The following is a 140,893-nucleotide window of genomic DNA, read 5'->3' on the forward strand; positions in this document are numbered from 1 at the left end:
GAACTCCCTTATGACCCAGCAATAGCACTGCTAGGGATTTACCCAAGAGATAGAGAAATGCTGATGCATAGGAGCACATGTACCCCAATGTTCATAGCAGCAATGTCAACAACAGCCAAAACATGGAAAAAGCCTAAATGTCCATCACCTGATGAGTGGATCAAGAAGATGTGGTATATATACACAATGGAGTACTACATGGCAATGAGAAAGAATGAAATATGGCCATTTGTAGGAAAGTGGATGGACCTTGAGGGTGTCATGCTAAGCGAAATAAGTCAGGTAGAGAAGGACAGATACCATCTGTTTGTACTCATAGGTTTAACTGGAAAACAGGAGAAACCTAATGGAGGATCAGAGAGAGGGGAAGAGGGAAAGAGAGTTGGGGAGAGAGAGGGATGCAAAACTTGAGAGACTATTGAATGCTGAAAGTGAACTGCAGGTTGAGGGAGAGGGGGGAGGGGGAGAGAAGGTGGTGGTTGTGGAGGAGGGCACATGTGGGGAAGAGCACTGGGTGTTGTATGGAAACCAATTTGACAGTAAACTATTAAAAAAAAAGAAAAGAAAATGTAAACCTTTGTGACTCTGGATTAGGCAGTGTTAAATACGACACTATGAAGTTAGACATGAAACCAAAAGCACAAGTGACAAGAGAAAAAACCTGGATTTCATCAAAATTAACTTTAGTGATTCAGACTATCAAGAAAGTGAAGAGACAGACTTCAGGCTGTATTACAAAGCCATAATCATCAAGACAGTATGATACTGGCACAAGAACAGACACTCAGATCACTGGAACAGAACAGAGAACCCAGAAATGGACCCACAAACATATGACCAACTAGTCTTTGAATAAGCAGGAAAAAATATCCAAAGGAATAAAGAAAGCCTCTTTAGCAAGTGGTGCTGGGAAAACTGGACAGTGACATCCAGAAAAATGAACGTGGACCACTTTCTTACACCATATACAAAAATAAACTCAAAATGGATAAAAGACCAAAATGTAAGACAGGAAGCCACTAAATCCTCAAGGAGAAAGTAGGCAAAAACCTCTTTGACTTTGGCCACAGCAACTTCTTACTCAACAGGTCTCTAGAGGCAAGGGAAACAAGAGCAAAAAAGAACTATTGAGACTCCATCAATATAAAAGCCTTCTGCACTACCATGGAAACAATCAACAAAACTAAAAGGCAACCAATGGAATGGGAAAAGACATTTGCAAATGACATATCAGATAAAGGTTTAGTATCCAAAATCTTTAAAGAACTTATTAAATTCAACACCCCAAAAAACAAATAATCCTGTGAAGAAATGGGCAAATGTGATGAATAGACACTACTCCAAAGACGACATCCAGATGGCCAATACACACATGACAAAATGCTCAACATCACTCATCATTAGGGAAATACAAATCAAAACACAATGAGACACCACCTCACACCAGTCAGAATGGCTAACATTAACAACTCAGGCAACAACAGATGTGATGAGGATGAGGAGAAAGAGGATCTCTTTTGCACTGCTGGTGGGCATGCAACTGGTGCAGCCACTCTGGAAAACAGTATGGAAGTTCCTCAAAAAATTAAAAATAAAACTACCCTACAACCCAGCAATTGCACTACTAGGTATTTATCCAAGGGATACAGGTGTGCTGTTTGAAGGGGCATACGCCACCCCCCCACCCCCGCAATGTTTATAGCAGCACTATCAACAATAGCCCAAATGTCCATGGATGGATGAATGGGTAAAGAAGATGTGGTATATACATACAATGAAGTATATTCGGCAATCAAAAAGAATGAAATCTTGCCATTTGCAACCATGTGGATGGAACTAGAGGATATCCTGCTAAGTAAAATTAGAGAAAGACAAATATCATGACTTCACTCATATAAGGACATTAAGATACAAAAAAAATTAACATAAGGGAAGGGAAGCAAAAATATAAAAATAGGGAGGGGGACAAAAAAGAGACTCTTAAATATGAAGAACAGAGGATTACTGGAGGGGTTGTGGGAGGGGGGATGGGCTAAATGGTATGAGGCAATAAGGAATCTAGTCCTGAAATCATTATTGCACTATATGCTAACTAACTTGGATGTAAATTTTAAAAAATTAATAAAAAAAAGAAAGTGAAAAGACAACCTACAGGATGGGGAAAATGCTGGCAGATCATATATCTGATAAGAGATTAGTATCCAAAATACATAAAGATCTCTTACAACCAACAATATAAGACAAATAACTCAATTAAAATGGACAAAGGATCAGGATGCTTGGGTGGCTCCGTCAGTTGAGCATCTGACCTCAGCTCAGGTCATGATCTTGAGGTTCACAAATCAAGCCTTGGGTCAGGCATTGTGCTGATAGCTCAGAACCTAGAGCCTGCTTTGAATTCTGTGTCTCCCTCTGTCTCTGCCCCTCCTCCACTTGTGTTTGTTCTCTTTCTCTCTCTCTCTCTCTCTTTCTCTCTCTCTCTCTCTCTCTCTCTCTCTCTCTCTCTCTCAAAAATAAACATTAAGAAATGGACAAAGGATCTAAAACATTCTCCCAAAGAAGCTAAACAAGTGGATGATAAACCATGAAAAATATTCAGTGTGATTATTCATTAGGGAAGTGCAAATCAAAACCACAAGAGATTAACTTTTTTAAAACAACACAAGAGAGGTGCCTGGATGGCCCATTTGGCTAAGTGTCCTTTTCTTGGTTTTGGCTCAGGTCATGATCTTGTGGTTCTTGAGATCAAGCCCTGCATGGGGCACTGTGCTGACAGTGCAGAGCCTGCTTGGGATTCTCTCCCTCCTCCCCTACTTGCACCGTCTCTATCTCTTTCAAAATCAATAAATAAACATTAAACACACATGCATATGTGCGAAATGACTTCAATAACAAGTGAGGATATGAAAAAACTGGAACTCTCATACATCGGTTGGTAGGAACATAAATGGTTACAATTGCTTTAAAAATAGACTGGCAATTTTTCAAAATGTTAAACACTGAGCTACCATATAACCTAGCAATTCTACTTCTGGGAATATAACTAACATGAAAACATGTCCACACAAACATTTGTACACAAATGTTTATAGCAGCATTATTTATAACAGCCCAAAAGTAAAAATAATCCAAATGTCCATCAACTTATGAATATATAAACAAATGTAGGATGCCCATAAGATGAAATATTATTAGGCAATAAAAGAATGAAGGTATTGATAAGTGCTATAACATGGATGAACTTTGGAAACATTATGCTAAATGAAAGAAGCCAGACACACAAAAAATATATTACATGATTCCATTTACACAAAATGTCCAGACCAGGCAAATGAATAGAGACTGAAAGCAGATGAATGATTATGAGGGGCAGGCTGTGGCGACATGGGCAATGTCTGCTACAGGGTTTCTTTTTTTCTTTTTTTAAGTTTATTTTGATAAAGAGAGAGCACACACAAGTGCACAAGGGAGGGACAGGGAGAGCAGGAAAGAGAATAACAAGCAGGCTCTGTACTATTAGCGCAAAGCCTGATGTGGGGCTCAAATTCATGAATCATGAGATCATGACCTAAGCTGAAATCAAGAGTCTGATGCTTAACTGACTGAGCCACCAGGCGCCCCACTAGAGGGTTTCTTTTTGGGATAATTAAATGTTCTAAAATTTTTTTTTAATGTTTTATTTATTTCTGATACAGAGAGAGACAGAGCATGAAAGGGGGAGGGGCAGAGAGAGAAGGAGACACAGAACTGGAAGCAGGCTCCAGGCTCTGAGCTGGCTGTCAGCACAGAGCCTGACGCGGGGCTCGAACCCACGAGTGTGAGATCTGACCTGAGCCGAAGTCGGAGGCTTAACTGACTGAGCCACCCAGGCGCCCCTTAAATGTTCTAAAATTAGTGGGTAGAAATGCAAAACTCTCAATATAGTAAAAATTACTGAATTGTACAATTTGAACGTGAATTTAATGGCATGTAAATGATATCCCAATAAAACTGTTATGTATGATATATACAACATACAGTATATATGTATGATTATAATAATGTTATTTTACATATCTCACACATATAAGTGAGAAAATAAAACATGTATGGACAGTCTGAAGAATAATAAAGAATACAGAAACATACTAGACTATGAAACAGAACATTACTAATACACTAAGAACCCTCTGTGAGTTACCACACATCCTATTTGCTTCTTTCCCCAGAGGTGACTATTACCTTGAATGTTATGATTACTAACTGCTGTATATTTATTTAATTTTTTAATATTTATCTTGAGAGAGAGCGCGCGTGCGCGTGCGCGAGAGAAAGAGAGAGAGAGACAGCAAGCACATGAACAGGGGTGGGGCAGAGACAAAGAATCCCAAGCAGGCTCTACACTCACAGATGCAGGGCTTAATCTCATGACTCTGAGATCATGACCTGAGCTGAAATCAAGAGTTGGACACCTAACTGACTGAGTCACCCAGGCACACTTGCCTTATAGATCTTTAAAATTTAATAAAGAAAATTAGAGCCATGGGGACAACCTGGTGGGCCATAGGTGCATGACTGCAAACTGGGAGAGATAAAACGGGCCATGTAGGCAAGGATGGGAGGGATCCCCTTCTGTGGAGAGATAAAGGGAAGAGAAAGAGAAGTTGGGGAAGTGTAGGACTGTATCTGGACAAGAGAAAAACCATGGACCAGGATGGGACAAAGATCCAATCTCTAATTGCAAGGCTTTCTCCTGACTGGGGTCGGTTGCCCTGTTTGTGCACCTGGGGAGGAGGTGAGCCAGCTCCAGGCTTGGTAACTAGTCCAGAGGCATAGTCCGCAGTGGGAGAAAGCAATCCACTACCTGAAATGCTGTGGGAAGAAGGTATATAACTGTTCAGTGGACAAAGGCTGCCTACACCTGCCAGCCAGAGGCCATATATCGGTGGTGTGGAGTGGCACTTCCCTGGAACCAGGGTGCATAGAGCAGGACCCTTGCGACACTGGGGTTTAAATCTAGGCTAGTGCCAGAGAGGCACAGGAGTCAGTGAGTGGGATGAACCACCTCATTTGTGCTCCCAGCACTGCGAGAAGAGCCTGAACAGAGTGGTTTGGGACACCTGGTCTGTGGAAGAGAAACAGGTGTGTCACCATTTTTCTCCCCATCACCAACAAGGTGGGGCCTCAAGAAACCAGACAGCATGGCCCCAGTGGAGGCAGGACCTGTCTGCACCAAACCATGCCCCTCTGCACCTTGTGACTGGTATCTACCAGAGCAGGATTGAATCTGATGAACCAGATGGTCCCTCTTGCAGACCAGCACTGTCTAGTTCTAATGCACCCAGCAGTTTTGGATTTCCTGATTTAAGTCTTAGACAATTCTTATTATATATATTTTTTTCTTCCTTTTCTCCTTATTTCTTCCTTCCTCTAGTCTGGTTATTCTGGTTGTTGGTTTAAGCAGACATATTTAATCTATTCTCTTTATACCTGTTCTATATTTCCTTCTTTATTTTCCACTCTCTCTATATATAGTTTCTCTGCTTGGTAAATTTTCTTTTATTTTCTTTTTTCTCACCCCTGCCATTTCTCTCTTTGCATGGTATAAGGCCTCTTCCATCAACAACGCCCCCACCCTGTGGTTTTGCTGTAGCTGGTGTTTTGGTTTTTTTTTTAATCGTTTTTTTTTAATGGTTTGTTTGTTTGTTTTCTTGTCCAGGGCTACTTCAACAACAAATCAAAGCACACCTGGTGGAGGGTCCAAAACATCACAACAAGTTGGGAGATAAAGCAACCACAGTCACAACAACAGAGAGCAAGTAACACACTCCAATAAATACCTCCTAAGGGCCAGACCCTAGACAATGTATGGCCCTGTATGAGCTCACAGGTACAGGATACACAACAAGCTTTTAAAACACATAAGAGACAGAAAACTAGTCAAAATGATGATACAGAAGAATTCTCCTCAAAATATATTTGAAAAAGAAATAACAGCTAAAAAAATTGATCAAAACATTTAAACAATATAACTGAACAAGAATTTAGAATAATAGTCATAAGATTAATCACTGGGCTTTAAAAAAGCATAGGACACAGCAGAGTCTATTGCTGCAGAGATCAAGGAACTAAAAAATACTCATGATGAGTTTTAAAATGTTGTAAATTAGGTACAAAATAAACTAGAGGCAGTGACAGCGAGGACTAAAGAGACAGAGGAGAGAATAAGTGAAATAGAAGATAAATATTTGGAAAAAGAAGAAGCTGAGAAAGAGAGAGATAAAAATTCTGACCTAAAGGGGAGAATTAGAGAACTAAATGATTCAATGAAATGTAATAATATCTGTATCATAGGAGTTCCATAAGAAGAAGAGAGAAAGGGGTGGAAGGTGTACATGAACAAATTATAGCTGAGAACTTCCCCAATATAGGGAAGGAAACAGACACTGAAATCCAGGAGGCACAGATAATTGAACATAACAGGAATCGTTCTTCTGAATGACATATAGTGAAACTGGCAAAATACAAAGATAGAATTTTGAAATGTGCCTTAACCTAAAAAGGTAGACACGTAAGGGTAGTAGCAGATCTATCTACTGAAGCTTGGCAGGCCAGAGGGAGTGGTAGTAAATATTCAATGTGTTGAATAAGAAAAATATGCAGTCAAGAATCCTTTGTCCAGCAAGCCTTTCATTCAGAATAAAAAAACTGAAGACAAACAAAAACTGAAGGAGTTCATCATCACTAAACAAGCCCTATAAGAGATTCTAAGGGGGCTCAGTGAGTGGAATGTTGCAAAGGCCACAAAGGAACAGAGACATCACTACAAGCATGAAATCTACAGGTAACACAATGACTCTAAATCCATATCTTTCAATAACAACACTGAATGTAAATGGACTAAATGCTCCAATCAAAAGACATAGATTATCAGAATGGATAAAGAAACACGACCCATCTCTTTGCTGTCTACAAGTGACACATTTTAGATCTGAGGACACCTTCAGATTGAAAGTGAGGGGATAGAGAACCATCTATCATGCTACTGGAAGTCAAAAGAAAGCTGGATAGTCATACTTGTATCAGAGGAACTTGATTTTAAACTACAGGCTGTAATGAGAGATGAAGAAGGGCATTATAAAATAATTACAGGGTCTATCCATCAAGAAGAGCTAACAATTATGAATGTTTATGCACCCAATTCGATAGCACCCAAATATATACAACAGTTAATCACAAACATAAGCAATCTTATTGGTAAGAATGTGGTGATGGCAGAGGGCTTTAATACTCCACTTACAGCAACAGACAGATCATCTGGACAGAAAATCAATAAAGAAACAATGGTCCTGAATGCTACACTGGACCAGATGGACTGGACAGATATATTCAGAGCTATTCCTCTTAAAGCAAAATACACATTCTTCTCGAGTGCACATGGAGCATTCTCCAAGATAGATCACATACTGTGTCACAAAACAGCCCTCAAAAAACATAAAAGAGCTGATATCATACCATGCACATTTTCAGATCACAATGCTATGAAACTTGAAATCAACCACTGGGAAAAGCTTGGAAAACCTCCAAATGCATGGAGGTTAAAGAACATCCTACTGGGGCGCCTGAGTGGCTCAGTTGGTTAAGCCTCCAGCTTCGGCTCAGCTCAGATCTCACGTTTGTGGGTTCGAGCCCCGTGTCGGGCTCTGTGCTGACAGCTAGCTCAGAGCCTGGAGCCTGCTTCTGGTTCTGTGTCTCCTTCTCTCTCTGCCCCTCCCCCTCTCATGCTTTGTCGCTCTCTGTATCAAAAATAAATAAAACATTAAAAAAAAAAGAACATCCTACTAAAGAATGAATGGATCAACCAGGCAAAGAATAAATTAAAAAATAAATGGAAACAAATTTAAATGACAACACAACAGTCTGAACCCTCTGGGATGCAGCAAAGGCACTCCTAACAGGAAAATACAAGGCAATCCAGGTGTATCTCAAGAAACAAGAAAAATCCCAAATCTACAAAATACAACATCTATCAGCATACCTAAAGGAACAAGAAGCAGAACAAAAAAGAAACCCCAAGGCCAGCAGAAGAAGAGAAATAATAAAGATCAGAGCAGAAATAAACAATATAGAATAAAAAAAAAAAACAAACAGAACAAATTGAAAAAAACTAAGAGCTGACTTTTTGAAAAAATAAAATTGATAACCCCTTAGCCAGATTTCTCAAAAAGAAAATAGAATCCAAAAAGATAAAATCATGAATGAAAATGGACGTATCACAACCAATCTGACAGAAATACAAGCAATTATCAGAGAATACTATGAAAAAGTATATGCTAACAAACTGGCCAGCCTGGAAGAAATGAACAAACTCCTAGATAACTACACACTACCAAAACTCAAATGGGAAAAAATAGAAAATTTGAACAGACCCAAGAAATTGAATCAGTTATCAAAAATCTCCCCACAAATAAGAGTCCTGGGCTAGATGGCTTGCCAGGGGAATTCTACCAGACATTCAAAGCAGAGTTAATACCTATCCTTCTCAAGCTGTTCCAAAAAATAGAAATGGAAGGAAAACTTCCAGACTCATTCTATGAAGCCAGCGTTACCTTGATTCCAAAACCAGACAGACCACCTCCCACAAAAAAAGGAGAAGTACAGGCCAATATCCCTGATGAACATGAATGCAAAAATTCTAATCAGACATTAGCAAATCAAATTTAACAGCATATAAAAAGAATTATTGATCATGATCAAGTGGGATTCATTCCTAGGCTGCAGGACTGGTTCAATATTCACAAATCAATCAATGGGATACATCACATTAATAAAAGAAAGGATAAGAACCATAAAATCCTATCAATAGATGCAGAAACAGCATTTTAAAAAATGGCATCGTTTCTTAATAAAAACCCTCAAGAAAGTCAATATAGAAGGAACATATGTAAACATTATAAAAGCCATATATGAAAAGCCAACAGCTAGTATCATTTTCAATGGGGAAAAACTGAAAGCTTTCCCCCTGAGATCAGAAACACGACAGGTATGTCCACTCTCACCATTGTTGTTTAGCATAGTGTTGGAAATCCTAGCATCAGCAATCAGACAACAAAATGAAATAAAAGGAATCAAAATTGGCAAAGAAGTCAAACTTTCACTTTTCAGAGGACAGGATATTCTTCATGGAAAACCCAAAAGACTCCACCAAAACACTGCTAGAATTGATCAATGAATTCGGCAAAGTCTCAGGGTACAAAATCAATGTACACAAATCAGTTGCATTTCTATACACCAATAATGAAGCTGTAACAGAAAGAGAAATCAAGAAATTGATCCCATTCACAATTGCACCAAGAAGCATAAAACACCTAGGAATAAACCTAGCCAGAGATGTAAAAGATCTGTATGCTGAAAACTATAGAAAACTTATGAAGGAAATTAAAGAAGACACAAAGAAATGGGAAAACATTCCATGCTCCTGGATTGGAAGAACAAATATTGTTAAAATGTCAATACTACTCAAAGCAATCTACACATTCAATGCAATCCCCATCAAAATTGCACCAGCATTCTTCTCAAAGCTAGAACAAACAATCCTAAAATTTGCATGGAACCACAAAAAGCCAAAGGAACGTTGAAAAAGAAAACCAAAGTGGGAGGCATCGCAATTCCAGACTTTAACCTCTACTACAAAGCTGTCATCATCAAGACAGTATGGTATTGGAACAAAACCAGACACATAGACCAATGGAACAGAATAGAGAACCCAGAAATGGACCCACAAACATTTGGCCAACTAATCTTTGACAAAGCAAGAAAGAATATCTAAATGTGAGACAAGAAACCACCAAAAACCTAGAGGAAAAAGCAGGCAACAACCACTTTCACCTTAGCCGCAGCAATTTCTTGCTAGACACATCTCCAAAGGCAAGAGAATTCAAACCAAAAAAATGAACTACTGGGACCTCATCAAGATAAAAAGCTTCTGCACTGCAAAGGAAAACAATCAACAAAACTAAAAGGCAGCTGACAGAATGGGAGAAAATATTTGAAAATGACATATCAGGTAAATGGTTAGTATCCAAAATCTATAAAGACCTTACCAAACTCAAAACCCCAAAAAATAATCCAGTGAAGAAATGGGCAGAAAACATGAACAGACACATTGCCAAAGAAGACATCCAGTTGGCCAAAAGACACATGAAAAGATGCTCAACATCACTCATCATCAGGAAAATACAAATTAAAATCACACTGAGATACCATCTCACACTGGTCAGAGTGGCTAAAATTAACAACTTAGGAAACTACAGATGCTGGTGAGGATGTTTAGAAATGGGAACCCTCTTGCACTGTTGGTGGGAATGCCAATTGGGGTAGCTCAACAGTATGGAGGTTCCTCAAAAAATTAAAAATAGAACTACCCTATGACCCAACAATAGCACTACTAGGACTATATCCAAATGATACAGGAGTGCTGATTCATAGGGGCACATGTACTCATGTTTATAGCAGTGCTTTCAACAATAGCCAAATTATGGAAAGAGCCTAAATGTCCATCAACTGATGAATGTATAAAGAAGATGTGGTTTATATATTCGATGGAATACTATTTGGCAATGACAAAGAAAGAAATCTTGCCATTTGCAGCAACGTGGATGGTACTGGAAGGTAGTATGCTAAGTGAAATAAGTCAGAGAAATACAGATATCCTGTGTTTTCACTCACAGGTGGGTCTTAAGAAACTTAATAGAAGATCATGGGGGAAGGGAAGGGGAAAAAATAGTTACAGAGAGGGAAGGAGGCAAATCATAAGAGACTTTGAAATAGAACAAACTAAGAGGTGATGCTAGGGTGGGGGAGAGGGGAAGATGTGTGATGGGCATTGAGGAGGGTACTTGTTGGGATGAGCACTGGGTATTGTATGTAAACAATGAACAGTGGGAATCTACCCAAAAACCAAGAGCACACTTTATACACTGTATGCTAGCCAATTTGACAATAAATTATATTTAAAAAAATAAATAAAATTTTGGAAAAAATAAATAAAAATGGCACAAACAGGAAAAAAGAACACTAGACTTATTTTATTTAAAAAATACATTTAGTTCATTTTTTGAATATATATCAATGTATATTCACTTTCTGAATTATAGACATTCATGTTTTCATTTTTTGATCTTACGAATAACACTTCTATGAACATTCTGGATTAAGTCTCCTGGTACACATATGCAAAATTTTCTGCAAATTTTTTTTACCCAGAAGTAAAGTCCCATGTTCAACTTTACTAGAAAATGGCAAGCTGTCATCCGAAGTGACTGCATCAATGATACACCCATGGCAATGCATAAAGTGCCCTACCTTTGAAAAAAAATGTGTTCTTTTTTGAAACTTTATTTGAGAGAGACGTAGACAGCATGAGTTGGGCAGGAGCAGAGAGAAAGGGAGAGAGAGAAAGCAGGCTCCCTGTGGTCAAAGCAGAGACAGAAGTGGGGCTTGAACTCACAAACTGTGAGATCATGACCTGAGTTGAAACCAAGAGTCAGACACTTAACCGACTAAGCCACCCAGGCACCCCTTTCTTGTTTAAATGTTTATTTATTTTGAGAAAAACGGTGACAGCATGAGTGGTGAGGGGCAGAAAGAGGGAGAGAAAGAATCCCAAGCAGGCTCCATGTTGTCAGAGTTTAGACCAACGCAGAGCTCAATCCCACAAACCAAAAGATCATGACCTGAGCCGAAATCAAGTCAGACACTTAACTGAGTCACACAGGTGCCCCTGAAAATCTTTTATTGAAGTAAAATCAAGTGAAAGTATAATCAGTAGTAGCTATGATTAAGACTGAGGGGTGGGAAGGTAGGAACAAAGTTAACAAAAATATCTGAAGGTCTGTGGGGAAGCTCTTGTGGGCTGTGCTCCTTCATCTTAAATTGCCCCCCTCTGCTCAGTGAGATTGAAGGACTAATCACATGGATAGATGAATGCAGCCACTCATTTGTTCTCAGCTTTTGTTATGGTGGCATTTAGCTTTACCTCCTAAATCCACACAGTAAAACTCTCATTTTAAGAATTTGGGAATAAATGTTAAGACGATTGAAGAAAAGAGCAAAAAGCAAAGCAGTCACTAGGAAGGTTAGCAAGATGCCCCACAGTGACGGACTGAGCTCTAAAAGGTTTCCATCTTCAGGCACTGAATTTACCTTTTGACGCTGGCACCATCAGAGCTCTCAGTCTATGTCTCCACTAGGTCCTCTGATGTGCTGTCCTCAGGAGATACAATGTCGTATCAGTTCCCAAATCACAGGAGATCCCAGAGGACACCAAAATAAAGGAAAAGTCCAGTCAATTATATGCAACTTTACGATGTCTTGTGTAGGCTATACCTCGATTGTAGGAGGAATTTATCAACATTTTCATGAAGGTACATGACACTCTCATATTTTTTGCGGTGGTGTTAACCACTCTTTACTAAAGGGTAAGACTAAATGGTGCCTGGCTATCTCAATCAGTAGAGCATGTCGCTCTTGATCTCAGAGTTGTGAGTTCAAGTCCCACATTGGGAATAGAGATTACTTAAAATAAAATGAAGTGAAATGAAAAAAATACTTTGGGCTGCAAGGCTTGCTCAGTTGGTAGAGCATGCAACTATTGACCTTAGGGTTGCGAATTCAAGCCCCATGTTGGGCATGGCGTATATTTTTTAAAAAAGAGTAAGATTAAGCATTCAGTAATAATGATGTTACTTATTTAAAATGAAATCTTAGGGGAGCCAGGGTGGCTTTGTTGGTTAATCATCTGACTTCAGCTCAGGTCACGACCTCATGGTTCATGACTTCAAGCCCCATGTCAGGTTCTGTGTTGTCAGCAGCAGCCTGCTTCAGATTCTGTGTCTCCCTGTCTCTCTGACCCTCCCTGGCTTACAGTCTGTGTCTTTCTCAAAAAATTAACATTAAAAACATTTTTTAATGAAATCAATTTTCTAATTATAGAATTGATGCATAACATTTGGGGTCATTTTTTAAAGTGTCTGCTCATCCTGCAAGCCAAGGCTCATCCCTTTCTCTAAGAAATAAGCCTCTGACTCCAGACTCCCCACTCCATTTATAGGGATTGGCCCTCCAGTAAACAGTTTATACTCTTTGATCCAGTACCTAGTCACTATTCATTGGCCTACGGGCAGACAACTGACCAAACTGGGCCAAACAGATTCTCTTTCTCAGGTGACTGGAAATGAGACCAAGAGATTAAATTAGCCTTTTTGGATGGCTAGAACTATTATGTCAACTTGGAAGTTCTGGTATGCCCATATTCTGTCTCTGTAGCCTGAATAACTGGGGAAATTCTCTGTAGAATTGCCTCACACCTTGGTCAATATTGTTTCCCTGGATTATAGTACCCTATCTTTTGGCTTTTTTTTTTTTTTAATGTTTACTTATTTACTTAGAGAGAGAGAGAGAGAGAGTGTGTGTGTGTGTGTGTGCGCGCGCGCGCAAGTTGGAAAGGGGTAGAGGGATAGGGAAAGAGAGAATCCCAAGCAGGCTCTGAGCTGTTAGCACAGAGCCTGACATGTGGCTCAATCCAACAAACCATGAGATCATGACCTGAGCCAAAAAATAAGTCAGATGCTTATCCAGTTGAGCCACCCACGTGCCCCCAACCTTTAAATACTTTAAATACTGTTGCTTCTAAAATTTTTACCTTGACCCCTTTCAGACTTGTACATCTTCCTGTCTTCTAAACATTTCCACTTGTATGAGTTTGTATCTCAAACGCACTTGTTTTTCTCTCTCAAACTTGACCTACCAGTCTATGTCCACAAAAGTGGCATTACCATCCTACCAGTTCCTAAAGCCTTGATTTGTCCCTTTTTGTCATCCAGGTATTTCCTAAAAAATATGTCACTATCTCCACAGCTACCACTAAAAGTCAAGCCACCTATTCCTTTTACCTCAGATACCATGTTTTCCTAATGCTCTCATTTTCTTCTCCTCATCCTCTCCCATCAATTCTCATTGAAACATCCATAGTAGTCTTTACGAAACAATCCAGATTCTAGCATTTCCTGATTAAAATTCCCTAATGGCTTTCCATTACAATTAAAATAAAATCTAAACTCCTTATCATAGCCGACACAGCCCTCCACTATCCGACCTCCTTCCTATTTCTCAGATCCAGACCTTGAACATCTCCTCCTCCAGCAAACACTCCTCGACACTGGCCTCCTTTCTGCTCCCGAAACCATCAAACTCCTTGCCTTCAGGCCTTTTACTTTACAGCGATGCTCTTTCTCTTGCTCTTTACATGGCTGTTTCCATCTTATCCTTCAGTCTCTCAGCATCTTTTCATTTTCCAAGAGGACTTTCTATGACCTTCATAACTAAAGTGAGCACTTCCTCAGTTACACTCTGTTGTGTGGTCCTGTTTATTCCCCTGATAACACTTACCATACTCAAAACTACCTCCATTTTTTTTATACTTGTTTACTGCCTATCTCCTCTCACTAAAATAGGAGGACTTTGAAGGCAGAAAATTGGTTTATTTTGTTTACCTCTATTTCCCAGTGCTCAAACAGCTTCTGGAACATAGAACATTTCTAATAAATATGTTGAATAAATGAATAGATGAACTAATAAATAAATCAGGAAAGAAAATGACACTGAGCAGCTGAGATGAGTCAAAAAGTCCTGGAAGCTTTCTGTTCTAGTCTTTTCCAAGGCCAGTCTCTGTTTCTGCTCTTAGATTCTGGAGGGGAGTCTGATGTCCTGTACAAAAAATACTCACTTTGCTGCAGCTAGCTTGACTTGTCAACTGAAGAGGCTTGTTTACAAGCTTACTTTGAACAGAGAAATGTAATAGGGAATTCTATCACTGGGAGAGAATATTAATATTTGTTGATCTACTTTCCAGACAATTGAACTTGAATTGGATCATTCATATTTCTGTTCTGCAATGCTTCATTTTTTTTAAACCATAATAAGTGGAGAACATCTAATGACATAATTTTAAATGAATCTAGACAGATTTTATAGCATTTCTATTTTAAAAAACTAAATAATCACCCAAAAGTTGATGTGTTTTCACAAGTTAGACAATAATCCGAAGATCAGGACAGAATGGAAGCAATCAAGGAAACCATTTTGTTTTAAAGTAAGTCTTACATTTAAGTAGTTTTTCAAGTTTGTTAAATTATCCCATCTTCCTAGTCCCCTACTGTAGAGAAGTAACATGAAGGAAAAGGAGAGGTGACTTCATTACAGGCATTGTTCTCTGGACCTAAAGCTATTTGTAAAAATATAAGTATAGCAGAAGAAGAGATGCTGTGATTCCTTACTATCTGAGTCCAGAGAAGACTGTCTTCCTTTATGACCCTTCCAAAATATACTATCAAAGCCTTATGACATTGTGGAGCAACTGACAAGTATGAAAACTGAAGTCAAAGAAGCTCCAATAGGGGCGCCTGGGTGACTCAGCTGGTTAAGCCTCTGGCTTTGGCTCAGGTCAGATCTCACATTTGTGGGTTCGAGCCCCGCGTCAGGCTCTGTGCTGACAGCTAGCTCAGAGCCTGGAGCCTGCTAACAGTTCTGTGTCTCCTTCTCTCTCTGCCCCTCCCCCTCTCATGCTCTGTCTCTCTCTGTATCAAAAATAAATAAAACATTAAAAAAAATTAAAAAAGAGTATCGGATTTTGGGGAAGACACTCTTTAAAAAAAAAAAAAAAAGAAGCTCCAATAAAGAAACGCAAGTTCTTAGAATGCCAGTAAAGAAAACCCAGGAGAGATAGTGAGTGAAGGTGTGATTCAAGGAATATCCAAATCCAATGAAGTCGCCAGAGTTAATCTCTCAGGAAAAACACAATTGGAGAGTAGATGTTAAGTAAGGAGGGTGTATCAGTTGCTTTCAACCCAAAGGAATGAAAAACTAAAAGAATTCCCTTGAAGTGATATTCAGAATTGCAGTGCACTGGGGTAAAGGTAGGGTGAAGGAAAACAAAGAATAACACTTTAATAGTGATAGATGCATGAAGCCAGCTTGATGTCACCAGCAATTAAAATTCAACAACCAGCTCCTCCATCTCTGATTTTATACTCACCTCTGATTATATTTGGAGGGAATGAACTGTCAACAGTATCTATAATCAAGAGTCCAAGAATAAGAAAGACATAGATTCACATCCACCTTTTATGTGTGACCAGGGACCAGTTAGTTAACTTTTTTCCTTAGCTTCTTTATCTATAAAACAGGAATGAAATATAACCTCATGTGGTTATGAGGATCAATGAAGAGGATACCTACAAAAAGCTAAACATAATGGTTGGCATTTAGTACAGGTTCCGAATTAGCGATATGCTAGCTATTTTGCTGTGTCCACTGAACTAGTCTCTGGCTATTTGGTAAGCCTACATGGTATTTATCTGTATAAGTTAATGATGATTTATATGATGATATATATAATTTTCTTGTGCATTGGTTAATAGGAGTCCATTTTCTATAGTGATTATATACCATGTGTCTCCTCACTAGTCCATAAGCTCTTTTGAGGACATCTTTGTATACAGAGTACTTAACACAGTGCCCGGTATGTGCAGATGTATAATAATTTTTCAGCAAATTACTATCATGACATTGGATTGTAGCAGAAATTGTTTCCCTTTATGAAACTACTTTTAATAATTTTACAAAGTTTTCTATTAATTCTCTTCCATACCCAAGAACACAGTGAAATGAAAGCCACAGTGGTATTGCTCATTTGAGTAGGAGAGGGGTGGGATATGAAAAATTCAAAATTCAAATAAAAAATCTGCTCAAAGGAATGCCAGTAGCATTTCAGTAGCACATAGAAAAAGATGCCACAAAGAAATTCCTCACTTTTAAAAAGTAATGGATAACTAGGCCTGCATGACAAAATATAGAAGTAGAGTTTTAACTAGTTCAAATTGAATATGAATTGGGAATCCAAGTCTTCTCAAAGTATAAGGGATTAATTTTAGTAGGCCCCAAAATAGTCAAGTCCCTGAAATGGAGGCTGCAGCTGGTCTCCTTCGAGTCGAGTTGAAAGTCTGGGGAAAGGAAGGGACAAATTATGAAGAGACCTTCATTTAAGTTTATTTAAGTACACCCAAAGTGGGGCTTGAACTCACAATCCTGAAACCAAGAGGCACATGCTCCTCCGACTGAGCCAGGCAAGTGCCCGAATAGACTTTTATTCATTTTTTAAGATTTATTTTGAGAGAGCGAGCGAGAGAGAGCAAGCGAGAGAGAGCGAGGATAAAGAGAAAGAGAATCCCAAGCAGGATCTACATTGTCAGGGTAGATCCCGACTCAGAGCTTAATCACACAAACTGTGATCATGACCTGAGCTGAAATCAAGAGTTGGATGCATACAGTTGGAGCCACACAGTTGCCCCCTCCTGCATAGATCATTAAATAAAATATTTTTATAGTAAGTGAGGGAACTCCAGAGGAGCTGATCTTTTACATAAGAGGATTGAAACAAATGAGATATAAATACTGAGAAAGAAACTTGGAGCAGAGATAAATAGAAGCTGGGGAGAAAATGTACAGGCTCTATAATTGTAGCACTGGTTGTATGAATCCTCAGAAAAGATGATAGGAATTCCTGGAATTTGGATTGAATTTAATTTGACAACTATTACTGTGTGCCCATTTTGTGTAGTTGCTACAGGGAGGGGAAAAATAGAGCCTTTGCTTTTTTAGGAGGTGAATAATTGAGAGGAAAATGAGAAAAGCACACTCTTAAGTAAAATATAAAAAGTCAATCAGAGAAGACTAAAGCAAAATGAGAATGTAAAAGAAGACTGAGATTCATATTCACTTGAAGGATCAGATAAAGCTTTGCAGAATGGGGATTGCTGGTGTCTGGGAGGGATTTTGGCAGGTGGAGATAGAGTAGTCTAGAGAGAGAGCAGTCTGAAGAGAGTCAGGGGTGTCCAAAGAACAGAGTGGTCTTGGACAGTAGCAGGTAGGCAGGCTGAGCTGAAGAAAGAGAGCTGTGGAAATTTAGGTGAAAGGAGGCATATTTTGGAAGACCTTGCATAGAAGTCAGAGGAGTTTTATTCATTTTGTGGACATTCGATAGCAATTATGTATTTTGACCACAAGAGCAGTAGGGTTAGAGCTGTGGAAGGGCTTTAGGAAGATTTCTCTGGCATTAGTGACACAGTGAGACTGGCAGAGAGGAGGAAAAGGATACTGCTGTGGTTCAGGCAAGTGGCCTTGAACTAGGAAGGAGGATGGCAGGGGGCTGGAAGAGTGGGATGGATCACAGACACTGAGGAGGAAGAATGAAAAGACTTGCCAACTAGTTAGATGTGGAATGGACTCAGGAGGGTGACAGGATTAAAGATGACCTAGTGGTATGGTGCCTGGATGCCTGGGAGATTGACAGGATAATACACAATGAATACACTTATTTTACCATTCTCAGAAATACCCTAGGCAAAGAAATGGGAGACTATGTGTATTACATATAAACTTACAGTTCTTGTTTCCTCCGGAGAGCTCACTCTAATTCTTTTCTGACTGTTCTGGTGTCCTCTGGTCCTCTAGAATCCTCTTGTCCTCCTGGCTCATTAAGAGAGGAATTAATACAGTCCTGTTCAGCTCTTAAGATATTAACCCTTTGTAGATCAGAGCTTAAAGGCTTTTTCTTCATGCATGCCGTAGTTGAAGACAGTACAGCTACAAGATTCTTTAACCCACCAGTTTCTCAACTAAAACCAAAGCTGAAAACATATTTATCTGATTTGAGATTAAACAGAAATTTGTTGGTATTGGGAAAAAGATCTTTAAATCTCTTCCTGAAAGGCTACCACAGCAGGACACTTTCTGAAGGCGTGAGATCTCTTGGAAGAGAACAAACCCTGCTCCATTGGCGGAATCGATGTCTGCTCAATCCACATGTGCCAAGAAGGAAAAGGATGTATCCATTCTGTGACAATAGTTTCCAAACCAAATATCATGCAACCGAACTTGACATTTGAAAATAGATCTCTTAAAAATTCTGCATGGGTGGTCGCTGCACTCATACCATATATTAAGTGGTATACAGTCCCACCCGTGATATGAAACCCTCTCCCTCACACACACTGTGTGTGCACATTGGGAAACTACATTCTGGTTACCGTCGTGAAGTAAAGGGATTCCTGAGAGAGTGAACACATGATTAGTGGGCCTTGTGTGGCTTCCCTTATGTCCTATAAAATAAAATAAAATTAAAAATGAAAATGAGGGACATAAATAGGAAGTATAGAAATGATCTAGAACAGGGGTGCCTGAGTGGCTCAGTTGGCATCCAGCACTTGGTTTCAGCTCAGGTCATGGTCTTACTGGGCTCCCTGCTTACAGTGCTGGAGCCTGCTTGGGATTCTCTCTCTCCCTCCCTCTCCGCCCCTCCTCTGCTCTCCCTCAAAATAAATAAACTTTAAAAAATAAAAGAAGTGATCTGGAACACACACATTTCCCAGTGAAAATCAGAAAATCAACATAATGTTTTCCCAGGTTTTAAGTGATTAGAGTTAAAAACAGGCCTTTGCTGTACCTACGACTGCTTCTAGCCCAAGCTATTTCACAATAAGTCGCAGGTCTTTTCTCCTTTTTTGGATGATCTAACCAGAAACAGTGCTGGCAAAATTTTGAAGTAGGCCAAGTGTGTTTGGTGATTTTGCTCTCTCTTTTCTGTATCTCTGATTTTTGTTGCTTTTTAAAACATTTCCTCTTGCCCATTTGAGGGAACCAGTTACCTCTTGCTTTTTCCCTTGATATCCTCATTACATCTTAGAATGAATTTAGACCGTCTGATTTTTTTGTCTCTTCACCTGGCTTACATGTACTTTGACTCCGGCTCAGGTCATGATCTCGTGGTTCCTGAGTTTGAGCCCTGAATCAGACACTGCACCGTGAATCACGGCACAGAGCCTGCCTCAGATCCTCTGTCTCCCTCTCTATCTACCCCTCCCATGCATGTGTGCTCTCTCTCTCTCAAAAACAAGCATTAAAAAAATAAATTTGGAATGTAAGGCCTTGTTCCATGGTAAAGAATCTCAGTCATCACAAAGGAGTTGGGCATGAAACATTTTTCTCATTACAAAAGTATTATGTGTTCATGGTAGACATGAACAGAAAAAGAAACTGAAATGTACTAATAGTTGTATCATCCAAAGATAACTACCATTATCAGTTTAGTTTGTATAACAGTATACATGACATTTAAAAATAGGATCGTTTATTTTTTAATATTTAAAAAATTCTAATTGTAGTAAAATACACATAAAACTTATGGTCTTAACTGTTTTTCAGTGTTCAGTTCAATAGTGTTAAGTACTGTTTTTTTTTTAATTTTTTTAAATGTTTTATTTATTTTTGATACAGAGAGAGACAGAGCATGAGATGGGGAGGGGCAGAGAGAGAAGGAGACACAGAACTGGAAGCAGGCCCCAGGTTCTGAGCTAGCTGTCAGCACAGAGCCTGACGCGGGGCTGGAACCCATGAACGTGAGATCTGACCTGAGCCGAAGACGGAGGCTTAACCGACTGAGCCACCCAGGCGCCCCTAAATACTGTTAAAAAACAAAATTCAACTGAGTAAATTTTAAAGATCTTATGGGGTGCCTGGCTGGCTCAGTCCATTAACCATCCAACTTCAGCTCAGGTCATGATCTCACAGTTCTTGGGTTTGAGCCCCACATTAGGCTTGCTGCTGTCAGTGCAAAGCCTGCTTCAGATCCTCTGTCTCCCTCTCTCTCTGCCACTTGCCCGCACCCTCTCTCTCAAAATTAAGTATTTAGAAAATATATCTATTTTGTAGATGAAAATATGAATTCACTGTCCCTTTAATTTGCATTTCTTTGCTACTTAACTTGAACTTTAAAAGTATTATCACTATTTATTTTTTAAAATATTTTAGTATACCAACACAGAATGTTACATTAATTTCAACTATACAACACAGTGATTCAACATCTCTATACCTTATGCTTTGTTTACAAGTATAGTGAACATCTGTTACCATGTATACCACTGACTATATTCCCTATGCTGCGCCTTCTTTTTTTTTTTTTTGTGGCTTATTCATTCCATAACTGGAAATCTTTTTCTCAGAATTCCCTTACCTCATTTAACCCATCCCTCCTATCATATGTTTAAGAGTCCCTGATATATTAAGGATACTAAATTTTTGCATGTTTTCTGTTTTGGTTATTTATTTCTATTGTAAGTGTATGTATTTTGAAACAGATTTAAGAATGTATTCTTTAAAAGCACAGAGGGGCGCCTGGGTGGCTCAGTCAGTCAAGAGTTAGACTTTGGCTGAAGTCATGATTTCACAGTTCATGAGTTCCAGCCCCACACGGGACTGTCTGCCTTCATCACTGAGCTGCTTTGGATCTTCTGTCCCCCTCTATCTTTGCCCTTCCCTTGCTTGTTCTTTCTCTCTCTCTTTTGCTCTCAAAAGTAAACATTAAAAAATAAATAAAAACATGAAAAAGTTTTATATACTAGATTTATGCTGTTCAAAATGGTACTCACTAAGCCACATGTGGTTATTAGGTACTTGAAGGGACTAAACATTTAATTTCTTTTTTTCCTTCTAGTTTCAAAAAGTAACTTTATTGAGGTAGAATTTATACATGGCCACTTCAGATGTTAAATATAATGTTTTCTAAAAAAATTTTTAAATATATTTTTTAATGTTTATTTCTGAGAGAGACACATACAGAGTGTGAGTGGGGGTGGGGCAGAGAAAGAGAATAGAGAGAGAGCAAGTGAGCAAGTGAGCTGTCAGCACAGAGCCCGACATGGGGCTGAACTCCTGAACCATGAGATTATGGCCAGAGCCAAAGTTGGACACTGAGCCAACTAAACCACTCAAGCACCCCTTTTAAAAAGTGTTTTTAATGTTTATTTTTGACAGAGAGCATGCCAATACCATACTATTTTGATTACTACAGTTTTGTAATATAACAAAGTCTGAAATTGTGATACCTCCAGCTTTGTTTCTCTTTTTCAAGATTTGGCTATTAGAGGTCTTTTGTGGTTCCATACAAATTTTATGATTGTTTATTCTAGTTCTATGAAAAAAGCTGTTGGTATTTTGATAGGAATTGCATTAAATGTGCAGATTGCTTTGGGTAGTATGGACATTTTAACAGTATTTGTTCTTCCAATTCATAAGCATGGAATGTCTTTTCATTTCTTTGTGTCATGTTAATTTATTTCATCATTTTTTTTTTGTTTACTTATTTATTTTTGAGAGAGCATGTGTTAGGGAGGGGCAGAGAGAGTCCCAAGCAGGCTCCTCAATATCAGTGCAGAGCCCAATGCAGGGCTCTATCTCACGAACCCTGAGATCAGAACCAGAGCCTAAATAAAGAGTTGGATGCTTCACCAACTGAACCACCCCATCATTAGTGTCCTCCATCATTGTTTTATAGCTTTCAGAGTATATGTCTTTCTTCTCTTTGGTTAAGTTTATTCCTAGGTATTTTAGAAAGAAAAATATCATATGATTTCACTTATATGTGAGATTTAAGGAAGAGCAAAGGGAAAAAAAAAAAAGAGACAAACCAAAAAAACAGACCCTCAAGTATAAAGAACAAACAGATGATTTCCAGAGGGGAGGTGGATGTGAGGGATGGGTGAAATAGGTGAAGGGAATTAAGAGTACATTTATCTTAATGGGCACTAATAAATAGAACTGTTGGATCACTATTTGTACATCTGAAACATAACACTGTGTGTTAACTATAATACAATTAAATTTAAAAAATTTTAAATGGAAGGGACTCTTTTTTCATGTTTATTTTTAGAGGAGAGAGAGAGAGAGAGGGACAAACAGACAGACAGACAGAATGTGAGAAGGGGAGGGGCAGAGAGAGGGAGACAGAATCTGAAGCAGGCTCCAGGCTCTGAGCTGTCAGCACAGAGCCCAATATGGGGCTCAAATTCATGAACCCATGAGATTATGACCTGAGCCAAATCCAAGAGTCAGATACCTAACCAACTAAGGCACCCAGGTGCCCCAAAAAGGAAAAGGGCTTTAATGATCTCTCCTCCACTCTTAAATCTGCCAATTCAAATGCCTGCTACCTGTGTGCTACTTTCACCACTCTTTAGAAATGAACAGTAGTCAGGGTTCTTTGGACAGTGAAGAAGTGAGCAGGGGAGTATGTTCTGAGGTTTTAGGCATCTGAATATAAATGGAAATGATGAAAAAGGCAGTATTCTGGGGGGTGGAGTTGTGGAATAGGCAGTACTCAAACCTAAGAGTGATTCTATTGGAAATGTTCCTCAGGCATTAAGAGACATCTCTCAAACTGTGTTTTAAAAAATCCCTGGGTAAACTTTATAATAGTCAGTCACGTGAAAGATAATTACTACATAAAATATAATTTCATAATTGAAAGGACCTAGGCCAGTTCAAATGGTATTTTTATAAGATTTTGGTGGGTACTCACAAGGTCAATTTCTACCTAATAGTAAAATAAGTACTAATGATGAAATGTAAGGCTTGTCAACTGAATAGTACTCTGTAAGCTGTATAGAGATTAGCCTAATGAAAAATTACCAGAGGATAAAATCTTGTGCTTGAGAGCCAGAAGGAGAACAGATGGCAAGTGTGTTTAAAGAAGGCTTAACCTACAAGAAACCAGATTCAGGTCATTGCTGGGATGAAAATTAGAAGAGGAGCAAAGAAGACAAAGGAAAAGATGGAGAAAAACATGTGGTAGGAAGGGGGGAAAATTGAGGAAAAAAGAAATAGAGGGGTTTTTTTTAAAGGAAGTTTTTAAAATTAAATGATTTATTTTCCCAATATCTCCTTGAAGAGGCAAAGGGTCTGTATTACATGGGTCCCAAAACACCCCGTACTTATCTTTAATAGCACTTAATACAATTTAAGTAACTGAGTAATTATTCACTTAATACTTGACTCTGTTGTGTACGTCAGGGACCACAACTATTTTATTTACTTCTGTGTTCTTATGACCTGGCATAGTACTTGGCACAATGCTTATTACATAGCATGGACTTCATAAATATTTGTTGAATAAATGGATAGAATTTTTCCACCTTGGAAAACTATTAGTAACTGTAGAATGGCTATATGTACACACTTAAGAATCAGACTTCCTAGCATCAGAATCTTAGCTCCAACAAAAACTGACTGTGCCACTTAGACAAATTATGTAGCTTCTCTTTGGTTTAGTTTCCTTATCTTTAATATGGAGATAAGAAGGGGCACCTACCTGGGTGTTTCCGTCAGTTAAGCATCTGACTTCGGCTCTGGTCACAACCTCATGGTTTGTGAGTTTGAGCCCCGTTTTGGGCTCTGTGCTGACAGCTCAGAATCTTAGCTCCAACAAAAACTGATGCCAGGCTTCAGATTCTGGGTCTCTCGCTGTGCCCTTCACCCACTCCTACTCTCTCTCTTTCTCAAAAATAAATATAGATTTAAAAATTTTTTAATAAAATGGGGATAAGCAAAATCACCAAATAAATGCATTTAAAACACTTAGAAAAGTGCTTGACACATGGTGTCCATTTAATAAAAGTTATCTATTATTTTTATTTTAATTTGAAAGTGGCCAATGATACTCAAAATCAAATATTACTCAACCTCAAAACCACTAAAGTGGATGTAATGATTCAAAGCTTCTTTAATCTTTCTTTTTCAAGCTTTATGGATAAACATTTTTTACTTATGTTTTTAGTTTTTAAGTTCAAGGTTTTGCCTATTAAGAAAAAAGATGAGGGTGCCCAGGATTACAGAACAAAATAGTGCGATCTTGTTATGGAGTAAATAATAACTGAAAAGAGGGGCGCCTGGGTGGCTCAGTTGGTTAAGCCTCCGACTTTGGCTCAGGTCAGATCTCACGTTTGTGGGTTCGAGCCCCATGTCAGGCTCTGTGCTGACAGCTAGCTCAGAACCTGGGGCCTGCTTCTGGTTCTGTGTCTCCTTCTCTCTCTGCCCCTCCTCCTCTCATGCTCTGTATCAACAATAAATTTAAAAAAAACCATTAAAAAATAAAAAAAAACTGAAAAGAACTTGGGTGGGGGTACAAGGCTTGAGGATTGGAACTAGGTTATACCTAGTTTTGTGACGTGAATACACTGAATACAGGAAATTCTTAAAAAATACAGAGTATTGATTAATTGAATAAGCAACTGAATCAGTCATCATCTATTGTTTAAAAGCATTAATTGGGACTTGAGTTGGGTTTTAAAGAATAGTTAGACTATGGGGAAAGAAAATGGCAATGTGGCCAGTTGGAGACCAAGGACTGACTGCAGGGGCTGCCTAGGCACAGGGTCTTGTGGAGGGGATAACACTGATAGGTAAGGCGGGCCCAGTCACGGAAGAGCTGTGAATGAAACAATGAAAATGTAGGACTGAAAGAGAGAGCTATTATAGGATTTTAGTGTGGGAGTCACACACAAAAAAGTGAATGCTTTCAGAGGATTACCATGGCAGTAATTTGCAGAATCAGCTTGGGGGACAGACTCAGTGTGGGAGAACAGAATGCAGTCAAAGAGGAAGGGTCTTGAAAGTAATGTGTAATATCTTTATCATATTTATTTTTCAGATAGAATAAAGTTGCCTGTATAAAATACACTGTGAACAGTCAGAAAGGTGTCTAAATTAGTGTAAAGAATTATAAAGTAGTGTTAGATAATCAGAGAGCTCTGTGAAGTTTAAATTTTTTAAACATTTATTTTTGAGAGACAGAACATGAATGGGGGAGGAGTAGAGAGAGAGAGAGAGACACAGAATCCAAAGCAGGCTCCAGGCTCTGAGCTGTCAGTACAGAGCCCAATGCGGGGCTCGAACCCAGGAACCATGAGATCATGAACTGAGGTGAAGTCGGAGTCTCAACCAACTGAGCCAACAGGCACCCCTCTGTGAAGTTTAAATTAAGTGCTTTGCCTGGATTCTTCAGACACCACATCCTCACTCACCAGTGGGAAATGCTTATTTGGACAAACTTCAATGATGGAGGATGCAGAGGAAGAGAGGCAATGATGATTGACTAGTAAATTCCTGTTTGATTTATTGAATGTAATAGAGATCTAAGTACAATGAGGGTATGTAGGATGATAAATATGGAGTACAACATTAGGCTAATAACTTACGTAAAAAGTAAATTAGGCCTTTCACAGATGTTGCTGCTTTTCCTTTCTTCTTGGCAGGTGGCTTGGAATTGGGAGGTGGGAAAGTCACAGGGGATACATTATTCTGGTAATAACTCCAAAGCCTTCTTCAGAGAGAATTACTTCTTGAATTAAAAACAAAAGTTCAGGGGCACCTAGGTGGCTCAGTCAGTTAAGTGTTCAACTTTGGCTCAGGTCATGATCTCATGGCTCATGGGTTTGAGCCCCACATTGGGCTCTGTGCTGATAGCTCAGAGCCTGGAGCCTGCTTCAGTTTCTGTGTCTCCCTGTCTTTCTGCCCCTCCCCTGCTTGGTGCTATCTCTCAAAAATAAATAAAGCCAAAAAAAAAAAAGTTGTTTTGTTTTCTCTTTAGCCCAAGTTAAGGATTTACTACTTCTCTGTTTCCTCACCTCTATCCCCATTCCTCCTCCGCTACTGGAGTCTGGTTTGTGGCTTGCTTTCTACTTACACCAGTACAGAAGCATTCAACTTTAGAACTGTAAGGTGTTAAGAATAAGCAGAAATCAAGGGCACTTCCTACTTTCCATCTTGTCCACCTAGACTTACAAAGCTTTAAAACCAGAGTCATAAATATTTGTCATCAGCACAGTGCTTAGCATTCTGCCTTGTATTATGCTATTTTTTACATTGTTTTCTTGTCCTTAGTAAATTCTAAGTTACTTGATGAGGGTACTGGTTGTTAATTCTTCCTGTATCTTCCAATTCTAGCCCACCTAGCAAGGGTATGAACTCCTTAAAAACATAAATGGTCTTTTAAGTACTTCTCCTGCATCAAATAGTGGTTAATAAGTAGGTCATGACAAAGTTCATGCAGTAAAATAGATTTCTGGTAAAATGAAAATAAGTAGGTTTTGTTAACATTTTACAGATGTATTTATTCTATGAACAATGAGTAATAAAACACGTTAGTGTTGTGAAAAAACAAAATTCAGTTGAGTAAATTTGAAGATCTAATGGACTTTATTCATTGATTCATGTATTGGGCAGCATCATATGTAGCATATAGAAAGGAGCTCCAAAGAATTATAGGAAGGAAAGGTTTTCAAAAGGCAGAGAGAGGGTGAGATAAGGAAGATGTAAATGGTGGTGGGGGGTGGGAGGGAGGATTATTTCAGACAAGGTCACTTTACCATAGAGAACAAAAGGGTCTATTAGGCAGATTACCTCACTGGTGCTGATCAGGAAATTTCTGAGTAACTGGTTAAAATTACACTTCAGGAGGAGAATCAAACTGCAATTAGGTAAAGTATTAAGTTTCAGTTTGGGAGTATGGGCACAGCACAGGTGATTCCATTTGGGGCCTGTTGTCGCTTTTTAAGCGGTGATTATTTTTATTTACTAAAATCAATAATTACATGCATTATAGATCAATGAAGCCTCACAGCCTCCGGGTCCCTCTCAGTAAATGCTATATAAAATATATAATGAAGAAAAGATAGTCTACCTGTGTGTCCTGGGAAAATAGCAATTTCTTCTGATAAATAAAACTTACTGATTAATACAAATTTCAAACACACTCTGTGTAAGGCCCAGGAATATATAGTAAGCCCAGAGAATACAGAGAGTAATATCCCATCAAAAAAACCTTATTATCCAAAAACAAAACCTAAAGTTAAAAGAAAGGAAATAGTACAGATCAAGGTAGAAATGAAATAGATACTGGAAAAAAAAAAAGCAATGAAACCAAAAGGCTCCTTATCAATTTTGTTTATCTCTTCAAACAGCAGAAAAAAAGAAAAATTTTTTCAAGAAAAAAAGAGGGAAAACTCAAATAAGATCAGAAATGAAGGGGAGAAGCAACAACTGACATCACAGAACTACAAAGAATTACAGCTTCTACAAAAATTTATACGCAAAAAATTGTACAACCTAGAAGAAATGTGTGAATTCCTTGAAATACAGAATTTTGCAAAACTGAATCAGGAAAAAATAGGAAATCTCAGCAGACTGATTACTGGTAATGAAATTGAATCAGTAATCAAACATCTCCCCAAGGGCACCTGGGTGGCTCAGTCAATTAAGCAATAAACTCTTGATTTTGACTCAGACATGATCTCATGGCTTGTGAGTTTGAGTCCCATTATTGGGCTCTGCACTGACAGCATGGAGCCTGCTTGGGATTCTCTCTTCTTCCCTCTTTCTCTCTCTCCCTCCCCCTATGCTCTCTTTCTCTTACAAAAAATAAACTACACACACACACACACACACACACACACACAAACCAAATCAAAACAAAAACCTCCCCAAAACCAAAAGTCCTTGACCCAGTGGCTTCACAGGTGAATTCTACAAAATGTTTAGAGAAGAGTTAATACCTATTTTTCCCAAGCTATAAAAAAAAAAAAAAAGAGAGAGAGAGAAAGGTAAAACTTCCAAACTCAAGCCAGCATTACCCTAAGACCAAAACCAGAGAAAGACACCACAAAAGAAAAGAACACAGGCCAATCTCCCTGGTGAACATAGATGCAAAAATCATCCACAAAATATTAGCAATCCAAATTCATTCATACATCAAAAAAAAAAATCATTCACCACAATCAAGAAGGACTGTGGGCACAAGGACGGTACAACACCCAGAAATCAATCAACTTGATACATCATTAAAACAACATGAAGGATAAAAACTATATAATCATCTCAGTAGATGCACAAAAAGCATTTGACAAAATTCAACATCCATTTATGATAAAAATCCTCAACAAAGTGGATTTAGAGGGAGCATACCTAAATATAATAAAGGACGTATATGAAAAACCACAGATAATATATATTTAATGCTGAAAAACCAAAAGCTTTTCCTCTAAGATTAGGAAGATTGGAAATATCAATTCTCTCATCATTTTTATTCAGCATTATACAGGAATCCTAGCTGCAACAATCAGACAAGAAATAAAAGGCATCCAAATTTGTAAGGGAGAAATAAAACTGTCCCTATATGCAGATGACATGATACTACATAGAGAAAACCCTACAGACTCCATCAAAACAGCTGTTAGAAAAAATAAATTCAGTGACACTGCAGGATACTAAGTTAAATACAGAAGTCTGTTGCATTTCTATACACTAACAATGAACTAGCAGAAAGGAAATTAAGAAAACAATCCCATTTTTGATTGCATCAAAAAGAATAAAAGACCTAGGAATGAATTTACCCAATGAGGTGAAAAACCTATACTATGAAAACTGTAAGTCTTTGATGAAAGAAACTGAAGACATAAACAAATGGAAAGAGATGCCATGATCACGGATTGTTAGAATTACTATTATTAAAATGTCCATACTCACCAAAGCAAACTACAGATGTAATGCAATCCTTATCAAAATACCAATAGTATTTTTCATAGAACTAGAAGAAATAATCCTAAAATTTGTGTGGAACCACAAAAAACTCCAAGTAGCCAAAGCAATCTTAAGAAGAACAAAACTAGAGATATCACATACCAGATATAGTACAAAGCTATAGCAATTGAAACAGTATAGTAATGGCACAAAAACAGACACATAGATCAATGGAACAGAATAGAAAATTCAGCAATAATCCCACACGTATATAGTCGATGGGTCTATTACAAAGGAGGCAAGAATACACAATGGGAAAAGGACCGTCTCTTTAACAAGTGGTGTTGAGAAAACTGGACAGTAATATGCAAAAGAATGAAACTGGGCCACTTCCTTACACCATACACAAAAATAAAATCAAAATGGATTCAAGACCGAAACATGAGACCTGAAACCATAAAACTTCTAAAAGAAAATACAAGCAGTAATCTCTTGGGCATTGGCCTTAGCAACATATTTTTGGATAATGTCTCCTCAGAAAAAGGAAACAAAGGCAAAAATAAAAAACACCAAAATAAAAATGCTTTTGCACAGCAAAGGAAACCATCAACAAAAGAGGCAACCTATTGAATGGGAGGAGAGATTTGCAAAATATCTATTCAATAAGGAATTAATATCTAAAATATAGAAAGAATTCATAGGGGTGCCTGGTTGGCTCAGTCAGTAGAACATGTGATTCTTCATCTCATGGTCTTGAGTTCAAGCCCCATGTTGGCCATGCAGTGTATTTAAGAAAAAAAAAACTTAGCTCAACACTAAAAAAATAATCCAATTAAAATTAGGCAGAGGATCTAAATAGACATTTTTCCAAAGAAGACATACAGATGGCCAACAGACAAGAAAAGATGAAAAGATGCCCAACAGCACTAATCAGGGAAATGTAAAGCAAAACCACAATGAGATATCACTTCATACTTGTCAGAATGACTAGTTTCAAAAGGACAAGAAATAAGTGTTGGTGAGGATGTGAAGAAAAGAAAACTCCCTGGGGCGCTTGGGTGGCTCATTCAGTTTAGCTTCCAGCTCTTGATTTCAGCTCAGGTCGTGATCTTAAGGCTCCTTGGATGAAGCCTCGCCCTGTGTAGAGACCTGCACTGACAGTAAGAAACCCGCTTGGGATTTTCTCTCTGCCCCTCCCTCACTTGCGTGCATGTTTTTTCTCTCTCTCTCTCTCTCAAAAAATAAACTTAAAAAAATTTTTTTTATAGTTTTTATTTAGGGGCGCCTGGGTGGCTCAGTCGGTTAAGCGTCTGGCTTCAGCTCAGGTCATGAACTCACGGTTCGTGGGTTCAAGCCCCGCCATCGGGCTCTGTGCTGACAGCTAGCTCAGAGCCTGGAGCCTGTTTCAGATTCTGTGTCTCCCCCTCTCTCTGACCCTCCCCTGCTCCAGCTGCCTCTCTCTGTCTCTCAAAAATAAATAAAAAAAGCATTAAAAAAAAATTAAAGTTTTTATTTAATTTAATTTTGACAGAGAGAGACAGGGACAGACAGAATGAGCAGGAAAGGGTCAGAGACAGAGGGAGACACAGAATCCGAAGACATGCTCCAGACTCTGAGCTAGCTGCCAGCACAGTGCTTGGCGCAGGCCGAACCCAGGAACCTCGAGATCATGACCTGAGCAGAAACCAGATGCTCAACCGACTGAGCCACCCAGGCGCCACCCCCCCTTTTTTTTGTGTAAAGAAAACAGTACCCTCATGGATTGTTACTGGGAATGCAAATTTGGGGGGACAGGGAATGTAAATTTTTGGTGCAACCACTGGAAAAAAAATAATGGAAGTGCCTTAAAAATTTAAAATTAGAAATACCATATGATCCAGTGATTTCACTACTGGGTATTTACCCAGAGTAAATGAAAACTATGGGGAGCTATGCATCCCTATGTTTATTGCAGCATTTTTTACAATGGCCAAGACACAGAAGAACCTAAGTGTTCTTCAGTAGATGAATGGCTAAAGGTGATATATATGCATCTACACACACAATGGAATATTTCTAAGGCATTAAAAATATGTGATCTTGTCATCTGTGACAACATGGAGGGGCCTAGAGAGTATTATGCTAAGTGAAATACATCAGACAGAATAGGCAAATATTATAGGCTTGCACTTATATGTGTAACCTAAAAAATAAAAAATAGGGGCACCTGGGTGGCTCAGTCGGTTAAGCGTCCGGCTTCAGCTCAGGTCATGATCTCACGGTTTGTGGGTTTGACCCTCATGTCAGGCTCTGAGCTGTCAGCACAGAGCCTGAAGCCTGCTTTGGATTCTGTGTCTCCCTCTCTCTCTGACCCTCCCCTCCTCACGCTGTCTCTCTCTGTCTCTCAAAAATAAATAAAAAGCATTAAAACATTTTTTAATAAAAAATTAAAAATGGAAAGAGCCCGATAAATACAGAGAATTGGTGATTGCCAGAGGGGAGGGAGTAGGTGGGATAGGTGAAATAGGTGAAGAGGATTAAGAGATACAAACTTCCAGTTATAAAAGAAATAAGCTACAGGTTTGGAACGTAGAGCATAGTGAATACAGGCTACAATATTGGAAAAACACTGTATGGTAACTATACTTATTGTGGGTGGTGAGCATAACATGATGTATGACACTGTCAAATCACTAGGTTGTGTACTTGAAAGTAGTATAACATTGTCAACTATACTTCAATAATAAAAATTAAGAAAAACAAAACAAAACAACTTACCATTCAGGAGGATAGAAGACTGTAAAATTAACCACAGCGCTATGAGAGAGTTTCAAATGCAACCTGGCAATTGAACTGATGTCTCAAGCACTTGTAGGATGTTGTCCTCTGATTACTAGTTTAAAGTTGGTAATTTGGAAAATACAGAAAAGAACAAGTAAACAAACAAACAAAAACAACTAACAGAACAAAAAGCACCTGTAATTCTCCCACCAGGAAGGGAACCACTATTAGTAATTGAGCGTATTTTTTTTACATGCTTTGGCTTTGCTTTTCCAATTTGCTTAAAAGCAATACATGCATGTGGCCAAAAAATTCAAGCAGTATAACAAGGCATACCCCCGAAAAAGGTAAAAAGCCTGCTCACCAAAGGTATGTTGAAGTAAATTTCTAGATCCAAGATGGAGTCCTTCTAGCCAGGTGTGCCCTCTAAATTCTGCTTGACCGGAAATGCTGTATACTCTCTCAGCCAATCCCCAAAGGTCAAGGCAACACTGGGTTCTAAACTTATTTCCTTTTCCTTGACCTTTCTAAATAAGGTCAGAAATGCAACCCCAGCCCTGTTTCTGAGTTGCCTTTGCTTGAGAGGCACTGTATCCTCCCAATCCATGGATTGTTTTCTCTTGAAGGAAGAACATCAAGCTAGTTAATAAATTCTTTTGTCATTTGACAGATTAACAGAGCTAGCTTCATCGTGAATCTCTCTACAATTCAGAATTCAAAACTAATGCATAAAACCGCATTCACATATACATTTACCCCTTAAAACGAATACAGATGTAATCACAGTATCAGGTGTTCTGCATCCTCCTTTCCTTAACTAGGTAAAGAAATCTCTCCCATTCTTAGTAGAGCTGGACCTATCTTGATTGCGGTCACAGCTGCTATAATATAACCAGAGGGATTGGCAGGCGACTTAAGGGACCAGATCTAGACGGCGAGGGGTAAGCCAATTTGGTTTGCACTAGGGTAACAGCAGGATGACTTGAGGCCAAAGGGTGGGCCTAGTATGCTAGGCGAGCACTTCGTTTATTTTTTGTAGTGGAAAGGAATAAGGAAGTTAGTTGGTTTGGGTGAGATACGGGTTGTTTGAAGCAGGGCTTGACAGGCTGACAAGTGGAGCTGTCCAGGAGAGGGGCTGACATTCCGGTCTAGAACTGAGAAGGGATTTGAGTTGGAAAAACCGCAGGGCTGGTTAGTTTTCTGCAGTCTGGTCCTCACTGCTTCCTTGCCTAAGAAAAGTCCTCTCCTTTCTCACATTCGGTGGAGGATTCACTTGGTGCGTCACCTTTCTCCTACACCCAAGCCTAGGGCAGATCCTTCTAGCCCGCTACCTAACGAAATCCCTCAATCCTTCCCCGCCCCCACGCCGCGGGAATTCCGAGATCTGGGTGGGTCTTCTACTGGAGATCTAAGGAGCAGCGATAGGAGAATGCAACCGCCAATCAGACCTCCCGGATACCCGGATGTGAAGCGGTGCGCGATACAAAGACGAGTTTCCACCCAGCGCTACGTTAGGTACAGTGACCAATAAACACTTCTCAGGTGATAAATGACAGGAAACGTAGCCATTTGCAAACTAGTTTCTCCCACGCATGTGGAAATTCTCTTGCATAGTCTAACCCACCCCTGATTGTGATTGGGCAGCATTGTGAAGAACAGTAGAACTGTCTAATTAGAAACGGAAGCGAGAAAAGTCGCAGCCAATAGCAGGATTCTCGGGAGCGAGGCGGGGGTTAGGCCTTCGCCTCGGCGGCAGAGGAGACTCGGGGGCCATTTTGTGAAGAGACGGAGACTGAGCGGTTGTGACCGCGTTGTAGACCTCGAGCCGCAAGTTGGCTTCTCCACGTAGAACTCGGGAGTAGGAGATTCAGAATCGAATCCCTTCTCCCTACCCCCTCCTGGTAAGTGGAGGGGGCGGAAGCAGGCCTGGCGCTGGGTTCCTCCGGGAGCGCGAAGGGGTGTGGGAGAGAAGACGAGGGAACCCTACCCTTGATAGAGTAACTAGGCCCCCATTTATTCAGTTTGCGTTGGGCCATTAGGTTTTATGCAGGACAGAGTTTTATAGGCCTCAGTCCTTGCGTAGATTTAACCTGGTGTCCTCTGGGCCACGGTCGGCAGGGGAAATGTCGTTTTTCTTTTTCGCTTTCTGTGTTAACGGCTGCTTCCTTTCATTTTCTACGACCATGAGGATTCCAGGAGAGAGATAAAGGGAAAATCGAGATGCTCAGATGCTCCTTAATACAGTTGAAGTTCATGTAGTGTCGATGCCTCGTGTTAAATTTAACAATTGGGCGGGGGATGGGTAAGGGTTACCAAGTAAATCCTGTACCGCAAGCCTTTAGATTCTGGAGCATACCGCAGGATAGGAGTAATAAATATAACAATAGATTTAACGTTTTGCTGATTACTTTTTATCTTATACCTCTCTGAGCAATGGCGGACCTCGACATAGTTGTTTTCAATTCTATTTTTTTAAATTGTGATCATTTGCATATTAACAGTAATAATTAAAGCTGGCTTTTTATCTGCAGGTTACAAATCACTTGAAATAATATAAGTTAGTGGAACTTGGCTTGAGGTAGGTACTACTATCTTTCTCAGCCACTGAGGCATTAGAGTGTCGGTTACTAGGGTCATAGTAAATCAGTAGCGGAACTACTGAGGAATTTGACCACTAGGTTGGTTAGTCAAGTGGCTTTACTTAGCTATTGGAATAGTAGGTATTGGAAGTACTGTATTTGAATCTTTACAAGAACCGAATTACAGCAACCACTAGAGGTAATTGGAAATTTACAAACTGCACATGGGGAAAATAAGAGAATTGCAGTTGTTACTAATGTAACATTCTAAGAGAAATTTAAAATTTGACTTTCAGGATAATTCTGGCATTTTTCCAGAATATCTCAACTTGGGTAAAAATGCGTAACTATATATTTTTTATTAAGGAACTCTTATAATGCTTACTCTATAAGTCCTGAAATTTACTAAAAATGTTCACTAAGTTTATAAAAATTACATAGGTTTCTTGTAAGTAGTATCATATTCACTTATCCAAGAAATCACTTTTTCTCCTTCATATGCTGGGAAGGGGAAGATTTAGTTGATTTTATTTTTCGTAATGCATTACTTTTCACAAAAACTGTTATTAAGCAAAATTTAAACCAAAACTGCAGGGTAAATTCATCTCAGGAAACAAGGTAATTGTACTTTTATCAGGAATAGTGATGCATTTGTTAATTCCCTCACGATGTAGATACTGTAAAAGGAATTGAAAGCATTGTCCTTTAAAAAGTTAAGCATGTATATTATTAAATGAGCTTAAAACTAACGTTTATCACTGCAGAACTGTTAGAAATGAGATAAGGGAAGTGATTGGTTAATTTAAGTCATAACTAATGTTGGCAAATAAAGAGAAATGTAAAGAATGAATATTTAATAAGTTATAAGAATTGAAATTAATGGAAGGGCTCGAAATAATGGGATTTTCTTGGGATCAGCACATACCAAGGAAACAATTACTTTGAGTTTGATATCAGCTGGAGAGATTTGGCCCCAGAATTAATGTTGGAAACAATTTTAGATGTGTTTTTAAATACGTAGGATTTAGTAGCATTTTCATGTGGCTAAAGAGGAAGGGTTTAAGAAGGATGACTAAGTTGCAGATCTCCTGACCTTGTGTTTTCCCATGTCCGTAGCACTGGAATGCTTGGTGGTGTTCGGTATTCCTTTTGTAGAGAATTTAACATTCCTTATATTTGTGATGAGATCTTCAGTGGGTTTCATATAGCGTGCAACTTTATTTTGAATGGGACTACTGCTGTAAGAACAAGGTATAAATCCAAAATAGTTAATTATTTTAATATTAAAAATTTTTTAAATGTTTTATTTATTTTTGAGGGGGAGAGACAGCATGACCAGGGGAGGGTCAGAGAGAGCGGGAGACACAGAATCTGAAGACAGGCTCCAGGCTAATGAGCTAGCTGTCAGCACAGAGCCTGATGCGGGGCTCGAACCCACAGACTGTGAGATCATGACCTGACCCGAAGCGGGGCGCTCAACTGACTGAGCCACCCAGGCACCCCTAGTTATTTTAATATTAAAGATTATATTAAGTGGTCATTGTCTAAGGTGTTAAGTGGGGAGTGACAGATTTAAGCGAACTAGACTTTATTCTCCTCTACCCTCTTTAATGTGTTATGCAAATCATTTAATCCTTATGGATTTCAGTTTTATTAAAAGCAGTTTTTGTACATTAGTAACTTTTCTACCTTAACTTTTTTTGTCTTGAAGTAGTTTTGTTATTATTTTTGGAAAGCATTACTCATACTTAATATGTCTACTACTACTCTTTGGGATCAGGGAAGATGAGGATTCGGTACATATTAGATATACTAGAGAATTGACTGGTGAAAACTTGTACTCTTAGATATTAGACATAGCATAACTGCGTGAATTTTCTTAGATATTGGAGTTTAAGTAGAAAAGGATTATTATACAGTTTAATTCTCTTGGTGCATTTACTATGATAAGGTTATGATCTCAGATTTATTTTATAGTCCTCGTACCTAGGGGATAGATATTCCCCGTTAAGTTCTCGGTAGTGGTTCCTAAATGTGAAGGGATATTAGAATTAGCAAGGGGAATAGTGGGAATAGATTGCAGGACTCTACCACCAGAGTTTCTAATTAAGTCTGGAGTGGGCCCTGAGAATTTGCATTTCTAATGAGTGCCACTTGGTGCTGGTTGGCAACCCTCACTTTGAGAACAGTCCTTTAGAAGAAGGGATCCAAACATTCCAGAGGTTGGACGAGGTTTTATCTAGGTACAATTAGGCACTAAAGGGTTTTGCTTGTTTTTTTGTGTTTTTTTCTGGGTTTTTTTTTAGTTGCTAGCTCATCAGTTTAACATAACATTTTGGAAGACTTTGAGAATTGCGAGTGCTTCTTTTCATATTAACTTCTTTTAAGCTTTTGTCTTGTGACATACATGCAAAGGATTTATTTGTGAATAAGCCACAAAGTTACTTAACATACTCTGAAAATCTTGAGTGCCCAGTTCAGGCCATGACTCACAAGTAAGAAAAATGAAAGTTTTACTGTAACTGTACATCACAAACTGTCTTAGAGGTAACATTTAAATGAGCTTATGTTTTCTACAGCTTTATAGTTTGTACAATTTTTTAAAAAAGATTTTATTTTTAAGTAATCTCTACACCCAATGTGGGGCTTCAACCCACAGCCCTGAGATCAAGAGTCACATGCTCCTCTGAGTCAGCCAGGCAGCCCTGTAGTTTGTACAATTTAACACATCAGTCCAAGTGTGAAAGTAACTTCCTTGTCATGCCTCAACTGGTCTGCTACTTTGGAAAAATATAGTTAAAATTTTAGAGGTTTAGTAACTGTTCTGTTGCTGTAGTCATTGACACATAATTGATGCATGGGACACTTTTTAACAGCTCAACTTATGTTTTCTGACATTTGGCCTAATACTGAAATGAGAAGGCAATCATTTCCTTATTTGCTCAAAAGACCTACAATCTAATTGCAGATCTTACAGTCTGATCATGTATGTTCCTTTTTTAGTGTGGTGTTACGTATCAGATTCTTGGATTTCGTATCTTGGAATTCACTATGTATACTAGCTTATTAACCGTGGGACCACAGAAACAAATTCCTCAGGGACCATAATTTATTTTTCACCTTTTTTATGACATTAAATATTCAGTAGCCATAATAATCTTGATTTGTGGTTTTTCCATTGTCAGTGAGTGGAATGATGAGCTCCTTATTATATATTATGTGCTTCTTATTTTACAGCATCTTTCCCCTTTACTTTATGTAGAACCTATCAGGTCTTATAGTTCAATCATTTACTGGTTTTGAGAATAGATGACATCTCTAGTATGTATCCTCATGGTAGGCCATTCCCCCTTCATACTCTTGATATTTGACTTTTGCTCACTACTTCATCTTTTTTGGCCTGGTTTTTCTATAATTTCTTTGCCCAAACTGCTGATTATCAAGATGAACGTTCGATTGTAGATTTTTGTTTTTTAGACCCTTTTGGGAATATAGGCATATATTTAGTAAATTTTAGTCACCTACTGACAATCGAGTTGTGAAGAAAGTCACTGGAGGAGGGGATGGTTCTGTAGAGGCATTCCCATCCCAGTTTAATGTTATGCTTTACCAGAATGTGTTAGATGCAATGGACAGATGTTTCTGTCTTGGGGGTTTAGGGCACAACATTTCTGAGGAACTCTTACTCAATCTGTCCCTTCTCCTTTCACAGGGCAGCAAGGCGAACCCCATCCCTACTCACTGGAGCTCAGCTTTGATTTTTAACCTCCCTTCCCCCACCCTTCCAGAACACACACATTCCCATTCCAAAACTGATTTTATAAAGACATTTTAAACATAATGATGCAACTTGGTGTGCACTACGGCAAATTTACAGGTGTTTTTTTTTTAATTGTTTCCAAAAACGGGCCTTGGATTTAAGATGTAATTTTTAAAATTTCTATTTCTATTTTTTCTGCAGCAGTTGGGTTAGAGGAGGAGGAGCCTTTTAGCCTCTCATAAACTGACCTCTCTACTTCCTCGTGTATTTTTAAGATTGATTGATGATGTGGAAAGGGCTTTGCTTGTCTGCTACTGAGAACTTTACCCTTGCGGTTTTTGTGGAAACTGCTTTTGGAAAAAGAAAAGAAATGAACTTTACTGACTTGACATTTTTGCACCTCCCGTTTTTCTAATCTGGGCTATTTTTATTTTTGTTTTTTTACAGTGAGATTTTTTTGATCTTCAGCTACAGTAAGTTATTCCAATTTTTTTTTTACATTTTTCCTGACTTTCCGCTGATTTCCTTTTTATTGTTGTTACTAGTTACTATTATTATTATTATTATTATTATACTTATGATGGTGATGATGATGATGATAATGACACTGATGATTTTTAACCGGATTAAAATCGAGTTTTTCTGAATGTTCATAAGAATTTCTCCGGCCTCCTGATTGACTTTGGAGTTTTACATCTTGGGAGAGAAAGTGAAGGCATTAGCATTTTTAAGTAGATTGATTACCTAAACCTTTTCTCTCCCAACCCCACCCTTGCCCTCATCCCCTTCCCCACGCTTGAAAGAATTTTACTGGCTGTTAAGTCTGTGACCTTATTTTTCCTGATCTTTAACTTAACTGTTTTAGAGCATCTCTGGACGTCTGTATTTTTAATTTTTTATTTTTGTTTTTTTTATTTTTAATCCTTCATTTGTTAAATTTTTAAACTGTGCTGCAATAAAATGTGTGTGGTACTACTTAACACCTATAATGGTGATGGCATTTTCCCAGAAAGCCATCTTCCTCCTGTTTCCCTTGAAATCCCATCCTGCTTTTCCTGTACACTACTACCCCTCACAAACCACAAGCTGCAGCAACATGGATGCCCAGCCTGGAACAGCAGCAGCCAGGATGACCTGGAGCCAGGGGGGCCTTCGGAACAGATGCACACCCTTCCTGGGTGATGGTAAGAGGTGTGAGGTCCACTTGGTTTCATGGCAAAGACTAGGAAATACACCCCTTTAAGTCTAGTTGATAACGGTGTAGGTGATAGCTTCTGGAAAAGTTTAGGTTGAGATTTTTGTGTATCTCATGTTTCCCAAGAGATGCCACCTCAGTTTTTTGTAAACTGTAATGGAATTACGAGTTTGTAAGTAACTTGAGCTGAGAAAATTTGGTAATTGGAAAGAGCCAAGCTGAAGCGTACATATAGTTTAGAATGAAAATGGCTCGTTTTTATTAGCAACAAGATAAGAACATATTACATGGCGTTCCTTAGATTATTGCAAATTAGACAATGTCATTCAGAGCAGTCTTCCTTGGGTTGTGGATTGTATTCTATTTAGACTGTTCTTAATGAAATTTAACATGAATCAAATCATAAGAAACATCCAGTAATAGTAAATGCTATCTCACTGGGAGGCCCTTTTTTTTTTTTTTTTTTTTTTAAGGATGGGTAGGCTTTTTAATCTCAGGAAGTGAAATCTAACCTGTATCCAAATCAGGAAAGATCTGAGATTGACCTCTTTCAGTGATGACTTGTGGGCCAGCTAAATGTTGGGGAATCTGGTGTGTTCCCAAGAGTAGTAGGAAGGAATGAATACCTAAAGACTTAAGAATTTTAGCAGCGTCTAATATTTTACTGACAATAGTGAAATATTTTGATACAACTCACTTTAGAGTTGTAGTCGATTTTGAACTGAGGTTAAAAAGTAAAATGATTTTTAAAGGCGTATTGCGTGCTGTGTGATACTAGGGTCATTAACATACTTCCCTTGTACTAAAAGAGTAGAATCCAATTAAAGTGAACACTAAAGGCATTCTGAAAGTAAACCAGAATGGGAGAAAGTTCTAGAAATCTGTCCTGAGGTTATATGGAGGAATGGAAATTTTTTTTACTAGGTCCAAGTACTGTTGATGGCTTTTATTATATGAAAGCTATTTTTACCTGTTACACTCTCTTTGTCATTGTGTGGTTGCTGTTCACTCTGTGCCCTTGTTCATTCTACAAATTTATCTTGTGGATCATGTTCTAGTTTGGGGAGATACAAAAAGGTGTAGTTAGTTCTTCAGGGACTCCTAACCTTGTGAAGGAAACATGAATGAGATGTTACCATGTGATTAAGAGGTAAACATAGATTTTATAAAAGCATGCGAAAATGAGTACCTCATTGAGTCTTAAAAGTCAGGAAATGCTACCTTAAAGAACATTTTTTTTAAGTGTTTATCTTAGAGTATGCAAGCAGGGTAGGGACGGAAAATTTGAAGCAGACTCTTACCTGATATCAGAGACTCTGATGTGGGGCTTGAAGTCACAAATCATGAGATCATGACCAGAGCCAAAGTCAGATCTTCAATCTGAGCCACCCAAGAGCCCGGGTCAGGAAATACTTCTAAGAAGGAACTGAACTGAACCTTAGAATTAACTCCAGATTATAAAAATTTTAATGCCATGCCAAGGAGTTTTTATTTTATATAAAAACCATTAGTGAGCTATTGAGGTTTTCAGCCATGGAGTGCACTCAGATTTTCATTTTAGAAATGTCATTCCAATAGTATGGAAATGGCTTAGAGGAGAATGAGATTAGAAGTAGGTGGTAAGCAACCTGTTAAAATACACAGAAAAATCAAATTGGGATTAGAGAGGAGCTGATAAATTCAGGAGGAATTGGTGGTTATGATAATGAGCAAAGGATTCAGCCTGACTCCTACGGTAAATGTTGGGTAAACAAAAGGAGCGGTTAAAAGTAGTAGAAAGCAGTTTAAACACTGATGATTGAAGTGTTCATGAAGATTCAGGTAGACATTTGAATACTTATTCTGAAAATCAGTTAGGCTAGGGCATATAGGGATGAACAAAAGATATTGTTCCTTGCCCTCTTTGGTATTATAGATCACTGAGCACTTTATAATCTAAAAGGAAAAGAACAGAATGAGATGATAGGAAGATAACCAAATTCAGAATATAGAGGTGGGAGGGTGCTGCCAGTGAAGAGATCTTAGAGGAATTAATGTTGAAATTAAGATCTGGAAGTGGATTATCCTACCTGAAAGCACAGAATAATGGGAGCAAAAACTTGGCTTCAGAACAAGAAGTATTACTGGAGAATACTCTCCAAAATGCATAGAATAAGAGATAAAGTTGGAAATAGGCAAGTACCAAGCATAGTATATAGGTCGTAGGGCCACATTTAATACCAATATTATCTTGGGAACCAAAGGAATTTTATAAGGATCTGGAGAATGCTGAGATCCTAGTTCTTTGGAACTTCCTTCCAGCTATTGTGTTGGGAATGTTAGTGATGAGGACAGAGTTCAAAGAGGACAACAAATTAGAATACTTTATCAGAGTAGTCACTATCTGGTTAATCCTTTAGAGAAGCACATAATCCTACTTGCCCAGGTTTTTCAAATGAGTTCTTTTGGGCAGGTATTAATCAGCAGAGGTAAGTAGTTTGAAGAGGGCAGGTTGATGAGATTCTAGGAATTACTAGTTTACTGCTCCAACAACTCCCTTGGGTCAGACATGATAGGATCACTTCTCTATTTGAAAGGAAAAATGAAGTAGATCCTCAGATTTTTCCTTTTGAAAGTAATCATATGGACACTTTACCATCAGTGTTAAAGTTCTGACTTTTTTAAAAATTTATTTTATTTTAGAGGGGGAGAGGGGCAGAGAATCTTAAGCATGCTCCATGCTTGGCACAGAGCAGGGCTAGATCTCATGACCTTGGGGATCCCTGAGCCAAAATCAAGAGTGAGATGCCCAACCGATTGGCACTCTTGTGTGAACTTTTTTAATCATAATGTTCGTATAAGTAGTATTCACAATTTGGAGATGAGAATATTGAAGGAAAGAACTTTTAAAATTTGCCCAAAGTTAGACATAGTAAATGGTGACAGACACATGGATTCAACTCAGGCAGTTAGGCCTACAGAGTTCAACTCTTAATCATACTAGATTGACTGTTCTTTACTTGACATATTGAAGTGTTTCTGAAAAACAAATCTTTAGTTGTGTTAAAGTTACTGCCTCTCCACCACCAAATTTCTTTGGACCTCCATTTTTAAAGATTTCCCAACTAAGTATCATTATATATTTTGTTTAATTTGTATCACTTTAAATGTCATAATGAGGTATCCCAAGTATAATTTTATGAAATACTTGGATATGACCGTATTCTTCTGAGGAAGTAAGTACATTCTAAAAGTGAGTTTTAGTCAAGTAAATAATCGTAGTTATGGTTTAAAAAAAAAAAAACACATCCCAGGGGGTGTGTAGCCAAATTCAGCAATCTTTCTTCAATCCTCATCACATTTGACCAGTTGGTATAATTTAACCATGTTCCTCCTTGAAACATTTTTTACTTAGCTTCCAGGTTTTTCTATTTCTGGCTTTTTTTCTTTCTCTTGCTTGGTTGGAGTGCTCTGTGGTTCAGTCCTTCCACTTCTTTTTACTCACCCTCCCTGGGTCATTTCATTCAGTCAGATGATTTTATATACCATTTATAAGCTAATGATTCCCATGGTTCCATCACCAATCTAGGCTTCTTTTGAATGACTTGTCAATCTAATTACCTAGCTGACTACTCCTTTTAAGTATCAACTTAAAAGTCCAAAGCTGGCCTCTTGCTGTTCTCTCAAACCCGTGTGCCTGTTTTCAGTTAATGAAACTCCAGTTTTTATGTCATTTAGGTCAGACATTGGTTAGCCATCCTTATCTTTTTTTCTCTCATACCTCACCTTAGACCTCGTGGAGTATCCTGTCAGTGCTTGTTTTAAAATAACAAGAATTGGGGCGCCTGGTTGGCTCAGTCGGTTAAGCCTCCGGCTTCGGCTCAGGTCAGATCTCACGTTCGTGGGTTCGAGCCCTGCGTCAGGCTCTGTGCTGACAGCTAGCTCAGAGCCTGGAGCCTGCTTCCGGTTCTGTGTCTCCTCTCTCTGCTCTTCCTCCTCTCATGCTCTGTCTCTCTTTGTATCAAAAATAAATAAAAACATTAAAAAAATTTTTTTTCAAAAATAAGAATTGACCCATAGTGCCATGGCCTGGTTCACTTTCAAGTGGTTATTGTGCACAATTGGAATAGGTTTACGTTTTTGCCCCTCACACCCATGTGTGGTAGCTACATTGGTCCTGCTGAAATGTAATGCTTGAAAAATGTATTGCCTAGAGGAGTTTCTTCTTGAAACTCACCTAATAGCTCCTTATTTTCAGCATTAAAATAAAAAATTCAGGGGGTGGGTCAGTCAGTTAAGCGTCCGGCTTCAGCTTAGGTCATGATCTCAGGTTCGTGGGTTTGGGCCCTGCGTCGGGCTCTGTGCGCTGACAGCTCAGAGCCTGGAGCGAGCTTCGGATCCTGTGTCTGTCTGTCTGTCTCTCTCTCTCTCGCTCTTTCTCTCTCTCTCTCTCTCTCTCTCTCTCTCTCTCTCTCTCTCTCTCTCTGCCCCTCCCTGCTCATGCTCTATCTCTGTCTCAAAAATAAATAAAAACTTCTACATAAAGGTCTGAGAGATACCTGGCAAGGTACATTTAAAACAACATTGATTGCCTATGGGCTTGGAGAAGGATTTAGGGTTGGAAGGAAATTTGCTGGATGCCTAAAGACTGAGAAGTATTATGAGCAACACAATACTTCCTTTCTAATGTAAAAACTTAAAACTCCTTTGGTAGAAATGCTTCAACTCTTCAGATTCTGTGACTGGGTGTAAATAACTATGGCCTGTGGTAGGGGTTTTTTAGTAAGCAATTTTATAATTAAGTTGAAAATACAGTTTTAAAATAGATTTGGCTGGAGGCAACTTGGGTGACTTCTTCAGCTCAGGTCACAATCTCCTGTGGCTCACAAATTTGAGTCCCACACTGGGCTCTGCACTGAGAGCTCAAAGCCTGGAGCCTGCTTCAGATTTCTGTGTCTCCCTCTATACCCCTTCCCCACTTGAACTCTGTCTCTCTCAAAAATGAATGAACATTTAAAAAAGGTTTGGCTGTGGTGGAATGAGTCAAGTTATCATTTAGGAGCGTGGGTGGTTGTGTTTCCTGTGATGGGGCTATAGACAAAATTTGGAAGAACTTTGTCATTTTTTCAAAAAGTTATTCTCTGGGAGTGTGCATTCATAGGCTTTAAAGAAAGTCATATGTACAACACGTAAGATTCAAACAAAAATTTTCATTTACTTAATGGGAGTATAATATTAACATAAAAATTAGTAGATAACAATCTAAAGTTTATAATAGCTGCATACATTGCATACTTGAACAACATTTTACTTAAATAGAACTCCGTTGGGCACTTAGGTTCTTCCATTTTTCCCTTTTATACACAATTGACCAGTCTTAAAACTAAAATTTTATAAATGCTTTTTGTTTTTAGATATATCTATATTAGGTGCTGTTTTAATTTTGTGGAAAATTCCTGAACTTACACCAAAAAAGACTATAATCCATTTCTATGAACTTGATCCAGTTTTAATGGTCCTTGGGTAATCTTGTTTCACCTATACCTGCATCTGCTCCCTCTGCTTCATGTGATTTTGCAGTAAATGAAGGATAATTGTCTTTTGCTTGGGCTTTTCTGGACTTAGAGAAGTTCTTTTATTAGAGAAGAGTTTTTTTGTTTTTACTTTGAGAGAATCTTGGCATGGTTATTCTCATAGGTGTAACAAGATGGTCATTTTATTGTCTTCTCAAATTTAGGTATAATCCTATGTTCTAGCTGCTTAAGTCTGAGTGATGGAGACTCATAGGTGTAACAAGATGGTCATTTTATTGTCTTCTCAAATTTAGGTATAATCCTATGTTCTAGCTGCTTAAGTCTGAGTGATGGAGAATGTTGTAGTAACTTTAAGTCAGATTTCCTTAATATTTCCTTATAAAAATATAAAGTTTTATGACAAATTTTTTCATTAGTTTGACAAACTCATTTGGTAACAGCCTGACTTCAATTGAGTTGATTATTTATAGTCTGTTACATTGCGTGACTGTGATTATGTATATGTATTGCTGTATAAAAATTAATATGTTTGATTTAACAGTTCAGTGCTTTCCCAGATCCCAGGGGTGTTACCTAGAAAATAGGCCCAGTGTTGGTAAATACTGAAAAATCTTGATTTTTCCAAATACCTGCCTCCATAGTAGACTTTAAAAAGTATATTTTGGGGCACCTGGGTGGTTTAGTCAGTTGAACATCCGATTCTGGATTTTGGCTCAGGTCATGATCCCAGAGTTGTGGGATCTAGCCCCATGTTGGCCTCCTCACTGAGCATAAAGCCCACTTAGGATTCATTCTTTCTCTCTCTCCCCCTCTCCTTCCTTCCCTCCCCCTCTCCATCCCTCCACCCCCATGTGCTTTTTCTGTTTCTCTCAAAGTAAAATAAAATAGTGTAAGTTTTATAACTAAAAAGTTATATAACTTTATATATAGTTATAACTAAAAAGTTTATAATTAAAAAGTTGGAACTCAATGCAAGATAAAAAGGAAATGAAGTCTTGTGAATAAGTATCATTGACCCTTTCTGCTTGCTATTTAGAACACGGTCTGTGCTCTAGCAGCAACATCATCATCATCATCATCATCATCATAATCATAATCTGGAAGTTTCATAGAAATACCAAATTTCATGCCATATCCCAGAATGGATGGGCACATCAAAGAAAAGTGGTCTAGACCACTTGCACTCCCTTTTTATTGCTTACTTGTGATGTAGACATTTTGATGGGCTTTGTGGCAAGAGTGTTTCTTGGTGTTTGAGGGGAAGTTGGATCGTGGTATGTACATTTGCAATAATACAATATAAAATAACTTTTCTGTGTAAAACTTGAAATAATGACTCAAATTATAAATGGGATTAAGAATCAAGTAATTTCAAGTGGGTAGACTGGATAAATGGGGATAACCACTGAAATTAGAAATGAGAAATATTTCTTGGTGATAAATGATAGCTGAAAAGAAATATTTGAAAAAACAATTGTAGATCATTGTGGATCTGTGATTATAATACTTCTGAACATTTTTACCTTTTCCCTGGCTTTTTAAAGAAAATATTCAAATGTACAAAGCACTATGATTAATTTACATATACTGTCCACCTAGATTACCATGTTGCCATTTGAGCATTATTTACTGATCCACTTAAAGGAAATTGTTGATTTAAAACCGATCCCTAAAATTTAAACCATGAATCTCAGGTATAAAGATGCTGTTTTCTTTTTTAATTTTATTATTTTTTTTTAATGTTTTTTATTTTTGAGACAGACAGCGTGAACAGGGGAAGGTCAGAGAGAGAGAGAGAGAGGGAGGTATAGAATCTGAAGCAGGCTCCAGTCTCTGAGCTAGCTGTCGGCACAGAGCCTGAGGCGGGGCTCGAACCCACAAACCATGAGATCATGACCTGAGCTGATGTCAGACGCTCAACTGACTGAGCTATGCAGGCGCCCCAAGATGCTATTTTCTTGATCAGGGGTTTTATATATTGCAGGTGCTCTTGATGTTTTAGTTCCCAGTCAAGGTTTATTCACCTTATTGAGGTAATTAAGAAATGTTGATCTTATTTTTTTTCTTTTGAAAAGCATTCTTGTGGGGTGCCTGGGTGGCTCAGTCGGTTAAGCCTCCGGCTTCGGCTCAGGTCAGATCTCACGTTCATGGGTTCAAGCCCCGCGTCGGGCTCTGTGCTGACAGCTAGCTCAGAGCCTGGAGCCTGCTTCTGGTTCTGTCTCCTTCTCTCTCTGCCCCTCCCCCTCTCATGCTCTGTCTCTCTGTATTAAAAATAAATAAAACATAAAAAAAAAAAAAAGAAAAGCATTCTTGTACATATTCCTAATGCGTGGCTGATACTTGTAGATTTGGGAACCTCTGTTTTTGAAATGGCTTAAAAATGTTCCCAGAATGGCACCTGGGTGGCTCAGTCAGTCAAGCGCTCAACTTCAGCTCAGGTGATGAAATGAACTGTGAGTTTGAGCCCTGTGTCAGGCTCTGTGCTGACCACTCAGAGCCTGGAGCCTGCTTCAAATTCTGCGTTTCCCTTCTCTCTGTGTTCCTCTCACACTTTAAACTCTTGTTTCTCGCTCTCAAGAATAAATAAAGATTTAAGAAAAATTTTATGAACATTCCCAGAATTAATAGATGTTTGTTGAAGGGGAGTTTTGCTATGTAGAAGTTAGTGTAGTTAAGAATATGATAGGTTTGGGGAGCCTGGGCGGCTCATTCAGTTAAGTGACTGTCTGATTTTTATTTTATTTTATTTTTTGGGCACTGCTCCTGGAAGCACTGCAATACCAGGGCGATGCGCGGAGTGGACGGAGCAAGCTCCTAGTCCAGCTCCTGGCTCTAAAAATTCACCTAATATACTGTCCCCCAATAGAGGACGCGTCAGATATTAAGCTGACGTGAACAGATACTACACTTGATCTTAGCCAAAAGGCTGAGAAGCGATGTGACTGTCTTGATTTTGGCTCAGGTCATGATCTTATGGTTCATGGGATTAAGCCCTACATCGGGCTCTTTGCAGCACAGAATCTGATTGGGACCCTCTGCCTTGCCCCCCCCCCCATCCACTTTGCCTCTCCCCAGCTCTGTGCCCCCTGCAAATCATTTTTTATGTTTATTTTTGTGAGATAGAACAAGTGGGGGTGGGGCAGAGAGAGAGAGAGAGAGAGAGAGAATCCCAAGGAGGTTCCACACTGTCAGTACAGAGCTCAAAACCACAAACTGATCTGAGCCAAAACCCAGAGTTGGACATCTAACCCACTGAACCACATAGGCACCCCTTTCTCAAATGAAAGAAGTAGCCTTCCTTTTCTAGGAAAGAACAACAAAAACAGGGGTGCCTGGGTGGTTCAGTCAGTTAAGGGTCTGACTTCAGCTCGGGTCATGATTTCAGTCTGTGGGTTCATTCAAGCCCTATGTCCGGCTCTGTGCTAACAAGCTCAGAGCCTGAAGCCTTTGGATTCTGTGTCTCCGTCTCTCTCTGGCCCTCCCCCATTTGTGCTCTTTCTCAAAAATAAATGACAGAACACTTAAAAAAGAATAGTATGATATGCTTCTGAAATGCTGGGGTTTTCTGTTTTTTTCTTTTTAAGTAATCTCTATACTCAGCATGGGGCTTGAATCAACAACTCTTGAGATCGAGTCACATGCACTACCCTGGTATTTTCTTGAGTCTGATGTAACACTGAAACTGACAGATGGCAACAGTTGATTATGAAATGTTGAGATGTGGAGAGACTATCTGTATCTGTTGGGACTACTAATGAGATAACCTTGAATTTGTAAAACACAATATCCAATGAAAAATTTGGTTGAGAGATGCCCATTTTTAAAAATTTTATATAGTTTTGAATTGCTCTTTGTGGAAGGGAAGCACTCAATCATAACAAGTTCTCTTTGGTGGGGAGGATGAGTTATAGAAATCTTTGCTTCTTCTAGGCCAAGATGTGTATTGTAATCCTTAAGCTGCAAGGTAGCACTAAGCAGTCTTTGCAGAATGAAAAATTATGAAAGTAATATGGTTGTTGAAGAAAATTTAAGGAAAAATTACTTAAAAACTTCACAGTATTACTATATCCTGAAATGTCTGACACTTATTAGATAACTTGTACAGTTGATCCTTGAACAACACAGGTTTGGATTGTATCAGTCAACTTTTGTGGGTTTTTAAAAATACAACTGCAGTACTGTATATTTTTCTTAGGATTTTCGTAGCTTTTTTGTTTTTCTTATTTTTAGAGAGAGCATGTGAGCGGGGGATGGGGAGAGGGAGAGAGAATCTTAATCTAATGCAAGGCTGGATCTCAAAACCAAGAAATCATAACCTGAGCCAAACCAAGCTTAACAGACCGAGTCACCCAGGTATCCCTTTTGCTTTATTGTAAGAATGCAGTATATAACACCTACACAAAATATGTGTTAATTATCTTATGGGTAAGGTTTCCAGTCAGCAGTTTTTGGGGAGTCCAGTTGGTTGTGGATATTTTATTGCACAGTGGGGGGGTGTTGGTGCCCTTTGCCTCCTGTGTTCAAGGAACAACTGTATATCATGTGCTCCTTAGTATCTTGGACATCTCAATGGCAGTATGTTGTCATTTTTAAATAATTGTTGCTGCTTGGGGCGCCTGGGTGGCTCAGTCGGTTGAGCAACCGACTTTGGCTCAAGTTATGATCTCACAGTCCATGGGTTCGAGCCCCATGTTTGGCTCTGCTGACAGCTTAGATCCTGGAGCCTGCTTCTGATTCTGTGTCTCCCTCTCTATCTGCCCCTCCCCTGCTTGTGCTTTGTCTCTCAAAAATAAGTATTAAAAATTAAAAAACATAATTGTTGCTGCTTATGTTGATTGATGTCCTGAAATTTATTTAGCCAGTCCTATATTGTCATGCACTTATTTTCCCATTGTCCTCTGAAAATATGGAACCAATTCAGAGAAAAAAAATGTATGAAAATGACCATTTCAAGTTTAAAGTGTTTTTGCTTGTTTGGTAAATGAAATATGGTAATTGGTTTAATTTGTTTTCATTATAGTGATGTTGAATTTAAAAAATCTCTATAAACCTTTAGTATTACTTGCTAATCACCTATGTCCTTTGCCCATTTTTTTGTTGGTATTTTCCAATAATAGTAAATGAAGTAGTAGCAGCAATTGCAGCAGCAACACTTTGTATGTGCCAACCACCGTGTCAGTGTTTTCTGTGCTTTATTTATGCCTCCTATCTCACCTATGAGACAAATACTACCATTAATACTCATTTTACTGTTGAAGAATCTGGTTTTGGAAGAAATTGGCTTCTCAAAGGGTAGTGTACTATTCAGAGGGGTTGACCTTGAAATCGGAACAAGTCTGTCTAAAATCTCAGCTCTTACTTATTAATCATTAGGTTGTATTGTTTTCATGCATTTCTGTGTATGTTGTTAAGAACTTGAATTTTGGACAAATACACGTTAGGGTGTTTTTGATTTTTGTTTTTAGTTATTTTTGTATTTTAGTGTGGGGGAATGTGTTGTATTTTTATGTTCTATTTAGGAAGTTTTCGTTGATTGCTATTATAAGTGAAGTTAGTCATGGTGGTCGTGGCTTGAACTTGTTGGGATAGGTGGGTATTTTTGTATCATCTATTTTGGTTTAAAAAAAATTTTTTTTTTTACAGGATTTACCAGAACTTTTCATTTGCAATTTTTTAAGTTACTGATGCAGGTCCTGCTCAAAAACTAAGCCAGGGTAGGGCTTTCCAGGATACAAAAAATATGCAGAAGCACTTGGCAGTTGAGATTGAGTTTTGGTTGTTATTGATTTAAAGCTGATAATAAACATTTAAAAAAGTCTTGTGCTATTGAAGGGAAATTGTGTTAATCTTATTAAACTTCTTTAAATGATTTGGGTAAGACTCCTCAGGGTATGTTGAACAAATCATTGAAGGATCTGTAATTGTAAGAGACTATTACTATTTTAATACTTATTTTAAAATCAGAATTTGAAACTTTAGCCTGAAATGAGGAACAGTGAACTAGGTCAAAGAGGCTGAAATGGTTATTTGAAGTGTAAAACCCTATACTAGATGTAGAGACCCAACACTATAGTTGTTGAAATAGGAAGTTAAGGATTATATTAATATTAAGAGGTTTTACTTCATGAATTCTGCGTATGTTGACAATACAAGTTACTAGAAAAAATAGCCTCAGGATAGCATCCAGAGTGTGTTCCATTCTTGAAAGAACAACCAAATTTGGACTGCTACTGTATTCAGAGGGACAGATTAAATTGTATTTGTTGCATGGGACCATTTCATATTTTCATAGATGGTAAGGATAGGGAACAGTGTGAATAAAATGATTTATGTTAAGGAAATTTTAATACTAAGGAAGAGACAAAGGTAAGCGGGAACTAAAGAAATTAGTTAAAAGCCAATTAACTTTTAGAATTGAGTATCTTTACATTGTGAATTCCTTGGCTTTTGCAGTTCAAGAGGCTAGAGTATTAGTGAGCAAGGATGTTCTAAGGGGATTTTAACATCTTATGAAGAATTGTGAGGCTGTTGAACTACATGATTTAGTTTTTCCATCTTAGAGATTCTGGGAACATTTTTTTTTAATGTTTTTTATTTATTTTTGAGAGACAGAGAGAGACAGTGTGAGCAGGGGAGGATCAGAGAGAGAGGGAGGTACAGAATCAGAAGCAGGCTCCAGGTTCTGAGCTGTCAGTACAGAGCCCGATGTGGAGTTCGAGCCCACAACCGTGAGATCATGACCTGAGCCAAAGTTGGACACTCAACTGACTGAGCCACCCAGGCGCCCCTCTGGGAACATTTTTAAAACCTTCAGTTTAAAATTTTTTGTTGCATTATGTTACCTATTAATACTTGGACAGTAACAATTTTTTATTGTAAAAATGCTTATTAAAATTTGAAGAAAACAAAATATTTAGAGCAGCACTCAAAGATATTCACTATTAATATTTTGCTATTTTGGTCCATTTTTCTGTCTCTTAGGTGCCTGTACACCTCTATATCTTTTTAATGATATATATATAGGTTTTTAGCAATGTGGAATAATTTCCATATGTAGTTTTAGAACATTTATATTGTAAATGTTTTTCACTTAGTTTTCTACAACATATTTTTGTTGGGGTGGTTATCTAATGTTTTTTGTTCTAGGGATCTATAACAGACATCCAAGTATCTCATTTTCAGTTCCAAATAGGATGACCTGAAATTAATTTAACATTGTCAGTACCTTAATTGATATAAGCATATAGGCCTACCCATTGCTTGGCACTTACCTGTGATTAAGAATTTTCAAAGGACCCTATAGAAACATGTACTGATTTACTTATTTGTGGCAGAGGGAATGCCATGTCTCTTCATCCAGTTGGATGATCCTTGTTATATTAGCAAATCAAAGAAAAATGTAATTTTGCTATTTTCTTAGAACTTTAGTTAAAGTGTGTGACCTGGTATATATCATTTTCCCATTTGTCAAGAACAGCTTTAAGGAACAGGTGATATTTACACATGAAAGGTATACCATCCCTGTTCCAGCTTTCATGTGCTTGTTCTGGTGGCTGCTCTCTAGATTACCATGTTTGTTCTCTATATGTGTTTTGTTTTTTACCCCTCTTGAATAGTTAATGCCAGGCATGATACTTCACTTAGGAACTTGAACATTGCTGCATTTCTTAAGAAACATAACATATATCATCATATAATTATCAAACCAATGAAAAACATTAATTCAGTATTCTCTTGTACAGTTCATAACAAAATTCTCTGCTTGTCGCTGAAAAATGTTCTCTATCCAATTAAGGTTCACACATTGCTCCCCCCACACACACACAGAAATTGCGCTCTTAATCTAGGAAGGTCTCTCCTTTTCCCTACTTTGTATGTATGTATGTATTTTTGAGGAGTCTCAACCAGTTATATTGTATAATGTCTTCACAAACTTGAAATTGTTTCCCTATGTATAGGTTCAAGTATTTTACAAAGAATATTGCATAGGTGATGTGTTTGTTACATCAGGAGGCATATGACAGGTCAGTTGGTTGGTTTAAGTGGTGACATTTATGTCTCCATTGTAAAGGTACATTTTCCCCTTTATAATCCGTATTTTTTTGGGTAATACTTTGAAATCATGTAAATCCCATTTCTACTCAACAAACTTTTGCATAGATCAGTAGTTGTGTGAATCAATTCTTACACTGATGTAATCTTTACCACAGTTTTAAGAAGTGTCTTTAAAATTTTTAATTTCAGTATGTTTTGCTTTAAAACATTGATCTTAAATGATTTGTTTTGGATTTCCTGTCCTTTATTATCTCTTCATACTTTTGGGGAGTGTTGGATGTTTTGTGTTCAGGTTTTGACAATTGCATATATAATTTTTACATTAAAATTTTTACCCATTTATAAATAATTTTGATGTATTAAGTTTGTTTTTAGATGGCTATGTGCTACCATTTAGTTTAATTTTTAGACATAGTAGTCAGAATAGTTCATCTGAAAATGTTCAGTGTTGTTTTTTGTGACCTAGAAATGTCCTAAAAATAAAGCATAGTATTGTTATTGCAGACACATGAACAGTTCATTGTTGGCCAGAGAGAAATAATTGAATGCAATAAAGATTACCCACAGAGAACAAAGGGAGGCCAGATTGAGTAGTTGAGTAAGAGGGAACCAAAACCGACAAGTGACTTATGAAGGGGCAAAATAGGAGCTTAGGATTGTAAAAAGAGGACAATTTAGTGCAAACGATGTTCTAATTAGGCAGAGAAATTTATATTATCGAAAAAGAAACTGACAAAAAATTGTGAAAGGTGGTGTGAAATAGAAAATCTTTAGACCCCAGATTCAGTCATCTATTTTTAAAAATGCCAACTCATTGCTGCCATCTAGTGATACCTTTGCTGTTTGTATTCTTCAAAGCTGGGAAATAACATTAGTCCTGTGGTTTTATGTAATTTGAATTGAATATATAGGGTAGATAAGAGGTTTAAAAAAAACAAACTTTAAGGCAGAGTTCTGAATTTTCTAGTCCAAGGCAAGTTTTCTCCCTTTTTCTTAGTTTAATTTGACATCTGATAAGGTTTACAGATGTCTGGTTTTTTTTTTTTTCCCCTGGAGTAAACTGTTGATGGTGATAGACAATGTGATAGGAGCAAGTATAAATGTGATTAGGTGTATAGGGTGAGCTAGTACAAAATTGGCTGAAATCTTCAGTAGAAACTGTGTGGCTTGTGTACTTAACTTTCTGCTGGGTTGTTTTTTTGTTTTTGTTGTTGTTGTTGTTGGTTTTTGTAGTAAATAGGCCTAAATATTACTGCTGTGATACTGAACCAGGTTGAATAAGTGACACAGTTTTGTCATTTATCTTTACAATCCTTTTCCACTAAAGTTACAGTTCTAGTGTCCCAGATATAAAACCAAGGAAGTTCAAGTCTTGGTTCCAGTTACAAACTGATATTGGCCCACCCAGCTCCCAGCAACTTCGAGGACCTTCATAACCTATGTTTTTGGACCATTTGAAGCTCTTACTAATCATCAGAGAGTGCAGTCCGCCTCTCCCCTTGCTGCCTCTCTTTCCAGCGTAATTTACTTGACATTTAATGTGAACTTGAGACACGGTGTAGTTGTTAGAAACATTTCCCAAACTTTTAGATAGATTGTCAGCAAGTTAGGTTGGCCTCGAGGGCAAAGAATCAGGGTAGCGCACACCTGAGAATAAAGAGTTGAAATAAAATTTGACCGGTTTGTTTGCCTTCCGAACAGATTTAAATGTATTTATTTCGCTTTTTTTGATCTTAGGATATAATTCAAATGGCAGACTGTGAATAGAAACATTTCTATATCCACAAGTCCTAAACATTTGTCGTTCATTGCCACTAAAATCTCTTTGTTCTATTGCTTCCATATAAAGCCTTTGATCAGACCTGTATGTAGATCCTTTGGTGTAATAAAGCAATAAAGGTAACTGAGTAGTCCTAGTTATGATTTACTTAACAGATAAAACATGCCTTAGATCTGTATGCAAACACCCATGTACATGTGCATCTGTGCTAGCAGAGTTTTGAGTGCTACCACCCAAATAACCTTTAGGAAAATGTTCATTCTTTACTTCCATTGTATTTACTGTGTTCGGAGTCTGCTTTTCTGGAAACTAGATCTACTTAATCTTTATAGCAGTGAATTAAATAGGATGCAGAGTATCCATGGAATATAATCCATTTCAGAAATCTGTCCTCTTGATTTTATACTTTGAAACCAATTTTAGGAAAGAACCTCTTTTTTATTCTGTGTAACTTTTAGTGGATATTTAAGAAAGAATTAGACTCAAAAATGAGTTGTGTTGGGGCACCTGGGTAGGTCAGTTGGTTAAGTGTCCAACCATGATCTTGAAGTTTATGGGTTTGAGCCCTGCATTGGGCTCTGTGCTGACAGCTCACTTAGGACTTGTGGATATAGAAATGTTTCTATTCACACTCTGCCATTTCAATTCTATCCTAAGATCAAAAAAAGCTAAATAAATAAATTTAAATCTCTTTGGAAGGCAAACTTCCTGCTTCAGATTCTGTGTTTCCCTCTTTTTCTGCCTCTCTTCCGCTCATACTCTGTCTCTCTAAAATAAATAAACATTAAAAAAAAATGAGAATGAGTTGTGTGGGGGTGTCTGGCTCCCTCAGTTGGAGGAACATGTGACTTGACCTACATTGTCAGCTGGAGGTCCCACATAGTGTGTAGAGACTCCCTACCTACCTACATACAAACTTTTTAAAAAAAAAATGCTTTTTCTAGCATATAGTACTAGTACAACACTATATGTTAACTAACTAGAAATAAAATTTAAAAAAATGATTTTACTGAGAACACTATATTAAGTTTATTTTTGAGACACAGCACAAGTGGGGAGGGCCAGAGAGACACAGAATCTGAAGCAGGCTCCAGGTTCTGAGGTGTCAGCACAGAGCCCCATGTGGGGCTCAAACCCACAAGCTGTGAGATCATGACCTGAGCTGAAGACAGATGCCTAACCAACTGTGCCATCCAGGGCCCCTCTCTTAAGGAAAACTTTCAAGAATGTTACTAGACTAATTTCATCTATGAGGAATTATGAAACATTTAGAATGTGCCAGAAACTTCTGGTGGTCACAAAAATGCAAATAGTTGTGGAATTTTATAAACTAGTTTAAGAAACTAGATGAAGGTAATAATGATTAATCAAAAGCAGAGTACCCATAGAACAACATTTTAAAATATTTTTCTAAAATATGCTTTTCCTAAGCATGAGATTTATGTGAGTAGTTTATATTGGCTTCCTCTTAACATACAGTTGTCTATACTGCTTTTAATTTAACCATAATTCCCACATTATTTAAAGTAATTGCCAGGGGCGCCTGGGTGGCTCAATCGGTTAAGCATCTGGCTTTGGCTCAGGTCATGATCTCATGGTTGGTGATTACTCACTTTCTGTAAAGGGTAGAGTTTCTGGTTGACTCTCTACACCCAGTGTGGGGCTCAGGCTTTCCCAGCCGAGCCAGCCAGGCACCCCTAAAGTGAAGTGCAGAATACTGAGTAGTTTAAAGTTAAAAATCTTATACAAAAAGGCATGTAGAATATAACATGCTGTAAATATTGGTAAGGTTAAAACAAAAATTAACCTGTTTTTCTGCAGCTTGCTTTTATACTTGAAATCTGATGTGTGTCTTTAAGACTATGGCATTTGGATCTGATATTTAAGCTAGTCAGAGAAGTTCCACTTATTTTTAAAAAGCTAGGAGAAGTTGACTGTTCAATGAGGAAAAATTAACTCGAGCAAACTTTATAACCCATGATGTCTCAAATATATTCATTTAGATCTGTTATATTTCTGTTAGCCTTTAATTAGGAAGCAAAATCTCTAATTACTGAAGTTGATAAAAATAGAACTCTGCCAACAAGGTTTACACTTTGGAATAACCTGTGACAATTCAGAAATAAAATGTAATAAAATTTTATAATCAGGAAAACTGACTTGAATAGAGGGCACAGGCCTGCTGTTACTACAATGTAAGAACTGGGAAACTATTCTAATGAATTCTGAGTAATAGATTAGACATAAACCTGAGATACCATAATTTTAAGACATAGTAGAATTTACATTAATGTCACAAAAAGACAGTGTCACTGTGTGTGTGTGTGTGTGTGTGTGTGTGTGTGTAACTGTACTAAGTATGAAATTACAGGAAGTCCAGACTGGGGAACTTCAGGTTGAATGCCCTGTATTCTTCAAAGAATAATGTATAAGTTAAATGAATGGAAGGGTAACTTACCTAAAAGGAGCCACAAAAGGCACATCAAATTTGCTTTAATGGGTAAGAGTACTATCTAGGGATATACACTGAGGCAACAGAATTATTTTAAACAGAAAGTGGTTAGCCAGACGGGTGGCTAAGTCCCTTGAGCATCTGACTTTCGATCTCAGTTCAGGTTGTGTGTTCAGGCCCTGCTTAGGGCTCTGTGCTAGGCTTGAAGCCTACTTTAAAAAAAAAAAAAAAAAAGTGGTAGTTATCTTTTGGAGGTTGGAAAGAGATTGAGAATGGAATGGTGCACATGGGGCCTCTTAGTTTTGAGATTTAGTAGAGTCTCTGGCACCATGAGATTTTTATGATAGTGTGTTGTACTCCCCCATACTTGGAACAAGGAAAACCCGCAGTGTTTAACTGCTTTTCTTAAAATTCGGTCCCTTGGCTTTCTATCTAGTAAATGGATTATTTGGGGATTCTTCAATTCTGAGTCTGTATTTCCCCCATAGAGGCTGTGGACTTCCTTACCAGCCTGGCATTTTGTCATTTTCACTGGGGTACCTTGACACCCAAGCTTACTATCTAGTTGCTTATATCTGGGGATTCAGAAAGAGCAAAAATTAGGTTGTTGATACTTCCTTTGAGAATCTCAGTTCCCCGCCCCCCCCCGATAGTTTCTTGCATGTAGGATATTGGCCATTATCCACACCCCGACCCTGCAACATGGATTTAATGGGTAAGGTGCCTTAATGATCAGAGGTAGGGTGAAATGTGAACTGAAATCATTTGGCTATTTGTAAAATTTTGGGTAATATGTTCCTCTTCAATAAAATTTTATTTATTTTTTTTTTATTGGGCTCTGAGAGATCAAGAGAGATGGAGCATGAGTGGAGGAGACACAGAATCTGAAACAAGTTCCAGGCTCTGAGCTGTCAGCACAAAGCCCTACACAGGGCTCAAACCCACAAGGTGTAAGATAATGACCAGAGCCAAAGTCAGATGCTTAAGGACTGAGCTACCCAGGGGCCCCTTCCAATAAAATCTTACATGGCAGTATCACTATAGTGTAAACTCTGAGGAGTCTTATCTGTTCCTGTTTTACCTCTGAAGTAGCCTTCATACCTAGTACTTCTCAGATACTCAAATGTTCGGTGAAAAAATGTTAATTTGTAGTAACACTTTTTTTGTAAGATGCGTTCTTTGAACCAGGATTAATGGATCTTTGTGGGTTTACTTGTTTTTACTATTGTCATGTCTTGATTAGTGAGTATGGGCATTGAAAGCTATTCCCTTGACTTTAGCCAGGCATTTGAGGTTGAGGTCATTACATTGTTTAACAATTCATGAATCCTGTAGCAAATTTAGAAACCATATATAATCACAAAAAAGATACAATCATATCCTTAAATTCAGAGGTGGCACCCAAAGTTACCACCTTATTTTTGTATCTGAATGTTTCTTTACCTGCCTTTCCAAATGGAGTTCCAGATGGAGAGAATTAATCCCTAATGCCCAATGGGCTTGTTGATATGTAATGAATTCTATACTTCTTGATAGAAGCTATATACCTACCATCTTTGTGAAAGTTGAAAAAATAATTTCTGTCCCATTTTTGTTCTCTGGTTCCAAGGAGTGTATTTGAAGCAGACATTAATGTCCATTGTTCAGTGGTTCCCCTCTTGTTCAGTATACTGATATCATGTAGAACCATCTTCTTTCCCTTTGCAGGTAATACTAATTAAATGCCAGGAAGATTTTTCCCTATATTTACTATTATTTACTATAATATGTAGAATGTTTATTCATCATGAAAAACATTTACAGAAAACTGGCTTAAGTTGTCCCCATTTACAATAAAGCAAACTTTAATAGCCAGTAGTAACACTTTGAAACCAGTTAGGCCTCTCATTTTGTTTTTGGTGTTCTAAGTTTGGTGTTTGGTTTCTGGCACTCACACTTAGAATTTAAAGTGTGTTCATGATTCTCATGACTGCTGTTTAGTGAATTTTTATTGCTTAGTCTTAGAAAATTAAGAATTACTGTTTATAAAGCTATAATTTAGAAACAAATCAATTTCTTGAATTTTACAATGGCTAGGAGGGAAAAGTGGTGGTTACAGCTTTAAAATCAGTCCTGCTTATGAAAGGACTAGGTGTTTTAAGGGTCAGAATATTCGTTGTCTGTATAAATGATGCTGTACTGTGTATTTTGATACATAGATATATGTATATATAGAATATATTTTTACATAATCAGTGAGAACTAGTTTGTCATGATTCTCCTGAGGATTGGAAAGACTTATAACAAAGGGATGAATGGGGGAAAAATTAATGTTAAGAATGTTATTCTAAACCTAAAGTGGGTTCATCTTCTGTTTGGTAGTTGGAGTGGGAAGGGGCAGCAGATACAAAAAGCTTAAAGAATGTCAAAACACTCTCAAAGACCTAAGATGGTAGTATCATGAATCTCCAGGTAATTGTGATTCAACCTTTATAACATAAAGGTAATTTTTGTTGTGGGGAAAGTAGTTCTCCTGGCCCTCTTTTGGTTCATGCAGTATTCTACCTACTAGTTTTATCATCATCATCATCTAGTATTATTAAATGTCCCAACTGTATTTTGTAGATTATCACATAAAAAGTAGGTTAAAAGTCATTATTCTATAAATTGTTGGTATTGATACTTAAGAAATCTCTGGCGTATTAAAAGTCAGTTAAAGTACTTGAAAATAATTATTCAGAGTGAACGAATTGGGTCTATATATTGCTTTAGTATAACAAGGTTAATTATATTGAAGGTGTCAGCTGTCCACATTTATCTAGCTAAAGAATGGTTTGTGGGCAGACTTTGGGGTTTTGTATATCTTTGGAATAGTTGAGACTCATAATAGGAAGGTGAAGTTTTTTATATATGGCAAGGAATCGTTAGGTTAGTATCAGGTAAGGTTAAAAATATGTTGGTAGTAGGAAGCTTAAGGAGTTTGAATTTGCTTCAGGGCTTTAGAGCAGAAAGGGCACTTATAATTAATAATGTCCATGATTTTATAGTAGTCTGTGAAGAGGACTCCCACCCCCTTCTGCAATAGACTGGGAAGAGGGAGCTAAATTTTTAAAAGAATACATGTATTCAGGAGCTCTCCTCTCTAAAATAGTAAGATAACTTGCAGTGATGGGGCCCTTTTGGTTGACTGATACTAGAGTCACAGTAGTTCAAAATAAAGAGTAGAAAGTTTAATCAAGGAGTGTTTTGTTTTCATCTTTTCACCTGAATGCATTTTTTTTTCCTTTCCAGTTTTTCGGCTTTGTGAAGAACCGTATCATCGAAGACCATGGCCAGCAATGTTACCAACAAGACAGATCCTCGCTCCATGAACTCCCGTGTATTCATCGGGAATCTCAATACTCTTGTCGTCAAGAAATCCGATGTGGAGGCAATCTTCTCAAAATATGGCAAAATTGTGGGTTGCTCTGTTCATAAGGGCTTTGCCTTCGTTCAGTATGTTAATGAGAGAAATGCCCGGGCTGCAGTGGCAGGAGAGGATGGAAGAATGATTGCTGGCCAGGTTTTAGGTAAGATCTGAGTTGAATTACTTTCATTGATTGTGCATACATGTCATTTTGTTGTTGTTGTTGTTTATTAGTTTTGAGACAAAGACAAGCAGCCCATGTGCATGTGGGGGACTGGTAGAGAGAGAGAGAGAGAGAGAGAGAGAGAGAGAGAGAGAGAATGAATCACAAGTAGGCTATGTGCACTTAATGCAGAGCCTGACATGTGGCTCTATCTCACAAACTGTTGAGTTCGTTACCTGAGTTGTCATCAAGAGTTGGGCTCAACCAGCTGAGGCACCTAGGCACCCCCAGATCCAGATTTTTCTATTCAAGGCTCTGTTTTTCTCTCCCCTTTTCCTAAGCTAACAGTCAAAAAATGTTAGGCTTATAGGTATAGTTGGCTAAATAAGCATTTTATTCCATTTTGTATAGTAGAGATTGGATAACCTTCAGTTGGGGGTCTTCAGTAAGACCAGGAGGGTAGGAGTGACATTACATAAGCTACAGTTGTTGCCTAAATAGCTGTGTCCTACCACTCACAGCTGATTAAGTGAAGACAGTATAGCTTAGTCACTCTTGAGCTGTGGAGTCTGATTGCTTGGCTCTGCACTGGGGCTTTCTAACTATGTGTGTTGGGCAGTCTGCATAGCTTGGCTGAGCCTTAAATTTTCTCAGTTAAAATAGTACATGAGTTTATCCTCTATTCTTACCTGAGGGAATTGTGCTTTGGGGTTAATCAGGAAGCTGGATTAGTTGAGATGATTCATGAGAAGCTTCACGAATGGTGTAGCATGTTACACGCCTTAAAAGGCACTTACTATTTAAATATATTTTAGCATTAGCAGCCAAAAGTGTTTTTGTTTTATGTGTTAGTTTTCCCAATAAGGGTCTGCTCTGTGATCTAACATGTACAAATATTTGAGAATGAGATTAAGCTCTACTTAGATAATAGTTTATATTCTAAACTTCAGAAGATCTCATTACATATTAAGACTTAGCACATAAGTCTTATAGAATTTCATCTCCTTGAACAGTTTTCTAACAACTTACCATTTGCTAAGATTTGCTGTCAGAATCATAGTAATTTTATATAGCTTATATTTTCCTGGGTGTGAATATTAGGGCAGCTGAAGGGTTTATAAGAGAAGTCACTTGTTTTTGTTTTTTATGAATACAAAGGAATGAGTACAAAGGAACACATAGGTCTTGAAAGCCACATGATAGCTTAGTGCCATTGTTGAAAATACTGTGCATATCAATTTAACAATTAGATTTATAAAGTTTAAACACTCATAATTGGATGAGACTTCTTAGTTTTCTGATGATTCCTGTGGTGGCTTGTTTAATCTTTCATTTTGTATTCAGTTGCATAATGTGCACATTTGAATTCCAATTTAATCATTTTATGTTCTAACTGCCTTCCTCTTTTCATGTTGGAGTGAATTTTTCCCCCCTCAAGTGTTCCCATGTTGGTATTTTTCCCTATAATACTATATAAAACTTTAGCATTTCATAATGATTGTAGCATTTAATAAATACTTCATATATATCATAAATACTTTACATATTTTAACATTTCAACAGCTTTTTAGACTGTTTTGGATTGTTTATGGTTATGGACAAGTGGGTATGAAAATTTATGTATTCTCAATTAATAATCCATTGTGGTTGGGATTTTTAAAAGAGCCACATTAAATTCTTCTATTCATTCTAGAAAAAAAGTTTAGTGTAGTTTGTATTTCATTTATAAACACTTTTCAGATGGCTGTTTTTTTAATTGTCGTGGAAATTCATTAATACAAAAATAGAAGAATTTAATGAACGTGTGTGTATGTTTCACTTGTCTTTACAGATACCAACATTTGACTAATCTTGTTTTCGTCCATTTTTTTTTTCTCTTAAGTTGTTTTTAGAGTCCAGACTTTTTAAGACCCCAACATATATTCATCATATAGGGACTTGTACCAAAATGCAAACCACATTGACCTTATCACACACCAAAAAAACCTTCCCAGAAATTCCTTAATGCTATCAAATATTCAATCCATGTTTAGATTTCCTCCTTTATAGTCTCAAACTTATTTTTATTATTTTTTAATGTTTATTTTGAGAGAAAAACAGCGCACGAGTGGGGGAAGGGGCAGAGAGCGAGGGAGATAACACAATTCAAAGCAGCCCCAGACTGAGAGCTGTCATGTCAGCATAGAGCCCCACTCGAACCCAGGAACCTCGAGATCCGTGGCCTGAGCCAACCGAAATTGGATGCTTAACTGACTGAACCTCCCATGCACCCCATGGTCCCAAACTGTATTGTTGGGTTTTTTTTTTATGTTTTTTTTTTATTTTTTTTTATTTTTTTTTTGTCTTTTATTTATTTTTGAGAGACAGAGACAGTGCGAGCAGGGGAGGGTCAGAGAGAGGGAGACACAGAATCTGAAGCAGGCTCCAGGCTCTGAGCTAGCAGTTAGCACAGAGCCTGATGCAGGGGCTTGAACCCACGAACCGTGAGATCATGATCTGAGCCAAAGCTGGATGCTCAACCAACTGAGCCACCCAGGTGCCCTGTTTTTTGTTTTGGTTTGTTTTAAAGAGAGGTAGGGACAGAGGATCTGAAGCGGGATCCATGCTGAATGCTGAGAGCCTGATGCAGGGCCCAAACTCATGAACTGTGAGCTCATTAACTGAGCAGAGATGGAGTCTGACGCTCCACTAACTGAGCTACTTAGGTGCCCTCTCAGACTTTTTTAAAAACTTGATTAATTTAAATCTAGATCCAGTCCATGTCTATATATGCATTCTATTAATTGGCTTTAGATGTTTTTAAATTTTGAGTTTTTCTGTCCCTCTAATTTAATAAATTATGACATTTGTTAAAGGAAGTGTGTTCTGATTGATCCTTTGTGGTGTCATTTAATTTTTTCTTTACCTCTATTTTGTGTAATGCTGCTAGATCTAGAGCTGTGCTGTCCAGTAGACGTATAAGGGAACATATTTAGAACACATCTGAATTCTGACTAGCAGCTTACTGCCTTGGACTGTGCAGACCTAGAGGCTTGATAGAATTCAGATACTTTTTATTTTGGTGAAAATACTACATGGATGATATTCTAGATTTTATATTCTATCACACCAGGTGACCTAATATAGTCCCATTTTTAGTGATGTTAAGGATAATTTATTGGTTCTGGTTTTATATCCTGACTTAATCTGTAATAAGGTTTCCCATCAACTTTTAACCTTAATGGTGATGACTAGGGCTTGCAAAATAGGTTTTCTAGTTTCTTCTGCATAACTAATTTTTGTAAAATGAACAAATGATTTTTTTCTGAAATATTATTTATATTAGGCAGGGTAAGAATTTTCAAATTTATATCTAGCAACCATTAAGTATCCTTTTGCTTAATAATATAAACTCATATTTTAGCCTATTAAATTTACTTATTTTTAATGTTTGGTTTTTGAGGGAGCGAGAAGGTGGGAGCAGGGAGGGGCAGAGAGTGAGAGAGACAGAATCTGAAGCAGGCTGTACCCTGCAGGCTCTGAGCTGTCAGCATGGAACCCAATGCAGGGCGCAAACTCACAAGCCGTGAGATCATGACCCGAGCCAAAGTTGTACACTTAACCCACAGAGCACCCACTGAGCCACCCAGGCACCCTTAGCCTTTTTTATAAAAAGAAAGCTCTAGGGGTGCCTGGATGTCTCTGAAACATCTGACTCATTGATTTCTGCTCAGGTCATAATCTCATGGTTCATGAGTTTGAGCCCTGTATTGGGCTCTGTGTTGACAGTGTGGAACCTGCTTAGGATTTTTTTCTTCTGTCTCAGAATGAATAAATAAACTTAAAAAAGTAAGCTCTATAACTTCTACACCAAAGATGAGTGAAGAGCTCTCAACCCTAAGATCAAAAGTTGCATGCTCTACCAACTGAGCTAGCTAGGCAAGCTCAAAAACTTATATTTTAAATTGATAAATTTTCATGCATGCAAGTCATTCTATAGAGCTCAGAATATTTCTTCTGTGGCCAGTGGATCACCTTCAAGTTGGCTCCTATGCCCTTGAGACCTTACTTTTGTAATAATTTCATTACATCCTTACTTTCTGACATCACAAGGTATTTCAGGTCATCGGATACATTTCTTGACCTAAATCTCGAATTGCCACTTTTTTAAAAGAACTTTGGCTCCTTTTAATGGCACTTAAATAGAAACCATGGTTTGTACACTAAAGAGTGTTTATTATTGTTGAATTTGAAAAGCTATCTAGTTTCTGGGGGCAGAATAGGAGCGCATTTGTTTTTAAGAAAATGTAATTGTATGTGTTGTGCCAGTTTTAAAATAACTACACCTGTTTGGTGTTTTTTTTTATATAAAAATTAAGATTATTAAATGCAATTTTAGCTTTTAGTTTCTTTTTATTAATAGATACTCTATTCTGGATAACAACACCGTATATTGTTTTAAATTACCATTTGAAATAATTCTTTTATAAGACTATGTAGTCAGTATGATATATAGTTTATTCTATTTTTGTTTTAGAAATTTTTTAAAAACCACATTCTCAACACTAAATATTAAAAATTAAATTGAGTTTAGTGATCTAAGAACTCTAAAGATTATTCATCAGTGTAGTGGTATTCAGCAAATAGTGTACTAAAATTCTATTTTTCAGTTGGTCATTTGATGAATTGAGTTTTGGAGAGCTGGTTTTTGACAAATGTTTTCTTGTTAGAATAAGAAAGCAATCATTAATTCTTTTGTTCGGTAGGCAGTGGGTAACAGGGTAAATAGCTGGCCATGTTGGAATATGTGTTTGTTTATTTATTTGGAATATGTGTTTTAAGAATTACGAGGTATAGGGAAACTAGGACTTTTCCTATGTTCCCATATTTCCCTTTTGTGTGTGTTCATGTTAACTATTGCTCAGCAATTCAGTCTGGATAGTATTTCTCTGTCTCATTTTACATTTGGTTTGAGAGAGAAGGAGACATAATGCTAGCTGGGAAAGGGCAGAGAGAGAATCCCATGCAGGCTCTATGCCCAGTGCAGAGCCAAAATCAAGAGTTGGACACTTACCTCAATGAGCAACCCCTGATTCCCCTGCGTAGTATTTCTTAGCCAGTTTTTATTCATCTTTACAGCTGTTCCTATTTGTAATGGCAATGAAAATTTGAGGGCACCATACTCCATATTCATGATTGCTTTATGTTTTAGATCTCTGAGGTCACTCAGTCATTCCTAATATATGCTCTGAATAGTGAATTTATTTTAGTGGCAGCCGAGAGTAGAAGGTACCAAAGACAAACCTAATGTGTTATTTATAATTAACTTTTTGTTACAGAACAGAGGAAAAAGGAATGAAACCACTAAATCTTAAAAAAAATTCATGAGCCCTTTTTACCTAAGGAAAGATGAGATACAGTTTTAATCCTTTGTTGATTTATATACTATGTACACATTTTCAAACTAGTTTAAGATCTACATTACCCTACCCAGAGTTGTCATTAAAGTTTTTGTCTTTGTTTTTGGCTTTTTCAGATATTAATCTGGCTGCAGAGCCAAAAGTGAACCGAGGAAAAGCAGGTGTGAAACGATCTGCAGCGGAGATGTACGGGTCAGTACCAGAACACCCTTCTCCGTCCCCTCTACTCAGGTCCGGAACTTTATTATTTATAACTGCATTGTGTCCATCAGTGGGCATCTTCTCTATCTGTTTTCTGGATGGGAGGAGGGTTAACTGTAGTGTGTTTTATCTGTGTAAACGTGATGCTTTATTTATCTTATATTAGTATACCTCCTTTTTGCCCATTTCCCAGAGAATTATTAGAATTCCCTGAGATTTTTACTTACTAAAGAGCAGTTTGATATTGTTAACATAAAATGAAAACCTTCAAAAAGAGTTATTTAGTTTAAGAAGCTGGGAAATAAGAAAGGGAAGGAGGGTAGCATAACAATGTTTGGTTTATTGTTGTATTTTTCAGTGCTCTTATATTAGCTATTATGTTATATGTTGAAATTGTAGCATATTTTTGCCTAAATTTGCAAATTGGCTGCTGCATGTCCAGTCGCCTCTATAATAATTTGAATTTTAGTGATTTGTTTGAATGATTGGATATTATTCCATGCTAATCTCTTGATTTATTTGTTATGATTGGTTTTGCATGGTTTTTGTTTTTGTTTTTCCCATCTGCTATTGTGAATTTACATCAACAGCTCCAAATTAATCCTTTTTGGTATTTATTTTTCAGCTCCTCTTTTGACTTGGACTATGACTTTCAACGAGATTATTATGACAGGTATGTTAAAGGTGTTTTGTTTTGTCTCTTCTGATAAAAAGCTATTTATGTAAGAATCATTTTATTTTTCAATTTTGTAAAAAACATTCCCTTTTGTAGTAATGAACAACAAACAGGTTGCCAGAGCCTGCCCTCCCTCCTCAAATAAACAAAATGAAAAATACCTTCTTCCAAATTGTCAGAGGGAGAAAAGGGTAGTATTTTTGTTAGTTTCAAAGAAATCAGTTTATATATGCATTGTCTGGGCCTATGGGGACATGTCCAATGTTTTAGTTGAATTTGTATGCCAGATAGAGAAGGATTCATTGGAGTGCTAAATGATGAAGTAGAACTTAATTAGCATTTCCATATTCTCTTCATTATTTCCCTATCACATTTTTGCCATTTGGCTTTGCTTTATAGGGGATTACAGCAAAACTAGGTTTTAAAAAAAGATCCCTAAGTCTCCCTTGAGCAAACCAAGTAATTCAAAATAGGATACAGTGAGCATACACAAATGAATTAACAGTATGCACTCTGGGCTCCTGTGTTGGCTCAGTCAGTTGAGCATTTGACTCTCAGTCCCGAGCAGGCCATGATCTTATGGTTCGTGCGATCGAGCCCCGTGTGAGGCTCTTTGCTGGCTGCTTAAACTTGGGGGGGGGGGGGATTTTTCCCCCTTGAACATTTAAAAAATTTGCCTTAGGAGGTATAAGATGTTGAAGACTTGTAGGTTGGGGATAGTGGTGACACCTTTCTAATAGACTAGGAGGTTGGTATAATGGTTGGGGTGTGTATGTGTGGGTAGGTGCATGTCTTCAGAAACGCATCAGTATTTGTTGGAGCATCCTCAGAAAATGGCAGAATCCGTGGATCCATGTAGGTTATGGAATGATTTATTTTGACCCGATATAGGAATTAGTTCTTGAGGAATGACATAACTCATAAAAGATGTTAGTATATTTGCATTGTGATAGTTTAGTTTTATGAACACTAAAAAAAATACTAGGTTTATTTGGTTTCCTGTTTTTTTTAATTATGCATCATATGGAAATATATGATGTATGCTCATACTTTGGGCTGATCTAGTATAAATTTCTCTTGGGTCTTTAATTTAAACATCTTAGGATTTCAGTATTCCAATGACTAGTATAATGTTACTAATATATGAGAATATCAGTTAACTCCTTTATGGCTCTGGGAATAAAAGTAATAACTTTCTTGATTTGGGAATGTTTCACAGACAAAAAAACTTTTGAACTGAGTTGAGTCATGCCAAGGGAATTGAGTACAGGAGTCAAGTCAGTCAACACTGAGTAATGACTTGAGCGTGTACGTTTTTTGTGTATGAGAAATATATGGGCTATGGTAGGCTAGTCATTAATAAGAATGGAAAAATAGTTCGGACCTATGTTGGTAAGGTGTTTGAATACCGTATTTGGATTGTGTGATTTGAGTATTCTTCATACATCATCAATATGGCTATTTCATAGGTCCTTAGAGATTTGTTCAGGTTTTTATGTCTATGTTTGAACACATGTTTTGAAAACCACGATGATGGCAGTTGAGAGATCTGAGCATTTCTTTGCTACTGAAAATGTGATCGTTGGTTGGGTGACTTGAATGCATCAGAGAGCTAGAAGTATCTGCCCTTTACTCTCAAAAAAAAAAACAATAATAATAATAAATAAATACTCATGCCCGCCTGTACCTGTAGGGATTCTTACACATATGGTCTAGATAAATTCTTGAATGTTGGTATTTTTTGTTGTTGTTGTTGTTGTTTTTAATGCTTCTCAAGAGACTCTGATGTCAAAGGTTTGAGAATTATTGATAAGAAAGGACAAGGAAGTAGTTACTTCTGATTCTTACCATATTTCTTTGTTCATGGATCTCTTTAGAAAAATTCTAATCCATTTATTTATACATTCTAATACATTTATTTATATTACATATAAACATGTATATTATGTATAAATACATATGTGTATATACAATACAAATTCCTGGGCTCTGGCACAAAAAACTCCTGTTTTAAATTTAGCCCATAGAGAATTTTAACATGTGCAATCATAACTTCTTCATGAGAAAAGTCCTCTAAGGTTTTAGTCCTAGTTGTCTTGGTGAGGCAGCAAAACATTGACTGTTTCTATCATGCCACTGTAAGTAAGTTTGGAAAAGAGTTCTTTGAGTGCAGAATTTTGAATGAGTTCATTTTAAAAAAGAGCTATAAACAACAAGGAATAGTACAGAAATTTAATGTTTGCAGAAATAACCTTCAAATTTCTTGCCACTGCTCTTTGATCCTAAAAATTAGTGGCAATGCCACTACTGGACTCTTTAGTTTTTCAAGAAGCAAGAGAATACCTTTAATTACTCTGGGTATTGCTGGGTATTAATAGTGAAATGTAAGATGTTCTTCTGTTCTAATCTCAGCCAGTGGAAAAAGACTTTTGATGACTGGAGCAGCCAGGTAGTAGCTGGTAAAAGAACTGATTCAAATATAATACTGAGGTGTATAATGAGAAAACACACTTTAAGTGAAGCATAGGAAAACTAGTCAGGAAAACTGCACTAGAATATTGTACCGAGGGGGCACCTGGGTGGCTCAGTTGGATATTTGACTTTGGCTCAGGTCATGATCTCACAGTCCAAGGGTTCAAGCCCCACATGGGGCTCGGTGCTGGCAGCTTGGGGCTCGGAGCCTGCTTTGTTTCTGTGTGTGTCTCTCTCTCTTCTCACTGAGAAGTAATTCTGAAGATACTTAATCACAAGGTTAAGACTTGTATTAATTGTCAGAGTAACATAGTGGTCCTAAATCAACTATATTGGATTCTTTATAAAGCAGGATGGGCTTTTGATGCTGGCTCTGAGATGAGGTGAAAGCTAGATCTTCCTATACAAAAGGTTAAATCAGTGTTTATTTAATCCTTTTAGTCATACCTTTAAGAACATAAGATTCACACGAGTATTGCAAGACATAAAATTGGCGTTGCTTAATTATCTAGCTTTCTGGGATCTTGAGTTCTACTAATTTTTATGGTAGAGAGGCAGCTGATACGGAGCCAGTGAAAGAACAATTGAAGAATCCAAAGACTGGACATTTAGCAAAGAAGTGTTTGACTAAAGTCCTGTGTAATCTCAACTTTATCATCCTTAATATGGAAATAATAATGCTTATTAATAGAGTTGCTATGAAGACTAATGGAAACATGAAAGACAAGAAATTGGATTATAAATGTGATGACTCCCAAATACCATAACTATTTACAACCAGTGAAGAATTCCCAGTCTTTAGAGCATGAGGATTAATTCCTGTGTATTAATATCTTCACATTTCTTACATGCAAAGTTGCTGTAAATTACACTTCTGGATTATCAGAATGAAGGGAATTGTGGATACCCCTCCAATCCTCGTCCCCAGAAAACTAACATCTCTAGCATATTCCAGTTTTCTTTAGGTGTGACGACAGTCTTCCCAACTTTAATGCATACTGAAATGCTTAGTATTTTTTTCTAGACATCTTTTTAATGGTTATTTCAATTTTTTCTTTTAAATCTTATCCTGGAACATTTCCAGTCAGATAGCTATAAAAAAAGAATAGTGTACCAGTAAAACATAAAGATTGGTTTTATAAACATAACCACAATACCATTTATACTTAAAATAATATTTCTTAATCTCATCAGTTTTTTGTGCAGACTTTATTTTGTGGGTTATGCTTTGTGTTTAGTATGTTTCAGTGCCACCTGTATATTCTGTGAATTGGTGGATAGATTTTCAGGTAATAGGTTATTAACAATATTTTGTTAGAAGTAGAGTGATTTGGTTTGTTTTGTTTTGAGAGCCCTCACCTACAGGCTGTGTTGTATTTTTGTTTGGGGATGCATGATCAAGACCCAAAGATTATAAATACTCTTTATCTTTAAAGCTGGAGGGCAGTCAAACTTTAAAACCTAAACCAAGTCACTTATATTTTAGTATTTTGTCTGCTGAAGGAGACAACAGGATCAAATTCTATAGCCTTAAATGCTATCACCTGCACTGCAGTAATAACTGATTTGATTTGGGGTGTGGGTGGAAAATGAAACTCAGTTAACTTGTCCTCATTAAAGCTTACTGTAGTGTGAAAGAATTCTTGGTACATGTTTTTGCTGTTGGCATAACAGGAACACTCAAACGTATTTAATATTTTAGCATTTTTACAGTGATCAGATTTTGCTTTTTTTTTTTGAGAGAGAGAGAGAGCAATAGCACAAGTGGGAGAGAACAAGAGTTGGGCACTTTACTGAATGAGCCACTCAGGTGCCCCCAGATTTTTCATCATTAAGATGAAATGATTATTATTAGCTTTTCCCCCCCACAAGTTACCTTTTTCATTAGGTCTGAGTTTGGTAGGTAGGTCTGTCTTTTGTTCAAGTATCTCTACACCCAATGTGGGTCTCGAATTCCCAATCCCAGGATCATGAGTCCTGTGCTCTTCTAACTTAACCAGCCAGGAGCCTTGTTTTTCAATTTCTTAAAATTTATTTCTGATTTTAAGTGTTTACATTTGTGCCACAAATATTTAGCCTTTTCTTAGGTATAAAATGATATCTTTTTTTTAATTCTGAAATTCTTTATTTTTATCAGTTGCTTTTCCTTCCCTTGCAAAGACACTGATAAAATTCTGGAATTCCATAGTGGTAATGGTTGCACAAGTTTGTGGGGGGCATTCTATTGTTATGTGAATCACATATTAATTTAAACTAACCATTACTCAGTTACGGACAGCCAAGTAATTATTTCTAGGTCATTTCTTCTGTAGAATCTTGAGAGCACAAATACAGCAATAAGGGTTTACTAGCTTTGACAGTAGGTTATAGTATAAGTCATGACATAATAAACAACCTAGTAAGCAAAAGGTATGGTTCAAAAAGACCCTGATTTTTGTTCAGTGATCTTTGAGGGCTTCATAATAAGTAACTTACCACACGTTATATATGGACCATGAATAATAATGTAAAGAGTGTATGATGGACTGGCCTATACACTTAAGTGAGTATGCCACTGCACCATGAATAGAGGAATGGAGTATATCAACTCACAAATACAACACATGTATGACAGTATGTTACCCAATGAAGAAATTATTGTAGCAAGCACTGTGTTATACAATGAAGACAGTGATGTGGAATTAATACTGGCTGCTGTGTGTCCTGCATTTGTATAGGATTGTATAATAGAAAGATGAGTTGTGTTTCCCTTTGTGGTGCTCTGAGCTCTCTCCAGATTTAAAGATCCTCCGGTAGTTTCACAAGTGCTATATTTGAACATGCCTTTGATACTAAGTAGGTTTTGAGGCAGATAGAGTAAGGGTACAGCTCTAATAAAGGTACAGAGTGGTAAATACCCCTGGTTGTATTTGGAGAAGCAGCCAGATATAATTGGAAAGAGTGCTGGTTGTAAAAGTCTTTGTATGGTCTATTAGGGAATTGTGTCCTGCAGATAGAGATGCCTTAGAAACTGCTTCATGAAAAGAAGAGATATTTGGAGGGGGAAAAAAGATGTATTAAGTAGTTAACATTGTAAACATTGGAGTGGAGAAGGAGGTACAGGAATTTCTGAGGTAAACTGATCTTGGTATAAGTTTTTGAGTTGAAGTTATGAGAGTAAGTGTTTTGTAGGGAGAAAAATGATGTGTATTGGACATCTTTACCTTTCATGACTACGATTATACCATTAAGGGTTACATGAAAGGGAGGTTGGAGGGTTTGAGTTGTTTGAATTTTGGGAAACAATTTTGTTAATACTTCTCTCAGAGCTCTTTTCCAGGAAGGTAACCTCTTAGAAAAGTAGTTGAGGTGAAGTACAGATGTTATGGGAGTCTCCTTTGAAACACAAGAAAGGTGAAAGTGGCTAACCATCATATTAAACTAATATTTAAGGCCTTATTCTAAGCATACAAAGTTTTAGGTTTTGGTTAGTAAGTTAAAGAAATAGTTACTACAGGGGCACCTGGGTGGCTCAGTAGGTTTAGGGGGCCAACTTTGGCTTCGGTCGTTATCTCCTGGTCTGGGGTTTTAACTCTGCATTGGGCTCTGTGCTGACAGCTCAGACTGGAGCTTGCTTCAAATTCTGTGCCTCCATCCCTTCCTGTACCTCCTTTGCTGGCGCTCTCTCTCAAAAATAAACTTTAAAATTTTTAAAAAGAAAGAAATACTGACTACAGATCGTAGGACACCGTCCACCCTTCATGTTCTTGGGATTAGTGACACTATCATCCTCCCTCTCTCCCTTTTTCCATTCTTCTATTCCTGAGTAACGCTATGCCTGAAGACACATGAAATATTTAGGTTTTAAAGAACTGATTTAGACCATCTGCTTGGAAAGACATGATTCAGAAATAAGAGGGTTCTTAGCTACTTAGCTTAGAAAAGCTAAGGGACACAAAAAGAACCCTTGTATTGGTTTTATCTTTTGTATAAGAACTTGATCATGTTACAGTGCCATGAGGATTTTAGTTAAGGACATGGATTAGTACAAGTATACTTTTCAACACAAATCTGGTATTACTGACTTAAAATTTTGACAGTATATTCTTTATTTTACTTAGCTTTCATTTTGGTCTGTTTGGTCTGTTTATTGTGTCCTGAACTCTTGCTAAGTAGGTGGGAGGTTTTGTTTGTTTTGTTGGTTTTTTTTTTTGTAACAGGGAAGCATTGGAGACTTGGTCAGAAATTCTGCTATATGGCTCTGAATTAAGTGGTGTTCTGGTTATGACCTCTAATCCAAAATTAGCCACTGCTGTTTTAGGATTCTACTTCAAGATCCGTTCTTAATACAGGTAGATTTTGTCACGCTCCTTGACATTAATTCTTTTCTTTGGAGCTTCATTGAGACAGATGTATAATATATAATTTCATAAAATTCATTTTCAGTTGTACTGTTCAATTTAGTATACTTGGACTTGTGCAGTCATGACCACAATCTAATTTTAGAACATTCCATCTCCCCAAAAATAAACATCTTATTGTTATCAGTCATCTCTGTGCTTTTATCCCTAGGTCTGCCAACTACTAATCCATTTTCTATTTAAAGATTTGCCTATTCTGGACACTTCATATCAATAGGTTCATAAGATATTTGTCTTTCATGACTGGTTATTTGCATAACCATTTGTTAGTACATCGTTCCTTTTATTCCAGTGAATGGATGGTACCACATTTGGTTTACCCCTTCATCAGTGTTATTTAACTATAGTAGTACAAGTTTAAATAATGTTATCCCGTTGTGGTTTTGATTTGCATTTTCTTAAAAACTAAGGACATTGAGGGCGCCTGGCTGGCTTGATGGAAAGAGCACACAACTCTTGATCTGGTTGTGAGTCCACGCCCCACATTACAGATAGTGATTACTAAAAAAAATGATGTTGAGTATTCATGTGCTTATTGGATATGTTTATTTTTAGAAAAAATATTCAGATGCTTTGCTCACTTTTATATTGGGTTTTCTTATTGAGTTGTAAGGCTTCCTATATTATACATGTAAATCTTGATACAATATCCAATATTTACATTTTTGATATTTTAGTTTTTTATAGTTTCACGATTCTGCTTTGTGATCACAAGAGATATGTTAACTGTCATTTTATACCAAGAACCTTTAGCTAGTTGATTTTATATATAGGCAGTAGAAGCAACAAACTAGAATGGTGTTATCCAATAGAACTTTATGTGTTGATGTAAATATTCTGTATCTGCATGTTTAGCATGGTAGACATTAGTTATATATGTCTGTTTTGCACTTGAAATGTGGCTAATGTGACTAGAAACTGAAATTTTAATTTAAATAGCTATATGTGGCTAATGACTACTCAGTTGGACAATGCAGCACTACTCTATAGTGCTGCAGAATTACTGGTTAAATGAATTTTTTTTAAGTGTTTATTTTGAGAGAGAGGGAGAGAGAATCCCAAGCAGGCCCTGTGCTGTCAGTGTGGAGCCCAACACAGGGCTTGATCTTACATATAGTGAGATCATGACCTGAGTTGAAATCAAGTCACTAAGTGGCCCACAAATGAATTTTGAGCAGTGTTTCAGTAGGAGAATAGGCAAGACGTTAGAGAACCCAGACTAATTTTGGAATAAATCTGCAAGGAATAATCCAAAGAGTATCCAAGAAATCAGTCCTTTTTCAGAGAAAGAAAGATAACCTTTGATACATAGGATAAGATTATATTTTAATCTCCTTAACTGTAATCCAAGGAATAAGAAACAAAAGTCCACTAAATATAGTTTTGACTTATTTAGGCAGATCAACTTTTTCCCCCAGGACCTTCATTACTTTACAATAATAAATGTGTTACTATTATGAGATTGATGGAGTTTAAGAAGGGAAATAGGTTAATATGGCACAAAAAATATATAATTGCAAGAGAAATTTACCAGGGGAGAATTTTTGTGTTAATTCCTTAACAGCAGGTATGACCTGAAAGTCTCATCACATCCATTATAGGCACAAGATGTGATTTTTATTTTGTGGTAAATTATTAAATATACTTTTGTCTAGTTTTCTTAAAGGAAAATTCTGAATAATCTTTATAAAACTGGAGGGAAAGCAGATTAGTGCTCCTGGCTTTCCAGCTATAAAGATAGGTTTGGTTTGTTACATGTTAATAGTGTGAATGGTGACAGATTCTTTTCCTAGAGGCTAGTTTAGGAAAGGCATTGTGTTCACCAGGGGTGCTTTGGCGGAAAATAAATGGTCTCAGACAAGATGGCTGAACACATAAAAGTATGTTAAGGCATCTTTAGCTTTTATGAAATGAGATGAGAAGGCATTGGAGAGAGTTGAACTGAGGCCTGAGAGGATCTTACTTGTATTTTAACAGGATTAGTCTGATTTGTAGATAAGTGGCTGATGAAATTATACAGACATGCAGTCATTTGGGAAAGGGCGGTGGCGGTGGCTGTGGGGGAGGGGGTAAGCCATGGAAATAGTGAGAAGTAGTTGGCTTTTGAAGTTAATACAGACAGATTTGCTTACACATCACTGTGAAGGCTAAGAGAGGAATCAGATGGTACCAAAGTTTTGGCCTGCACAGCTAGGGACTTGGAATTTGCAGAAATAATGATAGAACAACATAGGAGAAGCTCGGTTGAGGAGTGACTGTCACAGATTGGCCGTGGACATGTTTATTATTGAGAGATGGTAAATAGGAAGTTGTTTATGCAGAGACTATTAGTTGTCTGCTTGTAGGTCACAAAACTACAATACTGGGTGAGTGGAGACAGAGATCACTAGAGCACTGCAACTATTAAAAACTGGGGAGGAACGCCTGGGTGGCTCAGTCAGTTGAGCGTCTGGCTTCGGCTCAGGTCATGATCTCACCGTTCATGGGTTCTAGCCCTGCACCGGGCTCTGCTGACAGCTCAGAGCCTGGAGCCTGCTTCAGATTCTGTGTCTCCCTCTCTCTCTGACCCTCGCCTGCTCACACTGTCTCTCTCTCTCTCTGTCAAAAATAAATAAAACATTAAGAAAGGAAAAACTGGGGAGATGAGGAATGAGTACAAGTGATTGAGAAATGCCATAAAAGAAGGCTTGACAAAAACCAGAAGCATGAAGTATCCAAGCTGTATGATTATGTATTAAGAGTAGATGGATGAACTACAAATGTTAAGTAATAGAAGATTGAGAAATGTGGGGACCATTGGTGTCTTTACATGGCTAGGTTTGAATAATGGTGGGGGCAGAAACTTTACAAAGAAATTAAAAGAATGGAAAGATAGAAATTGGAGACTGCAATAGGATACCTTTTTACATATAGCAAAATTTACTCTTTCAGTGTATAATTTTAATATACTTAGTATATTCAAGGTACAGTATTTACCAGGATAATCAAGATGTAGTTCATGCTTCTCACAAATTCAGCAAGAAACTCTTTAAGTGACATTTGGGGGAGTATATGTGTTAACATTATGACAAATTACTAATGCTATAATTTTTGGGAAATAGTGTCAACTAAAGATCATCACCTGACTGTAAAGCTTCATAAGCAGAAGCAAAGACAGATTAAAAGTTTTTTTCCTAACATAGGCTTGGATCAGTACTGTTTCTGGAAGGATTGATCAAGGCAACCTACGTTTTGCCCAGATTATTTTTCCTTTAGAAAGTTTTGAGGTGACTTTTCCAATTGTCTTTCCTGGAATCCTCTAGTTTTGTGTTAACATAGCTTTGCAAATGAATCCATCAAGACAAATCACTAATTTTAAGATGCAGCTTTTTATTTTTTTAAATATATAAAATTGGATGCATCCTAAAAGGAGTATGTTAATTTTTCCCCTCTCTTGGAGAGTTGCAAATCAGAGAAGCAATTTTTAATCAAGTGTTCTTTCAATTTGTAAAGACAGTCATAAGTATTAAACCAGTTCTTTCTGACAGAAGATTATAGAACCAGTGGTTCATTGACAACTTTGGTTCTACATATAGCAGGGCTGTTAATGCCTTCTCTTTGTAAGCAGGAATGCATGTGGTGTTCTCAACCTTGATCATTGTTCTAAAGTTTGAGAGAGAGCACGCACCTGTGTGAGCAGGGGAAGGATAGAAAGCAGAAAGAGAATTCCCAAGCAGGCTTCTGTCATTGTGGAGCCCGATTGGAGATTGATCCCTCGGGGCTTGATCCCAGGACTAGGAGATCATGACCTGAGCCAAAATCAAGAGTCAGATGCTTGGGCCTCGTGGGTGGCTCAGTTGGTTAAGTGACTGACTTCAGCTCAGTTCATGATCTCACAGTTTGTGGGTTCGAGCCCCACATCGGGCTCTGTGCTGACAGCTTAGAGCCTGGAGCCTATTTCAGATTGTGTGTGTGTGTGTCTCTCTCTCTGCCTCTCCCCCACTAGGGCTCGGACTCTCTCTCAAAAATAAACAAACATTTAAAAAGTTTAAAAGAAAAAAAGTCAGACGCTTGACCCACTCACTTCGACACCCAGGCACCCCTCTTCTTTAAAATTTAAGTTTGGGTGCCACTATATATTAAATTATCCTGTGCAGCATATTGGTTTGTCCTTCAGTCCCTTTTTCATTAATTAGCAGGGCTTGCTGTTTTTCCACTGTCCTACAAATCTGTATCCTTAATGGACCATTAGATAAAGGCAACATGAAAAGTTAATGAATACAAAGTACAGCTATGCAAATTTATATTGGTAATCAGCACTTTAAACATAAGTTGCATTGGCAAAACAACTTTAACATTTGCATTCACTTCAGTTAAGCTCCCAGGAAGACTCACTAAGGCAGCATATTTGTGGAAAAACTACTTGCAACTAAGGTTTAGAAATAGTCTAGTCTCTTCCTGGGGCTCCTGGGTGGCTGAGTTGGGTACACATCTGACTCTTGATTTCAGCTCAGGTAATGTTCTGACAATTTGTGAGTTCAAGCCTCGCATCAGGGTCTACACTGACAGTGCAGAGTCTGCTTGGGATATTCTCTCTCTTTCAAAACAAATGTAGAAATTTTTAAAATATATTTTCTTACTTTAGAAATAAAACAAATTATAAAAATTTAGCTAGTTTATCTATTTTTAAGCACAAAACAGCATTCTGAAAAAATGAAAGCAGGTTTTTTGGGATCTGTTTTTGTATGACATAGTTTCCTATATACATTTTTAATGTAAACCTGAATTAAACATGTTATAGAGACATTTTTAAGCTCCCCCTTTCTTACATAAATAAAGCAAAGTTTGTGGCCTATTCATGTATTTATTAAGTCTTAATTTTTGTATTTATTAAGTTTGTGTATTCTTCAGAGAGGAGAACCCCAAGCAGGATTCACACTGTTGGCACAGGGCTTGAGCCCATAAACTGTTGAGATGATGACCTGAGCCAAAGTCAGATGGTTAACCAACTGAGCCATCCAGGTGCCCCGTCAGTAGAGATTTAAAGAATTATATACCATTAAGATTCCATTAGGATGAATGTAAAATATTTTTTTAAATTTAAATTCTTATTGGTTAACATATAATATAATAATGGTTTCAGGAGTAGAATCTAGGAATTCATTACATATAACACCTAGTGCTCATAACCAAGGCCCTCAATACTCATCACTTATTTAGCTTACCCTCCCTCCCCCGGCCTCCATCAACCATTTTGTTCTCTATTGTTACAAAGTCTCATGGTTTGTGTCGCATCCCCCTGCCCCTTTTTTTCCTTTTCCACGTGTTTCCTAAATTTCACATGAGTGAAATCATATGGACGGTCTCTATCCATGTCATTGCAAATGGCAAGATTTTTTTTTCTTTCTTCTTTTTTTTTTTAATGTTTCTTTTTTTTGAGAGAGCACATGTGTGGACAAGGTATAGAGAGGAGAAAGAATCCCAGGCAGGCTTCTGGCTGTCATTGCAGAGCCCAGCACGTATCTTAGTTTCATGTTTCCTGAGATCATGACCTGGGCCAAAATGAAGAGTCACTTAACTGAGTGATCACACCAAGGCACCACAAGGTTTCATTCTTTTTGATGGCTGAATAATATTTCAGTGTGTATGTGTACCACATTTTTATCCATTCATCCATCAGTCACTGGACACTTGGGTTCTTTCCATGATTTGGCTATTGTTGATAATGCTGCTATAAATATCAGGGTGCATATACCCCTTCTAATTTGTGTTTTTGTATCCTGTGGATAAATGCCTATTAATCTAATTGCTGGATTGTAAGGTAGTTCTATCTTAACTTTTTGAGGAACCTCCTTACTATTTTCCAGAGTGGCTACACCAGTTTGCATTTCCACCAGCAGTGCAAGAGGGTTCCCCTTTTTGCCATACTCCCCAACATGTTGTTTCCTGTGTAGTTAATATTCACCATTTTGACAGGCATGAGGTGGTGGTACCTCATCCTGTTTTTGATTTGCATTTCCCTCATGCATCTTTTCATGTGAGCATTCTTTTCATGTGTCCAGTAGCCATCTGGATGTATTCGGAGAAGTGTCTGTTCATGTCCTCTGCCATCTCTAAACTGGACCGTTTCTTTTAGGGTGTCCCGTAAAATTTTTGGTTTTTAGTTATGTATATTTACATGTTAAGATGAATTTTATCATTGTAATCATGCATTTTATTTTAAATTTTGCACATTAAAAATGAATTCAACGTTTTTTGTTTTGGTTTTTTTTTTTAATTTTTTTTTTGTTTTATTTATTTTTGATACTGAGAGAGATAGAGCATGAGAGGGGAAGGGGCAGAGAGAGAAGGAGACACAGAACTGGAAGCAGGCTCCAGGCTCTGAGCTGGCTGTCAGCACAGAGCCTGACGGGGGGCTCGAACCCATGAATGTGAGATCTGACCTGAGCCGAAGTCGGAGGCTTAACCGACTGAGCCACCCAGGCGCCCCGAATTCAACGTTTTAAAAGGGGTTGCTCTATACCTACAGTCCTGTGAAAAAATTTTGGTAGTCTTAAAAATAATAGAAAATAGTTATCTAAATCAGTCAAATACGGTTTCATAGAAGCTTTTATAAAAAGTTGGAAACCAATGTGCCTGGATGGCTTAGTCGATTAAGCGTCTGAATTGGGCTCAGGTCATGATCTCACGGTACATGGATTCGAGCCCTGGAAAGGGCTCTGTGTTGACATCTTGGAGCATGCTTCAGATTGTTTCCCTGTCTGCCCTTCCCCCACTTGCGTGCATGCTCTCCACATCTCTCTCTCTCTCAAAAATAAAACATTTAAAAATATCCAGAAATATATTTTCTAATACTCAGAGATACCAATTACTGTTTTAATTTTAAGATTCTGGTATTCATTAGTATCTGTAGGCTTCTTGTGCAAATAACACTGAGCTTCGGTCTATACAAGTCCAAAGATAGAGTACAATTCGAAGTCCTTTTCTACAAAATCATAATGTTGTGTAAGGTGTGTATTCTGAAAGTTTGCCCTGGATAAATTGTTGGGAAAGCTGTAGTTGTAGACTGTCATCGGAGACTACACTGGCAAGAACCAAACTAAGGACAGTTAATAGGTCTTCACTCAGGGCTTTGGTTTCAAAACTTGAAGTGAATTGTTAGTGTGCTAGTTTCTGTCTAGAGTCATGGTGGGTACAGAGTTTGAGGTGTTGCATCTCATGGATTTGTACATCTTTTTCACTGTATTTCTCTAAATTAAAGCATGTTTTAAGATGCCTGGCAACCTCATTCACTGGAGCATACGACACTTGGGGTCATGACTTAGAGCTCCATGTGTGGTGTAGATTGCTTAAAATTAAAAAAAAAAAATTTTTTTTTTTTGAAGAAGTTAGAGAATATTTTCCAGAAATGAGAGGTCATTTTAGATTTGGTCCTGATTTTCTTAAATAGAATGGAAGATTCCTCTTGTTCCTTCCTTAGTGATTTTTAATCTTATTGTGAGTAGGTATATTCACAGAATTTTAGCAATTTCAGAAATGCTTGCACATTCCAAAGGACAGATAGTAGCCTATAAAATCAGTCCTTAGAGGAAAATCAGAGGTAAGCAGGGAGAAACACCATCTTCCAGTCCCATTACAGATAATAAGCAGAAGAAAATACCTCCCCCCTTTTTAAAATGTTCATTTTTTTGAGAGACAGAAAGAGACAATATGAGCATAGGAGGGTCAGAGAGAGAGAAGGAGACACAGAATCCAAAGCAGGCTCCAGGCTCTGAGCTGTCAGCACAGAGCCTGACACAGAGCTTGAACCCACAAACTGTGAGGTCATGACCTGAGCCGAAGACGGACGCTTAACTGACTGAGCCACCCAGGCGCCCCAAGAAAATACCTCCTAACACTTGAATGAAGTTTTCTAATATTTTTGTGGGCCTAAAATATCGGGCATTTACTTTCCAGAATAACCTGTTTCCTATTTGAAAATTAATATACCTAAAATCATTTTTAATCTAAAATTTTAAGACCTTAAAGGTATGGTACATTTAATAAACATATTCAGGAGAATACAGATTTACTAATACATTAATTCTAGTTGTTTTTACATTGGTAGTGATTGAAATGTAAAAGTATTAATTAGGGTTTTTGAGACACAAAGATTACTTTTACATCTAGGCATTTAATAAGCTTGCCTCTCTCAACTTTTATTTATGTATTTATTTAAGATTTTGTTTTTAAGTTATCTCTACATCCAACACGGGCTTGAACTTAACCCCAAGATAAAGAGTCACACGCTAGACTAAGCCAACGAGGCGCCTCTGTAAACTTTTATTTATTTATTTTTTTGTTTATTTATTTTGAGAGAGCAAGAATGAGTAGGAGAGAGGCAGAAAGAGAATCTGAAGCAGGCTTAATGCTCCCAGTACAGAACTGGCTGGACACAAGGCTCCATCTCAACCAGGAGTCCATGACCTGAGCTGAAACCAGCAAAGTCTGACACTTAACCAACTGAGCCACCCAGGCACCTCTGTAAACTTTTAAAGTTTATTTTTGAGAGAGTAGTGAAGAGCATAGAGAGAGAATCCCAGTCCAGAGCCGATTTGCAGGGCTTGAACTCACAAACTGAGATTGTGACCTAAGCCTAAGTCACTTAACTAGGCATTCCTAAAGTTCCATTTTTAATAAATGATTTGTTATGCTTAGGTTTTGCTTAGAGAATTGGGACAGAGTCCTTTGTCTTATCTTTTCAGTTAATTAGCTCATGTGTGGTTTAATTTTTTAATGGTATTTTAATTACCTTTTTATTCTGGCTAGATTTTATACCAACCCTTAATGTCCAGATTAGAGAGCAGTCATAACCCTCTTAGTGTTTTTAGTTCTTTTTCCGTTGGTAACAGTGAAAGTTTCATGAAGACTTTTAATGATTGGGGCTTTATCAATAAGGGTTTTCTTTTGGGGAAAATGGTTACTTAATTTGTAGCTGGTTTTTGAAGCTCTCATGCTCAGCTTTGTAATTCCTATCCCTTTGACCTTGAGGGTTATCATGGTATGTATGGTTTTCTCCTCATGTTTTTACTCATGCGCTTTGAGATTTTTACAAGGAAGATCTACTTCAACTTTTTCCTTAGAGGAATCTTTGTTTTTCAAGAGTTCATTTTTGTTTGAGAAGCAGTTATGTTCCATGGCACTAAAAGCCATTCAGCACTAATAGTTGATATTCTGAAAACCGGAGTGTTTGACTTCAGAACTGTATTTCATGCCTTATTTTCATTATGACGATTTACCTGCGTTGGGTGAAATTATAGGTTTCCAGTGTGGTAAAGTATAAGTTGGATGGCATGGTCATTGGTTTGGAGACTTGTGCCAGTGACAGTGAGTGGGCTGGTTAGGAGGGGTAGGTTAGATTTCTAAGTCCAACAGGATTGGGCCATGAGGTATTTCATGCCCTATGATACGGATTAACTCACCATCGTTTACCGAAACTGCTTTTAAAGTATCATCTTGCACATTAACACTCAGTTAAATTTGTTTACTGAGGGAAAACCTCTGTAGAAGCACTAATACCTCCCTACCTTCTGAATCCCACGTTTTATTTCCTGGAGCTCAAACATAAAAGTGTTCTTAAGGGGCACCTAGGTGGTTCAGTCAGTTGAGCATTCCACTCTTGGTTTTAGATCAGATCACCATCCAGGGTTTGGGACGAAGCTCTGCTTTGACTCCGCACTAAGTGTGGAACTTCCTTAAGATTCTCTCTCTCCCTCTGCCCTTCTCTCACACTCATGTTCTCTCAAATAAAAAGTTTTCTTAAAAAATTTTTTTTTAATGTTTTTTATTTATTTTTGACAGAGAGACAGAGCATGAGAGGGGGAGGGGCAGAGAGGGAAGGAGACACAGAACCAGAAGCAGGCTCCAGGCTCTGAGCTGTCAGCACAGAGCCTGGCGCGGGGCTTGAACCCATGAACGTGAGATCTGACCTGAGCCGAAGTTGGAGGCTTAACCGACTGAGCCACCCAGGTGCCCAAAAGTGTTCTTAATAGAGCTTAAAACAAGAATTATAAGCACTTCAGTAACTTTTAACACATCATTCTTCACTTGGCAAATCAATAAATGCTGTGTTCCAAGGGTGGTCTTGACTAAAAACTGCTTAAGTGAATTCAAATTTAGTTTTGCCCTCACTGTTTGACAATGTACATGAGCTCTTTCTTAATTTAGGGAAATGTTCCTGTCATAGCGACTCCTATGAAAAACTAAAATATGTTGAAATATAATAGAAATGTTTTAGATTAAATTGGGTTGAGAAGAAGAGAATTCTCTGAGAGACCGTATAAAATCACTGTTTACACTACCAGGAGAATTGGAAACTGAGAAATTCGAGAAATTACTAGAGATTTTCTATTGATGAACTATATTAGAGGGAGACATTCACATATGAATTATGTCATTTTAATATATCACATTTGCTCCTTAAGATTTTAGAAGTGAGGCAGAGCAGCACTTAGTGGGTAGTTTTCATTGAAAACTGGGCCTTGAAATTAAGTTAGTTACTAAAAAAAAAAAGGTACAGAACTATAATTACTTGATTTTTTCCCCCCCCTGCTGCTAGGTCTTCTTATGTTGCCATGGTCTCTTGTAAATGACGTGGAATGTAGAGAGTTTTCTAAAACTGATATCCATACAAGAAGCTTTTTGTTTTACTTTGAATTTTATCTTTACAAATTGTAGGGCAATACTTCACAGTGGAAGAAGCAATTGAACAACCGGTGTTTGTATTTGAGAGCTGAATGTATGCTGGGCATTGGATTTAGGCACTAGTGGATAGCAAATAAGACAGACCATATTCTCTATCCTGTAGTAACTATGAGTACATCTTCTGCTTAAATGTTAGAATTGACCCATGGCTTTTTATACACAGCAAACACATTTGAATGGTCCTTTGTTTTTATAGGCCAAAGCTTGGCAGTTTTATGTGGTTCAGTCTATTGTCACTAATTAGTAGTAATGATTTATCTGTATACTTCTGTGGATAATAAAAATCAGGGATTTGGCTAACAGTAAAGAAACCACTGTTGGCCGACTCCAGTAATTGCAATGCCTTCTTGTGAGTACTTTAGTTGGGATTGTTTTTATGTTTGTTTTTATGAGTTTATATATGTTGTGTAATTATGTATTGTAACGTATGAAAAGAGTAAGATCAATATATAGAGTATTCTTATAAAAAGCAATACTTTAGGGGCGCCTGGGTGGCTCAGTCAGTTAAGCATCCAGCTTCGGCTCAGATCATCATCTTGCGGTTCGTGGGTTCAGGCCCTGCATCGGCCTCTATGCTGACAGCTAGCTCAGAGCCTTGAGCCTGTCTTCAGATTCTGTGTCTCCCTCTCTCTGACCCTCCCCTGCTCGTGCTGTCTCTGTCTCTCAAAAATAAATTTTAAAAAATAATTTAAAAAAAGCAATGCTTTATTAATACTGCCCTAGTGCAGAGGAAGTTTTTATGTCCATCCCTTAAGGTAAACCAACTATCATTGGATATGCATGTATATATGTAGCCTCTTCTTGAAGTAGCTGCTGCATTCAAAACAGCAAAGAAGGAACGTTTTGACTGGCCTTTTGAATGAAATTAGCAAGAAGAAACAAATAGACTATATTATTCTTTTGTAAGGTTACTGTTGAATCTTGCTGACTTAATTTTAGTTGTGAAGGAATTCAATTCTGTTTTCCTTTTATCCAATAGGATGTATAGTTACCCAGCACGTGTTCCTCCTCCTCCTCCTATTGCTCGGGCTGTAGTTCCCTCAAAACGCCAGCGTGTGTCAGGAAACACCTCACGCAGAGGCAAAAGTGGCTTCAATTCTAAGAGTGGACAGCGAGGATCTTCTTCCAAGTCTGGAAAGTGTATGTATTATTACAGTTCTGTGATTATGCTATTTTCTTTTGATGAAATAGGGAAATCACATTATCAAAATAATGGAGGAGAGGTAGTGATTAAGGGGCCAATTTAAGCTGCCTTCTCTAAATTACAAGGCCTTGGTAATTTGAAATACTAGACTTCAGGGAGTTAACTAAGCATATATAAATTTATGAAATGTTTAAGTCAGTAAAACAGTACAAAAAACGCTTTCAGATCTAATTGAGGTCTTTAGCAGGCCTAAATATTACTGGTAAGGGAGTAGGCACATTAGATTGAGTCTTTAGGTACCAGCTATAAAAATGAGGGTCCCCATTACTGGGAGAATATGGTCCTGGCTCCATTTCTCCCCAGTGATCTCCTGCTGGCTTCGGCCATATGGTTTAGTTGGGGGTGCATTTGGCAGCTGGTAGCTTTCTGGTACAGTTGTGTCTAATCTAGAGTTTTGTTTATATTAAAGTGAAAGGCGATGACCTTCAGGCCATTAAGAAGGAGTTGACTCAGATAAAGCAAAAAGTGGATTCTCTCCTGGAAAGCCTGGAAAAAATTGAGAAAGAACAGAGCAAACAAGGAGGTAAATGATTTTCCTGCTTGTTGAGTGTAAAGTTGGGTTAGTCACCTAAGATAGTTGAAGTGTATGTCGGAGTAGTGGGATATAAAGTGATTAATTATAACACTTGGGGAGTTTGAATTGGGAAGGGCATTTGTGTGGGAGGATTTAGATTTGTGCTGCAGTTCTATGATCATTAGTGGGGATTGTCTACATCCTGTGGACATTACTTGCCCCTAGACAGACTTGTCCTTCTCATCCCCAGTAGAGATGAAGAATGATAAGTCAGAAGAGGAGCAGAGCAGCAGCTCCCTGAAGAAAGATGAGACTAATGTGAAGATGGAGTCTGAGGGGGGTGCAGATGACTCTGCTGAGGAGGGGGACCTACTGGATGATGATGATAATGAAGATCGGGGGGATGACCAGGTGAAAACCACGGGAAAGGAAAGAAAGAGGTGGTGGAGGGGGGATCAGGGACACATGGAGTGCCTCTAACTCCATCCTATTTGTGTCTGTTTCTCACAGCTGGAGTTGATCAAGGATGATGAAAAAGAGGCTGAGGAAGGAGAGGATGACAGAGACAGCGCCAATGGCGAGGATGACTCTTAAGCACATAGTGGGGTTTAGAAATCTTGTCCCATTATTTCTTTACCTAGGCGCTTGTCTAAGATCAAAATTTTCACCAGATCCTCTCCCCTAGTATCTTCAGCACATGCTCACTGTTCTCCCCATCCTTGTCCTTCCCATGTTCATTAATCCATACTGCCCTGCGCCTAGTCCCGTTTTCACTTCCTTTGACGCTCCTAGTAGTTACGTTAAGTCTTATCCTGTAATTTTTGCTTTTAATTTTGATACCTCTTTATGACTTAACAATAAAAAGGATGTGTGGTTTTTATCAACTGTCTCCAAAATAATCTCTTGTTATGCAGGGAGTGCAGTTATTTCCATTCATACATGAGCTCCGTAGTTGCTTCCCTAACTGCAAAGGCAATCGCTTTAGTTGAGTAGCACCTGAGAGCAGCTTTGAGTTAGAGGTATGTGTTCTACCCCACACGAGAGTGCTTACGTGGGGCTGTTCAACACAAATGTAACAATGTATTTTTGTGAATGAGAGTTGGCATGTCAAATGCATCCTCTAGAAAAATAGTGTAATAGTCTTAAGATTTGTTTTCTAAAGTTGATACTGTGGGTTATTTTTGTGAACAGCCTGATGTTTGGGACCCCTTTTTCTCAAAATAAACAAGTCCTTATTAAACCAGGAATTTGGAGAAAAAAGAACCTGGTTTTTTATTTTTGTAGTTTATAATTGTTTACTTCCAGTTCTTTGTTTCACAGCGGCCTCCACAAAACTCCTAGAATGTACTAGGGTATATTTTTGAGTCATAGTCATTATGCATACCAACATACACTACTCAAATGATGCGTCACTGGGGTTGGTATTGTATTAAGGAGACAAGTTACTTTGATGTTGAGTGGAGATTCTTGGCAGAATGGCTCTTCTTTCCAAATGAAAACATTTGGGAACTACCATCAATGTTTTGTGGGCCAGTTTGCACCCTTTTTGAGGTTTTTGTTGTGTGCTTTATTGTTTTGTCCTTAAATAGATGAGGCTCAAACATGTCCAGGTTTTTGGAAAATTGAAACACCTTGGAGAATGAAACTTTTTTTTCTTCCATATTATCCTTTTGTTATAGTCCCAATTGCTTTCTGGATTGAGTCTGTGACTCACTGTTGCTAAAAATAGGAAAGCTCTTTATTTCTCTTCTATAGTATATAAAAACCATCCAAGGTTACTGAGAACATTTATTTTACTTTAAATTGGTAACCTAAATTTTTGCGCCCCCATCAATATGATTAATTGTAGTGATTTTTAGTCATAATACTAATTAGCACACAAACTTCTAAGGATGGATTTGTTAAACAGCTTCTAGATTTGTGATGCTTACCTAATCCTGAAATGTCCACTGTATGTTTTATGCTTCAGTTTCCAGCAGAGCAGGACAAAATAAACCATGGTTAGTTTGGACCACTATCACTCACACAAACCTTGGATTCCCCCAGAAACGTTGCTGTTGCATAGCACGCAACAAAGGCATTTGTATCCAACCTACTAGGAGCAGAAGTCGTGTCCTATTTATTAGAATTCCATAAATCATTTTATGTAACAGGTGACAAAGCAGAAAAGAAGAAAGAGGCTGAACTATGGACTACCTTTGGACCCTACATCCACAGTACAAAAGTAGCTTTTGTGTGTTAATTTGGTTAAAAATACTTCAACCCACCCTATTTTCTGATCTTAATGTGATTTCGTTTTACACATACTCACTTTCAGCATCTAACTCCCCAACAAGAAAATAAATTGGATCCTTAGAAGAAAGGATCAGGGTTCTAAGATGTTAATAAAACCTGTTTAAGGTTATAATGTTAGCCATCAGTACTTAAAAGGTAACAGACCAGTTAGGCCACGCCTAAAAGCACCTGCTTTTATAATTTTGTGTGAAATCACATATTGAAAGAAACTATTGGAAGCTTAGAGAAATGGTCATAAGCTCTTTGGAAACACATACACAAAGGGTTGATAAAATGCCAAGAGGTCTCTAGTTTATCTTGATGGGGAAGAATCATTTCATACTCCAATATCCTCTTGGAATGAAGAACAATATTGTAGAATTCTATAATCATAGGTGTACTCTTTTAATACTTTGAAATTCAGGCTCTGAGGCCAAAACTATAGGAAAGTAAAGGAAACATGATTGAAATAGCATATAGTTCTACATCTTGTAGTCTCAGTAGAGATATTACAACCTTTAAAAATAAAAAAGGCCCTTTTCTTAACACTGATTCTAACGAAGGTTTATAGACAGTTACGTTACTTAACTTTGGGCCCCAGGAAAAAAAGACTGGAGTAGGTAAGAGTTAGTTTTTTAAAGAGAACAAGCAGGGGGAGGGGGAGAGAGGATCCCAGGCTCCACATCAGGTGTAGGCCCCAGTTTGGGGCTCTGTCTCCTGACTGAAATCAGGAGTGCATGCTTAACTCATTGAACTACCCAGGCTTTGAAACCTATCTGATGCCCCATTTTTAATGGAGAAACTTCTTTGGAGTTGACTGGCTAAGGTAGTTTTCAAGTTTCATCTGAAAACTGCAAGAATTATTAGTACTATTCAGCACTTGTTTTAAAGCCTCGGTTTTACTGGAGGGAAGTAGGCATAACAGGAAAATGTAAATAATAACAATAGGATTATGGTAAATTGGAAACCGGAGAATAAACAAATCAAATGAGTATTAAGAATGTAATGGAAAGAAGGGACAGAAAAATAGGCATTTCAATTTAAGTCCATACAGCAACCAGAAGATAGCAATAAAGGAGTCTACTGGATGACTTAGCGCTATGTTTATTCAAAAGATTAAGTAGCTAGGGGAAGCAAGGCCCATGGGTATGATATTGCAAAGTAAAGAAATGGAACTGAAGAGAGACTATACTTCACAAATAACTGGTGCTTTTAGGTAACCTAGAATGGGGTATGTTGTGGAAGTAGTTAGGAAATAGCTTTGTATTTAACGAGATCCGTTAAAGCTATATTTCGTTCTGAACACAATGCTGACCTGTGACAGCATTGACTGACCACTGATGAATAATGAATATGATTTTTAGGAGAACCAGGAAGCCTCCTCATTGTGACCTGGGAGAATGAAGGATGTAGCCATATAAACTACCTTTTTATTTAATGTGAGGGAATTTCAGTTGCACCAGTGTCAAATGGAGTTTGGGTTTCTGGACCAGAGCTCAGATTACATTGACCAAGAAAATGCAATTCAGTTGAGTTTTCAATGGATTAAGGAACAAAAGTACTGTGATGAGTTGTGCCCAGTTAATAGTAAACAGATATAAAATAGAGCGTGGCCAGGAAGTGAGCTACATATAACGTACAGAGTATGGGCTGTTAAGTAACTCAAGAGAACTTCACTTGCCTTATCAATGTTGTATCTCATAGAGGAAACCGATATTTATACTGTGTTTATTTGACAATTCTGGGGGCATTATGTTGGAGAATATGTAGCATTTGGAAAGATCTTAAGATAAAGTGAAAATCTGGCTAGCTAAACTGTACAGAAAAAGCTAGATTTTTAGATACATACATGACAGATTATAGAATTCCAAAAGTTTAGAGGGGAGGCTAGGAGTGTTTGCAAATTCCATGTTTGGATTTTAATCAAAGTAGTCCTAATAAGGACTAAAAACAACATATGGTTGCATAAGTAACTTTGAAGTTAATCCAAAAACTTAAAGTCCCAATTTTGAAAAGCAGAACCTGTATAGAATGGGAGTTAAAGCCCCATTGGGAGCTACTGTGGGCCTTTCCCCACCACTTACATCAGAACTACAATAGAAGAAGGGATAGGGTAATGAGGTGACTACAAAAAGACAAAGCAGTTAAATGGGAGTAGAAGCCAAGATTTGCTTGTGCAAAATGACTCCTATAGGCCTTTCACAGTTTTGATTAAGATAATTTATCAGTTTAGTGGATCTCAACCTTGGTTGTGCATTAAAATTACCAAGGTAGCTTTTAAAATCCTGATGCCCAGGTGTGCATTCCAGACCAATTAAGTCTCTGAAGTTGGGACTTAAGTGGGTTAAGAGAAGAAGCTATGGTGGCAATGCTTTATTTTAAAAAACAAAAGTGTTGAAAGGGGAGAGTCTACCTGAATTGAAACCTATGGCCAAAGTATAGAGAGCACTGAAAAGGGGGCGTGTCTGGGTAGGGGGAGTTAAAAGGTAAGAAAACCTAGGGCTGGGGGAGAGAGAAATTCTTTGTTCTCTAAGATTATTACCAGAAAACCTATTAAAGTAAGCTCAACTTTAACCACTTACCATTCTTAAGACTACTGTACTGTCCGATAGAACTGTCTATAATTGGATTATTTCATAATGCATTGACAAGATTGTTAGCCCTATGGCTGCCAGCCCCCTGAAATGTAGCCAGTGTGACTAATAGGATTCTAATTTTTACATTATTTTTTATTAGAGAGCATGAGCAGTGGAAGGGCAGAGGGAGAGAGAGCAAGAATCTTAAGGGGCTTGAACCCACAACCCTGGAATCATGACCTGAGCTGTAAAGTCATACTCAACCAGCAGAGCCACCCAGGCACCCCAAATTTTATTCCTAAATTCAAATAGCCACAGGTAGCCTGTGGCCAGCTTATTGGATACTGTAGTGCTAGAGAATACTGAGCAGTTTTTAAACAAGTACAGATAACTTACATGAACAAATGTGAGTTTCCAAGTTTTATGCCCTGAGTTCATTGAAAATCTATTTCTAGGCTCTAGACCCTTCAACATTCGAGCGTATGAGGACATCTATAGCTACGAGTTTAGTCTGCCAACTTCATCTAGTGATGCTTCTCACAAGATAAAATCTTGTCAGTGGGGGCCCAAGGCAGATAGAGGTTTTATGTGTAAGCATGATGCCGGGAATCACATATACCTATATATAATGGGAATATGTATGGAAGTAATTATGTGTTTCAAAGAGTTCAGGTTAAGTGCCTTGTTGAAAGCCCCATAGTTATAAATGGTAGAGCCAACATTTCAACCTGTGATCTAACTTAACCAAGGATTTTGGACCTTAGGATAGGACAGGAAATGGTATCTGAGCTTACATCCTGAATCCCAAAAAACTGATTACTGTTTCCAAAACAGGATAACAGACTCTAGGATCCCAGCACCCTCTTTCTTAAATTAAAAAATATATCCATAAAATTTTTCTCAATTCTGTACACCAAATACTAGGAGGGGTTCATAGACCCAGCAAAACACATCTTAGTGAAAAACACCTGGCTAAGAATCCACCTGTTTTTCTTAGCTTTTCCTGGGTAGCCCCAGAGTCACTATTTTAAGAACTATTTCTTGTATTTCAAGCAACATAAGCCTTCCAAATACCTTGTAAAATCATGTCAGGATAATGCTCTGATTATACAACTTTGACCCTGAATCTTGATGCCTACAAGCTCCATTAGCACCCGACAGTGTCATTGCAAGTATCCTTGGTCCTTTCCCAAAAGAGATGTGAAAGGGGTTCAGTGACAGAGGTTGGTTGACCTGTGCAAACTCATAGCCCACAATAATGTGTTTATAGTGTGAATTTGGGACATAAGTGACCCCCCCCCCCAAAATTTGAGCCTGAGAATCTATCAAGTTTCAAGGACTCAGAACCCCCCCACCCCCTGCCTATTTCCAGCTTGGTTAACAGCTTTGCTAGCTCCCATCCAGACTTTTAAATCTTCCTGTGGATTATAAAGTCTTGGAGACATAGCTTTTTGCCTATTTTGCCCCTCCCCTGAAGGATACTTGCTTTAGAGAGGTATGAATGAGACACTCAAAGAACCTCTTGGCCCTCCTGAAGGGATTTAACCAACCAGAGGGCTTGTAGTGGAGCCAGGTGGTCTGCCAGATAAGCTAGAGCAAGTTGCCGGCCCACCCTCACTCAGCACCCATGATACTACATTGTGTTAGTTTCCTCATCCAGTCAAACCTGCTGTTTTCCCAGAACTTTACCACGTGGACTCCACAGAAGTTGTTCCGTAGCAGTAGCTAGGTCATTCACAAGGTCCCGGAAGCTGCTGGGGTGTAGATGCCAGAAAGTTGTCTGCTTAACTGCTAGAAGTGCTGTAGTAGTCTGCTCTGTCCTTATCAGGTCCTTTATCCTGGACTGACCCTCAGCGTTTTTCCAGCTAAATTCTCTATGTCTTGGGAAGGAGGAGCAGCCCTTCATACAATCTGGTCCCTTCCAGGAAGTCTAGAAGCATCCTCAGTTGCTCACCATTATTTGACCACCTGTGAAGATAGCTTCGGTGTCTGCTGTCAATGTTTTCATTCCCTCTCACATGGGCAAACAATCCTGATTCATTACCCTGGTGGGACCCAGTAACTACCTGGCTACATACCCAAGTCTCTGCCATCTGCCTTTCAGCCTGTGGATGAGGCACATGGCAGTACTTCCTCTGTGAAATTTAACCTGTCTTGTCCTCTTAAGCACTCACGTAAGTGTAAGGATACACATCTTCACTTTTAAAATATTAACCCTCTGGCACAGTCCCTCACTTTGTGAAGGACTCTGCATTCTTCACAGAAATTGCTCAAAGGTTTATTTTCCTTAGATATCTATGGACCTTGGGACGCTTTATCTCAGCTTTGGCGTATCTGAGGAGTCCCGTTTTAACTTTTCCCACCCAAGATGGCAGCCTCCTGCCTACCCTTTATACACTCATTTTTCTTCTTGCCTTCCTTGCAATGCCTGTTGGATATCAGTGGTTCCCTAGCCACATTTCCCTACTCCTGCCCTCTTTTGCAACTTTTTAGGCAATCTTCAATCCTCCCCTTAAGGAATATTTGTACTTCAGCAGCTTCAGAATCTCCTAGGCACAATTCAGCTGCAACATGGCCACACACCACTTTTCCTAAGAAGAAATATGCTAGTGAAAAAAAATAATCAAGTTTAACAAAATGCATAACCCTGTGTCCAGCTGATGTCAAGCACATGGTTATATTTGCTGTTTAGAAATAAAAAATGCCATATTTTATTGCCACTGGTAAAACTCATGTGCCTCGCAAATATCTGTTCAATCCATTTTATTCTCTCTCCACCTTCACCTTCCATCATTGCAGTCCAACCTATCATCACTTTGCCTCTGGTTTACTGCAGTATCCTGTATACCCACAGCCACTGTGGTCCTTTTCCAGTCACTTCCACACAACAGCCTAGAGATCTTTTCAAAACACACCTATCATGGCACTTCTTGGTTTAAAAGCCTTTCTAGCTTTACTTCCCTTAAGATAATGACAAAACCTCTTACAGTCTACATGGGCATAAATGGTCTTCCCTTGCCCATCTGTCCAACCTCTCTACCGTATGCTCCCTTACCTTTGTGTAACTTTTCTTTTGTGCCTCTTACTCCCCATGGTCATTCTCTACACCTGAGTCTCTTTGGGTCCCTAGTTAACTTCTGCTCATCCTTAGAGTTCAACTCAAGTGTTCCTTCCTCCAAGAATCTTCCCCTGTCTTTCTTAACTAGGCCAATTGGCTCTCAGAGAACCAGGAATCTCTTCTTTGTAGCACTAATGACAGTAATACTCATCAATGTGCATGATTTCTTGATTAATACGGCTTTCGTATTAGAGTGGCACTCAGAGCAAGAACCAAATCGATTACTGTTCACCAATGTATCTCAAGTGTTTCACTGTGTCTGAAACTTAAAAATAGGCTGAATGAACGAACAGGAAGGGGAAAGGTGAAGTGGGGGAAGGTTAGTTCTGGGTAAGGCAGTTTTGGAAACAGCCTGAGTACCAAGCAAGGCTGAAGAACTGACTGCACAACACACCTAGAGGAATGTTGTAATGCGAGGGGTCTGTCCCAAGGAGATGCATTCTTACAGGTGAATTTCAGTGCCCCTGCTTTCATTGTAGTATTTCACAATCCTTTCCCTATGCCTCCAATAAATCCCTAATCATTCATGTCTGATTACCAAGGACGAGAGAGTTCATTATCCAAGAAAGATGCATGTGCTCATTGAGGTTAACTTCTTTCAGTACCTGTAAGTCCAGTTTCCCCTTAATGAGTTGCTCTCCAGCCTCTCAACACCTGCACTCTTTAATTTTTAAAATCAAAGTATACATGTATAAAATGCATGTGTTTTAAGCATACAGCTTCATGAAGACTTAGAAAATGAGCATGCCAGTTTAAACCCTACCCCGATCAGGATATGGAACATTACCAGCATCGCAGAAGCAACCTTCATGCCCCCTCCAACCATTATTCCACTAGGTAACCACTATATTGACTTCTATCACCGTAGACAGATGTTGTTTGTGAACTATGCATAAATATAACATTACTGTTGAAGTTTGGGCTCTCCCTGGGAGAAACACTTGGGTGTAGTTTATGTGGGAAATGACTCCAGGAGACAGGACTCCTGAGGAAATGGAAGAGTGAGACAGCTAAGAAGAAAAAGCCAATATAAAGGTGCGTTATTGGGATTAGGTACATAATCTCAGTTTTCTGAAGGATGGGGGAACAGGAGGCTGGGATGTCTGTCCATCCACTGGCTCCTGTTGCCCACTGACAGAGGGATGCCACAACGCGGGTTCACTTCCCTGCAATCTGGGGCTGTGACTGATCTTAATCAGCTCCGACAGCATTGAAGGACATTTGGATTGTTTTTGGTTTGAGTATTATTGCCATAAACATTCTTGTACCTGTCTTATGAGAACACATGTACACATTTGTACATATTTCTGCGGGGTATATATATATATATATAATTGGGTTGGTATTGTTGGGGCATAGGGTATGTGTGTATGCAGCTTTAATAGATCTTGCCAAACACCTTTCCCATGTAATTGTACAATTTATATTTTCACTAGCTGTAAATGAAATTTTTAGTTGCTCCATATCCTTGTCCGCACTTGGTATTGTTAATTCTTATAATTCAGTTTTTTTTTTTTAATGAATGTGTTTGAGTGTGTCTCAGTTTCCTCTTTGGGAAACATTTTATTGTATAATTTACATACAGAAAAGTGTACAAATCACGTGTACAACTATTACTTTTCACACACTGAACACACTCACAAAAAATAGCAAGAAATCAAGAATTGGAAAATCACCAAGACGACAGAAGTCCCATGCATGCATGCCCTCTTTCGGCAACTTATACCTCCATCCCAAGGACATCTATGATCCTTCCTGACACCATAGATTCTTTTTGGCTGTTTTTGAGCTTCAAATAAATGAAATAATATATTATGTAGTTTTTTTTTTCTGTCTAGCTTCTTTGATTCAACATTATGTCTTTTCAGCTCATCTATAGTGTTGCATGTAGTAGGTGGTTTGTTCTTACTGTTGTATAGTATTACATTATACAAATATACTGCAATTTATTCATTCTGTGAGTAGATATTTAGACTGTTTTCAGTTTGGGCTATTATGAATAAAGCTGCTGTGAACATTCTAGAGCATGTCTTTTTTTGAACAAATGTGTCTTTCTGCTGGGTATAAACAAAGAATGAAATCACTAGAATAAAAGAGTATTTACCCCATAACCTTGCCTACCTGCTATTTTCTAATTTTAGCCATTCTAGTAGGTATCCTAGTGTCACATTAATTTTTTTTCTTGGGGCTCTGGGGTGGCTCAGTCTGTTAAGCATCCAACTCTTGATTTCAACTTAGGTCTTGATTTCACAGTTCATGAGTTCAAGCCTCACCTCACACTGGGTTCTGCATGGACAGTGTGGAGTCTGCTTGGAATTCTTTCTCTGCCTCTCTCCCACTCACACTCTCTAAAATAAATAAAACATTTAAAAATATTTTAAAGTTTTTTCTTAATTTTCTTTCCTTTTTATTTTTAATTTTTTAATGTTTTTATTTATTTTTGAGAGGGAGACAGCGTGAGCAGGAGAGGGCCAGAGACAGAGGGAGACACAGAATCCAAAGAGAGGCTCCAGGCTCTGAGCTAGCTGTCAGCAAAGAGCTTGACGTGGGGCTCGAACCCATGAGCCACAAGATTGTGACCTGAGCCGAAGTCAGGTGCTTAATTGACTGAGCCACCCAGACGCCCCTCTTTCCTTTTTTAAAAATAAGCTTCTAGAGGCACATGGCTGGCTTATAAGAGCATGCGACTCTTGATCTTGGGGACATGAATTCAAGAACCATTCTGGGTGTAGAGATTATTTAAATAAATAAAAGTTTAAGAAAAAATAAGCTTCTAATGTTGAAGTAACATTAGATTTACAGAAAAGTTGCAAAGAGTAGAGAAAGCTTCTTGTCTACCCATCCTCCAGTTTCCCTAATGTTAACATCGTAATGCTATCATGGTACATACATTACTACTAAACTCCACACCTTAGATATCAGCAGTTATTACATTCACTCATGTTGGGAGGGGGGGCGCGCGAGTCTGCACAATTTTATCACCTGTATAATTCATGTAACCGCCACCACACTCAATATATATAACTATCCCATCACCAAAGAAGAACCCTTATATTATTTATCATCATACTGTGTCCCCCATCCTCCTACAACTGTTCCTAACCCTTGGAAACCACTGTGTTCATCACTACAATTTTGCCATTTCAAGAAGTTCTATAAATGACAGCACACTATGTAACCTTTTGAGAAGGGCTGTCCCACAGACACCCACAGCACAATGCCCTTGACATGTAACAATAGTTTGTTCCTTTTGATTACTGTGAATGTATCAATTTGTTCAACCCATTCATCTGTTGAAGGTCATTTGCAATGCTTCCAGTTTGGGGCTATTACAAATAAAAGTTGCTATAAATATTTGGGTATCAGTTTTTGTGGACATAAGTTTTCACTTCTCTGGGATAAATGCCCAGGGGATGGTGATTGATGAGTAGCATGGTAAGTATATGTTTAATTTTATAAGAAATAGCCAAACTATTTCCCAGAGTTGCTATGTTATTTCACATTCCCACCAACAAGTACAAGAGATTCAGTTTCTCTGCATTCTTGGCAAGATTTGAAATTGTCATTACTTGCTTCTTTAAAAAAGTAATCTCTATACCCAGTGTGGGCTAGAACTCAACCCTGAGAGCAAGAGTCACATGCTCCACTGACTGAGCCAATCAGATGACCAAGGACTGTCATTAGTTTTAATTTTCACTTTTTTTTTCAGGCTTATTCTTTTTTTTTTTAATATATTTTCATGTTTATTTAGAGAGAGAGAGAGTGAGACAGACAGACAGAGTGTGAGCAGAGTAGAAGCAGAGACAGACACACACACACAGAATCCAAAGCAGGCTTCACGCTCTGAGCTGTCAGCACAGAGCCCGAGGCGGGGCCGGAACTCACAGACTGAGATCATGACCTGAGCCGAAGTCAGATGCTCAACCTACTGAGCCACCCAGGCACCCCCAGGCTTATTCTTTTGAAAGAGACAGCATGAGTATGGGAGGGGCAGAGAGAGAGAATCCCAAACAGGCAAGTGCAGAGCCTGATGCGGGGCTCAAACTCACAAAACCTAAGCCAAAACTGAGTTGAACGCTTGGCCAACTGGGCCACTCAGGTGCCCCAATTTTCATTTTTTCAATAGGTATGTGGTGAGGTTTTGTTTTTGTTTGTTTGCAGATTTTGTTTGGTTGTTTGCATTTTCCTAATGGCTATGATATTGACCATCTTTTCACGTGATTATTTGCCATCCATATATCCTCTTTAGTGAACTGTCTGTGCATGGCTATTGTCCATGTTATAATTGTTTTTTTTTTTTTTTACACTGCTGAATCTTGAGGGGTGCCTGGTTGGCTCAGTCAGTTGTAGAGCATGTGACTCTTGATCTCAATCATGAGTTCAAGCCCCATGTTGGGCATAGAGCTTACTTAAAAAAAGAAACTTCTGAGGGATGCCTGGGTGGCTCAGTCAGTTAAACCTCTGACTTTGGCTCAGGTCGTGATCTCATAGTTGGTGAGTTCAAGCCCCATATCAGGCTCTGTGCTGACCGCTCAGAGCCTGAGGCCTGCTTCAGACTCTTTATCTCCCTCTCTCTCTGCCCCTCCCCTGCTTGTGTGCTTTCTCTCTTCTCCCTCCCTCTCTCAAAAATAAATGAATAAACTTTAAAAAACTGCTGAATTTTGGGAGTTATTTATGTATTCTAGAGACAGATCCTTTGTCAAATGGTTTGCAAGTATTTTTTCCTCTCATTCTTTAGTTTGTTTTCATTTATTTATTTATTTAGGTATTATTTTTAAAATTTACATCCAAGTTAGCATAGAGTGCAATAATGATTTCAGGAGTAGATTCCAGTGATCCATTCCCTTCTGTATAAAACTCAGAGCTCATCCCAGGTGTCTTCCTTAATGCTCCTTACCCATTCAGCCCACCCGCCTCCCACCACCCGTTCAGCAACCTGCAGTTTGTTCTCTGATTTAAGAGTCTCTTACGTTTTGTCCTGCTCCTTCTTTTTATATTATTTTTGCTTCCCTTCCCTTATGTTCATCTGTTCTGTGTCTTAAAGTCCTCATATGAGTGAGGTCATATGGTATTTGTCTTCCTCTAATTTTGCTTAGCATAGTACCTTCTAGTTCCATCCAGGTAGTTGCAAATGGCAAGATTTCATTCTTTTTGATTGCCGAGTCACACTCCATTGTATATAAATATACCACACCCTCTTTATCCCTTCATCCATCAGTGGACATTTGGGCTCTTTCCATACTTTGGCTACTGTTGATAATGCTGCTATAAACATTGGGGTGCATGTGCCCCTTTGAAACAGCACAGCTGTATCCCTTTAATAAAAAAAAACCTAGTAGTGCAATTGCTGGGTCATAGGGTAGTTATATTTTTAGTTTTTTGAGGAACCTCCATTCTGTTTTCCAGAGTGGCTGCACCAGTTTGCATTCCCACCAAAGTGCAAAAGAGATCCTCTTTCTCCTCATCCTCAGTCATTTCCTAGGTTAATTTTAGCCACTCTGATGGGTGTGAGGTGGTGTCTTATTGTAGTTTTGATTTGTATTTCCCTGATGATGAATGATGTTGGGCATTTTTTCACGTGTCAATTAGCCATCTGGATGTCTTCTTTGGAGAAGTGTCTATTCATGTTTTTTGCCCATTTCTTCACTGGATTGTTTTTTTGGATGTTGAGTTTGATGAGTTCTTTATAGATTTTGAATACTAGCTCTTTATCTGTCATTTGCAAATATCTTCTCTCATTCCATTGGTTGCCTTTTAGTTTTGCTGTTTCCTTCACCGTGCAAAAGGTTTTTATTTTGATGAGGTCCCAACAGTTCATTTTTGCTTTTGTTTTCTTTGCCTCTGGAGACATGTTGAGTAAAAAGTTGCTGAGGGGCGCCTGGGTGGCTCAGTCGGTTAAGCCTCCGGCTTCGGCTCAGGTCAGATCTCACATTCGTGGGTTCGAGCCCCGCGTCGGGCTCTGTGCTGACAGCTAGCTCAGAGCCTGGAGCCTGCTTCAGATTCTGTATCTCCCTCTCTCTCTGACCCTCCCCCTTTCATGCTCTGTCTCTCTCTGTATTAAAAATAAATAAAAAACATTAAAACAATTTTTTAAAAAGTTGCTGAGGCTGAGGTCAAAGAGGTTTTTGCCTGCTTTCTCCTGTAGGATTTTGATGGTTTCCTGTCTTATATTTAGGTCTTTCATCCATTTTGAGTTTATTCTTGTGTATGGTGTAAGAAAGTAGTCCACATTCATTTTTCTGCATGTCACTGTGCAGTTTTCCCAGTACCACTTGCTGAAGAGACTGTCTTTATTCCACTGGATATTCTTTCTTGCTTTTTCAAAGATTAGATGGTCATATGTTTGTGGGTCCATTTCTGGGTTCTCTTTTCTGTTTCATTAATCTGAGTGTCTGTTTTTGTGCCATGGTTTTCTTTTTAAAGATTGCTTTGGCTGTTTGGGGTCTTTTCTAGTTCCATACAAGTTTTAAGATTGTTTGTTCTAACTCTATGAAGAATGCTGGTGTCATTTTGATAGGGATTGTGTTTGTTTTTTCATCTTAACAGAGCCTTTTGTAGAGCAAATGTATTTAATTTTGATGAAATCCAGTTCATCAATTTTTGTCCTTTATGGATCATGCTTTTTGAAAAATTTTTAGTGTTTATTTTCGAGAGAGAGAGACAGAGAGAGACAGATAGAGAGACAGAGTACTAGTAGGAGAGGGGAAGAGAGAGGGAGACACATACTCCAAAGCGGGTTCCAGGCTCTGAGCTGCCAAGCGCAGAACGCGACATGGGGCTCAAAGTCACGAATGGTGAGATCATGTGCCAAAGTCAGATGTTTAACTGACTGAGCTACCCAGGCGCCATGGATCATGCTTTTAAGTGTCATTTCTAGTAACTCTTTACCAAGAACCAGGTCCTGATAATTTTCTCCTATGTTTTCTCTGATAAATTTTATAGTTTTATCATTTACAACCTTTTTTTTACTATTATGAAATTTTATTTAATAAAAAAGTTCAATATGAAAATGCACAGCCTGGGGTGCCTGGGTGGCTCAGTCAATTGTGCATCTGGCTTCGACTCAGGTCATGATCTCCTGGTTCATGGGATCGAGCCCCACGTCAGGCTCTGTGCTGACAGTCAGCTCAGAGCCTGGAGTCTGCTTCAGATTCTGTGTCTCCCTCTCTCTCTGACCCTCCCCTGCTCATGCTGCCTCTTTTCATATCTCAAAAATAAATTAAAAAAAAAAAAGAAAATGCACAGCCTGATTTTTATGTTGTAATAAAACAGGTGCTATAGAGAAGGGATAGGTGGAAGCAGTTGGTTTTTTCTGGTAAACACACCCACTGTTTATACTCGTTCCAAAGCGTCTAACAAGATAATACTATTTCTTTGAATTACCACCATTTCAATATTGTTCTGTTGCCCACTAGTGCCATCTCCACACATTGATCTATCACAAGGTTCATGTCCAGCAATATTCCCTGTACATGTCTGCCACCATTTAATTTCAATAATTTCTTATCCATAAATTTTTTCAACGTGGGAGGGTGAGCTTTGCTTATGGTGTCTACTCGGCGAGCTCAAAGATGCCTCCTCATTTACATTTTTTTTGGTTTATTTATGTTGAGAGAGAGCACGTGCACGTGCACATGCACACACACACACACACACACACACACACACACACACACGTGCACACAAGCAGCAGAAGAAGGACAGAGAGAGGAATCCCAAAGAGGCTTCATGCTGTCAGTGCAGACTCACAAACTGTGAGATCATTATCTGAGCTGAAACCAAGAATCTGACACTTAACCAATCGAACCATCGAGGCGCACCTGTTTTACATTTACATCTGTGATCCATTTTGTTATTTTTTGTATAAGATGTAGGGTTTAGATTGAAGGGTTTTTTTTTTTTTAAACTTCACTTATTTTTACCTATGTTTATTCAATTGCTCCAGCACCATTTGTTGAAAAGACTTTCCTTCTACTAGTGAGTTGCTTTCACACGTTTGTCAAAAATCGTTGGGCATGTTTGTGTGAGCTGTATTTCTGGGTTCTCTATTTTGTTCCATTGATCAATGTTTTTATACATCTCTCCATACCATATATTTGTTAACTGTAAAATTGGGTAAAGTTGTCGTAAAATTGGGTAGAATGATTCCTTCCACTTTATTCTTTTATTTTTATATCTTGATCTTGTATCTTGCAGCCTCACTGAACTCTTATTCTAGAAGTTTGATTGGTTGGTTTGTTGGTAGCTTCTTTGCGAAGAAAATTTCTCAATTCGTTGAGAATTTTGTAGATTCATCTGCCTAAATAGTCATGTCAAGTGGAAAAAGAGATACTTATAGTTCTTCCTTTCCAACATGGATGACTTTTGTTTCCTTTTCTTGCATTCTTAACACTAGCTAGGATTCCTAGTACAATGATGGTAAGAGCAGATATCCTTGCTTTGTTCCCACTTTTAAAGAGGAAAGTATTCAGTCTTTTACCATAAGTATGATGTTAGCTGTAGGTTTTATTAGGGTAATTTTCCTCTGCTCTAAACTTGTTGAGTTGTTTTTTTTCCTCCCGTGAATGATCGACTGAGCCACCAGACACCCCTCAAGTATTTTAGAGTTGCTGAAGTTTTTCTATGACCCAGGATATGATCCATCTTGGTGAATGTTCCATGGATGTTTAAAAAGTATGTCTATTTTGGGGCATCTGGGTGTCTCAGTCGGTTAAGCGTCTGACTTCAGCTCAGGTCATGATCTATCTCACAGACCATGGGTTCAAGCCCTGTGTCAGGCTTTATGCTGACAGCTCAGAGCCTAGAGCTTGCTCTGGATTCTGTGTGTGTGTGTCTCTCTCTATCCCCACCCCCATTTGTACTCTGTTTCTCAAAAATGAATAAGCATTAAAAACATATGTCTATTCTGCTCTGTTGTTTAATGGAATGCTGTATATGTTGGTTGATGGTGTTGTCCAGATTTTCCATACCATTATTTTAAGAAGGCAGTGGGCGCAAGGTGGTGCTCAAACTCATAACCCTGAGATCACGGTCTACATGCTCTACCAACTGAGCCAGCAAGGTTCTCCTGCATGTCCTTGTTCATAATCTAGTAGACATATACAGTATTTAGAGAGGGATATTGAAGTTTCCAACTATGTGTATTTATCTTCTTCCTTCAGTTCTATCAGATTTTGCTTTATGCATTTGGACCTCTATTGTTTGGTCCATACATATTTAGGATTTAAAGTTAACATTAGGGGCGCCTGGATGGCTCAGTTAGTTAAGCGTCTGGCTTTGGCTCAGGTCATGATCTCACAGTTCGTAGGTTCGAGCCCTGCATCGGGCTCTGTGCTGACAGCTAGCACAGAGCCTGGAGCCTGCTTCCGATTCTGTGTCTCCCTCTCTCTCTGACCCTCCCCTGCTCATGCTGTCTCTCTGTCTCTCAAAATAAAAGAAACATTAAAAAGTTTTAACAAAAAAAAATAAAGTTAACATTAACAGGGGCGCCTGGGTGGCTCAGTCAGTTAAGTGTCTGGCTTTGGCTCAGATCATGATCTCACGGTTCGTGGGTTTGAGCCCCGCGTCGGGCTCTGTGCTGACTGCTAGCTCAGAGCCTGGAGCCTGCTTCAGATTCTGTGTCTCCCTCCCTCTCTGACCCTCCCTGCTCGCGCTGTCTCTCTCTGTCTCTCAAAAAACAAAAAAGTTAAAGAAAATTAAAAAAAATAAAGTTAACATTAACAAATGGCAAGTGGGAAAAGTAAAACTTAAGGCATTCTCAGGAAAACATTGTCTCAAGATGAAGTTGAGGAAGATAGTAAATTTTGTTGAGACCATAGAAAGATCCAGGGTGCCTAGGTAGCTCAGTCAGCTAAGTGTCCAACCTGTGATTTCAGTTCAGGTCCTGATCTCATGGTTTGTGAGGTCAAGCCCCACATTGGGCTCTGTGTTGACAGTGCAGAGGCTGCTTGGGATTCTCTCCCTCTCTCTCTGCCCCTACCCCACTCACTCTCCTTTTAAAAATAAATAAATAAGCTTAAAAAATAATAAAAATTTTTAATCTTAAAAAAACCCACCACATAAAGATCCAAGGTGGTACCTCAGAGAGTAGTTCAGTCAAACAATAGGGCTTCTGAAAAGCTCGAGGGTATTGTCCCTCAGCAGTCTCAGCAGAGGCTCGAGTAGGGAGTTATCTCAAAGACAAATCCTAGTCAGATTCGGAGAAGACCCTCAAGGTTTTTACGGGAATCTGAGTGGCAGAACCACTACCAGCTTGAACTGTAGAATAGTAGAAAATAAAAGGAAGTGTTTTGATTCACCAAACTTTTTCAGTCAGGAAGCAAACCAAGAAAACTACTCAGCTACAAACACAGGCTAGTTGTCATATAAAATAGAGTTCAGTGAGCAGAACCATGATCTCAGAGTGGAGCCAGGAACTGCAGAGGATCTCCCAGGACTTGAATCCTAATCAAGGAATTGCCAACAAGCACCCTACTGGCTTTCAGAATTTCTATGACTCAGTGACTTTGATGTGCCTCCCTTCTCTTTCCCCCATTTTTATCCTATAGTGGTTATCCCATCTCTGTCCTGCCATTACATGTTGTGAGTGTAGAGGTTAGCTGTAACTTATCACATCTGCTTAGCCCATCAGTCTTATGACTGAGAGGAATTGTACAGGAAAATGGCTGGGTAACTCTACCTAATGAATTTCATCCATACTTCTACCTGATGTGGATCATGTGACTATGGACTCGAGTTAACACTGTAATGGGATGTGACTGTGGAGGGCCTTGGGAGCAGGTGAGTGTATTTTGCATGCACAGTGGACATGAATCATTGAGGGTCAGAGGACACTGTGAGAGCCAGTCTTCCAGATGGCCCTAAAGATTTCCACATCCTGGTATTGATACCCTTGTGTAGTCCACTCCCACAGTGAATAGGGCCAAACTGTGTAGCCAATAGGATATTGTGGGAATTACAGTATGTCACATCCAAGTAACATAAAATAATAAGTATTTATTGATTTAACTAAATTGTGGGAGAATTTATTGTATGGCAATAGATAACTAACCCAGTGATCAACAATTTACTTAAATATCATTATAAACTCCTAGGTTTGAGCATATTTGATAGACTGCTAAATATTATTGTTAAATATTTAAGGATACTTACTAATAGAAAGAGAAGAATCAGTTGAGAGAAAAAGTACATTAAAAAACAAAGAGGGCCACCTAGGGCTCATTTGGCTGAAAGTCTGATTTTGGCTCAGGTCATGATCTCAGGCTCCTGAGTTAGAGTCCTGTGTCGGCTTGCTGATGTCAGCGCGGAGCCCACTTCAGATCCTCTGTCCCCCCTCTCTCTGTTCCTCCTCTGCATGCATGCTCTCTCTCTCAAACATAAAAATAAACCTTTTAAAAAAAAGAAAATGTAATCCAAAAGGAAATAAAAATAAGGTCAGAGAGTGTGACAGGGAAGCAAATTGGAAAAATTACGTTAAATGAAAAAATCAAAGTGAGATGTAAAAATAAATTTAATATATATATTTTTTTAAAAACCCAAAACTGTAAAAAACAAACAAGCAAGCAAATAAACCAACAAAAACTGAAACCCCCAGATCTCACCAACATAAAAACAGAGATACTCTGAATGGCTTAAGGAGAAAATTCCAGATATATGATGTTTACAAAGACCACAGCTAAAACTTTGAGTGTTGGTTCTCTTTTTTTTTTTTAATTACAAGCTTGTCAATTTTTTTTTTGATGTTTATGTTTGAGAGAAAGAGACACAGCATGAGCAGGGAGGGTCAGAGAGGGAGGGGGCGCACAGAATCTGAAGCAGGCTCCAGGCTCTGAGCTAGTTGTCAGCACGGAGCCCGACACGGGGCTGGAACTCACAAACCGTGAGATCATGACCTGAGCTAAAGTCAGACACTTAACCAACTGAGCCACCCAGGCACCCTGAGTGTTGGTTCTCAAAAATGATTTAAGAGTCACAAGCCGAGAGACACAAATAAAGGACAAAACTTCCTTAACCATAAAGGATATGAAAAATGAACTGAATAATGATAGCTGCATAGAGAGGAAGACACAGCAACACTATCGATGGGACAATTATCCCTGGCTTCCAGGTCTCCACTAAGGTATTCAGCTGCCTGAGAATCTTACCCCATTCTTCACAAAGTTGCTTTTCAGGAGATTTGTTTGATTTTTGCCTAACCATACCAACTTTTCTGGTAAAGCCTGAACACATTCCTGAATGTTCACTGTGTGAAAAGGTACATCTGAAATCAGTTTTCCAGGCATATCATCATGCTAGAAATACCCAGATTTCAGGTCTGCTTGGGGAAATTCTGCAAACATAATGGCACAGAAAAGTTGCAAATAGAAAGTTAAGAGTAAAGGGATGGAAAAAGATATACCATGCCAGTAGTAATCAATAAAACTGTAGTGACAATATTGCTATCAGAAAAAGCATATTAAAAAAAAATAAAATTAAATTTAAAAAAAAGTTACAAACAGAGAGGGAGAGAGGCAAACCATAAGAAACTCTCAAATACAGAGAGCAAACTGAGGGTTGATGGTGGTGGGGGAGAGGGGAAAGTGGGTGATGGGCACTGAGGAGGGCACTTGGGATGAGCACTGGTTGTTGTATGGAAGCCAATTTAACAATAAATTATATTCAAAATAATAAAAGAAAAAATAAAAAGTATTTCACAGCAAAAAGTATCAGCAGGCATAAAGAAAGTAATTTTATAGTAAGTAGGTAAATTTATCAAGAGGACATAACAATCTTATATGCTTATTTGCCTAATAAATGAACTTCAAAATACCTGAAGTAAAAAGTTAAGAACCGGGGCACATGGGTGGCTCAGTCAGTTAAGCGTCTGACTTCGGCTCAGGTCATGATCTCACGGTTCGTGGGTTTGAGCCCCGCGTCGGGCTCTGTGCTGACAGCTCAGAGCCTGGAGCCTGCTTCCTATTCTGTGTCTCCCTCTCTCACTGCTCCTCCCCTACTCATGCTCTGTTTCTCTGTCTCAATAATAAATAAACATAAAATTTTTTTAAAGTTAAGAACCATGAGGAAAAATAAACAAACTCACAGTTACAGTTAGAGATTTCAACATACTCCCCTTTCAACCCTTGATTGAACCAGTAGGCAGAGACTCAGAAGGGATATGGTAGACTTGAAGAACACTATCAAGCAAGTTGACCTAACTGATGATTATAGAACACTCTACCCAAGAACAGCAGAATATACATTTCTTTTCAAGTGAACATGGTGTGTTCACAGGCTGGAACATATTCTGGGCCATAAAACAAATCACAATAAATTCACAAGCATTCAAGTGATACAAAGTATGTTCCTGGACCATATGCTACTAAATTAGAAATCAATAACAGGCAGATCTGAAGAAAATCCCCAAATATTTGTAAACTAAGTATATACATCTTTATTTTTACTATAATCTTGGGCAGGGAGGTCCTCAGCCATAATCTAGGTCAGAGTGTACATTGGTTAACTGGAATACAAGAAAGAAAACCTACAAAAACTTGGTCTTCCAGTGTAGTGGAAATACAGATAATAATTAAATGAGTTAGATTTAGGGTGAATAGAGAGCAATATTTGGGGGCTAATGATGAGCATACCGGTAGGGATCTCGTGTGGATCCATTTTCTCCATTCCCAGTTTCCCAATCACCGTATTATTCCTCAGGATAGGCTCTTGGAGAGGCTACTAACTTTGCAAACACATTAATGGGTCTACCTGGGGCCAATTATTCTCACTTCCTCAGCTGCCTCCTACCCTCATCTGTGAACTCATCATTGTCCCCAGCTGTGAGCTGCTAGACTGCTCAGGGAAAGGGATGTCTCTCCTCAGTACAGGATCAGTTGAGGGGATGCCTTGGGGAGCAAGGCTGACTTCCTCCCATCACCACGTGAGAGGTTAAAGTCAGTAGCATCTCTGATCTCCAGATTCAGTCTATGGACCCAATGAATCTGGCTTTGTCTTTATTGTTTTTCTACTGAAGGCTTGTGTTCTGACCCTCAGAGCACTGATAGCTTTGCGTCAAGTCATATGCTTTACTGGAAATAAATTATTTGCTTAAGAACACGTCAAGCAACTTTGAAGGAGGAGATTCTCTGATGTTTGATTATCATCAGGTAATACTCAGATTTCTGGAAATTGTTGACTATTGATACACATTTGGGAAGGAAGAGAATGGCCAAGACAACCATCCTGCCCACAGGCTGATTTTCCAGGAAACAGGAGTCCAGTAGGTTAGAAAGGAAGATCTGTCTATTCCTGCAGGTACCTCATGGTTTAGTGTTTCTTGAAGTGTTGTTCAGATTTGAGGGCCCATCTACAGACCTAATGAATCAAATTTTCTGAGGCTGGGACCTGATCTGCACATAAAGCAAGCTCCTCCAGTGAACCTTGGGCAGAGCACCTTAATGTTTAAGAACCACTGTTTGGGCTCACCGTTACTCAAAGAGAGACGCACTAACTGCCTCCTTTGGCAGCCTTCCCTCTGTGCTCCCATTCTGCTGTCCCAGGAAGGAGGGCAAAGAGGCAGGTGTAAATAAAGCCTCTTGCCTACCCCTCCCTCACCTACAGGCTCCAGGCATTAGCTCTCACCCCTAGACACTCGCCTCCCCTCTCCAATCTATGTCCATATGATAAGACCACCCTTATATTTTCTTTCTACTTTTCATTTGCAGGTACAAACTGTAGCCAACAGAAGTAGAGGCTATTCCAGCATCCTTTGAAAAACTGTCAGAGATGTCAATTTCTTCACAATCCCTGGCTTGGTATAATCTCTACATTCAGAATATTTATATTTTTGAATTTAGTGCAGATTGAAGAAGACAGATGAGAGGGGAAAGCAGAGAGGAAGAGAGAGTAGACTTAAAGCAAGTAATAAACCTGGAGCCTCTGATCAGTTACCTGCTGTATTACCTACCACCCTACCCCATCCCATCCCACCTTTGGACCTCATCTATGTTCTCCTGACCATTGACCACATTCCCACTTGTCTTAGCTTTTGTCCATCTCTTTAATCAGAGAATCAGAGAGATACTTGCAGACAAGTTACCCAACCTGAAACATTCTACTAAGGAAAGATGCAAAGTTGGGTCTCATGAGTCCCACTCCACTCTTAAAAACCATGTCTCAACTTCCTTGAAGTTCCTGTAAGTTATTCCATCCTGGGATTTTTAGTCACTTCTCTGAAATCCTTGTAATTTGCCTTGAAGATGAGTTGCCTTTTGAAACCAATGGAGCCAATGACATTTGTAACCCAAACCTAGGGCTGTGCACATCCCTGAAATAATGGAGTTTATTATAGACTAGCAGCTATTGGGTTAAGAGTGCCTGAATGTTACACCTCAGTGACATCAAATTAATCACATATGCTCCATGCACTTTAAAAGAATCCAATCCAATCAAATGTATGCTCTTATATTTTGAGCATCTCAACTTTAGTAGAGCGTATGTCCTCCTTGGGCTTTATAATGCTTTCTTATCAACACTCACAGTACTCTATCAATAGCCACGGTACCTTCATTACTTACTTGACAGTTAAATTCAGTTGTCCGTATGTTCAGATTCTTCTCCTGCCCTGGCAGTTTGGTGATTCTGGAAACTCTGCTAGTGGGATAAACTAGAATCTTTGCCTGCTGAATTTGGCTCTCCTCTCCCCAGTGCTCCCAGTATCTTCCATGGTGGTGTCATTCACATACACTCCTCAGGACAGGAGGAGGAGGCTCACTTCTGCACTTTTCCATCTTAGCCAATTACATCTGCTGGCTTCAAAGTCTTCACAACGGACAGTCCTCCCCTAAGAGCATGGAGTGCTTACCTGACTCCAGAACCCAGAGGTCATTTAGGGACATGGCAGCAGAGCAGCCAATGGAGGGGAAACACCTAAGTGGTGTTTAGGTGGTACATCCAGGGCCTCATTCTCTGAGTAGAAAAGGCATTTTATTTGCAGAGCTGTTCCTTCCCCTCTGCCCCCAATGGCTTCTGAGTCTAGGGTGAATCTGTTTCCTGGCAATGACTGGCCACTTTGTAAAGGACACTCCAAAGAGCAAAGTCTCAGTTTGCTCTTCAGAGTCCTATGTCATCCCCATCTCTCCACACCCCCAACCCTCATCACTGTTAGCACTCATGTCCAGGGCTGGTCTTGTGCCAAGTTCACAGAGGCAATTTTATAGCTGACCCAATAAATAACCTTCACCTCCTCTAGAACATCCAGGATCCTCTGGAGGCCTCTTCAGTCACTCTTGCTTAATACAAGTGTCTCTGTCTTGCATTGTTTGGTGGTGGGTTGCTTGCCAAATGTTGTCATTGTTTCATTTTATTTATCATTTTTAGTTACATGCTAGGTCTGTCTCTCTGATGAGAATAATCAAAGCTAATGTTCTTTAAATTTTCTTAGGGTGCGAGGCTTTGTTCAAGTGCTTTACATGTATTGATTCATTGGATTTTTTCAACAGCCTTTTGAGAGTAGTACCATTATCCCTATTTTACAGATGAGAAAACTGAAATCAGAGAAGTAACATTCCCAAGGTTACACAGCTAGTGGTGAGGTCCCAGCTTGCAAACGGGGTGGACTGATGCCAGAGCCTGTGTGCTTTACTACAAAATATACTATCTCTAGAATATAAGCTCCCTAAAGGAAGACAATTCTGTATTGCTGACAAGAACCCAGACCTAAGCACATGGAAGACTGTCAACAAATATTTGGTAAGTAATTGTCTCATTCTTTAGAACTTCTTAAGGTCGCTAAGAGACCAAGTGGTATATGTTGCTTTTCTATTTTTCATCATTGCTCTAGTAATGCTTACTAACTAACCAACCCAAGTAGAGAAGACCCTCTCTATGACCAAGTTCCAGCTACAAAGGACTTTTTCAGTGAGACCAGTCTTCAGAAGGCTGTCCTTAGCCAAAGCAGAACTAAATCCAGTGAGAGCCCCTGGGGGCTCCACACCATTTCTGGTGGTTCCCTCCTTCTATACCAGGGGCACTGGAGAAATATGGAAGGGGCAAACCTGAGCCAAGAGATTGAGTTTGAGCTTCTGGGCCTCACCAGGGACCCCCAGCTGCAGAGGGTGCTCTTCACGGTGTTCCTGGCCATGTACACCATCACTCTGCTGGGGAATCTGGTCATGTTCCTTCTGATCCACATGAGCGCCGTTCTGCACACACCCATGTACTCCCTCCTGAAGAGCCTCTCCTTCTTGGACTTCTGCTACTCCTCTACAGTTGTCCCTCAGACCCTGGTGAACTTCTTGGCCAAGAGGAAAGTGATCTCCTATTTTGGCTGCATGGCTCAGATGTTCTTCTATGCAGGTTTCGCCACCACCGAGTGCTATCTCATTGCCGCCATGGCCTATGACCGCCATGCTGCTATTTGTAATCCACTGCTCTACCCACTCACCATGTCTCCTGAGATCTGCATGTCTCTCACTGTGGGCTCCTACGGTGCAGGATTTCTCAATTCTCTGATCCACACAAGCTGTATCTTTAGTCTAAAATTCTGTGGTGCCCATGTGGTTACTCACTTCTTCTGCGACGGACCGCCTATCTTGTCTCTGTCTTGTGTGGACACCTCGCTGTGTGAGATCCTGCTCTTCATTTTTGTTGGTTTCAACCTTTTGAGCTGCACCCTTACCATCTTGGTCTCCTACTTCCTAATCCTCATCACCATCCTGAGAATGAACTCAGCCCAGGGCAGGTTCAAGGCCTTTTCCACCTGTGCTTCCCACCTCACTGCTGTGTGCCTCTTCTATGGCACAACACTTTTTATGTACCTGCGCCCCAGGTCCAGCTACTCCTTGACCCAAGACCGCATCGTTGCCGTGATCTACACAGTGGTAATCCCAATGTTGAACCCCCTTATTTATTCTTTTAGAAACAAGGATGTGAAGGAAGCTTTAAGAAAGGTTTGGGGCAGGAAAACAATGGAACGATCTTCTCAACCCATTATCGCATTCCTTCCTTCTTTCCTTCCTCTGTCTTTCTCTTTTTCTTTCTCTCTTTCTCACATACCTTTAGAAAGTCAAGGGAGGGTGTCTGGGTGGCTCAGCCATTAAGCATCTGATTTTGGCTCACATCACGATCTCATGGTTCGTGAGTTCAAGTTCCACATTAAGTGAACACGAGCCCTGGTAAGCCCTGCTTCTCTCTCCCTCTCTCTACCTACCTACATACCTACCTACCTACCTACCTACCTCTCTCTCTCTTTCTCTCTGCCTCTCATGGGATTCTCTCTCTCTCTGCCACTCACTCACCTGCACTCTCTTTCTTTCAACAAGAAAAAGGCAAGTTGGTAGTTGTGGTGCCCACCTGTGCACGTTTGCATGCTCCCTGCTGTGAACAACTAGCAGACACTCTGGTCTGCGGTGCTTCTGCATCCACCTTCCACACAAAGAATTGGTGATATCACAGAGACTAACAGAGGTGAGAGTGTCAGCTTGTTGCATAATTGGACCACTGGCAAGATTTAGTTATGCCTTTGTTTAGATGCTTCTCTCGTATTTCCATGTGTGTAACACTTTATCATTAGAAACTGACATTTATATTCTTAATAAAGTCTCTCCTTAACTAAGCTAAAAGCTTTGACTCCTCCCCACCTTTACAATCTCCTCTTTGTAAAAACTGACTTGATTGTTTAATTATTGGAATGATACTGTAACAACTTCAAAAGGTCACATGATGTGTTATTGTCTTTATTGACTTTTTACCTGGCCAAATAGCCACCTCGTCACTTTTTTTTTTTAATGTTTATTTATTTATTTTGAAAGAAACATAAAGAGCCAAGTGGGGAAGGGACAGAATGATGAAGAGAGAGAATCCAGAGAGGGCTCTGCACTGTCAGCACAGAGTCCCATATGGGGCTCGAACCCACAAACCATGAGACTGTGACCCGAGCCCAAATCCAGAGATGGACGCTTAACCAACTAGTCACCCAGGTGCTCTCACCTGGTCATTTTCAAACTGAATAAACTTAGGCAACTTACTTAACTTTTCTGAGTCACAGACGTTTCACCTTTTAACTGGTGTGAGTTTTAAATTAAGTGTTCAATTAGACATTGCCAGTCAATTGTTCAGCACATAATAGGTGTTTATATGTTTCCTCACCTTTTCCTTTATAGCAGCCCCTAATAAAGTTCTCACAAAGTGAGAGAAAGGACATGTTTTGCCTTTCTCGTTCTCTGCTGGTGTTCTGTTCTTGATAATTTATCAGTTGTGATTTAACTAAATCAAGCCTTTTTAAATAAGAAGAATCATTTAGAGGGAGTGCAATCAGACACAATGTTCCTGGGCTCTGTACTCATTGATAAAGTTGAAGGAAACAAACCAGGTGTGCTTGGCTAGTGCTCTCATGAGAAAGACCTACCTCAGCCCAGCGTATCCATCCAGTGCTGACTGGGTCAGCAAAGTCTGTCTAACTCTGGAGTTCAGTTTCATAAAGATCGTTTTTTCCCACAGATGTTTTTTCCCATGAATCATAACCTAGCCTTCCACGGTTCTCTATCTTATTATATTTTATCTTTTTTCTAAACTGTTCAGAATGAGGAGGGGAGATGATGCCATATATTGATACATCCTCACAGATCCTGACGCTGAACTTGTTCCTGAAATTTAGTGGAAACTTGACCTTTTATTTGTAAAGGTTACTGTTAGTCTTTCATAATAATTAATGTTGATGATATTTATGTATAGGGACTTCCTTTTAATGCTAAGTAGAGATTCTGTTAGAAGCTGTGAAGTCTCAGTGATAAGGATGTGGGCTTCAGAGCCGCTCTGCTTTGGCTTACATCCTAGCCCCACAATTTCCAATATGTGTGACATCATTAGACTTCTCTGCGTAAAATGGGAAAAATAATAATTGTAACAATACAGTTGTTGCTAGGAGAGTTAAGTAAGTTAATGCAAGCAAAACACTTAGAACAATATCTGGCACACAGCAAACACTTAATAAACATTAGTGGTTATTATTGGAAATGGCTGCTGACTTTTACAAATGTTTTCAGTAACTCTTGATATAATCATGTAATCTTCCTCCTCCTTTATTTTGTTCCTGTGCTGAATTGCAGACATATATTTCCTAATGTTAAACCGGTTTTGTTTCCTGGAATTCCTGATCATGGAATAATTTTCTTTTAAAAGACAGGTGGATTGAATTTGCAAAGAGTTTATTTAGACTCTTGGCATCTATAGTCAAAGATAAAGTTGGCCTATTGTCTTTTTGTATTATTTTTATTACATTTCAGCATTAAGAGTAAACAAGTCTTGTAAAATGTATTGAAGTTTCTTCTTCTTTGCCTGTAGTGTGCAATAATTTAAATAAAAATTTAAAATGCTATGTACTCAGTTATAAAACCATCTGAGACTGATGCCTTTTTTAAAAAATGCTTAATGAGAGTTGGGGAGAGAGAGCGACGCAAAACTTGAGAGACTATTGAATGCTGAAAATGAACCGAGAGTTGAAGGGGAAGGGGGAGGGGGGAAAAGAGGTGGTGGTCATGGAGGAGGGCACTTGTGGGGAAGAGCATGGGGTGTTGTATGGAAACCAATTTGACAATAAACTATTAAAAAAAAAAGAAGTAAAAAATGTTTACTGGGACGCCTGGGTGGCTGAGTCAGCTGAGCATCCATCTTCAGCTCAGGTCATGATCTCACAGTTCGTGGGTTTGAGCCCCACATCAGGCTCTGTGCTGACACCTAGCTCAGAGCCTGGAGCCTGCTTCAGATTCTGTGTCTCCCTCTCTTTCTGACCCTCCCCTGCTCACGCTGTCTCTCTCCCTCTCTCAAAAATAAATAAAACATTAGAAAAAAAAATTTTAATAAAAAATAAAAATAAAAAATGCTTACTTATTTACTTTGAGTGAGAGAGAAAGAGAGAGCATAAGCAGGGAGAGGGGCAGAGAGAGAAGAGAGAGAATCCCAAACAGGCTCAATACTGTCAGCACAGAGCCCAATGGGGGACTTGATCTCACAGTTCATCAGTTCAAGCCCCATGTTGTCAGGATGGAGCCTGCTTGAAATTCTCTCTTTCTCAAAATAAAGAAATAAACATTTTTTAAAAATGTAGATCATTGGGGCACCTAGCTGGCTCAGCTGGTAGAGCATGTGACTTTTTTTTAAACTGTTTCTTTATTTTTGAGAAAGGGAGTGGGAGAGGGGCAGAGAGAGAGGGAGACACAGAATCAGAAGCATCCTCCAGGCTCCGAGCTGTCAGCACAGACCCAAACGTGGGGCTCAAACTCACAAACCATGAGATCCATAACCTGAGTCTAAGTCTAATGCTCAACCAACTGACACACCCAGGCACCCCAGAGAGCGTGTGACTCTTGATCTCAGGGTTGTGAGTTCAAGCCACACATTAGATGTAGAGATTACTTAAAATCCTTTTTAAAAATCAAAAAGACATATCATTAATTACCTTTCTTATTTCCTATATGATCATTGGTTTCACTTTCGTGCTTTTCTCCCTGCTTATTAAGTCAATTTAATCATTTGTATTTTGCTCAATAGTTATTTCTTTCCTCTTGCTGTTCACATTTGTTGCCCTGAGTTGCATATAATTTTCAAGCATAATTTTTGTACTTGCTCTCTAGGTCAGCATCATCACAATGACCCTTCTAGGTCTGTCCAGATAGTCTGTTGCATTTTTAGGACAATGTAGGGGGGAAAACCCTCTTCCATATAACAAGAGAAATGAAGTAAGTGGTCTGGAAGTGTCTTCTGGACTCTAACATTCAATAAGATGAACATTTGTATAAATATTTTGCTGAGGTATGATTGAGCATATATACTGAAGTGTCAGAATGGCTAGATTCCAATCCCAGTTCTGCCCCTCACCAGTCACGTAACCTTAGGAAGGGTTTCCTCCTCTGAGAAATAGGGATAGCAATAAAACCTATCTCAGGTATGGAGCCATTGTTGAAAATTCAGTGACACAATATCTAAAACAGTGCATGGCACATAGTCACTCTTTCATAAGCATTGGCTACTTCTGCTTCTTTTGTTTGTATCTGTGGTTCTATTGCCTTTCTCATTTTTGTTCTTTCATTTTCCTTAGTAAGGCTTGACAGGGGACTTTATCAATCTTTTAAAACATTCTGTTTTGTGTTTTTTCTTCTTCTTTCTAGAACATATCTGTTTCCCATTTTATTAATTTCAGGTTTTCTTTTTTTTATGTTTTTTATTGATTTTTGAGAGACAGAGAGAGACAGCATGAGCAGGGGAGGGTCAGAGAGAGAGGGAAGTACAGAATCTGAAGCAGGCTTCAGGCTCTGAGCTAGCTGTCAGCACAGAGCCCCACACGGGGCTTGAACCCACGAACCGTGAGATCATGACCTGAGCTAAAGTCGGACACTCAACCGAATAAGCCACCCAGGCACCCCCAGGTTTTCTTTGTTAATGCCTTTTTTCTGCTTTCTATTTATTCTGTTTTTCTTTTGTCATTATTAAATACTGAAAACTTACAAAAGAATATTTTTAATATATTTCTATCTGTCCATCTGTATCCTAGGATACAGATTTTTTTTCTTTAAAGTTTTTTAAATGTTTATTTTTGAGAGAGAGAGCGCGCAAGTGAGCGCGCACAAATGGGCGAAGGGCAGAGAGAGAGAGAGGGAGACAACAGAATCCAAAGCAGACCCCAGGCTCTTAGCTGTCAGCACAGAGTCCGACTCAGGGCTAGAACTCAGGAGCCCTCCCTGAGATCGCGACCTGAGCCAAAGCTGGACACTTAACCAACCGAGCCACCCAGGCACCCCCTAGAATACAGACTTCTATCTATCTATCTTATCCTGTAGGATAATCACTGTATCCTAAGGTAATTAAAAATAAAATGCAATCACTCCCAATCCACCTAAAGAGACAATTATGCCAATCCATAGGAGCCATTCTTGCTTTATCTTCTAGTAGTACTTGTTCATAATTCATGTCTTTTTCTTTTTGATTTGCAGTACTTTTGTATGCTGAAAACTGACCTTATAAGGTTAAATAGGTGACAAATACCTTCACCTGGTTTATATCTTTTAAGAAGGTAATTTACATTTACTTTATGTCTTCACTAAAAGAAAGTCTTAGTTTTATTTTTTAGGTTTCTTTTCTTTTTAAAGTTTATTTATTTACTCTGAGAGAAAGAAAGACCATGAATGGGTGAGGGGCAGACAGCAAGGGAGAGAGAGAATTCCAAGCAAGCTGCACGCTGTCAGTGCAGAGCCCCACATGGGACTAAATCTCACTAACCATGAGATAATGACCTGAAATCAAGTCAGAGGCTTAACCAATTGAGCCACCCAGGTGGTCTGAGTCTTAATTTTAATATCAATAGATTTACCAATCCTTTCTATTCTGGTTTGAATTTTTTTAGTGTGTGTCTTAAGAATCCTTAACTGTGAGATCATAAAGATAGTCTATGTTGTCCTTCTAAATGAAACAAATCAAAAAAAGTTTAGCCTTTACATTTGTTTTGGTGTTAGGTTGAGAGTTTAAAAAAGTGTTTTTCAGGGGGCCTGGGTGGCTCAGTTGGTTAAGTGTCCAATTTCTGCTCAGCTCATGATCTCACAGTTAGTGAGTTTGAGTTCTGTGTCAGGCTCCTGGCTGACAGCTCAGGGCCTGGAGCCTGCTTCAGATTCTGTGTCTCCCTCTCTCTCTGCCCCTCCCCCATTTGTGCTCGCTCGCTCTCTCGCGCGCTCTCTCTCTCTCAAAAACCGATAAACATTAAAAAAATTTTTTTAATAAAAGTGTTTTTCAAAATTAATAGCCAGGTGTTCCAGAACCATCTCTTGCACAGACACTCAATACCCCACTGACCTGCAGTGTATTATATTACAATGCTACTGTAAATCAAGTACCTTCACATGTGTGAGTCCTTTTCTGGGTTCTCTATTCTGTTCCTTTGGTCCCTTTGTATTTCTCTGCGCTGAAAGTGCATTGTCTTAATTACTGTTTCTTTTCCACAAATCTGTATCTTGTGGGGCATACCCCCTCTTCCCTCACTGGGCCTCTAGCCTAGATCTTTCTCTTTAGGTATATCTTAGGAATTCTTGGCCTTTTGCTTTTAGATTAACAAAAATTATTAGCCTGTTAAGTTCTATGAAAAATTTTGTTGGAATTTTGATTGAAATTGTACTAAATGTATAGATTTGTTTGGGAGAATTCACACCTTTAGGATACTAAATCTATCTATGCACATGCTTTATCCTTGTATTTATGATGTTTCTTTAGTGTCTTTTATTAAAACTCTATGGCTTTGTTCATAATGTCTCCCTACCTAGAGAACTCATACCTTCCCTTAACTATGTAACTTATATATAGTATTTTTTTAAGTTTATTTATTTTGAGAAAGAGAGAACATGAGCAGGAGAGAGGCAGAGAGAGAGGGAGGGAATCCCAAGCAGGCTCCACACTATCATCCTCAGAGCTTATTCTGTGGTCAGTGTGGGGAAGGAAGGGAAACGTATCTGTTTCTTGCAAACCCATCAAGAAATATTCTCCGCATCTCTGGGAAATCACACCCCCAACACACACTCAAAAATGGTAATACTGAGGGAGGAGCCAAGATTGCAAAACAGCATAGAATTTATTTTTGTGTCTCCCATACATGAAACACAGCCAGATCAACCCTAAACCACCCTGCACACCTAGAAAACTGGCCTGGGTATTAACACAACAACCCGCACACCCTGAGCCACAGAACTCAGCAGGTAGCGGCGCGGAGAGGGGAACCGGGGAGAGGAGACGCGGAGGGCGGGAGCTGTTCTTGCTTGCGGAGAGAGGATGGCGATGGGGAGAGCATGTGAAAAGCAACCCCCAGGAGGCAGCTGGAGAGAAAGTGGAAAAGTGGAAACAGCACAGGGACTGAACTGAAAAGGGAGGGAGGACAGGGTTTAAATTCCATCAAGACTCTCTAAGCGGCGGGGAACCACAGAGTGTGAATACCTGGCAGCGCTCCGGTGAGAAGGCCGAATCCTCAGGAGCAGAGTCAAGTCCGCGGGTCCGCGGGCCACACGGGGAGAGGCGGTTCCCCTGCTGGGAAGACATCTGGCAGAGGCTGAGCGGCCACCGGATCCTAGCAGACCCCAGAGAACCACACTCGCTGGGCCTGGAACAAGGTCTTAAGGGTGAAGCCTGGCGCCAGCTATGTGTTGCGATTTTCCATGATTCCTGAAACGCTGCTGACACACAATCGCGTGAACTTTTTCTGAGGGGAGCTGGCGCCCAGCCACATTCTCTGAACATTAGCAGCAACACGGTCCCACAAACGTTCCTGGGTACGACCTGCATCCGGCCATTGCTCGGTGAAACCCTCTCACCAAGAGGGGCAAACGGGTCAGAGCCAAGTCCCTCAGAAGTAAGAGTTCAGGAAAAACAGATGCATCTGATAGGAAACTCAGAACAGAGGTGCCGCCTGGCAACCTGACAGCTCGGTCACCGACAGTGTAAAAGCAGAAATGACGGAAGCTGGAGACAATAGACCGCTGTGTGATTGCTGGTCGAGAACAGACTTCCAATACTAGCGTCTGGGCAGCTGGGTGGCGCCACTTTCACGCCTCCCGCGCATGTGCATATACACCTACAAGCGCCGCAACAATTCACCCCAATAAGCTAAGCAGCGCCACCTAGTGGAGAACGGAGCCCCGCCCAACTGGGCCAATCTCACTCATCAGGAACACAAGTCTCTCCACCTGCTCAGTTTATGAACTATAAAGTGTTTCATAGTTTGACTTGTAAGAGAAAACGATGTAATTTCAATCATATTTCAGTCTGTTCTTTGGTCCATCTATTCAGTTTTCTTTTTTTTGTTTCTTCTCTTTTTCTTGAATACAGAAAGAGAAAAAATAATTTTTATTAAAATTATTTTTCTTTATTTTTCTACTATATTTTTACTTTTTGTAAAATTTTCAAATTCTATTTTACTTCCATTTCATTTTTTGAATTTTTAATGTTATTTAATATTGAGACAGAGAGAAACAGAGCATAAGTGGGGGATAGGCAGAGAGAGGGAGACACAGAATCCAAAGCAGGCTCCAGGCTCTGAGCTGTCAGCACAGAGCTTGACAAGGGGCTCGAACCCACAAACTGTGAGATCACAACTCGAGCCAAAGTCGGATGCTTAAATGAGCCACCCAGACGCCCCACCATCATTTCATTTTATTCTATTTCATTGTATTCATTTTTTCAAGTTTTCAAACGTTTTCCTGTTCCCCCCCTTTTTTTCCTCTAATCTCTCAAGCTCCTTTCAACATCCAGACCAAAACACACCTAGGATCTAGCAACATTTATTTGATTTGGGTGTATATGTTGCTTTTAATTTTTAAATTTTAATTATTTTTTACCTCATTAACTCCTTTTCTTCCTTCAAAATGATAAAACAAAGGAATTCACCCCAAAAGAAAGAGCAGGAAGAAACAACAGCCAGGACTTAACCAACACAGATCCAAGCAAGATGTCTGAACCAGAATTTAGAATCACAATAATCAGAATACTAGCTGGGGTCGTAAATAGATTAGAATCCCTTTCTGCTGAGATAAAAGAAGTAAATCTAGTTAGGATGAAATAAAAAATGCTATAACTGAGCTGCAATCTCGAATGGATGTCATGGCAGCAAGGAAGGATGAGGCAGAACAGAGAATAAACAATATAGAGGACAAACTTATGGAGAACAATGAAGCAGAAAAAAAGAGGGAGACTACGGCAAAAGAGCACAATTTAAGAATTAAAGAAATCGGTGACTAATTAAGAAGGAAGAATATCAGAATCATAGGGGTCCCAGAAGATGAAGAGAGAGAAAAAGGGATAGAAGGGTGATGTGAGAAAATCATAGTGGGAAACTTTCCTAACCTGGAAAAAGACACAGATCTTCAAACTCCAGGAAGCACAGAGGACTCCCATTAGATTCAGTAAAAACCAACCATTGACAAGGCATATCATAGTCAAATTCACGAAATACTCAGGCAAGGAAAGAAAAATGAAAGCAGCGAGGAAAAAACAGTTCTTAACCTACAAGAGAAGATAGATCAGATTTGCAACAGACTTATCCACAGAAACTTGGCAGGCCAGAAAGAAGTGGCAGAATATATTCAATGTGTTGAATTGGAAAAATATGCAGCCACGAATTCTTTATCCAGAAAGCGTGTCATTCAAAATAGAAGGAGAGATAAAAAGTTTCCCAGACAAACAAAAATTAAAGGGGTTCATGACCACTACACTAGCCCTGCAAGAAATTTTAAAGGGAACTCTCTGAGGGGAGAAAAAAACTAACTAACTAAATTAATCAATTAATTAATACCAAAAGCAACAAAGACTAGAAAGGACCAGATAACACCACCAGACACTCCAACTCTAAAAGAAACATAATGGCAATAAATTCATATCTTTCAGTAATCATTCTAAACATCAATGGACTAATTTCTCCAATCAAAACACATAGGGTAACAGAATGGATAAGAAAACAAGATCCATCTATATGCTGTGTACAAGAGGCCCACTTTAGACCTAAAGACACCTTCAGATTGAATGTAAGGGAATGGAGAACCATCTATCATGCTAATGGTCACCAAAAGAAAGCTGGAGTAGCCATATTTATATTGGATAATCTAGACTTTAAAATAAAGACTGTAACAAGAAATGAAGAAGGGTATTATGTCATAATTAAGGTGTCTAGCCACCAAGAAGATCTCTAACAATTGTAAACATTTGTGCTCCAAATGCAGAAGCACCCAAATATATAAATCAATTAATCACAAACATAAAGAAACTCATCAATAATAATACCATAATATTAGGGGATTTCAACACACCACTTACAGCAATGGACAGAATATCTAAACAAAATATTATCAACAAGGAAACAATGGCTTTGAATGACACACTGGACCAGCTGGACTTAACAGATATATTCAGAACATTTCATCCTAAAGCAGTGGATTATACATTCTTCTCCACTGCACATAGAATATTCCCCAGAATAGATCACATACTGGGACATAAATCAGCCCTTGGCATATACAAAACAATCAAGATCATACCATGCATATTTTCAGACCACAATGCTATGAAACTCGAAATCAACCACAAGAAAAAATTTGGACAGGTAACAGATATTTGGAGACTAAAGAACCTCCTACTAAAGAATGAATGGGTTAACCAAGAAGTTAAGAGGAAATTAAAAAGTACATGGAAACCAATGAAAATGATAACACCACAGCTCAAAACCTCTGGGATGCAGCAAAGGCAGTCATAAGAAGGAAGTATATAGCAATCCAGGTCTTCCTAAAGAAGATAGGTCTCAGATACATAACCTAACCTTGCACCTTAAAGAGCTAGAAAAAGAACAACAAATAAAACCCCCAAACCAACAGAAGACAGGAAATAATAAAGATTAGAGCAGAAATCAATTCTATCAAAACAAAAACAAAACAAAAACAAAACAAAACAAAACAAAAACAAACAAAAAAACAGTAGAAAGATTTATGAAACCAGATGCTGGTTCTTTGAAAGAATTAACAAAATTGATAAACCCCTAGCCAGTTTGATCAAAAAGAAAAAGGAAAGGACCCAAACAAATAAAATCAAGAATGAAAGAGAAGAGATCACAACCAACATAGTAGAAATAAAACAATAATAAGAGAATATTATGAGCATTTATATGCCAATAAAATGGGCAATCTGAAAGAAATGGACAAATTCCTAGAAACATATAAACTACCAAAACTGAAACAGGAAGAAATAGAAAATGTAAACAGATCCATAACCAGTAAAGAAATCGAATTTGTAATAAAAAATCTCCAAAAAACAAGAGTACAGGGCCAAATGATTTTCCAGGGGAATTCTACCAAACATTTAAGGAAGAGTTAACACTTATTCTCTTGAAGCTGTTCCAAGAAATAGAAATGGAAGGGAAACTTCCAAACTCTTTCTATGAAGCCAGCGTTACCTTGATTCCAAACCCAGACAAAGACTCGAATAAAAAGGAGAACTATAGATCAATTTCCCTGATGAACATGAATGCAAAAATCCTCAACAAGATATTAGCCAACCAGATCCAACAATACATTAAATAAATTATTCACCACGACCAAGTGGGATTTATACCTAGAATACAGAGCTGTTTCAATATCCGCAAAACAACGTGATTCATCACATCAATAGACGAAAGGACAAGAACCACATGATCCTCCCAATAGATGCAGAGAAAACATTTGACAAACTACAGCATCCTTTCTTTTTTTTTCAGAAGATAATTTTCTTTTTTTTTTAACGTTTTTAATTTATATCCAAGTTAGTTAGCATATAGTGCAACAGTGATTTCAGGAGTAGATTCCTTAATGCCCCTTATCCATTTAGCCCATTCCCCCTCCCACAAACCCTCCAAAAACCATCTGTTTGTTTACCATATTTAAGAATCTCTTGGGGTGCCTGGGTGGCTCAGTCGGTTGAGTGGCCAGCTTCGGCTCAGGTCATGATCTCGCGGTCATGGGTTCGAGCCCCGCATTGGGCTCTGTGCTGACAGCTAGCTCAGAGCCTGGAGCTTGCTTTAGATTCTGTGTCTCCCTCTCTCTCTGACCCTCCCCTGCTTGCGCTGTCTCTCTCTGTCCCTCAAAATTAAATAAAAGACATAAAAAAAAAAAAAAGAAAACCTTTCTTTAAAAAAAAAAAAGAATCTCATACGTTTTTGTCCCTCTCCCTGTTTTTATATTATTTTTTCTTCCCTTCCCTTATGTTCACCTGTTCTGTGTCTTAAAGTCCTCATATGAGTCAAGTGATATGATATTTGTCTTTCTCTGACTGACTAATTGAGCTTAGCATAATACTCTATAGTTCTATCCACATAGTTGCAAATAGCAAGATTTCATTCTTTTTGATTGCCGAGTAATACTCCATTGTGTATATATATATATACCACATCTTCTTTATCCATTCATCCATTGATGAACATTTGGGCTCTTATTCAGCAAATAGAGTATTTAAAGTTATAGGATTGGATGGGATCATTAAAGAAATCGTATATATAAAGCAGATGGCCATGAAATGATGCCTGAGTCAACTGATATTTAGATATTGGGAAGAGAAGGAGGATCCAGCAGAGGAAATGAGGAAGAAGTAGCCAGTGAGTTACAAGGAAACCAGGAGAACATGGAGTCTCTGATGCGAGATGAAAGCAGTTTCAAAAGTAAGGAGAGATCAGTATGTCAACATGTTGCTAAGAGTTTGGTAAGTTGAGAACAGAAAATTTAAGATATGTAAAGATAGAAGTAATTAGTGAACTTGACAAAGGCATTTTCATACAGTCGTGTGGAGAAAAGTCTGGGCTTTACTTTCTCTTTCCCTCCAACTTCCTCTTTCTTCTTGCCTGGAATGTAGATAAAATGCCTGACACTACTGTAGCCCTATCAGGTCATGATATGAACTTAAGAATGGAAGTTTTGTGCTAAAGATAGCAAAGCAGGAAGACATGGAGCCCCTGAATCCCTAGTGACAACATGGAACCATAATACATACCTCTGAGCCTCCAAGAAAAACAACACTTAAAAAAAAAGTTTATTTATTTTGAGAGAGAGAGAGAGAGAGAGAGAGAGTGTGTGTGTCTGTGTATGTGAGGACAGGAGAGGGGCAGAGAGAGAATCCCAAGCAGGTTCCATGCTGTCTGCACAGAGCCCAACATGGGACTCGATCCCACAAACTGTGAGATCATGACCAAAATCATGAGTCAGACACTTAACCAACTTGACCCACCCAGGTGCCCCAAGCCTTATCTTATATATGACTCTAATTTAGGTTTTCTGTTATATGTTAGTAAGCCTAATTCACACTGACATAGGAGAGCAAAGAAAAGACAGGGTGTCCTTACAGAAACAAAGTTATAAAAAAAGTGTGGGGGGGCGATACTATAACATATTTGTAGGCTGATAGGAATAATTATACTGAGGAAGAAATTGGTGATGCAGAAGAGAGACGGCATAAATAGAGGAGCAAAGCACATGAGGAAGGAAAACGGATTGGACTCCAGTACACAGATGAGGGAACTGGCCTTAGATGGTAGTGAGAATAGTTCATCCATTATAAGGAGAAGACAGACAGGTACAGGCCCAGGCAGTTTGATAGCTTTGGTGAGGAAGAGGAAGTAGTTTTCAACTAGATTCTTCTATTTTCTCAATAAAATACGAAGTGAGCCATGAACTTACTTTAATAATAGTTTATTTGTAAAATGGGGACAATAGTGTTTGCTTCCAAGGGTTAATTAATGTTCATGTATGTAGGTCACATACTGTATATGCATCATACATATCATATATACATATACATCATATACAGTTTGCTGTACTGAAATCTCCAGAAGGCCTAATTGCATAGCAAGAAATGACACTTGAGAGGCAACTGGGTGGCTCAGTTGGTTAAGCATCTGACTTCGGCTCAGGTCATGATCTCATGGTTTGTGAGTTCGAGTCCTGCCTCTGGCTCAATGCTGTCCATGCAGAGCCCGCTTTGGATCCTCTGTCCCCCTTTCTCACTGCACCTCCCCCCTCATGTTTGTGCTCTCTCTCTCAAAAATAAATAAACATTGGGGGGAAAACTGAAATGGCACTTGGAAGTAGCTAATGCTTCCTATGGGTTTCATGACTAGGTTATATTTCTAGAACACAGAATGAATTATGTGAACCTGGACCTCAGGTTATTGGGGTGATGAGGCCAAAAAGGTTCAAAATGAAAGAAAGTTCTGCTGTTCTTGGGCCTTATGGTTGAGGTCACTGAACTTTGGGTGCAGCCCCATGAGAAATAAGAGAAGGTCTGGGAAGCTGCTCCAACTTTTTCCTCATTCTCTCATCCTCAAGGTCCTTGAACTTTGGCCAACCCTCATTGTCTGTTTTAGTATACGCGGTCACTTTGGAATTTGTATTATCATCTGAGTTGACATAGTTTGTTGCCCTTCTCAACATGACCTTTTTTTTTTTTTTAACATTTACTCACTTTTGAGAGAGAGGAAAGAGAGTGAGATTGGAAAAGGGGAAGATGATCTGAAGCAGGCTCCAGTCTCTGAGCTGTCAGGCTCAGACTTGGGGCTCAAACTCACGAATGGTAAGATCATGACCTGAGCAGAGGTCAGACGCTTAACCAATTGAGCCACCCAGGCGCTCCTCAACAGGACCCATTTTTATTTTTTATTTTTTATTTTTTTAATGCTTTTTTATTTATTTTTGAGAGACAGAGAGAGACAGCTGGAGCAGGGGAGGGTCAGAGAGAGAGGGAGATACAGAATCTGAAACAGGCTCCAGGCTCTGAGCTAGCTGTCAGCACAGAGCCCGACGCGGGGCTCGAACCCACGAACCGTGAGATCTGACCTGAGCCGAAGCCGGATGCTTAACTGACTGAGCCACCCAGGCGCCCCAACAGGGCCCATTTTTAAATCGCTCTTTGGTTGCACATGAAATGAAGGTGCCTGCTCACAAACCACAGGTCCCGCTGTCTCTCATTTACTTTTTATTTAGATAATCTCTATGCCCAATGTGGTGCTTGAATTCACAAACCTGGGATCAAGAGTCACGTACCACCAACTGAGCAAGCCAGGTGCCCCCCCCCACCCCGCACTAGTGTTTTAATTGTTTTGACTTCTCAGCAATGTTTGCATCAAACAGCACTGACCCCTGCCCTGTAGCCCATCACTGAGTCAATACTGTCATTGCCATCATCATCATCATCCCTGGGCTAATCAAAAAGAAAATAAAGAGTGAGAGGCCGAGGGGCACCTGGGTGGCAGTCAGTTACATGTGTCTGACTCCTGGTCTTGGCTCAGGTTGTGATCTCAGGTTTGTGAGATCAAACCCTGAGTCAGGTCCTGGACTGACAGCATGGAGCCTGCTTGAGATTATCTCTCCTCTCTCTCTCTCTCTCTCTGTCCCCTCCCCACTTGCATGGATGCTCTCTCGTTAAAAATAAAAAAATTAAATTAAAATTAAAAATAAATAAATAAAAGTGAGAGTGAGAGGGTGAAGTGCAAAGATAAGGTGGAAGTATCTATCATACACATTAGTAATTTTTTTTAATGTTAAGGCTACATGCCAATGCCACCTTCCTCAGATTGCTGTCACTGAAGACTAAAGGGAGAGGATGTCAGAGATGGCACTGGAAAGGCAGGGAGGGGCCAGGTCATAGGGATCATTGTATCATTCTTAAAAACTTGGACTTGGTGCATCTGGGTGGCTCAGTGGCTTGAGTGTCTGACTCCTGATTTTTGCTCAGGTCACCATCTCACAGTTTGTGGGATCAAGCCCCAAGTGGTGCTCTGTGCTGACAGTGAGGAGCCTGCTTGGGATTCTCTGTTTCCCTTTCTCTCTGCTCCTCCCCTGCTTGCTCTCTCGCTCTCTCCAAATAAGTAAATAAACATTTAAAAAATAACAAAATTAAAAACTTGGACTTGATCATACAGGTGATGGAGATGATTGAAGGGCTTTTAAGCAGGGAAGCCATGTGGTCACAGATATGTGGCCACATGAAAGATGTATAGGAGAAGGACAAGCCTCGGGCACAGAAACTTTATGAAGCTTTTTCTGTGGTCTAGGTGAAGGACAGAGAGGGCCTGATGTGGGGCAGTGGTGATGGAGAGAACTGATTCAAGAGCAGGAGGAGAATCGACAGGACACGTGGAGCATTTGGCTATAGGAAATGAGGGAGAGGAGTTGAGCATTCAGCTCGTGTAACCAATTGAAAATATCAGTTAAGATAGAAAATTCAGAGGAGCAATAAAAGGCAGACAGACATTGGGGATACGAAGGCAGGCTTGGGATGTGCAAAATGGTTCTTGTAGGTCTTTGTAGGTCTCTTCTTTTTCAGTATAAGAATCTTGGAGAAGGTAGACATAAAGTTCTTGAAATCTTTTTTTTTCTCTCTAAGGCATTAGTTTTCAAGAAGGAAGCTGTTTTGCTCCCCAGGGGACATTGGCAATGTCAGAGACAGTTTTGATTTTCACAACTGTGGGGGAGGGGGTGCTATCGGTATCTAGTGGTTAGAGGTCAGGGCTGCTGCTTAAGCATTCTACATTCCCCGGAACAGCCTTTCATGACAGAGAGTTATCTGGTCCAAAAGTCAGTAGCTAGGGTTGATAAACTCTGTTCTAGAGACTAGAGGAATACTTCACACCTTACTTTACAATTTTGCCCCGGGTTAGTCATTCAAATTAGAGAGGATGGATGGGTCAATTAAAAAACATCACCACTGGTGAAAAACCATTTCCTACTGTTGTAAAAGAAATTAAAGGCCATTTGTTCTTTTTTTTTTAATGTTTATTTATTTTTGAGAGAGAGAGAGAGAGAGAGAGAGAGAGACAAAGTTCGAGTGAGGGAGAGGCAGAGAGAGAGGGAGACACAGAATCGAACCAGGCTCCAGGCTCTGAGCTGTCAGTACAGACACGGGGCTCCAGGCTCGAATTCAAGAACCGTTAAGATCATAATGTGGAGCCCAATGCAAGGCTAAATCCTACAACTCTGGGATCATGACCTGAACTGAAATCAAGAGTCAGATGCTCAATTGACCCAGCCACCCAGGTGCCCCTCAGCTGATATTTGAATAGTTATTTCAACACTCTATTAGTGCAGAAGTACAGAGCACAGAACACCTCTACCATATCCAGAGGTTTAGAGTCAAGTTCAAAGCAGTTCATTTTCAAAAAGGTGTTCAGTTTTTTTCTTTTTCTTCTAAAATTGGCCTCTCTATAATAAGTAACCTTTGGACCCAGCTTTGCTTCTTAGGTTCACAAAGAACAGTTTGTCTTCATCATAATTATCTTTGAGATTTATAAAGACCTCAATCTTATTTCTCTTAGGTCATGATTTTAAGTCTTCTAACTTTATCTAAAGCATAAGTGTGGGAGTATAACATTTTCTTTATTCATGAAAGGAACAAGTAATTATAAATAAGCAAAATAAATTATATCTTGGGGACTTGGACTTGGGGAAAAACATTTTAAATAAAACAACTTTATTTTTATTTTATTTAATTAATTAATTAATTAATTTATTTATTTAGAGATAGAGAGCACAAGTGGGGGAAGGGACAGAGAGAGAGAGAGGGACACAGAGAACCAAAGCGGGCTCTGTGCTGACAGCAGAGAGGCCAATGAGGGGCTTGAACTCATGAACCATGAGATCATGACTTGAACCAAAGTCAGATGCCTAACCGACTGAGCCACCCAGGTACTCCCAAACAAGAAAACTTTATAAAGGCAAGGTAAAATAGCCAAGAATCCACAGAGACAACTTGTTAATTTTGGACAGAACATAGGAAAAGTTTCTGATAAAAATAAACCAAAGATTCAGATGATAAGTAGAATCAAGAATAACATGCAATATAAAATATAAATGAAATAAGGCAGAAGAAATATACACAATGAAGGAAAAACAAAAGAAACAGAAGACAACTCCCATTAAGTAAATAGCTTCTGAATTTTTTTTCAATTTTTTAAAAATGTTTTATTTATTTTTTGATACAGAGAGAGAGAGAGCATGAGAGGGGAAGGGGCAGAGAGAGAAGGACACAGAACCAGAAGCAGGCTCCAGGCTCTGAGCTAGCCGTCAGCACAGAGCCTGACGCGGGGCTCGAACCCACGAATGTGAGATCTGACCTGAGCTGAAGTCAGAGGCTTAACCGACTGAGCCACCCAGGCACCCCTGAATTTTTTTAAAGGTTTATTTTTGAAAGAGAGAGACACAGAGGGTAAGTGGGGAAAAGTCAAAGAGAAAGGGAGACACAGAATCAGAAGCAGGCTCCAGGCTCTGAGCTATCAGCTATCAGCACAGAGTCCTATGTAGGTCTCAAACCCACGAACTGTGAGATCATGATCTGAAGCTGAAGTCGCCGTTTAACCAACTGAGCCCCCCAGGTGCCCTGGCTTCTGAATTTTCAAGAGAAGCCAATACACATAGGCTTAGTAGCAGGCCATCTAGCCTGAGGCCCTAGGAAATTATACTAGGAGGCCCTTCCCCTGGAATTTTTATACTGGGGGAAGGTTGGTTAAAATAAACACCAAGGGTGTCCTCTTCCTCCTCCCCTTCTGGGGTTAGGGGTACTGGAGTTGTGGTACAATCAGGGCTTTCCATAAAAAGGTGAACACACCGGAGGGGCTAATAACTGAGGGACAGTTCTACACATTTGCTTTAACAATTGGAATGTTTTTAACACAGCTTTATAATGAAAAAAATCTGCACCAACTGAAAATGTTTTCTGCCTTCCCCTCTTGCTTAGTCACAAGTAGCCCAGATTCCCTGTACCCTAGAGAGGGGCCTCTGATCAGTACAGGGCACAGATCCGGTCATGTTTATAGGAAATGTTGCCTCATACTGACCACTGCCACTGTCCGGTTCAAACCCATCAATCAAATACCGGACTTGAGAGAGCATGGGCTGGGCAAGCCAAGATGAAGCGCGCAGACACAAAGCAACACCGAATGGGCCTCGCCAAGAAAAAGAACAGAAACCCAACCGGGTAATCTCTCCTCGCTGAGAGTTAGAACATAGCAGCCCCGGATGACAGAGGCAAGAGGCTGCGGATCATTCATCCGGCCAGGCAGGCGAGGTGAGCTCCTGGCACTCCTGGGTTGTTGGTTGAGTTTACAGTCGACAGTGGCTCAAGTCCAGGTCCGCGTAGCAGACACAGAGGGCCGCCAGGGTGAGGAGGACGCGGAAGGGGCCTGCGCCTCCCGCCTGCTCCCCGCGTCCAGGTTCCGCGCCAGGCCGCGGCGCCTCAGCCTTGGAGGCCCTGCTGCAGGGGAGGGATTTGGGGAGCATCCCGCTGGCTGAAGAGGTTCTTTCTCCACGGAGCTCCTGCCACGCGCCATTACCTTGCAGGAAAGCTCTTTGTGAGACCTCGACCCGCGCAGCCAGGAGGCCACGAGATGGCAGCAGAGGACACAGCCCAGGACAGAAACTCTAAACTATTTGCAAAAGCAGATATTTGATTTGGGCGATACCGTCTGTTGTCTATAATCTTGTATTCAAGGCCAGAAAAATGACTGAACTGCAAGGAAATGAGGGCAAAATTCGTCAACACGGAGGACCTCCCAACCACCACAGAATTTAGCTGTATATGAAGCCACATGTGAATGGATCGTTTCTTCAGTGTTTAAAGCAAGGGATAGGGGGCAAGGCCTTGAAAAACTGGCGTCAGCAGGAACCTTGTCACAGCCACTTCTTTCTGTGAAGTTCCAATAGGCAGTAATTCAAGTAAAGTATGAGTGACTTCTACAGAGGCTGCCAAAGTGATGAAGGGGCAGATAAGGGTGGTTGCTGGGAAGCATTGCAGCAAAGCAGAAAGCTTTCCCGGGCAGCCAGGGACTCTGGCAACAGGCAGTGTTGGGGGAAGAATAATGAAGATCACAGGATGTCTCAGACCCATCTTCATTCACAGCTGGGAGAAGATAATGCATATGGAAAGGGCATTGGGAACACTGAGACCAGATCTCCGATCTTCTGACTTCTCATCTAATCATCTAATGCTCCTTCCATTCTAACCCCTCACCCACCCCCAACACCCTGTTGTTACAACTAAAAATATCTCCAGACATTGCCACATAACCCCTACTGGACAAAATGCCCCCTCACTGAGAACCAATGCCGTAGGGAGATATTGATAGAAAAAGGTTAAAAATGCAATGTTAAACCTCTTCTAGACTCTTGAGTTTCAGAAGAGGCCTCGAAGGCCTACAAGAAGTGTATTGCACACTCAAAACCTGAATTCCTGTCATATGTTTGAATAACAAGGAGACTAAAATTCAAGGACCCTAGGCTGAATCTGATCCTCAGTTAAAAAAATTGTTCTCAACATTAAAACTTTTTAAAGTTTTTTTTAACGTTTTATTTATATTTGAGAGACAGAGAGTGAGCAGGGGAGGGGCAGAGAGAGAGGGAGACACAGAATCTGAAGCATGTTCCAGGCTCTGAGTGGAGCTGTCAGTGCAGAGTCCCCTATACGGGACTCGAACCCATGGATCATGAGATCATGACCTGAGCTGAAGTAGGATGCTTAACAACTGAGCCACCCAGGTGCCCCTCAACATTTTAAAATCAGAGGAGCTCACATTTAACAAGTTAGGATTTCTGACTTTTATAGGAAAATTTGACCTATCCCAGTACTAGGGCCACAGTCCCACATGGCAATAATTGGGTGGAGTGGAGTAAGGGTAACTGAGGGTAATGTTCTTTTAAAAAAAATTATTTATTTTTGAGAGAGCGAGAGAGCAGGGGTGGGTGAGAATCTGTTGACAGTGTGGAGCCTGATGCTGGGCTCTATCTCATGAGCTGAGTCCATGACCTGAGCTATAACTGAGTCTGATGCTTAACCCACTGAGTCACCAAGGCAACCCAGAGGGTAACATCTTGAAGTAGAATGTGTGTTCTCTGGTTTGCCACCGTTCCCACCAATCCCTGCTACCTCAGACCCAATCTGTTTCACTCCTTTACACTACTCCACATCTCTGTAAGCAATTTATTTTCAACCTCTGAAGTGCCTTATAGTTTAAAAGTATTTTTCCCATGTGTGATTTTATTTTAACCTTGATACTCCAGTAAGGCAGAGATGATAAATACTATGATTATAATCTCCATGTAAGCAAAATGTAGTTCAGAAGGTTGACTTCCCCAAATGTACACCCCCCCCCCCAAAAAAAACCAATCTAAAGTTCTGGACTCCCAGTCCTATTATTTTTTTGAAAAGTTTCTATGAAGACCTGCATTTAGGGGCATTAGTCTGGCTCAGTGGGTGGAGCATGCGACTCTTGATCTGGGGGTTGTAAGTTTGAGTCCCATGTTAGGTGTAGAGATTACTTAAAAAAATAAGATGAAATCTTAACCAAAAAAAAAAAAAAAAAAAGGAACTGCATGAGTGGTTCATGTAAAAAAAAAAAAGGTAGATATAGGCATAATTGCTGGAAAGGATGAATTCCACCTGCTAAGCTGTGCAAGAATCGCCACAAATGATTTAACATTTTTCCTTTTAATGAAATATTTCTCCTTCACTTCTTCCAGACATTTGAAAAGATTGCCCTTCTAGCCCTCTTCAAATTGGGTGTGGCTATCTGACTTGCTTTGGCCAATGAAGTGAGTGAAAGTGGTAAATGCCCTGTTGAGGCAAAAGCATTTAAGAGCCGGTGAACAACTCATGCTTACTTCACACAGGGTTAGGAGTGGGGGACTAAATCTGGTGATTTAAAAAAAAAATTTTTTTTTTTGTCTTTATTTTGAGAGACAGAGACAGAGCATGAGCAGAGGATGGGCAGAGAGAGAGGGTGACACAGAACCCGAAGCAGGCTCCGGGCTCTGAGCTCAGCACAGAGCCCGATATGGGGCTTGAACCCATGAATTGTGAGATCATGACCTGAGGCGAAGTCGGACATTTAACCGACTGAGCCACCCAAGTGCCCCACTCTGGTGATTTAGGTAGGATCTCAAATGGTGAATTTCCTTCAGCTTGGGTACCTTAAGTCACTTGTAATGAGCAGAGCTCGCTGCCAGACTACTCTAGACATGTACTGTGAGAATATTTGTGGCTGAAAGCCATGAAGACTTGAGTATTTGGGAGACACCTGGTTGGCTTAGGAGGTAGAGCATGTGACTCTCAATCTGAAGGTTGTGGGTTCCAGCCCCCTGCTCCTCACAGAGCTTACTTAAGGGGAAAAAACATGGGGCATTGTTACTAGCCTAGCCTAACCTGACTGATAAGGTTCATTTGTACAGTGGTCGAACTTCTCTAAGAACTGGATGCAATTCCTAGACTTCTGATCGTATCACTAAAAGCTGTCGATAAAAGCTGTCGATCCTAACTGGAAGACACAGTGAATTGTTGGCTTTTTTTTTTTAACCTCCAATTTCCTCATCCACCACCATCTCCTGACTTTGAAGAAAATTATTTTCCAAGTCTTGCACACATAAGCTCTGCATTATTCTGGCGGTTAGACTGGGAGGAGGAGAAGGGGGAGGCCCAGATCTTGTTTTCTCCATTCAAAAGCCTAATTCCAGAACTGTCTCCACCCACTAGTACTCACACAACCTTGTCATAGGGCGACTATTACCACTCCCAAGGTGTCACACACGGAAAGGAGCTCTGTCGCTGGCACCACTGCAGTGTCAGGGCAAGGCAGCCAGGCTGCGCTCTTTCCTCACTAATGCCTGGGCTTGACTAAGTCCGGAGAAGCAGCATTCTCTAGGGAAAGAAGCCTTCTCAAGTGGGAACAAAAATGAGTGTGAGGCGCACACCTATCCTGGGCACTATGTGAATTTGGGGTGAGTTGTCTTAGTACTCCAGCTGCGGTCAATTTCTAGTTTCTCTAGCGGCTGGTGCTACTGGGTCCCCCAGTTTTCCTGGGCCTTTCTCAAGCCAACTAGAGCTTGTTATCTTTGCACACGTGCAAAGGTCATAAACAGTGGGGGTTGAGCCCAACCAGAGCTACAGCAACCGGACGCAACCGGGATCAAAGGTCGGCGAGACTGCCGAGAGGCTGAGCCTGCGCAGTCCCGCTCCCGCCTTGGAGAGAAAGGGTGGCGGCATCGCGGGCTCGTTACACCGGCGTGCTCGCAAGAGGCGGGAAAATCTTAGCTCAGGCCGCCGCGTCCTTTCCTCTTCCTGCGCCGTCCACCCGTCTGCCCAGCGCGCCTGTCCTCGTCCGGCACCGAGGCCGAGAGGGAGGGGGATGAGACGGGCCTTGGGCTTCTGACTCATCATCTCCAACCCGTTTCTCGCGCGCGCTCCAAGTCTCAGGACTTTGGATTTGGGCTCTGTGGGAAGGGGGCGCGGAGCCAACATTTGGGGAACCCAGCTTTGCCGAGGGCCAGGCCCTAGCCCCAGCTCGTCCCGAAGCTGCCAGAGGGAGGGCTGTGGACCCACAGTCAGTTCTCAGTTGCTGTGATCGGGGCGGCGGCGCCCTCGCGCAGGAAAACCCGCGCGGCTCCTCCCTGCATCTGGGGCCAGTGGTCGCGTCCGAGGAAACTCTCGGCGAGGGCCCGACTTCCAGCGCCTCGCGTCACTCAGCAGATGCACAGCGCCCCCATCCCGGAGGGAAGGCTCTTTATTTCCCATCAGGCCACGGGGAAGAGGGGCATCCTGGGATTTGTAGTCTTTGTTAGAGTAGAAAAGCCTGGGATCGGAGGAGAAAACTAAAGCACCCATGGATTGACTTCCAAGAGTGGGCACATACGGGAACCCGGGCTTGGAGTGGATGGGATTGTGAAATGTGGAAAGAAGAGAAGTAGGAGAGATGAGGCAGATGCGAAGCTGTATGGGGAGGCGATGGGTAAGGAGGGAAAGGATGGAAGGGAGAAGTAGGTACAGCTGAAAGTTGGCTTAAGGATGTCCTGCAGGCGGGCAGCTTTTCAGGGTAGTGAGGTGAGGGAATATTCTGGTTTAGGTATAGCTTCCCCTAGCTAGGAAGGGAAGAGGAATGAGTGCACTCCACTGGACTTCATGTAGGTCTCAGAGGACTCCATCTAGCTTCCAAGTTCTGTGGAGTAGGGGGCAGGAGGGTCTGGAATATGCTCTTGCTCCGTAGCAGAGCAGGACTTCTCTGCCTCCCCTCACCAGCTCAGTCATTTGTTCCATTTGCTGTGCTAGCCACCGTGGGACCATTCTCCAAATCAGCAACTTCCTCCAACTCAGAGAGACCCTAAAAGCCAGATGGGTGTGAGGGGAGCAAACTGTAGGGGTGAGGAAGGAGGATTTCTAGACAGAAACAACTTCCTCCTTTTCTTCCACTTTTTTCCTGTTCAAATAGTCCTTCCTTTTAGACAGCTTCCTAATGCCGGCCCACATTTCTAGTCCCACCCGTTTAGAGACCCAGCTCGCCTTTACCCACCACTATGAGCGAAATGTCTAAAACCAGAAAACCGATCAGTTTCTGGCTACGATTCCTTCCCCCTCCCCCCAACCCCACCAACCCCATGGTTTTCCCTTAAGTGCCACTGACCATGATAGCCAGTGAAAAAATAGGCTGCTAGCTCACTGCTCCATACTTTCCAGCCCTGAGTACCTCCTGCAGCTCCTGGTAGTGCAGACTCTGGGTCCTGCAGCATCCTGGTTTCCTCTGGCTCAGCAGGAATAGGGAGTGTGCTGAGAAGAGCACTCCCCCTAATGTGAAGGCCTCAGTGCTGAGCTCCACCATCAGCAAGCCAGCCAGCTGCAGGTAGACAGGGCTGAGCATGCTACAGGGGACCCAGCACCTGTTTGTCCCTGCCCCTTTCCCTCTCCATCTCTTCTTGCCTCCTCCCCCTCCCACCTTCTCCTTTATTCACCCATACCTGAGAGGGGGCAGCTGGGGCAGGCCCCAAGGCTGTCTTCATTGCCTCAATCACCACCACGATGAAGCCCAAGATCAGATTGAAGATGTTCAGTATCATCATGGCCTTCACCTGCCAGGAAGCCAGCTCAGCCCTGCCCAGCCTAGGGGACTCACTGCAATCCCAAGTCCCACCTACAGGCTAGCCCCAAAACAGAACTCAGCTCCTATTCCTCCACCTCTAAACAGGGCCATCTGCTCTCTGACTTTGTTGCTTTCCCTCCTCCGTCTTTTAGGCCAGTCAGGGGCAGAGATCTGACAAGATTCGTCAGCATTTAGCCACTTCTTGGGCTGAGTGGTGTGTGTGGGGGGGGGGGGGGGGCAGTGTGGGAGAACAATGTTGTATTTTCTTCCCCTCTCACCTTCCAGAGTCGGGGTGATCTGCGCAGCTCAAGGGTCACCATCCCCGTGAGGAGACCCTGAATGGTGAGAAAGGCAAGTGTTGAGCTCTGGCCCCATTAGGGAGGGGCTTGAATGACCTTCCATCCACCCTTCCTTGTGGTGGGTCTTACCAAAGCTCCAGGCACAAGTGGCAGTGCCGTGGCCATGTGACAAGCAGATTTCAGGCAGGCAACAGAGACAGCAAAGGGCATCACAGCCACAGCCAGCCATAGCTGACTCACCTGGAGGCCGGACACAGGGTAGTTGAAGGGGATCAGCAATTGGGAAGAATGCATGTTGGCGGAAAAGTGGTCAACCAAGAGCAAGTAAAGGAATGGGATATTGTTTAATTTTTTCTGCCTCGTGTCCAATTTTAATTACTTACCTATGTGTTTCCCCCACATGATGGAAGCTAGTTAGAGATTAAGGGTCTTGCTTCATTATTTTATGCCTTCTCCACCCTCCTCCCACTCAGAGCCTACCACAGTTTCAGGCACATGGTGGGTGCTCCCTAAACATGCACAGAATTGAATTGGGATACAAGTGGATATGCTGAAGCTTGGGCTGGGGCTGCCTGGCCTCACCGCCAGCACCAACAGGTGCCCACTCTGCCTCTGCCTTGCCCAGTGCTGTAGCTTTTCCAGACGAACACTGGGTCTTTCCTGCTCCCTCTGAGCAGCTCTCTCCTCCATGGCTCCCTTGCCCACTGGAGTTCAGTGCTTCCTAGGTTGGGAGAAATGCATTATGGCACCTATAAGGAGATAGCACATGCAGCAACATCTCTTTGAGCTGTCCCTCTGCCCACTTCCAATGTCCAGGGAGTTGAGCCTCAGGGCCTCACACCTACCTAGTCTGAAGGAGCTACTCCAAGGAGATGGGACCCAGCTGGGCCTGGAGCTCCTAGCAGGGTCTGGTAGCTTAGAGCAGACAATAAACTTGTGCTGGCAGAAACAGGCTGTCTGGGCTGGGTGCGGTGGGGCAAAGGTCCTCACGAAGGCCTAAGGATCCAGGGAGTGGCCATGGGCAGACCCAGCCTCAGTTCATTCCATGAGACCCAGCCCTGCCTTGCTCTGTCTGTCCCTCTTTCCTGTCCCCCACCCATCCTGAGTCATCTACTGACTCTTCACCTCATCCCCATGAACACTACCACCCTGGGCCACAGTTTTCCCACATTTCCATCTAATTCTTAATCATTCTCCTTCCCACCTCCCCACCCCCTTTTTTTTTGCTTCCTCTTCAAATTACTTGCTATTCCCTAGGGAAATCCCATATTATTGTCTGGTTTGGTCCCCTATCATTATCACTTGCAGATTTGTCTCAAGACCAGGCAAGGTTTAATTCCCCAGGCTTCCTGTCTCTCACTTTCTGGACAGTTTCTCCTCTCTCTGTCCTTTCTTGAATGATTTACTCTGGATAGGACACTAAGTAGATGGGGATCCCTACTTATAGGAGGGATTGTTTCTGACTCAGTGTTCATTTGCAGCTAAATATGTATAGAAGATGGTCCCCAAATGGTCAGTTTTGGGGAGAACACCAATGAATATTTTTTAAAGTTAATTTTAAAATTTATTTATTTTGAGAGAGAGAATGTGCAAGAATGAGTGCAAGCAGGGGAGGGCAGAGAGAGAGAGAGAGAGAGAGAGAGAGAGAGAGAGAATCCCAAGCAGGCTCCATACTGTCAGAGTAGAGCTCAATGCAGGGCTCAATGCCACGACCCTGGGATCATGACCTGAGCCAAAACCAAGAGTTGGATGCTCAATGTGCTGAGCCAACCCAGGCACTGATGAATAGTTTTGAGAGAGAGAAGTTGCCTTGCAGTCAGGTACCTGGACTAGAAGCTCAGCTCTGACACTCCCAGCTGTGTGAAGTTGAATACATCATTCTATCTATTTGAACCTCACTTTGTTCAACCTGAGTGATAAAAAGGGGTCTAATGATATGGCTATGAGAGGCTGTTGACTCACAGTGGGCACTTAGTAACCATCAGTGGTGTGTTGAGGTCACACTGATGTGCTTGATGCTTATATACTAAAAGCTTATCCAGAAGCAAAGCTGGGGACATTTATTTCTACAATGAGAAGCAAAACCAGCTAGCCCCAAATATATACTCTGTGGATCAAAAATAGGAAAGACACATCTTGGTGCAGGGCCTGAGATCTGAAGAAAACCTAACCTATGTTCAAATCCCAGATCTACCAGGGTGACCTTGGGCAAATTACTTACTGTTTCCTTATTTATAAAGGGAAGTTAATAATACTGATCTCAATACAATACTCAAGGGGTTGACTTGAGTATTAAAGAGAAAATGCAATGAACTAGCTCAGCCCAGTCAGTACCTGGCACATAAGTGCTCAACAATTATTAGTGGCTATTATCATTATTACTGCTCATGATAGAAGACTGGGCCAGGAAACTCCTGGGAGTTAGTACTGAGAGGCAGGGTCCTGGGTGGCAAGTGGCCCTTTGCAAGCCACTTCTGTCCTGCTTAGTGCTTTTCTTTCCTGTGGAGTGGGAATCACATTTAAAGGGATTCAGAGAAGTTGTGTGTCTACTCCCTCCTCAGTTCCCATGTGCATTAATTTTATTTAGTGGCAATGGCCTGACAGAATTTGAAATGTTAGGTTTGTTCTGAGGATCCCAGAGCTGGTGGGCCAGTGGAAAGAGACTCTTCAGCTTCATTTTCCTTACCTGTAAATGCAGACTGATTGTATTTCTGAGTGTTATTGTAAGGATTCCACACAATTAAATATGTGAACAGGCATTCGGTAAATATTGACAAAATTTGAGTATGCTACTTACAGATTTGTAGCTCCCTTCTAGACTACAGTCTGCTCATGCGAGGGTACCACAACCCCCTCATCTGTTCATCCCCCCCAGTCTTGAGCATAGTGCCTGGTACTTAGTAAGCAATCAGTAAATATTTGTTGTATTGAAGAGCCATTAAAGTGACTTAAGGAATGGAAAATAGAATTCGAGAGGAAGAAGCAGGAATTGTTTATCAAGAACAGAAAGGACCGAAGAGTAACTTTAATAATGTTTCTTATACGGCAGACATTAACTATCTCTATAATCGCCCCTCCTCCTCCCCAAAAAGAGAGACAGAAATTGTAAGGGAGAGGCTTTGAGATAAAACCCCAGGAAGAACTTCCCGAGTCTGTGCATGTTGGGGCAGAAAGAGCGGCAGAGCCAACTCCTTCCCTGGTATGTCCGGGTTTAGGGTGGGAGGGGCAGTCGGGCTTGGAGGCTGGGGGAAGGACGAGATGACCTTTCAAAATCTCTTCCAGTCTCCCGTTGGAATCGTCTGTGCGTCCCACCCCCGCTCCCTCCCTCCCTCCCTCCCTCCGACAGCGCCCCCCGTCTCCAAACTGCCCGCACCCCGCCCCTGGCGGCCGCCTTTCGCGGCTCCCGGGGTCCCCAGCTCCCTGTCTCCGGAGCCAGAGCCCCGCTCCCGCTCCCGCGCGGCTACTAGCCCCGCCGCGCCGCCCCCCGCATGCTAATGGCCGGGCCGCCTCCCGCCGCACACAATGCGGGCCAGGGCCGGGGGCGGGGGACCGGG

At 39.5% G+C, this 140,893-nt stretch overlaps 4 protein-coding genes, 1 non-coding gene and 1 pseudogene across 14 annotated transcripts in view; 3 read left to right on the forward strand and 3 right to left on the reverse strand.

The window, feature by feature from the left end:
- The first annotated feature begins 33,958 nt into the window (after positions 1 to 33,958).
- Positions 33,959 to 87,922, forward strand: HNRNPC (heterogeneous nuclear ribonucleoprotein C). 10 transcript variants are annotated; one of them, XM_029952994.1, is made up of 11 exons: positions 33,962 to 34,106; positions 34,737 to 34,783; positions 38,497 to 38,661; positions 38,992 to 39,017; positions 60,810 to 61,087; positions 66,603 to 66,717; positions 67,313 to 67,360; positions 85,937 to 86,097; positions 86,571 to 86,684; positions 86,926 to 87,086; positions 87,186 to 87,922. In XM_029952994.1, the coding sequence occupies exons 5-11, from the start codon at positions 60,847 to 60,849 to the stop codon at positions 87,267 to 87,269; spliced, it is 924 nt and encodes a 307-aa protein (XP_029808854.1). In that variant the 5' UTR covers positions 33,962 to 34,106; positions 34,737 to 34,783; positions 38,497 to 38,661; positions 38,992 to 39,017; positions 60,810 to 60,846; the 3' UTR covers positions 87,270 to 87,922. The 10 variants fall into 10 exon arrangements, with proteins under 10 accessions (XP_029808860.1, XP_029808862.1, XP_029808854.1 ...); XM_029953000.1 differs by lacking the exon at positions 38,497 to 38,661 and having other exon boundaries at positions 33,959 to 34,106; positions 86,929 to 87,086; XM_029953002.1 differs by lacking the exon at positions 38,497 to 38,661 and having other exon boundaries at positions 33,959 to 34,106; positions 66,603 to 66,678; positions 86,929 to 87,086.
- Positions 48,000 to 48,190, reverse strand: LOC115303281. Its single transcript, XR_003913970.1, has one exon. It is a non-coding gene; the product is annotated as a U2 spliceosomal RNA (small nuclear RNA).
- Positions 87,923 to 101,975: 14,053 nt separating the features above from the next.
- On the reverse strand, positions 101,976 to 102,184 carry LOC115302984 (annotated as a pseudogene).
- A 9,459-nt stretch (positions 102,185 to 111,643) lies between these two features.
- LOC115302244 (olfactory receptor 5AU1) lies at positions 111,644 to 117,649 on the forward strand. The gene is made up of 2 exons (XM_029952202.1): positions 111,644 to 112,612; positions 117,605 to 117,649. Exons 1-2 carry the CDS (start codon positions 111,659 to 111,661, stop codon positions 117,647 to 117,649), a joined length of 999 nt encoding a protein of 332 aa, XP_029808062.1. The 5' UTR covers positions 111,644 to 111,658.
- An 18,028-nt stretch (positions 117,650 to 135,677) lies between these two features.
- Positions 135,678 to 138,251, reverse strand: TMEM253 (transmembrane protein 253). Its single transcript, XM_029952570.1, has 7 exons — positions 138,185 to 138,251; positions 137,922 to 138,060; positions 137,469 to 137,579; positions 137,319 to 137,375; positions 136,919 to 137,029; positions 136,651 to 136,797; positions 135,678 to 136,287 (listed from the first exon to the last, which is right to left on the reverse strand). The coding sequence occupies exons 2-7, from the start codon at positions 138,027 to 138,029 to the stop codon at positions 136,207 to 136,209; spliced, it is 615 nt and encodes a 204-aa protein (XP_029808430.1). The 5' UTR covers positions 138,030 to 138,060; positions 138,185 to 138,251; the 3' UTR covers positions 135,678 to 136,206.
- Positions 138,252 to 140,440: 2,189 nt separating this feature from the next.
- ZNF219 (zinc finger protein 219) overlaps positions 140,441 to 140,893 on the forward strand; it is an 8,636-nt gene continuing 8,183 nt past the window's right edge. The window contains exon 1 of the mRNA XM_029951270.1: positions 140,441 to 140,538. The gene's annotated coding sequence lies outside the window, so the exon portion shown is untranslated. The remainder of the gene's footprint in view (positions 140,539 to 140,893) is intronic.

This window comes from Suricata suricatta, chromosome 9 (genome assembly GCF_006229205.1).
Source record: "Suricata suricatta isolate VVHF042 chromosome 9, meerkat_22Aug2017_6uvM2_HiC, whole genome shotgun sequence".
Classification (NCBI taxonomy): Eukaryota; Metazoa; Chordata; class Mammalia; order Carnivora; family Herpestidae; genus Suricata; species Suricata suricatta.

Coding starts and splice junctions, on each gene's coding strand:
- HNRNPC (XM_029952994.1), top strand. CDS start 60,847: ATGGCCAGCAATGTTACCAACAAGACAGATCCTCGCTCCATGAACTCC. Junction 86,098..86,570: donor TTCTTCCAAGTCTGGAAAGT/GTATGTATTATT, acceptor TTTATATTAAAG/TGAAAGGCGATGACCTTCAG. Junction 86,685..86,925: donor AGAACAGAGCAAACAAGGAG/GTAAATGATTTT, acceptor TCTCATCCCCAG/TAGAGATGAAGAATGATAAG.
- LOC115302244 (XM_029952202.1), top strand. CDS start 111,659: ATGGAAGGGGCAAACCTGAGCCAAGAGATTGAGTTTGAGCTTCTGGGC. Junction 112,613..117,604: donor GATCTTCTCAACCCATTATC/GCATTCCTTCCT, acceptor TTTGATTTGCAG/TACTTTTGTATGCTGAAAAC.
- TMEM253 (XM_029952570.1), bottom strand. CDS start 138,029: ATGGAGGAGAGAGCTGCTCAGAGGGAGCAGGAAAGACCCAGTGTTCGT. Junction 137,580..137,921: donor GGCACCTGTTGGTGCTGGCG/GTGAGGCCAGGC, acceptor TCCGGCCTCCAG/GTGAGTCAGCTATGGCTGGC. Junction 136,288..136,650: donor ACTACCAGGAGCTGCAGGAG/GTACTCAGGGCT, acceptor TCTGGCTTTTAG/GGTCTCTCTGAGTTGGAGGA.